The sequence below is a fragment of the Brachyhypopomus gauderio genome, chromosome 15 (genome assembly GCF_052324685.1).
Source record: "Brachyhypopomus gauderio isolate BG-103 chromosome 15, BGAUD_0.2, whole genome shotgun sequence".
Classification (NCBI taxonomy): Eukaryota; Metazoa; Chordata; class Actinopteri; order Gymnotiformes; family Hypopomidae; genus Brachyhypopomus; species Brachyhypopomus gauderio.
The window spans coordinates 11,212,241-11,327,585 of record NC_135225.1 but is presented as its reverse complement, the minus strand read 5'-3'; the positions used below and the strand labels follow the sequence as shown (position 1 = coordinate 11,327,585).

The window sequence follows — 115,345 nt, the reverse complement described above, 5'->3', positions numbered from 1 at the left end:
ACATATTTGTGTTCCAGAACGCGTTTAGTGTGGTTCAGACCTATGCACACGTCATAGGTAGTCAGTAGGAGCTTTCGCCCATGTCTGTGTGCTCTCAAACTAAAGATCCAGAAATACTGAAATGCAGCTGGGCATGGATACTCCACTGAAGCATGTTGCCTCCTTGTCAATGTGAGAATAAACCAATCAAAAAAGTAAAACTAATGATACGAGAGGGTCTAAGTGGCGTCTGGCAGAACGGCGTAGATGTTTAATACAGGATGAGGCTGGCTGTCAGGGTCTAGACACTTAAAAGTCAGTTTCATTAAAGTTTCCCTATGGATGCACAGCACAGGACAACCACTGCAAAAAAACAAAGAGTTCATTGCCAAGATTCATCCTTTTATAAAACAAAGTGAAAGTTAAGGGTTATAATCACAGGTGTAGTTTGGGGTGGACGGTGTGGGGCACATGTCCCCATAATCATTTCTGCTCACACTACTCATGTAATGTGTTATTGAAATGAAACCTACACCACTGACCATAATTACAAGTATTCTTTATTACTGGAATAGACCAGGCCTGAACATCGTGTTGCTGTTTCGTATTTGTCTCGGCCGTGTTTGAATGATTCCTGAGGCTCTCAAATTACAAAACGTATTGTGCATACATTCGGACATGTTACTGGTCGTATAAAACAACAAAAAATATCAGCATTCGCCAACTTAGCCATAATAGCTCATTTTAAGATGGATGAACTGAGCTTATTACAAAATTACTGAATGGATTACAATTGTTGGATTATTATTGTTTATAATCCAATTGTATCGATTATAATTTTTTTTATGTCAGAGGTGGCACATTATTAAATTATCAAAATTCTTACCAATCACAGTAATTTCCCTGCTGTAAAAATATTATTTTTACTTCCTCCTTTTTTTGACTATTCACGACACTGCAGACTTAACAGTACCTCAGAAACAAAAGACCTCAAATTAATGTGGTGAAATGAAATATTGGATGTGTCCAGGAGAAAGTCTAATGTTGTGCAGTTTAGTCAAATTAGTAGTTAATTTGACAGCCAAACCAGACTCAGAGGATACTTGGTCACAGTAAATGACCAGCACAGAATGAAAATGACATTTGTTATTTGCAGTATTTATTCCTGTAAATGATAGCCAGAGAATGGCTTTCCAGATAATGATTGTTTATGATAGATATGATAGATATGTGATGTGTTTTTACAGTTATGGTTTAATGGTATAACAACTTAAATCCTACATCCTAGCAAGAACTTTGGGAATCATTCTCTTAAACGTAGGTATCCATTTCAGTACATTTTTATTAAAAGATTAACAAAAATGGTGTGTTCTTTGAAACCTCACTTTGAACATTGCAAACACATTGCAGCTTACACGTTATCTAGGGCAGCTGTCATGTCATAATACGTTTATATGTTTTCAACAACACTGCCTAGATACATATACTGACGATGTAGCAAGTGTGACTCTTTTTTAAAAATGTATTTAATATCCACGAACAACTACAAAAATGTACAACCCCGTGTGTGACTCATAAGCTGAAAGGACTATTGATAGAAGAAAGGCCACTTGATTTAACCAGGAGGCATTTTCAAATGATCTAGTGTATTTTTAGCAGAGAAAGGTTGCCTCCTTAAGCCCTTTCTTCCTTGGACATACGGCTTTCTGAAATGTCACCAGATGACATCAGAGTTAGACACTCTGACATTCACCAGGAAATGTGTCATATGGGTTAATTTTAATTTAAACCATATATCGTTGCCTGGGAGACCTAGTAAAGAAGCTGTTAATTATGTATTGGTTTGTAAAGGTCACAGAAGGCCAACAGCAGGTCTAGAGAGACAGGTCAAGCCTGCCTCTGAGTGAAGACACGTCCACGGCCTCGTTCCTAAACGCCGAAATCCAGCAGACCACGGAGTAGCACTGCATTAAATCTCCAGTGTTCCTCTTTGGGAGACTGATATGAATATGTCTTAGGGAGACAGGCAAGATCAATCAATGAATGATACCAGGCAGCAATCCTTTAAACGATTCACTCAGCATAAGTGAAAAGATGTTTATTATTTTAAGTCTTTATATGCAGCTGTAAGTCATGGTTTCCCCAGCAGCAGCACTATTTGAGACAATGATAATGGTGGGCAGCAGAGGAATAGAGGAACAGATCCAATCAAATAAAGGACAGTATGATATGAAAATGTATTTTTTCTGCATGAGTCACTTGAAACATCAAGAGATTAAATTATGTTTTGTAGTGGTACAAATACAATGATGAGGCATTAAAGAATGCAAAGATACAACAGACAAAAGTAACTGAATTTGATTAATGATCATTTAAGAACTGAGCCCGGAATATGAGTTTAAATAAATGTTTTTTTCATTGAATGCTGATGATTAATATTTAAGCTGAAAATTTGGGATCTAATGTTGCACACACAATATGAATAAATAATTGGCCTGCGTCATGGGCCATTTACCAATATGAATAAATTACTGGCCTGTCAGGGGCTATTTACCAATATTTGCACCATTATGGCATAAACACTTAAATTGCTGCCCATGAGAATCCTCCATGGAGTATTTGCAATTACTAGGCCACATTTGTCATGCCTTATGAGGTCAAAGAAACAAACAAAAACACCATTATGATCCACACATTTTCTGCACCTTCCACTGACACCACTGTTATATACAGCACATGCTACAATTCAAGGAGACAATCCCCCCGTAATCAATATATAAACAGTCATTGAAAAAAGGGTTTACAATGATTTCTTGAGTTTATGATTTATATAGTTAACAAAAAAGGTAATTTTCCATTTAACTTTACTACAGTATGTTGAGGACCACAAATATAATACACAGAAAAAGCACCATTATTTATTTCACTTGACTACAATTTTTGTATAACAGAAAAGAACCTTTCAAGGGTCTCATTCAACATCTGTGCAACGTTCATGCTTAGCATATCAATTCTTCCATTCTTTTAATGGATCTTCAGCTAAAGCGCTAGTGCCCGTTAAGCACAGTAAGGTAAAGCAGTTATAAAATCATTCATTTTTCTCTACCTCCTACAACTCCTCCTAAAATGTGGTCAGACTAATCAAAAGAAAAATCTGAAAAATCCTGCATACTGCAGTACTGTAATACCCATACAGTGTAATGAGTAACTCAGCTATTTGTAATTAGCAAATGCATGCTAAGTATAATTAATGACAGTACACACAAAGGTATCATAATTTTTAAAAAATTGCAACATAATCAAATCTTGCAAGTATATTAAAAGTGAGAGATCAGTATATTAAACATTTTGATTAGAGCACAAAAATGTGTTCTCTGTAATACGTCTTGGATCACTCAAAAAAGTGGTTTTCTGTACTACAAAATGTTGCATACTCGGGATTAAAGCCACAATCAGAGACTAGTGTGACATTGTTTAGAGCTCACTATACCTTCTTAGAATATTCTGCTCTTGTAAAATTTTAACTGCATTTTGAGAGGCAATACAGTTGTGATCAAATTTATTCAACCCCCACTGAAATAAAGTGTTTTGGCCAGTTTGACATTGATTTTGATCATTTCAGTCATCTTATTTACAATTATATCAAAGAGGCACTTATAAATTAGACAAACATAACATAATATTTATGATGGAATAACCACAAATGTCTTTACTGTGCTCACATCATTATCAGTTTTATTCAACCCCCTAGTGACATTATTTTTTAGTACTTAGTACAACATCCTTTTCCAGTTATGACAGCTTTCAAGCGTGAAGCATAGCTTGACACAAGTGTCTTGCAGCGACCTATGGGTATCTTAGCCCATTCTTCATGGGCAAAAGCCTCCAGTTCAGTCACATTCTTAGGCTTGCGTACTGCAACTGCCTTCTTTAGGTCCCACCAGAGGTTCTCAATTGGATTTAAGTCTGGTGATTGCGATGGCCACTCTAGAATGTTCCAGCCTTTCATGTTCAACCATGCTCTAGTGGACTTGGATGTGTGCTTCGGATCATTGTCCTGTTGGAAGGTCCAACGTCTCCCAAGCCGCAGGTTTGTGACTGACTCCATCACATTTTCCTCCAAGATCTCCCGGTACTGAAGGGAATTCATGGTACCCTGCACACGTTGAAGCTTTCCTGTACCATTAGAAGCAAAACAGCCCCAAAGCATAATTGACCCCCCGCCATGCTTCACAGTAGGCAAGGTGTTCTTTTGTTCATAAGCCTGGTTCTTCCTTCTCCAAACATAGCGCTGGTCCATTGTCCCAAACAGTTCTAATTTAGTTTCATCTGACCACAGTACACTGTCCCAAAACCTTTGTGGCTTGTCCACATGACTTTTGGCATACTGCAGTCGACTTTTCTTGTTCTTTGGAGTCAGCAAGGGGGTGCGTCTGGGCGTTCTGGCATGGAGGTCTTCGTTATGCAGTGCGCGCCTTATTGTCTGAGCTGAAACTTCAGTGCCCACATCTGACAGGTCTTTTTTCAGTTCCTTAGCAGTCACGTGGGGATTTTTCTCCACATTACGCTTCAGGTAGCGCACAGCAGTTGCGGTCAGGATCTTCTTTCTGCCACGACCAGGTAACGTTTCCACTGTGCCCTTTAACTTGAACTTGCGAATGATACTTCCGATAGTGTCTCTTGGAATATTTAACAACTTCGCAATCTTTTTATATCCATTGCCATTCTTGTGAAGAGCAATAACCTCTTCTCTTGTCTTCTGGGACCATTCTCTTGCCTTCACCATGCTTGGAAACACACCAGTAGATGTCTAGAAGGAGCTGAGTATCACAGTCCTTTTAAATCTGCCTAATTGGTGCTTATCATGCTTGATTGCTGCTCGTTGACATCCACAGATGTTTTCAATACCTGATGGAAAACACTGGAATGAACCTGTTTTTAGGAGTGGTAGTCGTAAAGGGGTTGAATAATTGTGTCAATGAAGAAATCACAAAAAGGCCATTTAATACTTTATGACAAAAAAAATTGATGCTATCTTAGTTGCATTTAGTTCTTTAACAAGTCCTTGTAAGATTTCATTATGAACACAATTACAAATGTGCACTGAATTCCATAAAACCCTTCGCAGCATTGGGGGTTGAATAAATTTGATCACAACTGTATATATATGTTTATATATACACTATATTGCCAAATGTATTAGCTCACCTTCTTTGACTCGCGTATGAGCTTAAGTGACATCCCATTCCTAATTCATAGGGTTCAATATGATGTTGGTCCACCCTTTGCAGCTAGAACAGCTTCACATCTTCTGGGAAGACTGTCCACAAGGTTTAGGAGTGTGTTTATGGCAGGGCCGGCGCCAGAACATATACAGTGAGGGGGCGTCAGTAAATTTTGGGGTGGCGAACGTAAGTTGTTGAAGAGGGGGGGGGGGGGGGGGGGGGGGGGTGGTGAACGTAAATTGTTTGTCGAGCGGGGGTGGCGTGTAACGATTGATGAGCGGCCGAGGGGGTGCCATGTAGCGATTGGTGTAAAATAAATGGGTCTTATTATTTACATTGAGGGGGCGGGACACCTCGCCTGAGGGGGCGACGCCCCCATTCGCCCCCCCCGTGGCGCCGGCCCTGGTTTATGGGTTTCTTTTTTTTTTTTACCATTCTTCCAAAAGTACATTTGGGAGGTCACATATTGATATTGGACGAGAAGGCCTGGCTCTCAGTCTTCACTCTAATTCATCCCAAAGGTGTTCTAACGGGTTGAGGTCAGGATTCTGTGCAGGCCAGTCAAGTTCATCCACACCAGACTCTGCCATCCATGTCTTTATGGACCTTGCTTTGAGCACTGGTGCACTGTCATGTTGGAAGAGGAAGGGGCCAGCTCCAAACTGTTCCCACAAAGTTGGGAGCATGGAATTGTCCAAAATATCTTGGTATGCTGAAGCATTCCATGTTCCTTTCACTGGAATTAAGGGGCCAAGCTCAGCTCCTGAAAATCAACCCCACACCATAATCCCCCCTCCACCAAACTTTACACCTGGCACAATGCAGTCAGACAAGTACCGTTTTCCTGGCAACCACCAAACCCAGACTCATCCATCAGATTGCTAGATGGAGAAGTATGATTCGTCACTCCAGAGAACGTGTCTCCACTGGTGTAGAGTCCAGTGACAGTGTGCTTTACACCACTACATCTGATGCTTTGCAATGCACTTGGTGATGTATGGCTTGGCCAACTGCTCGACCATGGAACCCCATTCCATGAAGCTCTCTGCGCACTGTTCTTGAGCTAATCTGAAGGCCACATGAAGTTTGGATGTCTGTAGTGATTGACTCAACAGAAAGTTGGCGACCTCTTCACACTGTGCTCTTCAGCATCCACTGATCCCGCTCCGTCAGTTTATGTAGCCTTCCACTTCGTGGCCAAGTTTCTGTAGTTTCCAGACACTTTCATTTTCTTATAATACAGCTGACAACTGACTATGGAATATTTAGGAGACAGGAAATTTCATGACTGGATTTGTTGCACATGTTGTTGACATCCTATCACACTTCCACGCTGGAATTCACTGAGCTCCTGAGTGCGACCCATTCTTTCACAAATGTTTGTAAAAACAATCTGCATGCCTAGGCACTCAGTTTTATACATCTGTAGCCATGGAAGTGATTGGAACACCTGATTCCGATAATTTGGATGGGTGAGCGAATACTTTTGGCAATATAGAATTCTAAATTCAGAATTCACAGCTATTTACAGCATTTACATGCAGTTCTCTCCATTTAGGGTTCCATCTGTAGGCTTTTAGAATGCAATGTGTCACAATCAATGTTTTGAAAAAAGCATTTGTTACATTCTTCTGCGACTCCTGACTGTGGCTTTATAAGTGATACTGTAGCCTACTTTATTTCAGCCCAAACTTGTACCTAGTAGCTGAAATGGCCATATGTTCTTTTGTGTACTTTAGTTATTTTTATAGTTTGAACAAAAACAATTATGCCAAATTTGAAAAACATATCTATAGAGGCAAAAACACATGTTTTATTAAACTGTTTTCAAATAAATGGTTTGTTTATGCATTCATTTTGAAATATATCCTTGTCTCATTTTCAAATATATCAACGTGTTGACAACTGGCTCAAAGAGTATGTTAAATTAATAATCTTTCATAAATACATAAGAAATATACTAAAAGTTGCAACGGTTATGGTGCTTTGTACTAAATTGATCACAATAAATAGAATGGAAAAAAATAGTACAGAGCACTGAAACTCCATTTCAGGTGTGTGCTCATACTTTGGAATTTTGGGCTGAAATGCATAACGGTACTACTTATCATGGTGAATGAACATATCTTTTAGAGGCCTGACTGCTAGTCTGCTGTGATGCTCTTATTTAATCACAAAGTGTACTAACTTGAAAAACCCTTTTGACCATGGCACCTAATTTTAGTGCATGAAAAATCAAACATTAACGTCTACATGTAAAGGCACTTGAGGATGGCTATAATGAAAACCATTATTTAACATGAATAGGTCCTGGCACTCTGATATTTCCAGATGCCACAGTCATTTCCCACAGTCATCTCTCTAGAGCATGCTGCTGATAAGCTCTTTGGATGACCACTTCAAGCCTGTGTATTTTGGGTCTGTGTATCTGTGGGAAAAACATCAGTAACAACAAAGACCCCCTTCAAGAAACAGTTTCTGTGGAAATGGTATATCTAACATATATCTCCAAAAATATCCTCCCAAAACAGAACAAAAAATGTTTGCTAAATAAGACATTTCAGTCTAGCATCAGTATAATCTTCCTGACTATCCAAGCAAAATAATTTCAAATATGTACATGCAAACATTTTGATTCTCAAGAAACTTTAAATAGACAAAGTTTTCTAGTTTTCTAGTTTAACCTAGCAGTATTGACTGCTAAAGTGACAGATCACACCTGCTGTGTGCTTATATGCTATTAAATCCATCCCTTGAAGTAACAGAATGATCACGGTCGTTAAGAAACAGCCGTTCAAGTCAAGCAGCCCAAGTGTGTGCTTCTGTTTTTGGGTGTGCACTCTCTTATGATCCTGCACACAACACAAATTTGAAGGACGCGGCTACAGCTCGAGTCTTCCTGGCTTCTTTATGGACACTATAAAGTGTTTCTCACTTTATCACCTTGCTGCGGGCAAAGACTTCACCAATGACTCATCAATTTTTGTCAATAAAAAAAAGAAAAAAGAAAGTGCTGAACCCATGGCACTGGCCGAGTTATTATAACATGAGGACAAAGTCAGCAAAACAGATGATAGGTCAATATTTCTGTATACCACTGAAAACAACTGTACAATTCTTCAAAAGGAACAAATTGTTTGGCATACATGAATCTTAAAAGTTGAATATAACTAAGTAAGAAACAAAACTTTCTGGGAATGTGTTTAGGTAAAAAACTTAAGGTTCTACATTAACAGCTTTAATAATAAATATTTCTATATACCCACTCATAAAAATACCAAAAACTGAATGCTGTACTGTGACAATCTTGGATCTCAGCATCAGTGCTTATGAATGCTGACCACAAGGTAGCACAAAAGTTCTCAAGGAAGTGGCAAACAGTGGTATGTACATATATCTAATAAGTGCTCCGTTAATGCACAAGTATTTCTGAAGAACAGTCCCAAATGTTCGATGCCCTATCCTACCTGCAGCAAAATTTGAGGCACGAAGCACATCAGAATGTTCATATAAAAGGTGCCAGGTTGGGTCAATATTGTCTCTACCGTTGTGCTTTGATGGTGGAATGGGCTCTTGCCATAGGAACTACACCATAAAGTATATTTCTCTTGAACAAATAAGGTTGACCCTCTGGTTCAGCACATGAAGAGTGTATCGATGAAACTATAAAAATGGCTGGGAGCACCTCAGAACTTCTACAGCAAGAATAGCACTAAAACAGGCATCAGAAACAAACAATAACTGCAATTTCAAATCTAAAATTTTGCTCCAGTGAATCTCAGGGCATACTTTTAGGTACGGTAAACTCATTTAAATGCTTTAGACATGATGTGTAAAGGGCAACAAATATTTTATTATTATTATATTTTAATTGCCATTGTTTCTCAAAGTAGATGTCACCTGCCAACCTTAAAAATGTCAGTGTTCAGTGGCACTGATGAAATGTTAGGAGAAAAGCATCAGGATGTGCACCTACCATGAATATTCCCTCTTTAAACAAGATGGAATGAATGATAAAAGAAACAGAGGTAGATATTCTTGTTCTTGAAAAGCATGTTCAAAGTGCCCAAATAGCCCTTCAACCAATCTCAAAAAGACTGAAGCACCTTCAAAAACAAAAACGACACTTACTACACTCTGATAATTTTTTCTACCTTTGAATCATGTGATTTTGATGTATGGCATTCATGACACCCTCCACTACCAAATTCCAGCCTTTCCTTTGTGATACAGAACCCAGCATACTTCAATCCAATAACGATTCACTTATACTTTCACTGTGTGCATTTTATACAGACAAAATCCCAACCTAACAAGATGGCAAACACCACATTTCATTTGACACAATACAAATGTATTTTAGTGTTAATTATCTTTTTTTAATCAAGAAAGCATACTATTTTTGTGATATATATATATATATATATATAAGCAAAACAATCTCTGACCTAGACTGAAGAATATTAGAGTAATGTAAACCATGTTCCAACATCATGAAAAACATCTTTCAACCATTGACTCTCCCAATCTGACAATTAACATGTTTGCATAGGCAAAATGAGATTAGCCCTTAAACAGTGTGTTTCCTGAATCTTTATCTAATTATGCTGAGTAAAATTCAACAAATAAGAGCTACTCTTCGTCAAAACCTCAGTATACCTGCGCACGTCTCATTTACAGTGTTAGGCTTCAAGTAGATCAAAATAAACAAATTTAACATTGAAAACTAGATGCAAAAAACGACTAACATGAGAGGTAGAGGAAAATCAATGAAATCCTTCAGAGATTTCAGTGAGGAAAATGATCCTCTGATCACAGATCAGCATTTTGCATTTTTTTTAAACCAAGGAGCCTTCAGTAGGAAACAAACAAACAAACAAAAACAAAATCCTCAAGACAAACAAAGAATTTCAAACAATACCAAGTTGTGCGACTTTCAGGTGATAGCTGGCTCTACCCTTAGACAACTTTCAAGCAAATATTCTTCATCTCTCATGGCAGGATACAATTATGCCAACATATGAATTACTCCATGACATCACAAAACAATTCCATAGGTGACAGGTCGTAACTGTTGCCAGTTCTTTGTGTTTTGAGGTGATACTCTCAGTATATCCTTAGAATCTGATTTAGATTTAATAATGTAAGGTTAGCGAAGGTAAAATATAAAGCAGGCAAAAACTTATATGACCAACAAAAATTGCCAACTAAGTTCCGACATCATAAATCTCAGAAAAAAATGCAATGAATGAATTAAATTTTCACTTATTTTGCTTGAAATCAGCAACCTAAACAGAGCCAACATCTGCTGCACTCCTCGATCAACATTAAAAGCATTTGCTGTGAAACGTCCGAAACATCAAACCCATCACCTCCAGCTCTGCGATCTACCCCAGTCATCACACCGCGCACATACCCAACATGACCTCAGTTCACCTGCACCATGACTGCTCTACAAATCACAGCATTCAGAAAACATGACAGGAAAGACATGAGAGGAAAGACACGATGAACGATATTAAAAGTGAAGTAAGAAGAACCTTTGGGTGAACATGCTCTAACCTCAGCCACGTGTTCAGGTGAGACAGACGGCATCGCTGATATGTCATGGAACCGGGCTGGTGGCTCAGGCCGTTCTTGTGGGCAGGAGGGTGACGTAAATGCATGTTGAGTTTGGGCTGGCACTGTTGTGGATTGAAATACTTATTAAAACTCCACATTCACTGGTATGTAGAAAGCCAAAGCCGTGGCCACATCACTTGTGCCAACCTAAGACAGGTAAGCAAAGCCGATGCACATCCCCTTCAAGCAAAGTGGCATTTTTTTATATAAATGAATACTAGAAAAAAAAATTCTGCGAGATTCTTAAGTGTATATTTCCCTTGTTATGGTGAGCCCTGTCTGTTCAGCCAACTTTCCATTGTTCATCTTTTTAAAAAAAAGAAGGCCAAAAAACCTATTTTATTCAAATACAGGAAATACATGCAAGTTGTGTTTCAGTAAGACGTGTAAAGGAATGCTGGGTAATATAGCTCTGTCTTTGTATTGACTGATGCTGATGTGTAAACCTACAAAACCAGTGTTTTTAAAAAGGCATCTGTGCAATGCCAGTGGATTGAGAAAGGGCATAACTGTAGGAAATACAACATCATACATTTAGTGAATGGCACTTGAATAGCCTTTCAATAGCAGAGAAAGAATCTGACCACTGAAAATAGGTTCATTCATTAGCAAACACATCTAAGCTCTTACTGAGGAATAGTGACCAGACAGAGAAAAAATCAATGTCAATCACATACGAGTTATTGAACTAAGAGACGAGAATGTGGATATAACAATCAGTCATTTACATAATGGTTTATCATGCACTGGCCAGCGTAACAGGAAAACAAGTCCACAGCAAGAGATTCAAGTTTGCATCTAAGAAAAGTGAGCTGAAAATGTCTATTTCAGACACCACTCTAAACATAACTAAACCACTTTAAGAAATGTTCACCCATAGTGGTTCATATCTTATTCAGATTGTGTATTGTATTGTGTTTCAGTACACAAACACATAAATGCATGCTAGCAAGAATTGAACTGTATTTTACCTGGCACCCTCTTTAAAGCACTGCTAACACAAAGTGGACTTGAGAGTCATTGTCTTTCAACCCTTTCATCAGGAACCTGTGAGCTCAAACAGCTTCAAGAGCTTCATTCTAAACGTTCCTGTGGAACATCAGTAAACTATCAGCAAGCCACCAACACAAGCTCACAATAAAGTTTTACACCAAACAGCGGCACGTCTTGTGATGTCACGTCTGGGGAAAATGTGTCATTGTACAGTGCCTGAACAAAACAACGTCGTAGGCCGTAATTTGAAATAAAGGGGTGCCTCCAAAAACTAAGCAGTGTCCACAAACTTCTTTTTTCTCTCTTAAAAAAAGGCATTCCAATGTAAATGACAGTTCTAATTCTCTCAAGTACCTCTGAGATGTAGTTGATTTATTTTCAAGGAAAACTCTTAATCCAGAAATACAACCAATGCCACAGAGCAGCTGGCCTCTCTCACTGAGGGCTGGATGGGCGGGGCATGGGATGACACCTGCACAGGTGCCTCTGGCTGTTGGTCAATATCAGCAGCTACCGTGTCCTTACTCAGCATGAAGGCGGAGGGATTTTTGCAGAGGAAAGCACTGTTCACGATTCATTTAGCTGCCCAACCCCAACACTAGCCCTTACCTTCGCCAGTGAGAGAGCTGTGAAGACCAAAGATTGGATGCACGACAGCTTAATACTTAGAAGAAGAAGAAACAAAAATTACAATTGGAAAAAGTCAATTTCCCTTATAAAAGATTTGAAGGCCCTCTGCCTACAACAGCATAAAATACATTTCTTACGTAACAACCGTTCTAATTCTGCCCAGGATTCAAATGTTAAGGGAGAATAAATTCCATAACGCTGTATGTTGCGAAGTCTGATGTTATCTCATGTAACGGCAAACTCTTATTCAGTCATTAAAATCCAAAACATCCTTCATCTCCATTTATCTGACCTCAGACATGAGGCGAAAACAAGGAGGAGCAGCACAGGCACACAGAGAGAGAGAGAGAGAGAGAGAAAGAGAGAGGCAGAGTGAGAGACAGTGTGTGTGTGTGAGAGAAAGAGACAGAATGAGAGAGAGAGAGAGAGAGAGAGAGAGAGAAAGAGAGAGAGGCAGAGTGAGAGACAGTGTGTGTGTGTGAGAGAGAAAGAGACAGAATGAGAGAGAGAGAGAGAGAGAGAGAAAGAGGCAGAGTGAGAGACAGTGTGTGTGTGTGAGAGAAAGAGACAGAATGAGAGAGAGAGAGAGAGAGAGAGAAAGAGAGAGAGAGGCAGAGTGAGAGACAGTGTGTGTGTGAGAGAAAGAGACAGAATGAGAGAGAGAGAGAGAGAGAGAGAGAGAGACAGACAAAGACAGTAGAGAGACAGAATGGAGCAAACAGGAGGGAAGGCCCAGGAGCAGGACTCCTACAGTTTTCCTTACACAATTCTCTTTGTCACAGTTGCCTGAGCAGCTCATGTTGGCACTTAAACAGGAAGTGAACTTCAGGGTCACTATTGAATGATCAGAATTGCTTAACTACTCACTCTATGAAGAAGGAAAACAACAAAAAAAAATAAACCCCACACCTCTCAATAGTGGCACCTCAAAGGAGCTTTGGTCTCCAGGTTCGTGGCTGGAACCCTAGGTCTCTAAGCAGGATCTCTTTTTTTCCAGGAGGTCCCTGTAAACGGATGAGTTGAGGAAGCGAGGGAAGGAGTCTCTGTGCATGAGGGTGTAGATCTGAAGCTGGGCCTCCTCGTACATCAGACAGCTGGGCTCCGTCAGACTGCGGTTGATGCTCTCCCTCACCCGCGAATCCAAACTCACCTGCAGGAAGCAGTGGGAGCACAACGAAACACAGCATGAACAGCGGCCAGTCATACGCCGACTCACACCGCTGGTTTATATGCTGAAACGCAAAACGGGAATTCAGCACGATTACACTCATATACGACAGTGAGAATTTAATTTTTTTGTTGTTATTTAAGCCTCTGTAGTCTATACCATACTGGACTGTGAACTAAATCAGAAACAGCAGAGGGTCCATATAGGATGAACAATGCAGGTATTAAAAGTCTTCTCGTACCTAATCCTCCTATTTTAGTGAGCCAGTATCACTGGACCAGTGATAGATGATTGTTGTCAAGCTGTAAGTTTTAACACTTCATGTGAAGCCTGACTTTGAAAAAGCTGGAGCTTCCAGCTGCGGTATTTGCATCTTTACATATATCAAAATCAACTATTCTGTACATGCAAGCAAAAATGCATAGGTCCAAAGCATGCTTATTAATTATTAATGTAGGCAGATACATCAAAAACTAATTAAAATCACAGGTTTTACCACAGGGTGCAAAACACTGGAAAGACTCAAGAACACAAACAGAAGAATTTTCACTGTTCTCTTTCAACAGCGCTTCAACATTTGTGCAAGGCAGTGACCTGAACCGTGCCACTCGGATTGAAGACCACTATTTACGTTAGGACTGAATGCTCAGATACAGTTTATCACCATGTTCACATTGTGACAGCCAGACCACCACTCCTGAGACCAGTGACCATTTGAGAGGTTTAATTACACAAAGGGTTTGAGTCATGTTGCAGTACACTGCCACAGAGCTGTGTTAAGGCTATGAAAGCTGTGGTAGTTTGGAAATAACAGCTTCTAGACATTAAAGAACCATTACGGGTGCAATTTGTTTTACATGGGGAGGTGAGCTACAGTAATTATTACCAGAGCTTTAGTGTCTGTAACCAGTAACAAAGTCTGTCATATAAACTTTACTCCAGTTTTCAAAAGACATTCATAAAATACTTTTTCTGGCACACTGAAAGAGCCAGAATAGGTACCTCCTCCAAACCCGCAACTGACACCACAACTCATTCTGAAGCCCAGCTTACACAGACCCAATCACTTTATTAAGCTGATCCACTCTATCTTACTTCACAATATCCAAAACAAAAATGGGATTTCACTTTACGTGTGGAACCTTCTAACCATTATGACAACGTGTAAATTCAGTACGAACTCCCATCTTTGTAATTTATACAGACATTTCTTTATTTCATGCAAATCAGTCAGACATTACAGACTTCCTGTGGAAACTGGTAGTAGATGACCAATCACAACACAAATCTACAGTGTTCTTGTGTCCCCCGTTTTCTAGAGTTATATTTTTAGGACATGTGTCTTCGAAGTAATATGATGTGACTCAGTTTTGAATATCACTAAAGTGATTATAGATATTCAGGGCAAGCAGGCTAAATTGTTCTTTAGTGGCCAAGTAAATAAACTGCCCTTGGTATGAGTATGAGTATGCATATATGTTACCGAAGTCCAGACAAAGGAAAACAAGCTCTTGAAAGCACCAGGAACTGAAGATGGATGTGGTTCAAATCTAATGTATTGCAGTACAGAGCTAAACCAACATCTGGCCATGTGGTACCCTCATCTGTCACATACTTGTCCTGTATCACAAACCAAGAGACAGAAGAACAAAATATGAAGACGGAAGTCATGTTTTTGATTCTCACCTCTTTTGGTGACAGGATAGAGACATAATCCTCATAAATTATCCTAGCTTTCTCTTCTACAGCAGACGGGTTGGTCTCCTTCTTCAGCTCTTCACAGGCAATCCAGAACAACAGGTTCTCCTCGCTGTACTCCGACCGCAAAAACTCCCTGAAAATGTCCCTGCCTTCTGTGGAGCGCATCATCAACTCGAAGCTTCGTGTCCAGGCTACAACTTCATCCAGTGATGGAAGCCTTCCGCCCGTGATGGGAGCACAAAGAACGGGGACGAAAACTTTAAATGTTCTCATTGACTTCCATAATAAATGAGGCCTTAACACGCAAGCCTAGATAAAAAAAATGACTATACACTTATCTTATATGTCATTAGAAACACCCTCCTTGCATCTGCACCTCGCTTGACACTTTATTGGCTATGCTAATCTTAGAATTACATTTTTTAAATGTAAAAAGTATAGTCCATCTGCTGACATTCTGTTATCCACCACTTACTCAGCACATTACTGGTGGTTTTCTGGCCACAGGACCACTGCTGAGCAGTGGACCATTCTCAGCACAGCAGTAACACTGACATAACAGAGTGTTGTGGTTGTTGGAGTGGTCCAAGTTTAAGATGCTGACAATTTTTTTGCTGTGGTTTTTACACTTCACTAGGCTGAGAGTAGGACAGGACCAATATATCATTATGTCAATAAACTCAGATGACATTAAGGATCATCAGAAGTCTCACAGATGAACATCTGAAAATGTAAATGTCTTTTGCACAACATGCACAACTCATTATTCTGGTGGGTTCTAATGTGCAATAATAACTAGATTCTTCAATACAAGGCCAAAATACCAATCATACGAAAAGATGGAAGCCATTCATCACTCCAAACAGCAGCTGACAGATCCATTTTAAGGTTATGATTTGTTAACTTGGTATTGGCTTTAAGTACTCTACCACCAAGCGGTCTGGTGCTCAGAAATGGACCAATGATAATAGGTTAGTGAGTGACTAACAAACGTTTATGGTGGCAGGTCTCAAACAGCTCTAATTTGGTGGGAGATAAAGGGTTAAACACAGGAAATGCAGAGCAAACGCCCATTACTCACTGTTCCTCTGCTGCTTCTATGCTGTCCATTTTTGTACACGTTTGCTGGTCTGGGCGCTCCCTCCTCTCTTCATTCCTACAAGAGGCCGAGGGGGGGGGGGGGGGGGGGGGTGTATTGGTATAGTTTGGTCAAAGGTCAGAGAATCAAGTAAAAGCAGAACACCAGGCTAACATAACCCAGACAGGACAAGAGGGACCTTAGGGATAAAGATTTATTCCATGAAAAAAAACATGGATGTTTTAAACCAAATAAAGGCATGTCAACAACCAGGATGCTGTCACCCAAAGTTATTTGGGAACAAAAAAATCTGTGCGTGTACCGTAGATATTCTATTATTTCGGTCATTAATGCCATATTATCAGGTAAAACACCGGGCATGTCCCATGTAATTAAAGGTTATGATTGAGTTGCTTGCATGCACCACCAAACTGAAAAGAATGTGACTCTCATGACCGTTCGTTGAATACTTCTCCCAGAAGCCCTGGAGTGATTTCGTAGAGCAGCCTTTTAAAAATAATTCATTACCATTTCACTTTTGACTCTCAGACAGTATGGGCCATTTGTATCCAGATGTTCACGCAGTTGACTTGCTATGAATGAAGCATGTACAAAGAGGATAACCTTTATCTCATTATAAAACAAAGCCACTGGCTTGACAAAGATCCATGCCACTCCATTTCCATAAAAAGGTGGTTGTTTGAGGAGTAAATCATTACGGTGGCAGAATGAGGAAACGGACAAGTTTACTAATGGCCAGAGAGCTGAGATGAATTTCTGGTTCTGTCAGAGACTTTGAAACAAGGTCAGCAGGGTTCATGGCTTCCTTTTATCCTTATCAAGATTTTTTTCCTTATAACTAAACAAAACACCAAAACTCCCCAAACTAGACAGAAATATGCTAAGAACTCTCTGCACCTATCAATCCTGCATTCTCTTATGGTGAAAAAAAAAACTCATGTACTGTATGAGGTAACCTTACACACTGGTTCGCTAATTCCTAAAGACCTTCATAACATTTCCAATGCTACATTTCTATTCTGGATACATATACAACCATAGAGCCCTTCTGAATCTCAAAGTCTCTATTGTGCGAGTATAATTGTGCTTGCTAGCCACAAGGTTCACACATGCTGAGACAACTCTAAATATATAAAGGGGTCCATGCAGCTGTTTTGCATGTGACATGGGGACAGAAATACCGGGTTGCGGAGCAGATAAACAGCGACTAATGACTGTGGAAATTCGTCTTTACAAACACGGGTTCATCCTCTCATCTCAATGTTGCCTTTATTTCGTGTAATTTGGGAGTTATTAATAGTTGTCCCTGCAAGCTCAACTGTGGCTACTCCAATGTTGATATGACGGCTGACTCTGCTTTAAAGTGCACATGGGCCTTTTACAGGCCTTTTCCACATATATCAGAAATTCCCTTAAACATTTACTTAATAAGAGTAACAGCGAGACACATTTAAACAATGGGTGTGGTTGTGGATTAGACCATTTAAGAAGGACAGCTGAGTTAAGATGATTAAACCTGTTGTGATAGTGGAGTGTGACAAGCATCTTCTTTTATAGATGTGACAAAACTGTAAAGCTATATGCAGAGCTTTGGCAGTGGTTTGTGAGCTCTGCAGGTGATGGAGTGTGGCTTGCTTATACAGAGAAAGTGACCAAGACATTAGGGTGATTACACTGTTGCTTGGACAAAACCCAAAGTGTTCATCCAAGGGGTGACGTTTGGGGATCTCAGAGGTGTGAACAGGATTGTGTCAGGATGTTGGAGTTGTGCTCTTTACTGTAACATTCAAAGTGTGTAAGGATACATGCCTTTTCCTTTGATGGATATCAGATATTTGTTTTAAACCGTAAAGTATTTTGCAGCATAAGTCTCTCTTTGTTTTATTCTTTCATTTGAATGAATGGAAGACATTTGATTCTGAACAACATTTCCTTATGTAATAACAAACTGCATATTTAGGATGAGAGGAGATATCAAATAACAATGATCATTTTCCATTCTTAACAATCTCCAAAAGCTAGTGCATTGCTAGTTAAACATAAGGCCACAAATGTTATATTCAGTTTACAAGTAAAAAGAAATCTGTGGGCAAATGCTTATTTAAGAAATAAATGTTTTAAAAATCACTGGAATGAACTAGGAACATTTTTCAATTTGCTAATACAAGAAAGCTTTTCTTGTCTAAACATTCACATTTTGTCTCAACAGTGTAAGCGTAGCCTAAACCCTAATGTTTAACCTTTAAGTTGGGATATAGCCAACCTTACGTTCTGGCTCATAAAACATTGTTTCTGTCCTTTGTAAAGCATACTGGCCTGTGATGGTACAAGCTGTCAAACTGGGCCAGGAAATCATCTTTAGAGCAGACGAGCAGATATCGCCTGTTTGTGTTTGCTGTTTCTAACATATGCAAAATCTTCTTTTGTTTTAAAAAAAATAAGTAATGGCAAAACAATGAATGAAATGTCCATGTCAGTGAACATCACAAAGCTTTTATCTTATTAGCATTTTTCTTCATCACATCTAGGATTTGTGAAGATCACATCTGAAAGAACACTGAAACCTATCAGCCTACAAGTCGCAGATGTTGTCACATGTACCCTAGATCCATGTGTGATCTACACTTTCTCCCACTTCTCCCACAGGTCTGGGGAAGGAGCTGACGTACCAGAGGCATTTGCAGCATCCGCACCAGCACAGGCAGCAGGTGTTGAGTCTCGGGGGGCCCGGGGCCTGTGGGGGGCCTTCTATGTGCGCCTGCTGCCTCTTCCTCATTTCAGCTCCGCTCAAACTCTGAGGCTGGACAAAAATCGGGATGGTGGTAGGGTGGGGGGTGGGTGTGGGGGGGGGGGGTGAAAGGGAAGGTACCAACAGCTGAGCTCCGTTTTAAAGCTCTACCTATAATTAGACATAAAGGAGCACGTTGTGAAACAACACTCAAGTTTACAAAGTAAACTTTTTTACAACATTTTGAACAAAGCAAATGTTTTAAGAACTGTTGCATTAGCTTTAGGGCAGACTAGAAAGAACATGAAACTGCTGGACTCTCTAAGAGTGTTTTCACACAGTTTTTTTTTTCCAGACCCAGGACCAGTTGCTCTGTGAGTTTGGTAAATTTGGTAAAGTGTGAAAGCTGTTTTTGAGATCAGGAGAGGCCCAGACAGCGAGCCAATCTCTTTCAACGGGCATGGTGAAGTGCTAAATATCTAAAAAGCACTTGACTGTCAACAGTCAACAGATGAACTTAGTGCATAACATTCTGCAGAACTGCACAGAAGAGTTACATGTGGAATTGTGGAATCAAACCACAATGCAGATAAGATTCTACTCCAATAAGGAGGCCCCTCCCCAAAGGAGCCCAGAATCGGTCCTGAGTGCAGACTCACGTATTCAGGACAAGTGTAAAAAACACCTACAATACAAGGACAATCACAAAGAAAACAAGAGAAAGAGTTGCAAACAGGTCAGTGGGGTCCCTCTTCTCAGCATACAGTTATTTCTTTGGCACAATGGCAAATGAGTGTGGGCTACAACTACTTTTCTTTGACCAAAAGACATTATGAGAATAAAAACGAAAAGAAAAAAAAGAAAGAAAACTCCCCACGAATGCCAATCAAGAAGTAGTTCTGTAGGCTGAAAAAAACTATCCTGATTTGACCTGAGAGCTAACAACCTTATTCCAAAACCAGACAGAGGTTTCATTTAGAGACTTCTTTTAGTCACAACAGAAAGCAGGGCATAAGTATCATGAAAGGGATTCATCTTGAACTATAGAACTGATTTGGTCATAACAGTATAAATCAAGGTCTATGACCTATCAAAGGCAGATACTAGATACCATAAACTCACAATCGTATATGTGAATTCTGTTTCTGGTGCTCCTTTTTGCTCGACTTAACAGCCTTCACAGGTTGCTCGAAGTGGATTATTTTCCTGTGTTGTAAGTGAATGTCTAGAGCCGGCCCACTTAGCCTGCTCCCACGGTGAAATGTACTCAAATCTCCACAAAAGCACAATCCATGCACAACCTGTATATGACATCTTTATCCCCCCCAATCACGACTTCTGTCACTTCACTTTGGCCAAGTCTACCCTGAGCTTATTTGAAAGCAACTGTATAAGTCACATGAACATTTTAATGTCAGTTAGTGTCTGATTTTAAAAATCCTATTTTTATTTGGCTTTTCAATTTGTCTGCATTTGCAGTGCCTCTAGTCTGTAGTTTGTGTCTCTTACATGCAGAAATGTGACTTTATTGTGCATCACACTAGTCTTGGTGTATTTCTAACAGCTACAATGGCAGTTAGAAATAGTAGCTCAGTGTTGAAGATAACAGCTTACAATACTGTTATCTGTATTTTTCAAAAGATGTAATTACACTAATACTGGCATGTGCATATGCACTTAACCAGTTACACCAGTCCCAACACCTTGTAGGTGTACAGATAAAGTTGTAGCACTGTAGTTTCTAACTATACTCAACAGCAGTTAGCTTCTGGCCATGGGATAGCAATAAGATATTTTTCGTATAGTGGATCAATCTCAACCCAGCATTGACAAAGACATGTAAAGTTTTTCCAGCAACACTACTGGCTTAACCATCAAAACCATGCCACTATGTCGGAATGCTGTACTGAGAATGTATGGCCAGTGAAATATCCAGTCAGCAGTGTTCCTGTATTCACAAACTTGCAAGTGATGTATGGGTCAGAATAGCTGACTGATTGATATAAAGTATCTCTCTATCCATTATGCATGCCTACATACGGCCTTACACTTATGTAACGCACCCCTGAGGTAGTACCTAATAGAGTGGCCAGTGAGTGATCTTTGAATCAAAGGGGTTATTCAGAGTTAAATAGATAATGCATTTATGCTAATAGTTATGTAACATAAGTTGCAGATGATCCAGAATCTCCAGAATCAGTAAACCAAATAACCTCCCTTTGTGTAGGAAAGTGTAGATCTGCTATTCAGTTTGAAAGACTTAAATAGGTACCAATTTCATAACTGTTAAGGGATTCATTTAGCAGGTATATGAACATTTGGCAAGTTATGATATGAAAGTTACAGTTGTGAAATTTGATTTTAAAGGGGGGAAATACATTGTACATGAGATTGTAAGACTCTTTTTTAACCTGGACTTAAATCATATATCATTAACGTATTCTAAATAATAAAGGATGTTATTGAATTTGTAAGTCTGGCCTTGGTGCTGATGAGTCACAGAGTTTCTCATGTGTAAAGGTCCATTTAGAACAGGATCCTCCAGGAGCCACAGAGATTTTCAGAAGCCTTTAATGTCAGCAAAGCTGAAATGTATACACTGGACCAAAAAGTATACAATGTACTGTAATTGTGCCTTTTAAAATAATTTGCAAAAATTTAAGAGTTCTCTGCAAAGGTAAAGCTAGCTAGCCCATAAAGCACTAAACACAAAAGTCCCCATCTAGAAAAAACACCCTGTAGCATAGTAAAATCTTGTCTTACCTGAAAACTCATCATTTAACCTGGCTTTTAATCATCACAAGAAAAAAAAAATACTTTCCCACACTGATCCAAGAGAAGCAACCTGAGGTCTCAAAGTGAGCACCTTTAGGAGTACACCGACTTCACAAGCAAGGCATGCAAAGGCCAGCCATATCCAGTTAGGCAGTGGAACACATGCATATTGATGCAAAACACAGTCAGGAACTCCTTTGTTCATGTCTGATGTGCTCAACGACTTCTACAGGTAACATGCAAAAGAGGACACGCCTTCAGTGTGTTTTAGGAAAACATTAAAAAAAACTAGGGGAGCTTTCAGGTAAAGATATCTAAGGTCTTTTCTCTAGTGCCAAAGGATGTAAACATAAGCACCTTTACCTTGTAACAGTGTCCATCCATGGAGTGTAAGGCCTCATCTAGAACGTCTTTGTGAAGTAAGGACAGCCTGTCTCCTATGGACAGAATGCTTGTGTGTGTTGTTTTTAACCACGGTTCAACAGATTTGTGTGTGGTTAATCAATTAGTCCACGGCACCATCTGCGTTGGGTTAGCAGAGATCCTCACAATTTAGGAAAAGAAGAGGGGGAACTGGTTTCAAATACAAAGTACAAAATGCTAAACTTTTTTTTTTCCAGCAAATGAAATAGTGGTAGCGTTTACTGCTGTGTACAGGTTTGGCTTGAGCAGGTAATAATGCAGGTTTAACTATACTCAGTTCCATAGTAAAACTGTCCCAAACCATAACATTAAAATGAAACAGTGGTCACTAGGAAACACCCAGAGTTTCTTGTGTTGGCACGTATGTGTTTATATTTAACTGCACATTTGTGATGCGAGTAGCCTAATTTGTTTGGCTGTTATCTAAGATGAAAGTCTAGGTGAGATATATGGCACCAAACAGAGCTCCGTGGTACAAGGTTGTTGTTTGCTATTTCAGTGCACGTTTTTAAAACCTGGTCATCTGTGGCAAAAATCTGACCTTTCACCATTATGTGCACTTTAGTGGACACAACAGTTTAGACAACACCACTCGATTAAGACATAGATTTTTCACTAACTGAAATACCGATTACACCAATAACTAACTCACACAAAAGACTATTATTTAGGTCCAGATTAGCGAAATGTTAAAATGACTTATGAGATAATGTAATTATTCACAATATATTCAGAGTTCATGCAATTCACTGACGTTTAATTCTTCCTTATACACTATATATTCTAAAAATAATGAAAAATGTGAATATACAAGAAAACAAGAGCTCCTTGTGCAAGTGTTGTAGTGTATGTACGTGGTGTGTGTGTGTGTGTGTGTGTGTGTGTGTGTGTGTGTGTGTGTGTGTGTGCGCGTGCGTTCGTGTGCCCCCTGGCAACACTTGTCCTCCATCTAACCGTTTCTCCCTAGATCTCCCAATGGATGCCTTCTGTGCTCTTTCTGTGCACTTTACTGTACACATTCCAGGACACCCAGTGATGAAAAGCCCAGCTTTGGTTCACTGCACGCGCACACGTCTCACTGCACGCGCACTCGTCTCACTGCACGCGCACTCGTCTCACTGCACGCGCACTCGTCTCACTGCACGCGCACTCGTCTCACTGCACGCGCACTCGTCTCACTGCAAGCGCACTCGTCTCACTGCAAGCGCACTCGTCTCACTGCACTGAGTTAGCATGGAAGAGTGGATATAGATACGCAGGGACAGATGCTCACGTGATACATGTCAACACCATTCAGCAGTGCTGAACTGCTCACTCTAGTCTAATGGGCAACATGAACCCTTCATATAAATGTCCTATTTACAACTCCAGTTCTACTTGAAGAATGAAATTACACTCCATAGATTAAAGCCCAATCAGGGTGAGCATGATTTTACATTTTATTTCTTTATGCCAGAGTTACCATGCACTTTTAACATTTCTTATAGAGTGATTTCAGGACTGCGTTGGGTCTGTATTTAAGTTTTGAAGGAGATTTTAAAGAATAGTATAAAGTTGTATATCTTGATAAATCCAACTGGAAGCCATTTTTACATATCATGTGTTGAGTAAAGAGATATTCATTAGGACCACTATCAAAGAGCAGCCAAAATTCAATGCACTGCAGTTTAGGATTTTAACTCATTTAAGTTAACACTGGTCAGCTTTAAATATGAAAGAAAAACATATGTTCAGTTAGATGAACATATGAGCTACCATGAAGCCTAAATACTATGCAAGTGCAACTGTTTTTAAATATGGGTTGTGCGACAAATATTGCAGAAGGGTGAATAATAGAGACTTTTATGCTTGTTTTTAAACACATCCATATTCTACTCATGGAACAGGGCTATAATATTTCACGTATACAGATATCTACATGTAATAAATCATTAAAGCAGCTTCTATCAGAAAGATAAAAGAAAATATCTACTTTTATTACAAAACAATTACGAGCCCACATTAACCAATTTCACAGTGGTGGTGAAATTTCCAGTGTTATTCCATTTAATATCACATCTGTGAGTGTTCTACTAGTAATAGCACTGCCTGCTACACGGAGGTGAAATACTACACCATTTCTACAGTACATTCTGAATTAAGAAAGATCATTTTCATTGGGCTGCAAAAAAGCGTTGCACATCACACAAAAGAAAAAGAGAGTACAAAAACGTTCTAGGTATGGTTTGTGCTGCCCACGTGTTTAAAACATGTCTGACGGGACACGGGTGACAGGAACTGGCCTGACTCTCCTGTGTTTCTGTATGCTAGACTTACCATGCAAATCAATGGCTCTCCATCCATAAATCAGGCAGAAACCTCATGGTGATAATGTCAAAGGCTGAGTGAGGAGGATGCTGGAATATAAATGGTGGTCTCAGTTTTCTTTTCTTACCATCCCTGACCGAGGATGCTTGAGGAGAAGATCTGGTAGGTAGAGGTAGGTTTGCTACACCTGGTATTCACAGGCAAATCCTTTTCTTCATTCAAAGGCAAGGTGAATCAGGATAAAACATCTAAAAGGTAGTTCAATTAAGAAAAAAAAAACAAAAACAAACTCTTAATATAATCTAACAAAGTCGATTTAAAGTCAGTTAGCATGCTTTATCAAATGCAAATTAAATCGGTGACTTCTCAAAGTTGGACAAGTTAAGACATTATAACACACATGCAGGGCAGGTGGGGCTGCCAGAAAGTGGAAGAACCTAATGAGAGACGCTTGGGCCTCACTTGAGGGCTTATAAAAGTCTACTGAAATTCGCAATGACCTGCTAGTTAAACCTTTGGCGAACAACCGGTCAGCCCTTTGTAATTAGTCAGGCCCATTTACAGGCTTATTACATGTCAGTTCTTAAATAAAGGGATTTTTTTGAAGCGGATGGTGAAACAGAAGCAGCGGCGAGAGCGAAGTGGGCGTACAGCCCCATACGGCCCCCACAGATGAAGAGTTTCACACATGCCACTAAAGACCCTTCAGTCGTTACACGAGACGACGAAAGTAATTTTTAGTCATTCAGAAAGTCAAAAAACGACAAGGATAATCCAAACGTTGGTTTGTGTTTAATTAATACCGCTACTCTTCGCCTCAGGCGCCTGGCGTCTCTCCTCCCGCAGCTGTGACAGATTTGAGCGTCTGAACTCAAGTCGCTGCAGGTAAACGCGAACCCATCCCGACGACAGTCACCACGACGAACCGACAACCGTGTCGTTACTTTCAGTGTTTTAATGTTATGAACGAGCGACACACGGAACATTTGATCGGCTACTTTTTTTGTTCCGTTAGCCAGCCGATTCATTTTCTATGCGGCGAGAAGGCAACAGCTAGCGAGCTAGCTGGCGAGCTAGCGGGACGTTTGAAAGCGTTAAAGAACATTCTTTGCCTTACCCTGTTATTCTAGATGTCAGTCTTCTAAAAGGGTGACTTTACACTTGTTTTTTGCTCATACTTGTAGTACCACACAGTGAACGTGCTCGCTGCCGTTTTTTTCTCCATCAGCGCTGTATTTTCTGCCATCCGCCCAACTTCAGCACCGAGCCAGTGGAAACGCACTGCGCATGTGCAGTGTAGCTACAGCTGTCAGCTCACGGAGCGAGAACTGCGGGAAGGGCGAGCAGGCGGAGGTTTAGAGGCAATTATGTTCACGGGCTCTAATTACAATATCATAGAAAGTTCCCATGTAAGCGCATGCTGCTGCATGCCTAATTGCAATTAAACATATGCAACATGGATTTATTGATGCTATACGATGAAGTATAGTTGCCACCTCTATGCGTGTTACATATGGACATATGGATGTTACACACACACACACACACACACACACACAGTATACTTGTGGGGAAAATACTATTGGGTATGCTCTTACGTACCCCCAAAAGAATGATCTCTGAAATATTATAGACAAAGCATTTAGGCTACATTTCTTTTTACTTTAACTACTGGCTAGTGGCGAAGAACATAGCCCTACTGGGTAATCTTATTTAAGAATTTAAGAAGCGAGCACGTCAAAATGGACAAAGGCATGGATATAACTTAGAAATAAATGCTAATGCCAACATAAAAAACATGCCAAAAAACAAACAAAAACTATGTTTAATCAAACTCAACATGTGTACTGTGCAAGGTCATCTTTCTTGTACAAATTATTACACGTTATTGGATTCTTAGATGTGAATATTAAAAATTAGGTTTCGCTTTATGTCCACTAGGCGGCACTGTGACCACAGCTGCTTAATTTTACTGCTCACGTTTAAAGGAAAAAATATAGATATACACGTTAAATACATAACGTGACAGAACGCAGAATAGATTTAAATGTTATCAATGTACACAAAAATGTTATTGATTTCTTTGTATTTTCATTTCTGATCATAAAATAATGGAAACAATGAAAAGAAACATTTCCTGCTTGTTTCTTTCTTTTTATAACCTTGGAAGTTGAATAAAAATGATGTCCATGAGAGTTATCTCGATCCTTCGAATAGGACATGCCTTTCAGTTGTATTAACACTGCTTAGATTTATACTGAGAAACTTAAAAACTAAATTTCAAGATCATATTCAAATTTGATTCAGATGGTGTCCGTATTACAGTACTTTATGATAGCTTATGTGGTCAATTCTATAACTACACTATTTCATAGAATGGCCTACTCTGTTGTGATTAAGACTATAATCAGTATCATGAAGTCAGGGTTTATGCTTCAAGGGGAGTTTACATTAGGGATATTCCTTCAAATTTCCTTATTCCGGTGAATTTGCAATGACCTATTTTTGTACTTATGTCTAATTCCATTATATGTGTAAAGCTCTCATCATACTCGGGTCTTATATTAATATTATGAAAATGTTTTATAAATAATACTTGATGTGTACATTATCTGAATTTACTAAGCTCTAAAGTTTTGAAATGGACTTTGGCAGTTTCAGAGGTTTTCTGCATGCCCAAGGCTAAACTCATTGTGACCCAATAAATTGAAAAAAGGACTTACAATAGCTGTCAGCAGCTTTCACCTTTAAATCACTTGTAGAAGTTGTAGAGTCTGGGGTGGAACAGTACACCCTGGACAGGACGAATTACTCAACACCTCCTGTAGGCTGCAAACTCAGCAAAGGGTTTTTCAGGATTAATTTAAGCTATACATTTTTGTTACTGAAGAATTGTTTTAATATAACACTTTTAAAATTTTTGCATCAATAATTGAGTGTAAACCTGTATTTATTGCTAATATTGAACCCCCAAATTAGTTTTCTTCTCTTACACTTAATATAAAATACGTTTTTAGCCCACATTTTGATCATATGTTAGATATACCCTTTTAAGTAATATTATGATGAAGCCTGAATCATTCACAAACAATAATGGCAGTGAAATCACAAAGGGAAATACTTTGCACAGGTAATGACTCAAGTCAGGAATATTTATATTTATATAGTAAGGATATCTGTGTAGACTGAGATGAACCATATACTATATTAAAAGCACTTTGAACATACACTCAATGAGCAAGTGTCACGGTGAGGCGGCCCCCTACCGGCCGCCTCCGTCTACAGCGGCTGTTGTTGTTGTTTTGTGACGTCATGTGCGTCCCTCAGGTGGGCGGAGCCCGTGATCCGTCTCACCTGAGGGTCGTTTGTTTGCCTATATATGTCTTGTCTTTGTACCAGTTGACCGCTGGTCATTATATCCTTAATTTGGATCTTTTGCATGGGTTTTGGTTTGCACACTTTCTATTAAACCATCCTTTTTCCCTGAGACTTGGCGTGATCGCTTCCTTTTCAGTTGCTCACACCGCCCGTCACAGCAAGTTATTCTACCCTGGTTCTTTCTTATTAATTTCATCCTATTTGCAGTTAGGACACATCTTTGCAGTCAGCCTCTATGTAGCATCAGTCAAATCACTTCAATGTGTGTTCATTCAAATTTTCATTGTGTTATTTTTGACTGATAAATAGGACTAGATGTTACAATCCCTATTGGTGCTTCATTGGCTGTTTTGAGGATGTTTTGATATAGAATGGAAAGTTGACCACCAAAGGATGCTGGGACACATTTTTGTGCATCTCCTTCACAATTCCATTGATGGTCAACTACAAGGGATTACATAATCCAGCACTGGATTTGAGTTTGAGGTCCAGATTTGAAAACCACTGCTACAGAGAGTATGCCTATTACAACAAAGTCAGTGGGAGTCACTGCAGTTATGCCCACTGAGTGTCAGAATGAGTGTAGTGTCAGTGTCAGTGTGAATGTCACAAAACATCTAACTTAGCTTAAATGGGAACAAGTGATTATATTGTGATTGGACAGGTTCAGCAAGAATTCAGGTTCTTTTTTACAGAAAAGAGCTAATGAAAATAGATCAGTGTTAGCTAGCCAAGGCAAATGTACTTTAGATAGTTTGTCTGCAAACTGTAGATTTGGAAATTATACAGGCATTATTATTACTTTAATGCTGCCCAGTTGAAATCCCTACTGAGCTTGAAGGTTTGTAAACTCTTCAGAAGGTTCTATATTGACAGATCATCACACAAGTCCTAAATGTTCTACATTGACCTTTTGCCCTTGGCATGACCTTTGTTGGTCGACCACTCCTGGGCAGTGAAATAACGGCCTTGAATTTCCTCCATTTGTACACAATCTGTCTGTGGTCTCTTTAGTGATGGTTTTGTAAACTTTTCCAGTCTGATAAGCATCAACAACTCTTCTTCCGATGTCCTCAGAAATGTCCTTTATTCGTAACCTGATGCACTTCCTGTAATGACTGACTTGGAGCAGGTAGATGCAGGTGCTGTGAACAGTGAGATTTATTTAGTGCCAATCGAGAAGAGGAGTCATAACAGTCAGGGGCCATCACAGACAATCAGACACAGATCAGTAACCAATACGTAAAGACATGACAAAGGAGGGGCTAAAGAGAACATGAACACAAGATGGACAGGTGGGGCGGAGCCAGACGTGACACTTCCACGAACGTTGTGAAGATCAGACTTTGCTAGATCCCTGTTCTGTAAATAAAACGGCGGCCACTCACACCTGATTGTCATCTCGTTGAGTGAGAATACCTGTGAAGTATTTGCTAAAAGCTTCACATACGTTCACAGATATGTAATATTGGATCATTTTCATCAATAAATAAATGACGGTGTCTAATATTTTTCTCATTTGTTTGCTTTGGTTCTCTTTATCTACTTTTATGGCTTTGTTACAATGTGATGATGGCATAGGTCTAAAGGGATTGCAAACTTCGCAAGCACCATATATATATATATATATATATATATATATATATATATATATATATATATATATATATATATATATATATATATATATATATATATATCTGAAAAAAATGGTATGTGGGTTTATATGTACATGAAAGTCTGCAATAGTGTATAGTGAAGTAATGCAGAGCCCATGTGGAAACAGTAGTGCTAGGAAAGTACAAGGTCATTTTCAGTGTAATGGTTTGAAATTGACCGAGGCTCTTCTGGTGAGAGCAGCATATTGGCACATCTAGTGTACCCTTTTTATGCCTCTATTTTTGTGTGGCACTGGCACAAGAAACTAATGATTCTTATTATGCTAACTTACTTTTCCAAACAGATCTGCTTTGTGTTTGCGTCTGGTTTTGATGTTGTTTTTTTTGGAACGACGTGGACCAATTGTGGTGTGTCAAGGTGTCCACACACCTGCCCATGTGATATTTTAGCATTGGCTTTGATATTGTTAGGATTGCCCAACACTGTTCAACACTTCTACTAATGTTTGAAATATTTTATTATGGGATGTTGCCTGATAACATTAGGCTCATTAGACTAATGGGTAATAAACCATCTGTTCCCAGGTCATAATTTTCATTATGACCTTCTGTCAGCCAGAGAATCAACCTTATACCATGTAATATCATGTCATTTAATGGAAGTCTAATGCTAGTAAAACAGATGTATGTATTTGTGGGTTTCATTCTGTACACAGGACTCTACTCGTGCATGCACTGTGCTGTTGTTATTGCAGAGCTAATCGTGTGCTGATTACAACAGAGCTGATCGTGTCCCCAGACAGCTCAGTCTCCTGTGCCACTATCTGAGATGTCAGTGGCTTCACAGCTGCCCTGTTCACGTTTCCTCCTCATCGCTTTCTGCTGAATCCTCACGCTTCTCTGAGATACATAGCAGATGTGAATTTACAACTGAGATTTGAGATATGAAACGTGAATAGCAAAACATACTCTTAGATACTTTAAACATATGCATGATATACTATGTACAAACTGTACATCAATACATCTATGTACATCAGGAAGACCATTCCATGTTTAAATTTGACTATGAAGAGTGAAAAGATTAATAAGCAATTCTTAAGATTAAACAGGACTAACTGACAAATATGTAATTAATTAATGCTTGAGTGTCTAAAATTATCTACATATCCACATGTGTCTCTTATATGATACAAAATCTTACAAAACAAAAGAACTCAAGAATGATCTCTCAGCTTACGCCTTAATGACACCCAGCTTACCCTTGTGCAAAGATGGGAGTATTCTTTATTCTATATAATATAATAAAGAATACTCCCATCTTTCCATGCATTTAGAGACGTAAAGCAACCATGACACAATTGATGTAGTGGCTTGTTGAGTTATATGAGGTACAGGCTGTATGAGTAATTTCAGCTGAATAAAATTTGGTTTTGTCAAGATTTTAATGTCTGAATCTTTTGTGTGTAGTATATACTTCAGCAATTATGTAAACTGGCAAATTAATATTCACAGGACTGTGGAATAAATTGTATTTTGTTACAATGGGTTGTAAATATTGGTTTAAACTGCATTTCTTACATTATCTTACAATCCATGAATCTTCTAGGGTGTTTAACATCTACATTAAATGATTCCTGATGGTCTGAGAATTAAGAAAAACTGACAGTTTGGTTTACTGACACCCTGTACTGTTACTGTACATGACTGCCCAGGCCATGGGCAGTCATGGCCTGGTGGTAGGGAACTGGTCTTGTGACCGGAGGGTCGTGGGTTCGATTCCCAGACCTGAGGCCATGCCTGAGGTGCCCTTGAGCAAGGCACCTAACCCCAACTGCTCCCTGGGCGCCGGGCTAGGGCTGCCCACCGCTCTGGGCACATGTGATCCACAGCCCCCTAGTAATCACTAGTGTGTGTGTGTGTTCTAACTGCACAGATGGGTTAAAAGTGGAGGACAAATTTCGATTGCGGTGTAAAAATCACAATTGACAAAATATGGCACATTCACATTTGCATATTTACTGCAATCTCAGAGATAATGTTAGAAATATGAGAGGACGTGTTTAATTTTCACAATTAAACATAATACCACATGTGCAGCTGATGATGTTTACCATTGAAGGCAGAAAGAAAGATTCCTGTTGTCCTTTAGACACCTCGAACATTTGACTGCAGGAATAACAGTGTGAAGAAGTGAAATATGATATCATAGCCTGAAAGTCCATGCTTGGATTTGTGATCTTTTTTGTCAAACTCATGGAAGAGACAGGATAAAAAGGAATGCTCTTTAGTATGCAGGGAGAGTGCTCCACTCAGGGGGAAACACATTTATCCTGCAGAGTTCATTGGGGCTACAGGGAACAGTTTTGTTTGTGGTTAGTCAAAAGTCTCTTATCATCTTCATTCACCTGTTACTACGAGTGGCATCTTATGAAGAAGAGGGCTTCGTAATTACAATACATCTAATTAAAACAGAGAAAACGGCGATCCGCTGGGAAGGAAGTGCAGCCATGCTCGCACATGCTCAGAGATGATCGGTCAAGGGCAGCTGAAGGAAGACAGCTGTCAAAATACCGACAGAGGACATTTACCAGAGACGCATGCTGCCTTGTGTGAACCGGAACAGTTTTACATGAAGGGACAGAACACAGTGCCTCCAAACTGCTGTGCAGCACTGCCTGTAAATGAGCTAATACTAGTTACTAAACGGGTAAAGGTTTATTGGTGACATTTGTAAATAAGCCTCTTTTTATTATGTGTCTTCGTTTAGAATTATCAACCAAACATGCTCATTATAGAGGCTATTTGCTGGACATTAGAAGCTTGTTGTAGCCTGCTGGTTTTGACATTTTGGATTTAAAAACCTTAGCTGAACACTTCAGTTTTGAGCTCTTCACAGCAGTGGAGCTACTGATAAAATATAATGTGCAGAAAGGACACAAAGGTTCAGGTGGTGGAAGTAGTTACATTCAAGGCAAAATTTTCACCTTTTAATGCATTATTCACCTCTTTCTATTGGGTTAAAATTGCTTTCGGATTGGGTTCAATCAGTTATCTTTTCTGATTGAAATGTTTAAATTAAGGGTTTATTTTTAGCACCAATCATGTTATTAATATGATTATTTCAAGAATGATTAGACTGTGTATAAATGCACACCAACTGAGACTGAACAGGTGAAGCTTGGATTCATTAATTTTCCCAGGAAATGAGTGTAAAATTGACATGTCAGCCCAATACAGTAAAGGAAGTAACAGTAATAGAGCTGCACAGACTCTAAATTCAACACCCTACCCTGGAACACAGCAGTAGATCACACCCAGAAGAGGTGACAGAAACCAACCCAACACCTAACATACACAGCTCAACACAGACGATGACCAGTGTAGGTTACAGAATAGATTGATATATAACTAATATGATAGCAAATGCAGGATAAGGTATTGTAAAAATGGAGAATGTACCATTAGTATTTATAGAAATTAGCATGTATAGAAAGTGACACAAAGTCTTAAGTGGCGCCCCCTAGTGGGAGAGCAAGAGAGATCTCCATTGCTTGATGCTGGACTTTCACTGATTAGCCGTTATTCAGATCAATTTTAAAGTCTTCACTTTATACCCCTCTTTATACCCCTGGAAGAGTTTAAGGTGAAGGTGGAGTAAAGCCCCCCCAGTCCCCCTACCTTCCAGAATTATTGGCTGATCTTGGTTCAATCTTACACATATTTTACATATATATTTGTATATATCTTTAATGTATAATGTAATGCGGTCTGGGTTCGATTCTCGGTCTGGGCTGCTCTGTGTGGAGTTTGCATGTTCTCCCTGTGCCTGCGTGGGTTTCGTTTCCTCCCACTGTCCAAAGACATGCGTGTTGGGTTGATTGATCATGCTACATTGCCCGTAGGTGTGAGTGCGTGCGTGTGTGTTGGCCATGCGGTGGACTGGCGACCTGCCCATGGTGTACCCTGCCTTCGCCCGGAGATGTTGGGATTGGCTCCAGCCCCCCCGTGACCCCGACTAGCGGGATTAAGCGGTTCAGATAATGGATGGATGGATATATAGTTGTATATAGTGAATACTAAGTCATCAATGTGTTGAACATATGGACACAGCTCTGTTATCTCTTTATTGGACAAGCTTGATAGCACTCTGTTTTGTTTGTGGTTCGTCTGAGTTGACTTCCGATTCTCTGAAGTGACAAGAGTGTCCGACTTGTGGCTTTGCTGTTAGATTAAATGGTTGGTTTGTTTTATAACCAATAATTAACCTGATCAAATACTTTGGTCAAATACTTGGTCTGTAAATGGAAACTATAATTGTTCCAACTGGCACATCCCTCTCCTCTCTCTCTCTCTCTCTCTCTCGCTCTCTCTCAGTCTCTCTCTCAAAAAAGTGATATAGTAAAAATGTCAGTATAGTATACAAGGTTTCCAGAGAAACATAATGTTTCTAAAATTACATTTGCAATGTCCTATATTATACATGCAATGTGCGTCTATGCGTGCGTGTGTGTGTGTGTGTGTGTGTGTGTGTGTGTGTGTGTGTGTGTGTGTGTGTGTGTGTGTGTGTGTGTTTGTGTGTGTGTGTGTGTGTGTGTGTGTGCGTGTGTGTGTGTGTGAGTCATTGTCCTTGGCTATAATACAGCTAGGTAAAGCAATCTTCAGATTCAATGACTCATAAAAGATGGCAAGTCATACCATTATAGATCTATGAACACATTTACCAGCTGGAAACAGACATTCTGGGTGGAAGGCACCATATGGTTTGCTATAAATGTAAACAAGTATTAATTTGGGAAAATGATGAAAGATGATTCAACAGTTCATTTGTCTTTTTTATTTCTTGTATCAGGATGTTGTACTATAGCCTGAGATACAAACAGTTTTCCAACCTCATTATTATGCAAACATCATCAGCTGTTTAGGCATTTTCATCTTCCTCTTCCTTCAGGTGACAGTTCATCATGGTGGGAAACAGAATTACAGGAAATAATTGGAGATAAGTTAATAATTCAAGAGCAACGAGATGACAAATGTGTTTCTAAACATACTGATAGCAAGCATATATTCAAAAGAACAGAAATATTTTCTAAATGCATTTAAATTAGTTATTGAAATGATATTATTAATGACAATATTTTAATTAATAACTCAGGAAAAACAACATAACACACCAATATCCTCTCTAACCTCCAGGTTAATCAATGTGTTGAATCATGAGATTGATTCAACAGGGAGTCATCAATCTCTTATAACTGCAGGAGTGTCTGTATCTGTGTCTGTATCTGTGTGTGTGTGTGTGTGTGTGTGTGTGTGTGTGTGTGTGTGTGTGTGTGTGTGTGTGTGTGTGTGTGTGTGTGTGAGTGCATTTGAGAATTCACTAACGTTCTCAGCCACAGGGTTTGCTTTCAAATGTTTTGCTCATTCAAGCATTTGTGGTTACTAAACCCACATCAAAGCAGCTCGTGCTCTGCTACATGTGCTGCATTTTTTGTTTTTGTTTTGGTAATTTGCACTGTAAACATGCAATATTATTTTTCATAAATTCCCGCAGCTGTATGTATACTTTATCCCCCAGCACAGCTGTAAACTACTCAGAAAAAAAAAACAAAAAGAAAAATACACAAAAGAAATATTTTCAACACTGAATATTTTGTACCCACATGCTACCAAATGTTTTGTGTCTGTTTACAGAATTATAAGTATCTTCCCAGGACACATAAAATATTGAACAAGGCTCTTGCCGCTGGCTGTGTATTGCAGCTACAGTCCTACCTACAAATCAAGAGACCCAACTTAGGACCCAGATGTGAATAATGAAGACATACGTGTTCCAACGTGTTTCTGTGTTTCTTCAGAAAGTGCTTTGCTTGAGCTTTTCAATTTGTGTACATCTTTGGATCATGGATTTCTGTAATTTCTAGAAAACTACATCAATATTGTCCAAATATAAGATATAATATCAAAGGCAACTTTAATCACAAGCTTTTAGTTATGCTTTATTCGTTCCCAATGTGTTTCTGTGTATTCAGGGTGCTGTCTCCATGATTGAATTACAGTGCTTTCCAGAGCACTAGGTCTTTTAGGAAAGCCCTCTATCTGTTGGCTGTTGGTGACTGCTTTGAAATGATATACATACAGGGAGTAACAGAGTGTGCATATCTGATGCAGCCTGGTGCCAGACATGCTGAGATGGAAAATGTGTAGCTCATTTGCATATCACAGTTGAAGAAGACAGCTGAGCTGAAACTACTGGGGTTTAATCACCACAGTTACAGAATTAATCTACTGATATTTTATACATGGTTAGTATCAGAGGAATACTGCAGCGGTTCCTTTAATGTGTACGTGAAGAGGATCTTTGTGTCAAAGTCATTGGTTGATTTTTTTTCCTGAGAAACGAGTCCTTAGAGTTTTACAGCTCCTGTTGTGTTTGAGTTTTCCTCTCTGTGAGGAGCTGATGCTGTGGTCCCGCCTGCTGGCCAGAGTGAAGGTGAAAGGACTTGGTCCTCACAGGCTCGTCCACGAATGCAGCACAAGCTGCTCTTAATGTCGGGGGTGACATGAGGTGCCTGTTGTTTCAAACCCAAAAAAAACCCCAGAAGAACCCAGACGTGGTTCTGTGTATGTGTCTGGTCAGGATACAGTTCAGTTCAGTTCAGGATACAGTTCCAACAGCCATGCTCCCTCTCAGGATCTCATGATGGGAAGTATGTCACAGCCCAGACCAGAAGGAACCAGTGGCAGTTAATCTTGTAACAAATCACACAGCCTCACGCCATTTTTTACATATCTTGCCAATAGTTTAGGAAGGCACTGGATAAATTCAGAGCACCTATACCCTTCCAAGGTGTGCTGGAGTTTAAACAGAAGCCTACCATAATAAACCGGTCATGTCCGAGGTTACATCTTTTTATGTATGTCATAACAAATCCAACAAAAATTATGAAGGTACCTGCTGCCAAATCTTTCTTTGCTTTCAGAATGTGTTGTTTTGTTTGATGCTTTGCAGCAAGATGAAAAGATGGTAGAAACCTTTTTGCTTCTTTGAGGCACCCTTAGCTGTAAGTGACAGACTAGGCAAGAAATGATGGAGCCCAAGTATTTTATTCTATGTCCAGATGGCTGAAATTGTTGAGGTTATCAGCTGTACTGGAGCCATAATGGGGTCATCACGGCTTTCCCCTCTTCTCTCTGGCTACTACAGTATCTGCCCACTGATACATCCTATGTGCTGCGCTACTGCAGTTCCTGCAGGCCTATAATAGGATGTGGTAGTGGTGGTGATTGCGGGGGTGGGGTGAAGGGTCCTTTTCACACTTTCTCACTTACTGCGTCAGAATCCCGCACTGAATATTCACAAGTATGAGGCTATATCTTATTGATGTTTGACAAGTAAATGCAACTGTATTTTGCTTCGCAGAATATGAATGTATAGCAGACAGTTGCAGGTAAATCCTGTAACCAGACCCTTTATAGAAGAGGTAAGATGTGGTTCTAGCTCTGCTCCAGTGATGTAATCAAAAATGCACTTAACTGCAAAATCATTCTGGATTTATTCCTGTTGAGTGGCATGTGCTGACTGCAAGTGTTGTGCTGCCATCTGAAAGGCCCTGTCTGGTGCTAAACCCCTCCCCAGCTGTCTATTGAGCCTGAGGAATGAGAGACTCAGGTATTCAAAGTGCATATAGCATCTGCCACATGGTCCCTGCTGTTCTTGGTATAATAACTCTTGGGGTGTAAACAAATCATTTCAACAGCAAATATATGGTGATAATGGCACATTTAACACTTTCAACACCAAAGAACAACAAACCTATTTATTCTATATGTTGTCCTATGATACAGTGTCCTGGTAAAGGCAGTTTGCAAAGGCAAATGTAGTTTGAATTTTGTAATTCAAAAAATACCAATTACAACATCTGTGTTGATTATAAAGATTTGTATTGACATTTTCCATGTCTGGTTTGCATTCACTATATTTACCAAAATATTATAAGCAAATTCAAAACTGGTGGGTACATCTGTCTGTCTGTGTGTCTGTCTGTCATGACGTACTTGGACCCCAGAGAGCCACTCATTCAAACATACATGCGCACTAAAACGCAGGCACACACGCACACACGCACACACGCCACCACACCTGCCTCGCCCCAATCACCTGATTATCCTGTGTACCTATCCCTGGCTTCATGGACGTAATTTTGTAATAAAAAGTGGGGGGGATATGGATTCGTCGCTATTTAAATATTTGGTTTTAACCGTAAAAACGGGGGGGGGGGGGGGGGGGGGGGGGGGGGGGGGGGGGGACAACACCGACTTTTGAAAAAGTATTGGCACGACCAATATATAGAGGGGAAAGCCAGGCACGGATGTAATTTGGGGGGGGGGGACATGTCCCCCCACATGAACCCCCCCCCCCCCAAATTACGTCCGTGCCTGGCTTTCCCCTCTATATATGCCCACTGGTTCTCTGTACCAGTGCTGCCCATTGCTCCTTGCTATGCGCATGAGAATCGCTATGATGCTATGAGACTTACCACGGCTTCAGACCTAACACTGGTTCAGACTTTTCACAGAGTCAGATTAGCCACTGCTTCAGACTTACTACTGCTTCAGACTTACCATTGTGTCAGAATTACCACTGCGTAACACTGTGTGAGACTTACCAGATTTACCACTGCTTCAGACTTATCTTGTGCCAGATTTATCATGCTTCAGACTTCAATGCTGCTTCAATGCTACAAGAATTACTTCTATTTCACCTTTTTTTCCCTTTGCACTCACTGTTGTGTTGTGTTGCTATGGTGAATAAAGCTGTACGTGCCCCTCACTGCCTCCTTGCCGCCATTACAGAAACCTACATTTCTGACACACAATTCTAAACAAAAGGCACTGGGTTGAGTGTACTGTAGGCTTAAAGAAAACAGAATCATTTGCGTTTGCGTTTAATCGTGAACATCAGCTAGTGAAAAAAACTATTGTGATGACAAAAATGGCACGACCAATATTCCAAACACCTGTTCACAATTTGTAAGTGTTGTTGATATTCTATGATGTCTCAAAATAAAGATGAAGCAAGAGACAGCCACTCAAATGTGGACTGTAATTTTGACCTGAACCTGCATTTTTATACCAGACAGACTCCTTGAAGACTGTGTAGAACCTCACAAGGTTATCTTTTGATATTCTCCTTCATAACCCTCAAGTCCCTCACAATGTACTGATCAAATGTTTAAAAGTACATGATTTTGATATGATTTATGTTACATTTAAAGCTATATATATACTCTATGCTGTATGTATATATGTTTTGCTGTTGCGCTGGGGGATGACAAAAACCAACTGACCACTAATGCAAAATGATTCAAAAATTAAGCTTTGCATTTTCAACAACAATAACCCTGTATTGATTAAGATGATTTGTGATAACAAGCAGTTTATGTGAAAATTAATCCAGTCTTCAACTGAAGTCCAAAGCAATGTTGATGTAAAAAAAAAGTTCATTTTAGTCCAACCAATTTGTTTTGTGTCAAGGAAAGAAGATGAAAATGTTCACTTTAAATAACACGTCTTGTAGATAAACGTTTGTCTAAAAAAGGAATGGTAATGTCTCAGCAAGAGCATGAGCACTGCTTAAAATCTAAGCAAACAATCCGCCCATAAATTCTCCTGGCGTACAAGTCTTTTCTAATGGATAGTTGGTGGGAAGAAAATATTCCTGCCTTTTATCTTGAAAACTGTAACAAGTTCTTTTTATTTAATGGATGAACATGGTAGGAAACGTGTCTCTAGAAAAATGACTATGGAGTAAAATGTAGAAAGCACAATGTTCTATGATTTTCAGTATTTTAATTGCCAACATTTAAATGTCCATCAGTGACACCTTCATTAAAACACTTTATTACTGTGCTATGTCTAGACATAGAAGTAGATGACTAGATGTAGAATACCTGGTCTTGTATGTCTACTTAGAGTTGAACCATTTATTTTATGCTTACTGCTGTTTTTCTCTTTTTAAAGTAAAAATGCCAACAAGCACCCCAAAACATCTTGCTTTATACATCACAATAGAATTTTTTATTAACAGGCGGTGCACATGAAATTTAAATTCCTCAATAAATGACACAGCATTTCTACAAAACTGTCCCCTTCTGAAACCTGCTATATTGGTTCTCATAAAATCTTGGTTCTGCTTGTGTTCCAGCTGCCACACACATCACATCACACTTGTCCTGGTCAATAAAATACAGCAAGGACAAGCTTTTCACAGGCAGTTATTCTACACACCCAAACGGCCAAAGCCACATCACGCAGAGATTCAGAACCGGTCTGCTTCTGGTGTGCCGAGTCAGTGAAATCAACAGAGCATAAGCCCACAATTTGACTTTCCGAAGCTGATTACACATTTCTGCAGCACATGGACCCCAGCAGCTGGTACGTGGAGAGGGTGGATAAAACATGACCTCCGTGACACACAACCCTCCAGATAATGAACCAAACGCTGCAGAACAGCTCTCTGGAACTCGGTCCTATTCCTCCGAGAGACACTGCTGAAGTGTGCGCTAATGCCGAGTGGCTCAACAAAAATTGGAGCAGGGATCGCAGATTAAGCTTGTATTTATTTGTGGCCATTTCACTGTCCATTAGCAGAGAACATTCTGTCCGGTCGCGTCGGCTCGCTGCCAATCACAAATTTGCTGCAGGTAAGACATAATGGCTTCGGTCCATCCTGAGTGAAACAGGTCCTATTCGGATTCATTTTCCTGTATTTTATCAGTTTATCTCATAAACAGATTGGGAATTAGCATCATGTTTCATTTTTATATCAACTATTTATAACCTGGCTTTTTGAAAATCATCTATTTTACATATTTTGCTACCAATACCATTGATGCAACTGGACCGTTTTCACCATGGTACTTCTTGGGATCTTAGGTCTGCTAAGGCGTGGAGTTCAAATATACCGTAACTCTTCTATCCATTTGAATAGACTGGCATATTACATATCCATGAAACCAATCTTCCTTGTCACACGAGAATGGACATAACACTGGTTTTTTTCAAGTTTTACATGAAAACATACGAACTGTCTATTAATTGCAGTTTCATGTTTCTACCATATCGTAATACTAATGCTGTTTCGAAATGCACTGCAAAATTTGTTTTTTTATGGACATTTTAACAAATCGTGCCTAATTGAGATGATTAAAATGTATGTGATTTACCAGAGTAGATCTTGCAGGATGGTCTTGTCACCATGGAAACAGCCGACTCTTCTGCTACTAAAGACATCAGAGCAATGCTGTTCCTGTCCACGGCCCTATTGGCATTTGTTACGCAATACCTCTCCACCTCCCAGAACAGTGAGAGTGGCTTTGATTGCACCATGCCAACATAATCTCATTCTTCATAAAGACTTTACAGTGTAAGTAATATTTCACATAGCATTGACACCACTGCAGTGTAACAGCAATGCAGCATGCAGTTTCAGGATTGTACACTATTATTTACAATTACTGCAAATAATTCTATATTATTCACTAACTATTTGAGTGAAATACACTCATGTGAAGCCCTGAGTGAAAAGATCATACAAACATCAAAATGTCTGGACAGCTAAGCTGCACTTCAGGATCACTGCGGTGTGATATGAGGAGAGTCAGAAGGCAGTTAGGACATTTTGTAGTATCACACGCTGAGCCCACTGTGTCGTGCCTGGTGAGCAGCGGCATGTTCACTTCCTCAGAAGTCTACATAATATAGAGCAGAGATCTTACAGCCATTCTGAAGACCTAACTAGGGGATTGTTTACATGGGCCACATGCCAAATTAGTGTTCCTTTAGTGTTCCTTTAGATGGGCCATATGCCAATTTAGTGTTCCTTGGAGATTCTGTTAATTCTGTGTGTTGTGCCAGACTCTATGTTGCATAATTGCACTATGTGTGAAAAGACAAGACTGAATTGTTGTCCTTATTTCAATTTTCTGCTGTTTTAACTGAAAAGTCTTTGTCTCAAAATGATCTTCTCAAATGCAATGAAACAAGAAAAACACTTCAGATATACTTAATCTTGTGTTATTTGATTTTGTTTCACATAAATGTGTTCCCCCCCTTGTTTACAATGGAGCAGATATCTACTGACAAACCATTGTTGATCTTAATGGGTGCAAAGCAAGTGACACATTAAAGAAGCAAGAAGAATAATCCTATTTTGTCTGAACACAGGTTGCCTGTTATTTGAAAAAGAATTGTTATGGCTTTCACTGAAAGCAGGTGCTATCAGTTGTGACCATGTAGTTGTGTGTTTTTGTTCTATTTTCACTCAGAGATTTCAAACGCATTCGGCATATGAAGAGGATGACATTTTGTAAGAAGGGCATGTAAAATGTAAAATATGGCAAACAACTTTTGATGATTTGGGGCCATTGTGACAATTGGTTTAATTATTTCACAGAAGTAATGGTCTGTACCGGCCAAAACTCTGGTTGTCTCTGGCAGGAAGACATCATCTTGGCTAAGGAAGGATAACAGTTATTCAAAAGTACTTGAAAATTAATAAAATGGTTGGCTGCAAATCAATTAATCATTTTGCTATAGCCTTAGGTGTTCTGACCTCACCCTGTTAAGAATATTGGGTAAAACAAAGATGAATCAGTTAAAGATAGAGAACTTTCTTACCTGTAATGAATGCATTATTCTTTTTAGACATTTTTTCAAGAGACATCAACAATTCCAATATTTATTGCACTTTTAAAAAGATCTTAGGTCAACTTAGGCTTAGGCTTAATATTTATTCTCTATTTTAAGTTGTATAGATTGTTTTACTGTAACTTGAAATTCCCTTGGGGGGCATAAGACATTTGTTTGTACCATTGTTGTGTTGTGCTCTGAGAGAGAGAGAGAGAGAGAGAGAGAGAGAGAGAGAGAGAGAGAGAGAGAGAGACAGACAGACAGACAGAGGGAGACATACAGAGACAGACAGACAGACAGACAGACAGACAGACACACACACAGACACAGAGAGAGAGACAGAGACAGAGACAGAGGGAAAGCAGTACACCAATTCCAGTGCAGTACACAAGGTCACAAGGTTTCCAGTGAAGCAGGGGTTCTACATCAACTGTGCAAGCAATGTACTGTGTGTGTGTGTGTGTGTGTGTGTATGTGTGTGTGTGTGTGTGTGTGTGTTACTATACATGTTTTATGTTAGTTTATGCAATCCTGACACAATTTGACAATACACCACATCATATAAAGTATTTGCAATGTGTTTAATTACAGTGCAATATAAATATAACACGATTAAGGGTCAGCTTTATTTGTCATTTCTAAATATGAAACCACAAACATAAAACCAACCTAAACTTTCTGGGAGTTTTTTGTTTTAAGAATAGTAAGTTACAGAACATGAACACTGTTTACAGAATCGTTTGTGTTGCAACCTATAAATGACTTTACCCAAGGACCATAATTCAGAAAATAATTCAATACATTTAACATTTCCAAATACAATAACATCACCGAGACTTGCATCATCGTGATTGTAATCAATCACTATTGGATTAATTGTAGGGGCTGCGTTGCTTATACCTGATACCAGACACTGATAATAGAATAAGCAGTTTCATTTTAACTTAAATATCTTTAGATTCAGAATCAGATTCAGAATCATTGCTGTATGTGCATACATATTAATGATAACTCTGGTGTTTCGTTATATTTCATTTTGGAAAGCTAAAGTAAGGCGATTCTACTCTCTTTGCAGTGAAACGAGGCATGCGAGGATCCATAAATGCCTTGACACGTAAACGTGAAGCAGCCTCTCTCATATATTTCGATATTATCCTCACGGAAAAGCCTGTTTCAATTATTAAAAGAGCATGTAATATCTGGAACATCTTGAAACAAAATAATGGCCTGTACGAGATGTTTTTATCAACCGAGTAGTCAACTGCATTTTAAAGCTTGAGTCGCGGGTCACGTGCTCTCGTATGTGACGTCATTATTCTGGATATAACGAGAGCACGCGTTTTGGGAGAAGCCCTATCCATTTGCATGTTGTACGCTGCTGAGGGGATTGGCAATATAAGTGATTGACACAATAGCGAAGTGTACAACCTGATATGCACTCGCGGCTCTGGGTTATATAAATAAACTACGAGGACGCGTGCATTGAAAGCGTTGAAGTCGGACAGGTACCGATAAGAGAAAGTGACTGATAAACTAGTGGTCGCTCACAGGGCTTTTGGAGTCCACGTTCTACCCAGTAACCATGGAAAGCGGTGGTAACACATCGGATTATCTTTATCAGTTTTCAAATCTGGCGATGTCAAATAGCAGCGTGTTTTGCCAAAACTTCAGCAACGTGACTCTTTTGGACACTAACAACACGAGATGTGTCAGAACAGATGATCTGAACAAAGGCTCAACTCCCATGATCATTGCCATCATCATCACTGCTCTTTACTCAATTGTTTGTGTGGTGGGACTGGTCGGCAACGTCCTCGTCATGTATGTCATCATAAGGTAAGACATGTTAGACGTTAAATTCCTTTGCCTTTTGCGGGTCATCTCCCGCACGATTATTCCCAGAGGATTCTTTTGGGATGGTCGTCTTGCTGAAAAGAAAGGGGAAAAAGCAGAAACAACGACAATGACCAGTTGCTTAAGAATAAAATACTTTTTCCATATAATAAACGGAATACCTGTTGAATAGATAGGATAGCTGCTTACAGAATGATCGAGATTTAGGTACAGGCAATCGGAAGCTTTACGTGACGTTCTGCAATTAATTAGCTGCTACCAGAAACGTGCGTAAAAATGTCGCGTGATGATGTTTGGCAATAATTTAATTTTGCTTGTCTTGGAGAAAGAACCCGTTTTATCAGAGTAGACACGAGGCAAATCGGTGGCATAAATTTATCTATTTCGTGAGATCTCCAATTTATTGCTTTGCAAGAGTTCATGTGTGGTATGTTTGTGTGTGTGTGTGTGTGTGTGTGTGTGTGTGTGTGTGTGTGTGTGTGTGTGTGTGTGTGTATGAGAGAGAGAAGAGAGAGAGATAAAGACCACGAGTCAGTGCCAAGAAAGCTTTAAATTACATTATTACAGATCACAACATTAAATATTAAGGTAAATATAGGCTTTATGGAAGTATGATTAGATTTTGTGAATGTGTGTTGATGCAACATTTGATGTGTTGGAATAGTTACAAATGCAACTAACTGAATACTTTGTGAAATTAAAACAAAATGTAAATGTGCATGAAATAATACAAGTCAATTTCTGAAATTTATTTAGACTTAATCATACTAATTGTTACAGCTGACACAGAATTATGTAAATATGTCAATGTCCTATTCATTACGAGCCGGCCCATGAAACCACAAGCTAGGTACGCATTCACAAAAGAGACACTGTGAAACTTACAGCCTGGAGCTTAGTTGTTTAAAGCATGCAGTTATAGCACTGCTAGTTTCACTTCAGAGCTTCTGAGGTGCTGTTTAAGTCCTTAGGATGAAGTGCCTGTCCATGTGAACACATGCGAGTCCAGTGTAAATATAGTAAAGTGTCCTCAGTGTGCTTTTTGTCTAAAATAAAATGTTGACATATCTTAAGACATAGACTGATGCTAAAATTCTTTACCAGAGAAAAGCCTAAGTCATACAAGCCTATATAAAGTGGAGCTGTACAATCTAGTACACACTGACAGAGCCATTGCCTGCTTTGTTCGCTGAATCATCTCCCCAAATGGCTCTGCTCAGATCTTATCAATGCCTTTGAAATAGAAAAGCCAGGAAAACAATATCTTTCCTAGAAAATCAGAGACACTAACATGAGGATTTAATTACTCACATTGGTGCACACAGAAAGCTTAACTGAAAACTGCACAAACAGTTTAAAACATTCAAAGTCACTCATGGAAAACTTTTATGTTTAATCTTATCTCCTTCCTAATAAAATGAGGAATTCTTTGTATAGTTGCTGATTAATATACAACATTTAGGTGATAATTTGGCACATGCCATTGCACAAATCACTCCATTTATAAGATGCCTCTTTGAACAGCCAGCTTTAGGAGATTTCATAGTTACAGTGGTATAGAATTGAGGTAAGGATGCAGACTTCTTTTTTTTTATTCGATCACTGACACATATCATGGACAGACATCTTGACCTTCTACTATCTTATTTTTCCATATAGCTTGGAATTTATTGGTGTTTATACGATTACAGTCCATCCAAGTCCTTGAGGCAGCACCATTATATCTCCTTCATGATGCTTCACAGCTTGGATAAGCGTTTGACATTTGGTGACCTCAGGTGTTTTATATGCATTATCTCCAAATACAGTGCTGTGTAGATTTACCAAACAGTCCAACTTTTGCTACTCTCCAGAGAGCATATCATCATGGAGCTTTCAAGTTGATGTATTTCCAGCCAGATTACCAGGCCCACCCTGGAGCAAATCTGGATTCCAACAGATCTCGGAGTCCAACACCTGAACCAGGCCAATAAGAACCTGTTACACCTCGCAGCAAGATAAGAGCAAATGGTGGAACTGTCTGGTAAGCCTTGAAGTCAAGGTTGAACTGATCCAGATAGTCACCTTGAGATTTGGCAAATTTGTGCTGGAGAGCAATGGTGTCCTCCAATGTAACCTGTCCCTAAAAGCCACTCTCATTCTCTCTTTTAGTTCCTGGTCATGAACAGAAATGTTAATCAGGAATGCCTATGGACCCTAGGCTGTCACCCAGGGGATCTCTGTTTCTTGTTTGTGGTTGCGACGGCATGCTTGTGCATTGATCTTAGTAGGACACTGTCTTCAATGCAGAGCAGCAATAGTGCTGAATTTGGTCTAGCTGCCTGACATCAGTTTTTAGAAATCCTTTTCTAACACTTTAATGAGGCAGTCATGGCCTGGTGGTAGAAGAATCAGAATCGCCTTTATTGTCATTATAATTTACATTACAATGAAATTTGATAAGGGAGGGTAGGGAACTGGTCTTGTGACCGGAGGGTCATGGGTTCGATTCCCAGACCTGAGGCCATGGGGCCAGACCTGGGGTTTGAGCAAGGCACCTAACCCCAACTGCTCCCCGGGCGCTGGGCTAGGGCTGCCCACCGCTATGGGCACGTGTGATCCACAGCCCCCTAGTAATCACTAGTGTGTGTGTGTGTGTGTGTGTTCTAACAGCACAGATGGGTAAAAAGCGGAGGACAAATTTTGATTGCGGTGAAAAAAAAAATCACAATTGACAAAATATGGCATATTTACTTTATTTACTTTACTTAATGGATTCAAAAACTTTTGTGCTCTAAACTTTCTAAGGTTCACTCAATTCCCTTTTGATCAAGCCATAATGCATCACGCTGAAATAGTACAATCAGAATTCTGTTATCAAGAGCCGATAGAATTGTGTTCTTTAATATACTAGGGCAGCTCAAGCTGAATTGCTATTTAAACTGAACAGCTGAACACTGTGACCTGAATCCATATCTATAATAAAAGTGCAAGAATATGTCAGTTGTTTGTTTAAAAAAACTGCCTTTCTTTATTATTATGACTTAGAGAAGAGGTGGTCATATAGAAATTTGTTTCAAAGTGGAAACTGCAACTAGATTCTGTGCTTGTAGCAACATGAGATCTGAAGAACCAATTCATCAGGAATGTGCCTCATTATGTACAGTGGGTAAGTGACCTGTAACTACAACTTCCCTATGATTAATTATTTGATTGCAGGTTTGTGCTGGTTTATTGGGCTGCATTGCTTACCATTAACATAGCCACACCTCATAGCTCACACCTCACACCAAGTTAACCAGGACAGATACTATGTGGCCATATAAAGACATCCTCCTGTCTTAGTGTCATGTTGCCTCAATTCCTAAGCACCTTCCACAATTTATGGAAGATAAAAATACAAAAAACAAAACAACAACAATGCACTGGTATACTCAAGTTTCCTGTCCTGTCCTGGTTGTACTGGGTAAAATCCAAAAATTGGTTCTATATAACTGAACAAATATATGCACGCTTGCAGCAGTAATATGGTTCTTTGCTTTTTACTCATAATAAAATATTTAAACAGTAATTAAATTCAGTTCAATGCTTTGTAAATCAAACATTTCAGCACAAAGCTTCAGAAAATCCCAATAATATTGTAATGGTGCTCTTAGCGGTAGATAATTGCATTTAGATCCTCACGGTTTTTAACCCCCATAAAATAACATCTAGTGTTCAGGAGACCTTACAAACCTCAGGGCATGGAAAACAGTGTCCCTGCGCAATCATGTGGAAAATCATTTTTTTTAACGTGCAGAGACGGAAAGCGGAGAGAATTCTAATAGTGTCTGAGGGTTTTGTTGTCATGGAGAAGCCCAGGAAGAGTTTGCGTCCAACATCCCCACCAGTGGCAGAAACCATAGCCAGACACACCCACCCGAAGCATAACGCATGGGAAACATGGAGAAATTAAGAGAGTGCTGAGCTATGAAACATAACCAAATCTCTGAGAGAAATACCCAAGTACCCGCAAACAAAGTATTTATCTCGTTTGCGACTATTTTCGTTTGAGATGTATTTTCAGTGGATAAAGCCAGAGTATAAAATGCAGAAAACTACTGCGTAACATGAACGTCTGATTTCATGTTTACGTCCGCAAAACCTAGAACGTTTGTAGCGGAGCTCCAACGGGTGGCGGGGCTGCCGTGCACGTATGGTCAGTTGTGCAGAGCAGCCTTCAGAGAGCACACTAGAAACTAGAATGTAAGGTTTTGACTTTTCATGAATACGTTACATACTAATTCTGGTAATGCTGGACATTTTACTATGTAAAAGAGGTGCAACCATCTGCGAGCGTGACGTTTGCTCCACTCTGGGCTAAACGATAGAATCATACAGGCTATATGAAGACGTCTGGCACGTCAACCAACGCACTTGAAGCAATTGTGGCGGGATATTTACTGTATTTTCTGTAGTCGGATTACATATATATACATATATATTATATATATATATATATACGTGTGTGTGTGTGCGTAGCCTATAGCGCTTTTGACGTTAGTATCCAGGATTTTGTCGATTACATACGCTTTCTCGCGTATACTCAAAATTCAAGCTCCACTTCTGTTTTTTTTATTATTAGCTTTCATACTTCAAAGATCAAAATGAGATGCGTAAACTCAATATCATAATTTCCCCCATGATTAAGCAGAATTAGGGCTGGTTTGTTTGTATTAGCTAATATCTTATCATGGTTAATATACCAACGTCAACAACCTAAATTAGGCTATTTCAATTATGCTTTCATTTCTGCAACTAAGTGCAGGTATTGCTTACGCTAATTATACTATTATAGTTACAATTTGGTACATTATAATTTAGAACAGGCCCATTTCAACGCTTGCGTGTGATACTTCTTTGTCTCAGCAGTGTGCTAAAATCAGATAGTACGTCATACGTGAATGAATCATGACGTAAAGATCTTCCCAGGTGGAGATCTTCAAAAAAACATTAGACAAAATGTTTTCTGTGCAATGTACGCAAATTATACGTCTATGTTTTACCTTATTTGGTTATTGATTCCTTTTTCTCTCAGGTTTGAATAATGAAAGGCTTACACGTATATTACACATCCTGCTTACCTTAATCGGATATTAGTGCAAATAGTTACGAGTCCTTACAGCCTTGTGTCTATTTCGTTCTTGAGCAGTATCGCAATCAACATTTTCAATACGTGTCAATATTAGATCTTCTTTGCTACCGCTTAATGTAATAACTGCTTTCCAAATACATTATTTCATCACCTGCTGTACTATACTATATTCAGCAGAACTTCTATTTGATCCTAACAGCAAACTGTTAAAACACATGTAGTTCTTAGGTGTTCTATTTGTTAAATTATAAAAATAATCACATCTTGTTTTGCGGAACATGAAGTAGGCTATGTGGCTCTTGTGTACTTCGTGAGGCATGGTCTTGCCAGAACACACTTGGCACCAGCAAGTAATGAGAAGCAGGTACTGGCCGGTCATGGAGCTATGCTTAAGATTATGCTTCAGACTTTGAACATCCACGGTGCAGGCTATGCCTGTGGTGCAAATTTAACACGGTTTGCTAATACAGCCATTAATATTATCCACCTCACGCAGTAACTAGTATGAGTCATGATCAAATATAGGTAATCAATGTTTTTGTCCTATTCTAATTTGGATAGTGCACTAAATTATGTTCAGTCACTGTTTGCTGTTGAAAGGAGGCCCATCTGTACAAAAGCAAACGTGATCCGAAAAGGAATGGTGACCCATGGGTTGAAAATTGATTTCTGTGGTCATCAGTTCGTCGACTATATTTCAGGGCACGTCAGTCACATTAGAGATGGATGTTTTCCATAAAATGGAGATAATCGCGTATCTTCCAGTGGTGCTCTACAGCTGCCTGAGGTGAACTGGGACTGTTGGTAATGAGAACCCAGTGTGTTTCATGCTATCCTCACACGCTGCAGTCCACACAAGCAATGTGGTGTAGTGCCCATGGAACAGAGGGGGGATTAGGCAGTGTTCAGAATGCAAACAGTGGCACACCGTGTCCTTCCTGCTGATGCGGGTGGGTGAGCGAGAATGTGCCCCATAACACCACTCATCCTCGTCCTGGCCAAGTTCAATGGATGATGCTTTTTTTAATAGTGCGTGGTAAATCAACCTCATCTTAATGTGTAAATCAAGTCTGATATTGGCAAAGGAAAGCGTTTGCATTTTACAGTATGCCCTCAAGGAAATTCAATTTCAATTCATTTTTTGGAAATCACAACGTGAAAGCACATGTCTAAACAAAAAGAGGGTGTGGCTTAGACACAGGCTTAACTCCACACCAGTGAACTGTATGGAAATGTGAATAACTGCACAATTGATCTAAAGGAATCTATGGAGAGCATTGAATCTAATTGCCAACATTAGAGGGAGATTTTTTTAAGAAGAGCAGAGCTGCTCTGGGTGCACACAACAACAGAAGCAGGTTTGCAGGCTCGTACTGTAGTGCCACACAGGAACAAGAAAACTACGATCCATCAGCCTTCACAATCTTTCATGGGCATTTACAAATAATAAGGCAGTGGCCGACAGCTCTTTGAATCAGTGCCAGGTTCTAACATTGACAGATAGAGGCCGACAGAGTGCTGGAACGAGCTTTAATGGATTGGCTCCAGGTGCTGGAGTAGACGTCTGCTGTGAGATTTATCTGCAGGTACAGCAGGGCTTCATGGCTGATGTTCTTCCCATAATTGTCTCTTACATAAGCTTTAATTTGGCTTTTTATGCTTGCCGTATTCAGATCGGGTTCGTCTCGAGCCCTTGTAGCTGCATCCTCATCTTTCCATCTGCCTCGTGTGATGACTTTCTATTGGATGGTGCAAGCGCTGTCACGTATGGGAATAAAGGACTCCTGACTGCATCGTGATGCCTCTGCTTGCTTCATTGTCCTTCTTCAGGGTCAAACAATGGATTATTATGATGACTTCAAAAACATGTCACTATGATTGAGGGATTTGCCTTTGTGGAACATGCCGTTGCGTTTTAAACAATGTAGCGTTTCTGGCAGTTTATGGCATGTCGGGGTTTTTTTTTTGTAATTAGTCATGAACATAGGCCCTTCATATGCTTCTCACATAGCACTAATTCCGTAGAAATAATGTGTCACGCAAGGCTAGTCATCAATATTCAACATCTCTGGCTAAATGCTCAAACTTTGCAGAGTAACCTTGGGTAGTGCATTCACTAAGCCATATTTGGAATGTGAGGAACTCGCATGGAAAAAATACAAAAACAAGGCTGCATCAAAGAGCAGCTTTCACCAAAGTAGATGACACAAAAGAACGTTCTGGTGTTCCCTAGCAACAAGACAGTCCTAGGGTTTTGTAAAGCAATGAAAGATGGTTCGCTAGTGTTAGCAATACAACCTGCTCTGTCTGATTACTAGATCCATTTCATACCTTATACTTGCAAAAAGTGATTTTCAGTTTGACTTTCATTCATCTAATTTTCCACTAAAGAAATGCTGTAAGTTAAAAATGAAAAACAGCCCAATGCTTTCGTTTCATCTTCTTTTCATTCATAAACCTGAAATGTGTTATTAATGCTCTGCTCACATTGAGGTACTTTGATATCAATTACATATCACCAGTGTTGTCAGAGTGCTCATACCTGGTGTCTGTCAGTGTTTCCTTTATTTTCTATAAAATATTGAAGCCAAATGTAACATCAAAACAACTAGGAAAAAATAGGATAGGAACAATGACCTTTTCCACATCTAGGAAAAGACAATTTGTTTGTGGGAGCTGTAATTCTACTGGTGCAATTCCTAAATGAAATCTCCAGACTAATATGTAGAATTCATTTTTAATGTCTTCCCAGCAAGCATCTCAAATATGAAATCTGCCTGAATATCTGCCCATTAGTGATGAGAAGCTGGCTTCAGTGTCTCTGAAGGCTGATGTGCTGTATAGTGTGTGAAGTAATGGCTCCCCAGGACATCCACACAATTAGATACAAACCCTAGTGAGAAAGAATATGCCTTATGATCATTTGTTTGGTGTAAAGAGGCTTTTGATGTCTCCATAATCATAAGTGATGGCTTCCAGGCATGTTGTGTAGCTAGACTGCAGTATTGCAGCTGAATGTATACTTCAGCTTATGAGCTCTTGTATTTCTGCATATTTGGAACTCCCCTTGCGCTACAGGCCTCTCATATTTGTGATTAAACTGCAATTAGCAAATGCTTAACATTCAATTCAATGAAGAATGAATATGAACAGTCAAACCGAAAGTTTCAGTTATATTCTGAATGTGTTAAAAGTTGGAGATTGTCATGGATTGGTTTCACATCCTTTTACCTGTTATGGTTTTTGAGCAATGTTGCATAGTTGAGGTCAAATAAGCAATAAGTGTTAAATAAATAGTGCATGTCTTTTGACAACTGACATGTACCAAAATTCAGGAAGAAATCATAGAAAAAGGAAGGGATTTATGGTAGAAGGAGACCCTGACTCTTGAAATACCTGCTAGTGGACAGGCATGTGTTTGTTCTTTGAGAAAAACACTGAGAGCCCATGTTATGTATCATGGCCAAAGCTTGTAATGTATCACACTGCATAGCTTTAAAGTGCTATATTTTCCTAGCAAGTTTCTATAGGTGAAAATGAAAAGTAGAATATCACTGGACATATTTCAGCAGTTGTGAAATGACAGAATTGAAAGGTGTGGGTTTCCACACAGGATTCTTCGTTCAAAGATCTTAATTGAGCGAAGAGTGACTCCTGAACTAATCCTGAACTGGAAGAGTAAGTGCCCTTGGTGCTATAGTGATAGGCGCCCTTGGTGTTATAGTGATAAGTGTCCTTGGTGTTGCAGTGAACTGTGGGGTTTCAAGTGCAGGCCGGTGCAGCAGATTACATCTCAGATGGTCCACAGCTTCCTCTTGTACTCCACCAGCTGTAGGTCAATGACCCTAAAGCATTTGGTAAATCCTATGTGCACAGCACACAGCTCCGTGTCTTTCTGCATTATTTCTTCAGTGACAGCCCGCTAAACAAAGCAGCATCATTCATCAGGCATGAGGCACGCACTTGCAGACATTGTTATAGTGGAAACACACACCAGGCAGATCTCTGTTTATATCCAGTTGGTGCAACTGGATGGACTAAAGGTTATATTTTATCTGTGCTTACGAGAGTGTCAAATAGTGCTGCTTTAATCAACGGCTGTGTGTTTTTTTCAGGGTATTAGTTGCTCCAGTATAAATGCCTCTTGATCCATGATAATTACCCATTTCAATTTCATTAGACATGTTGTATGCTCGTGGCGCAAGCTCATTTATGAAATTCTATTTCTATTTATAATTTAGGAATATTTTTAATGCTTCCTAAGGTCAAAAAAGAAATAAGAACTAATCCACCAAATCTAGTTTCAGACCAGGTTTTAAAAAGGTTTTTCACAAAGTTAATAATACCTTTCTAAGAAATTGTCATGAAAGCATTAATGCTATCCTCCCATCCATTCACTAACTGGGGTCCTTACATAAATAACATACTGCTCTGCCTAACTCAGCAAGCCTCTAGCTAGAATAAAATACCTCATATGCAGCTCACAATCTTTTCAGAATCTCATTAGCATGCAAAGCTTTCAAGATGACAATATAGAAAACTGGCAAATTAATGTACTGCATAGAAATGAGGTATTCTTATGAATTAACCATCATTCTAATTAAGTATCTATTTTGATAGACACTTGAGTACACATTAAATTTCATTTCATCTGTCCACACAAAATTGCTCTTTGAAAGCAATAAATAACTTTTTTGATTATTGGAAAATCTTTAAGATGAGGAATTTATGCATGCAGTTTTCATTTAAAATCCCAGCGCTTTCACGTTTGAAATAAACCACCCATGACACTCCTGATAAACTGAAGGCAATAATATGAAAGGGCTTTGTTATATGCCTCAGTATGAAAATGAGTCTGTCATTAGCTGCAATGGGGGAGACAAATTTTAGTGACACGCTGAAAATGACTGAAAAAGATCTGAAGAGACAGTCATTATATGCTTGTCTATGCACAACGTAATATGTCCCATTAAAATAATTGTTCTTCATGCCTCAGGTTTTTTGCTGTACTATCAGATTCCTCGAAAGACTTCGCTGACTGTTTAAATGAAGGATGACTAAGACGCCCACACTCATCTGCATCTGTCTAAGTGGCATGTGGATGAACGTATCTCTCTCCTCGGTGCTAACTTATTGGAGGCATAAAAGTCTAAGGCAGAAAAATTCATTTTTGTCAACCTTAAGAAAATTTCAGGCTATAATCTCTGCTGTGCTGTCAGGATAACCACTATTAGCTGTCTGTCATGCCCCGAATGGTACCCAGCCAGCTGTCTCATTCCACACACACCTATCACAACGCTTATTCACTTCTCCAGTCTCAATCACCCGCCCTCTCAGTCCACACCCACCTATCACGACACTCATTCACTCCTCCAGTCTCAATCACCCGCCCTCTCAGTCTACACCCACCTATCACGACACTCATTCACTCCTCCAGTCTCAATCACCCGCCCTCTCAGTCCACACCCACCTATCACGACACTCATTCACTTCTCCAGTCTCAATCACCCGCCCTCTCAGTCCACACCCACCTATCACGACACTCATTCACTCCTCCAGTCTCAATCACCCGCCCTCTCAGTCCACACCCACCTATCACGACACTCATTCACTCCTCCAGTCTCAATCACCCGCCCTCTCAGTCCACACCCACCTATCACGACACTCATTCACTTCTCCAGTCTCAATCACTGGTTTTATAGTTGTCCTCCTAATCTGGCCCTGTTTAGTCCCCACAGGGGTCTATGTCTAGGTCTTTGACTTAGCTCTTGGCTTTCTGGACCATGAATGCAATGTTGCAAAGCTTCCTGAGAGTCGCACACTCCTGAACATCCTTAGTTTGTTGCATTTGCTTAACAAACCCTTGGTTTCTTGCCACTCACATCTCACTGCTGTCTTAAGAATGTCAAACTGCCTTGTATGAAATGTAACATTATTGCGATTGATCTTCTGCTATATGTTCTGACTATCAAAAACCATTCATATATTTAACTAGGTAATATATTTAGTGGGTAAACCATGTTGTATGTGGATTTCCCTAGAAAAATAATCAGTGGTGTTGTAGGTACCATGCCTCCACAGACAAAGGAAGGGGGGTGCTCCCCCTAGGCGCATGGCCCACGTCAGGACGGATGTGGAACTACGTCATCAGACGAATCCCCTTTAAAAGGGGGGATCCCCCTTTGTTCGTCCTCTCTACCTGGCTGCATCAAAGTAGCTACCTAGAGACGAAGAGCGCGCACACCTTCGGGAACAAAGCGGTATTGGTTCTGCACTCGAATCCTGTGCAGCACGCGACGCAAGAAGTAACTAGTTCGCTACTTTTATTTCTTTTGCGGAGTTCGCTAAAACCAATCGCTTCAGCTAGCCGACGATTAAGAACTGTTTGAACATTCGCGCGACGGCCGGACCTCCGCGAGCTCATCTTAACGTCGACAGCGACCACTTCCCCGGGACACCACGCAACGAACCATCGAGGGACCGCCGATTGAACGGCCACCACAGCTTCCCCTGGACGGAGCAACGCGATCCAGCGGAACCTTCTTCACGAAAGCGCACGAAGGAGTCCTCCTCAAGAGGCTACCTGGCCTACTGCGCGGGCCGCGGACTGAACAACTCAAAGTAAGACTGTGCATCTGGGCAGACTTAGAACAATATCTTGTTTTACTGCTTTCTGTGTGCTTAGATCGATGCTTTGTGAACGCTTGTTTGCAGTGGTGTTTATAATCACGTTCATGTTAAACCGTACTCTGTTTAAGGCTTAAAGAGATATTCTGTTCAAAGCTTAAATAGGTATTCTGTTTAAACTTGTTCGATTATTTACACTGATTCTTTTATTTCGTATAACTGTTAAACGTGTGTCCCACTATACGCTCGTTGGGGCTGTATAGTGACCGACGATACCGTGTCTTAGTTGGAGGAAATTTGCGTTGTCTGTGGCTGTAGTGAGAACTCGGTTTAAGTTTCGCGCCATCGAGTTTCCCTTTTGTCTCAAAGATCTCCTCCCCCATACGCACGTACACACGCACGCGCATCCGCGCGCACTCGAAGACACGCACGCGCATCCGCGCGCACTCGAAGACACGCACGCGCATCCGCGCGCATACCTACACACACACACACACACACACACACACACACACACTAGCCAACCCTCCTGTCCCCTTTGTTTGCTATGCTTTTATTACTATGCTTTGTGATCAATAAATGTTTTTATGTTTAAATACTGTCGTTTGAGTCGTTGCTTCTCTGTTACAACCTGAAGCCAGAACTATTATTTGAACTGTAACCTTCAGATTTATAGTTTGTTAATCAAACAATTTGGGCTACGGGAGTTGACCACAATTAGTGGCGACCTTAGTTAAATGAGTTTATATAAAATTTGGGTAAAATTTAACACTGTCTGAACTCCCACCATTTCGTAGGTAATTTTATGAGACTGATTACTAAATAAATTTGGCCAGCACCTACATAATTGGTGCCCCGTGTGAGGGATAGTTGCTTGGCTTCAGTTGTAACCGCGACAACGACTGCGCAGTAACAACCGCATAGTTAAAGGTATATACACCCATCCCGCCACTAGGTGGCGCCAAAATCTAAAAACAAAGGTTTTGTTTCATATGCACTCATCCATACCGGATAACACTAGATGTAATTTCAACACATAAATACATCACATTTTCCCTAAGAATAACAACTAACCATACTTCTCTAATTTGATCAGTGCTAATTAATGAGCAACCACCTTTTACTGTCGAATCTTATTAATTAGGACTTTTGTTGATCACATCTGGGGTGTTGTTATTCAGTAACCATTGACTGGTAATGAATTAACTAAGTTATATTGATAAGCATTGATGTTTTGATATACTGATGTTGATTGAATTCAGAGTAGCCTTTTCACCTAACTGAAAGTTCGGTTGCTTGCTCCTGTTGAATAGAATTTAATGCTGGTACACATCACTGGAGGTAGCTAGCGCGTGTGCTAACTGTAGTCCACCCTTGCCGCAACTAGAATAGATCCCTTAGCCGCTCCAGTACATTGGGTTTGCAGAAGTTGCTGCTCCTCGCTTGTTGCCCTATTTGATATAGTCAAGGCTTGGTGCTAGCTTCATATTCCCTTTTAATACACTGCTTGTGGTTTCTATTTGAGACATTCAAGGCTTGGTGCTAACGTCCTACACCGTTTGAGTACATTGCTGGTCCCCATCTGATAGATTCAAGGTTTGCTGCTAGCTTCAGATTCCTTTTGAGTACATGCTTGTTGTCGTTTGACCTAGTCAAGGCTTAGTGCTGGTCCTATACACATTGAGTACAGTGCATAGCCTGCTTGCCCCTAGGAGAACTGAGCCCTAGTCATAGGCCTGAGAATGAGCACAGCATCAGCATCCCGACGCAACTCTGGGGAGCAACCCCAGCAACCCCCTCACATCTCCCTTCCCAACCTGATCAGCCAACTCATCCGGCTGCCTGAAGAAGAGGAGAACAGCATCCAGCAATATTCCAGGGAGGACTGTGAGAGAAGGATAGGTGAAATGGTGGCTTTTATCCAGCAAGCTTCTGAGGTCAACATTCAGGAGGCCATTGGTCGAATATTCCTGCTCTTCCACAAGAAAACCAGGATGGAGCTAGATGCCCTGCAGGAGGAGGTGGATGACCTGACCAGTGCGCGACAGAGGCAGGAGGATGCCGGCTCGGGAGGTGAGAGCGACCTGGAGGTGAGGTCCATAGTGAAGGCAGTCAGCAGGATGTCCCTTCGCTCCCAGAACCCCAGAGATGGCCATGTCGTGCCTCCCCTGGAGCCAATACCATCTCACTGGGACTCAAGAGGTACCAGACAACCCAGCCTGCGCCTCAGTCCGCCACGGCCAACAGTACCAAGAACTGCTCCACGCCACCACACTTCAAGTTATGACTCGGAGGAGGAACACCCTGAAGAGCTCCGCCCAATACGGGCTCCCCGAACCCCCTCCAGGGTTCTCACGTCCCGCCACGCGCCTGAGAGACCCCGAACTACGCATCAGCACTACTCCTCCATGTCCCCCTTTTTCTTCTCACCCCCACGACGAGAGTCAACTCGCTGCTCTTACCGTTCTGACGCTCAGCACCAGGAACAAGTTCGCTTTGCTGACCAGCAGCGGAAGGGCCTCCTAGAGGTGCGGAGAGCTGCGCACTCCAGACCTCCCTACCAGGACTACAGAGACTACAGACCTAATGACTACTCCCCGGAAAGAGAAGAGCCCCCGCACCATGACAGATATGACAGACGCATCCTCCAGTCTCCTCAGCGTGGCAGGTGCGAGCCACATCACTATAGCTTTGCCCGAGAACTAAGACCTAGTGATGCCCCACGCCTAAAGCAGCTGGACGCCCTCGCCAAAGACATTGAGCGCTTTGATCCAGAGAAGCGCGACCACAACGTTGAAGACTACCTCAGAGAGATAAGGCATTGTCTTCTCGACCTGCCTCACTCCACCCACAGAGAGAAAGTCAAATTAATCTGGAAGACGACTTCCAGATCGGTCCACGCATTCATAGAGGCCCAGCCAGCCGACACCCGTGATGACTTTGATCTGCTCTGTGAAGCTCTAGCAGAGGAATACTCCCCGTTTGCGGATGAGACCTCTGCGACCATTTCAGCCATCCAAATCAAGCATGGCCGCCACGAACATCCCCGTGACTTCTACACCCGCCTGAGACACGCATACTTCCAAGGAAGAAATGGCCCAGGACTGGAAGAAGACAGAGCCTTCAAGTCACTCTTTCTGCACAACCTGCATCCATGCGTGCGCACCCACGTGACTCTCCTCACCCGGCAAGGTGACCCATCCATGCGTGACATCCGGAAGATGGCACAGATGGCCTGGGAGACTGTTGTCCGATCGGTGGATAAGAGAGAAGAGAATCCCCAAGTACTCGCCATGCAGAACTCCGCGAGCGAACCCATAGAATTGGAGGGCGCGGAAGTACCAAATGGTAACCGTGTCCACCATGGGGCTAGCCTCTCACACCGCTCCCACTTGGAGAAAAAGCCAAGGGATTGGAGAGACGGACACAAACAGTCCAAGGGGGGTGATCTACACCAGTCAAGGGCACCCCAGAAGAGCCGTGGCAACCACTACTCCTCCCATGAGCCTAAGCGATCACCTAGAGAGAACAGATGGGACAACCAGGGTCGGACCTCTCGACGCCAAGAACACAGAGACCGAGGCAGAAGTCCAGAGACAGAGTCACAAGACACTGCTGAATTAAGGACAGAGCTTCAGCTTCTCAAAGATGCAATCACAAAGATGTCCCAGGAGAAGGACATGAACACCAACCGGCCAACCAAGGACCGTGAGAAACGCTCTTGTGAGGATGGAGGCCCCTCAGTCGCATGACTAGGCCGAGAACCCTCCTCACCGCTATCCCGGATCCATCTCATTGGCTGGGGAAGGGAACTATCAAGTGAGAACGCACCGCCACCAGCTGCAGAGCAAACTTCATCCATCCTTTCTACTTCTTCCTCTCCACTCCTGCAGTTCCTGGGAGACCTGGTCTGGAAAGGCAGCGCCCAACGCATCTATACCAGTGTCTTCCGAGAAGATCACCCAAGTGTCAACACGCTACTGGATACCGGATCAGAGATCAGCCTCATCCGCACTGACACATTCTCCACCATGAGACAGGCCTCATCCGCCATGGGGAGATGCCTCAACATTGAGTCCCGTCAGCTTAGCATCACCTGCTATAATCAAGACCATGCCCCAACCAACCAGAGAGCTTGGTTGGAGTTCACAGTCCCAGAGATGAGGCACGTGGACCCAGTCAACATCTCTAAATTTGACGCGGAACAGCTGCCCAGCGGTCAAGACCTGCTCGATAGGCTGGCTCCTCTGATCAGGTGGTCATGGACCCAATTCACAGTCTGTAAGCCTGTCAGTGACAGGACCAAGACATACAACTGTGACTGGAGAACTATTCCCCAAGCATGTCGGGTGGTAAACGGGTTGAACTTGACTGTCCCAACTAGGTCTGCTGGCATTCCGTTTCGACTCATGGTCTTGAGAAGACAGAAGTTTGACTACCCAGGGGCTTTCTTTCATCCTGCACCATGGTTCCTTGAACTGAACCTCACCACGTGGGGCACTCCCCTTCCTGAACTGACCAGTCATTCAGTTAACTACACTACCCAGGTGCCTGCTCGAACAACGTTGGACCACTTAAGTGACCACGCATTCCAGGGCTTGGAACTGTCCACCCCCATGATTGGCAAGTTGCCAAGGCTGCTTGAGGGACACCAGATTCACAACGATGTGCTCTTCAACCTGCATGCAAGAATGATGGCCGTCGTTCCAGACAGGATGCCAGTAGGCTTGGTTTGTCGCATTGATCTCAGCAAGGAGAATGAGATGCCTGTTTATGCAGTCATGAATTGCAGTCCGATCCAACCTGTTGCGAATGAGATGGCCGCTGATGTCCCCAAAGAACCTTACCCAGGGTTTGAGGAGGAGATCCTGCAGCAACCCTCTGAAGAAGCCGATGTCCTGACGACAGACCTTCAGCAACAAAAGCTGCGAGGACAGGGAAAATCACTGCAGAGTACAATCACTTTACCCAACACTACTGTCCAGACCCTTAGTCAGCTATCCCATGTAATCGAGTCAGAACTTGTAGAGCAAAGTAGGGTTAAACAATCCCTACAGGATGCACTGAGTGAGGTTAGTTCCTCGGTAACTGGCCTGAGCGAGGGAAGGATACCTCCTTACTCTGTCCCCATTGAAATAGTCGAAGGCATCAAAAAGTCAGCGACTGGAGCCACAGATGAAAGGTGCAAGGCCCGTGTGGCAAGTCAGGATGATGTTACCGAAACTAGAGTAGAAAAAGCAGGTGACAGGTGGCTTGTCAACACCCCCCAGCATGAGGTTGTAATGACGTATGAAAGCCAGGACATGGCCATGAGGATGAGACTCCCAAACCAGACTGTGCTCATTAGAGTCCCGCCAGGGGTCTTTGGCCTTGTCCTCACTGGTTGGGTCATAACTGCAGGTGTCTATCTGATGCTCCTGAGGTACACCCAAGCTCTAAATGCTCTAATTGACTCACTCACTAACACTCCTCAACACCTTCGCCTTCAACCACTTGAGGCACCTCTTCCTGCCCCTCTAAGGGTAACTACCTTGACAAGGCAGTAGACCCTGACCGTTCCTCTCCACATTTGTATAAACCCATACCACCCATACCTTCATTTCCATGTAGAAAGATGCCACACCGACACTACCTAGTGCAGGTGTAGTTAGTTGCTTATAGTTTGTTGTAGATTTTGATTGCCTTTTACTTTCTTTTTCCCTCTTTATGTGTTTTTCCCCAATATTGCATGTGATCTGCACAGATGTTAGAGTAGATATTCTGCCCAGATGATACAGTCTAAATGTTCTGCCCAGATGTCAGTCATCACTTCCTGCCCAGTGTCATGTTTCATGATCTGCCCAGATGCTGTCAGTCTTGAATGTTTAGGTCAGTCGACCCAGGAGTGAAAAGGACACTGCATGGACATTGATAAGGCGCTGGGGACCAAGGTGGACGCTCACTAATCGGCGCCTGCTGTGGATGACAGGTGAACAGCGTGCTCTGAGGGCTCTACAACTTCACCATCAGACCAAGGGGGGAATGTAGGTACCATGCCTCCACAGACAAAGGAAGGGGGGTGCTCCCCCTAGGCGCATGGCCCACGTCAGGACGGATGTGGAACTACGTCATCAGACGAATCCCCTTTAAAAGGGGGGATCCCCCTTTGTTCGTCCTCTCTACCTGGCTGCATCAAAGTAGCTACCTAGAGACGAAGAGCGCGCACACCTTCGGGAATAAAGCGGTATTGGTTCTGCACTCGAACCCTGTGCAGCACGCGACGCAAGAAGTAACTAGTTCGCTACTTTTATTTCTTTTGCGGAGTTCGCTAAAACCAATCGCTTCAGCTAGCCGACGATTAAGAACTGTTTGAACATTCGCGCGACGGCCGGACCTCCGCGAGTTCATCTTAACGTCGACAGCGACCACTTCCCCGGGACACCACGCAACGGACCATCGAGGGACCGCCGATTGAACGGCCACCACAGCTTCCCCTGGACGGAGCAACGCGATCCAGCGGAACCTTCTTCACGAAAGCGCACGAAGGAGTCCTCCTCAAGAGGCTACCTGGCCTACTGCGCGGGCCGCGGACTGAACAACTCAAAGTAAGACTGTGCATCTGGGCAGACTTAGAACAATATCTTGTTTTACTGCTTTCTGTGTGCTTAGATCGATGCTTTGTGAACGCTTGTTTGCAGTGGTGTTTATAATCACGTTCATGTTAAACCGTACTCTGTTTAAGGCTTAAAGAGATATTCTGTTCAAAGCTTAAATAGGTATTCTGTTTAAACTTGTTCGATTATTCACACTGATTCTTTTATTTCGTATAACTGTTAAGCGTGTGTCCCACTATACGCTCGTTGGGGCTGTATAGTGACCGACGATACCGTGTCTTAGTTAGAGGAAATTTGCGTTGTCTGTGGCTGTAGTGAGAACTCGGTTTAAGTTTCGCGCCATCGAGTTTCCCTTTTGTCTCAAAGATCTCCTCCCCCATACGCACGTACACACGCACGCGCATCCGCGCGCACTCGAAGACACGCACGCGCATCCGCGCGCACTCGAATACACGCACGCGCATCCGCGCGCACTCGAATACACATCCACACACACACACACCCGCATACCTACACACACACACACACACACACACACACACTAGCCAACCCTCCTGTCCCCTTTGTTTGCTATGCTTTTATTACTATGCTTTGTGATCAATAAATGTTTTTATGTTTAAATACTGTCGTTTGAGTCGTTGCTTCTCTGTTACAACCTGAAGCCAGAACTATTATTTGAACTGTAACCTTCAGATTTATAGTTTGTTAATCAAACAATTTGGGCTATGGGAGTTGACCACAATTAGTGGCGACCTTAGTTAAATGAGTTTATATAAAATTTGGGTAAATTTAACACGGTCTGAACTCCCACCATTTCGTAGGTAATTTTATGAGACTGATTACTAAATAAATTTGGCCAGCACCTACAGTGTTTTGTGTGATCCCGTGCAACCTCTGACCTCTGTTCAGCGCTTCATTACTTGTACCATTCTCATATGGTTATATCAGCAGCAGTGAAGTAAAAGCATTGTGACGTGAAACAGATTTGTACTTTGTTGTTGCTCCATTGCTGTGGAGCACGGTGGAGCACCAACAAATTAAGAGTCTGTTAAAATTAGGGTAATATTAATAAATGTCTACATTATAAACATAGATTTAATGTATTATTTATGAAGAATGAAATTATCAAAGAGTATACAGAGGAAGTACTAATACGTAATAGTAGGAAGAAGAACCAAAATACCTTTCCAAGATGCCACAGGATGTTAGCTTAGAAACATCAGTCTGAATGTACATTATATGCAACATTTATTTCCCCTAAGACGTTTGAATTGTTAGTGTACAAGATGAACCAATGAAAGCTCAGAATATACATAAAAATATGGAAGAACATAATCAAAGTACTCAAAAACAATCACAGGAAAACAGAGGCAGAATTTACAGAAAACCCCAATGGAAGAACAACGTTAATCTGCTCAGAGAGACGTAGGTCACTGCTGTGCAATAACAAGCTTTATTAAGCGTAGCTGATGCCTCTTTTAAATCGGCTAATTATTCAGGGTAAAATGTGCTGGAAACCAAGACCTGGGGCTGCAGAACACACTCTGACCTGTGCAAGGGTACCTTCTCCTGTGTGACCTCTCCTGTGAGACCTGGGTCTCTCTCCAGTGTGACCTCTAGGGCACTATAACACACAGATGCCCTGCGACAGTGGGATAGAAGTGTGTGACTGTTTTGTTGTAGATGCCCTAGAAGTCATCAGGCAGGATGGATCCACACATGAATGCATTTAGGAACCAGAGTGAGCAGATTTAGGCAAACACAAGAACACATTGGACCCACACAAGAAACAGAAATGCATCTACATAATGGTAATGAATATGAACACTTTACATGGTACACAGACATAAGCAGAGAGTATTTTTGCACAAAGTGAGAATGTTAGTAACATGGCAAAGGGACATTTAAAGGTGTGAGGAAGGGGTGTGGATGAAGCCAAAGCAGAACAAGGTTAAGATTTTTAAACAGTTCAGTTAAGATCAATTAAATTAATGGTTGCAGCTGATATTGCAGTATTACATTGAAACATGTGCAAATGTCCAGTGAAGACATCAGCAAAACAATTGTACTTTCTTAAGATACTTACAAACAAAAGTATTGTGTTCCAACACAGACTTGAAGCTAAGAACACCATTTTGGGTTTGCGCAGCCCAAATGCACTACAGCCATTTAGAACCCCATAGTCTTGTATATTTAGTCCCGGTGATGTTCACTTCACTGATCAGTGCCTTAAAAAATGTTTTGCGTTCTACTTGAAAGCATTCATGCGGCTCTTGTGTTCTGCCTGGTCTCGTCCGCCACAGGTACACCAAAATGAAAACGGCAACAAACATCTACATTTTCAACCTCGCCTTGGCCGATGCCCTGGCCACGAGCACCCTGCCTTTCCAAAGCGTGAACTACTTAATGGGCACCTGGCCTTTCGGGGACGTACTCTGCAAGATAGCGATGTCCATTGACTATTACAACATGTTCACAAGCATCTTCACACTGACCACTATGAGTGTGGACCGCTACATCGCTGTGTGCCACCCTGTGAAAGCTCTGGACTTCAGGACCCCGCGCAACGCCAAGATTGTCAATGTCTGCAACTGGATCCTCTCCTCGGCTATTGCGCTACCAGTTATGATCATGGCCTCCACCAGCGTAATGCCACTTGACTACCACAGCAGCTGTACGTTAACCTCACATCATTGTCTAAATGTGTAAAATACAGAATGTAGTGAAATACGGTCATTTTTATATTTTCTGTAGTCGGAAAATGAATCAATATATAAATGAAGGGATTGGCAGCTACAGATGAAGCAGACAAAATGTGTTTTATTATTGAAGTGCTTAATTCTTGGAATCATTTAATGAAAATGTAAGAATAAGAAATAAGAATGAGTGTCAAATAAGAATGAGCGTGATGGTAGTGTTGAGACCTTATGTCAATTTTAAATGAATTTGGGACACTAAAGAATCAATGACCTGTAAATGTTCTGTTCTGTGTGCAAATCTCTGTGTAATCACAGAAAGTAATTTGATTTAATGTATCATTTCCTGTTGTTCTGCTTTGTGGTTATACATGCATTCCTGATTGTTTCTATATTAATGTCTTGTTGAGGTCAGAGAATAAAAAAGAAATAATGGGGATCTAGAGGGATCTCCATGCTGGCATGATTGACATAGTGAGAAAGCCCTTTTAACAACTGTATTGGATGTATCCCTACATAATTTTGGCAAGAAGATTTACTATGACCTTAATCTGTTTTGTTGTTGCATATTGTATTTTTTATTTCTACAGCAGTACGCATGATTGACTGCCTTCTGGACTTCCCCCATCCCTCGTGGTACTGGGAGAATCTGCTGAAGATCTGTGTCTTCATCTTCGCCTTTATCATGCCTGTGCTCATCATCACGGTGTGCTACGGCCTGATGATCCTACGTCTGAGGAGCGTTCGCATGCTCTCCGGCTCCAAGGAGAAGGATCGCAACCTGCGGCGCATCACACGCATGGTGCTGGTGGTCGTGGCTGTTTTCATCATCTGCTGGACCCCCATCCACATCTTCGTTATCATCAAGGCTCTGGTCACGATTCCCCACTCGCTGCTGCAGACCATCACGTATCACTTCTGCATCGCCCTGGGCTACACCAACAGCTGCCTCAACCCCGTGCTCTACGCCTTCCTGGACGAGAACTTCAAGCGCTGCTTCCGGGAGTTCTGCATGCCCAGCCCCTCAGTGTTGGACCTGCAGAACTCCATACGCTCCACGCGGACCCGTAACCCCCAGCGCGAGGCCCAGTCCAGCCCCACGGCAGACCGAATCGACCGACAGGTATGACTAGCACTGGAGATGTCATCACAGCCCAGTGTTGACATGAACTCAGAACTCACACAAGTCACAACTAGTCTCTGACCCACGCAGTGGAGGGTTCAGCCAGTGATTGTGATTGGCTTTGCTTACACACTAGGAGCAACATGCCAAAAGGTGCGTGTTGCAAATTAATGACATTGAAGAGTCTGAAGAGACGTTCTGACTGAGGTCAACTGTGAACAGCGCTTTACCACAACATGATAATACCTTGCATGACAACTCCTGAAGTGAGCTGAGGCTCTATAATTGGTTTTTAACACCAAGTATCTCTTCATCTAAGAACACTGATATTGTAAGCTAGGTGGCCATTTATCTTTAAAAAGCTTTAAAGTTCCACATATGGTATTTAAACAAATGTTGTATTTCTACTTTGCTTTGTCTGTTTTATTGGACTCTGTAGAATAAAAAATGTACTACTGTAAGCAGCTTGTCCCTCAGGCTGTGCCCTGGGTTTGTATACAGCCAACAACCCACACAACAACCCATACAACAACCTGTAGAACAATCCTTACAACAACCTGTAGAACAACCCTTACAACAACTCAAAAAACAACCCGTACGCCAACCCGTACGCCAACCCGTACGCCAACCCGTACACCAACCCGTACAGCAACCCATACACCAACCCATTTCTGTTCTGTATTATAGACTCATCACCAAGCCTACTCCCTGTTTACCAGGCTGAAATTGTATAGCTGAAATTCTCAACCTGCGTATATATATGTATTTTTTTACAACAGTGCTGAATACTGGTTTAGCCCAAAAATATCATGCACACACACCCTGCTATGTCCCACTATTATACTCAAGCTCCTTTTAATACTATAAATATGCATTCTGAATAACTCTTATATAAACAACCCATGTATTAAATGTGCCAAATGCGTTATCATAAAATAACAATCGTATGGCATACGATTACAGTCATATGGCATAAGAAGTCTGAGGTCTGAATGGGCATTACGTATGTTATTCCTTCACCTCGTCCAGGTAGCTTTGTAATGTTCACTTTAGAACTAAATTGGACACGTTGTCTTTTGTACAGGTAATCTTGTTGTTAGATGTTACATTTTGTGCTTGTGTTGCTTTGGAGCAGTTGCACAATTAGAGCCCAAATATGTGAATACTTCATTATTTGAAATGACACACATTGTGACAGATACAATAAAGGCAAAAATTAGATGTTGCTACAATGCATAGTCATGTTTCAGTGGAGACAAAAATGTATTGTGTGTTATGATGCAAATTCTTCTGTACATTCTGATGTGATTATGTGTCATTAGTCACATTTACAGCACTGGGTCATGATGAGAACATTCTGTACTCTGAACTGTCAGCCAGAATTCAAAATCTGCATGATGACATTGTAATCTGCCTAAATAAGATGAGATAAGATCGGGATGTTCCTCGTTTCTGAGAAGGAAAAATGTATTTCCAGTCTTATTGGACTTTTTCTATATTCATTCTCAAAATAAATTATTTGCTGTGAAACGGTTTGTATTTTGTATTTTGGGGGGGAGTGGGGCTGGGGGGGGGGGGGGTGTTGGGGGGTGGGACCATCACAGAAATATGTAACACACTTGGTAGCAGTACCAAGTGCCAATGTTTAAATAGGCTTGAGGATCATACATTGCTTGGTATTGTAAATGTTTAGGTATGTTCCTACACATACACACCAGTACATGCGCCCTCTCGTTTGCTGGCTTCGACTTCCAAACAGTGACAAATAGTGTGAGCAGTGGAATTTGTTTTAAATGCAAATCTACATTTATATTCCTTGAGCAGTGAGCTGTGGTGATGAGAAGAGGGCCGGCTGTGGTCCCTTCACTGGGCTCTTCACGGTTCTGTTGAGGGTGGTATACACTACCCTCAGTTTCACCATCCTCAAAAGGTCTGGATGTGAAACATATCACTGGTTTGCTAAAACTCGCTTGCAAATCTCTTGCAAAGTTTTTGTCAGGTACTAATATAAGGGAAACCTTGTATCGGAGACTTAAATGACTAATGTATCTTAAAATGATTTGCATCATTTTCACATCCTTATTTAAAACATTTAAAGCAACTCAGAAGAACTCTAGAGCAACTCTAAAGAACTATAAAGCAATTTAAATGATCCCAGCAGCAACACTGTTTTCAAAATACTACATTTTGTTCCTTTATAAGCTTTTTCATGGTTAAACTGTTACATCTTAGGCCCTGACACCTCCCTTCGAACATGATTGTGTGCAGTTTTGTTTATGTATGTAGTTCCATGGGTGTTTGTGTGTGTTCAGTCGTCACACCTGTTGTCTCATTATGTGTTGCACTTGTTCCTTGTTTGTGTGTAGGTATTTAATGTGTGTCAATGTTGTACTGTCGCTAATCAGAGTTTAATCCCTGTCGTGTGTGTGTGTGTGTGTGTGTGTGTGTGTGTGTGTGTGTGTGTGTGTGTGTGTGTGTGTGTGTTCCACGTTCATTATTTAAGTACTCAATGCGCTAATTAAATGAAACGTATTCGTGTTATTCAAACTACAACTTGCAATTGGCATCTTTTTCAAGCCCCTTGTTACATAAACACACTTTGCATTTTTTATTAAGATATTTCATATTTCTATGAAGTCTGTAGCCATTTCACATTAGACCACTCCAGAAGAAACTGTGGACAAAATAGCACATAATACCTAATACTCATACTACCAACCTTTTGTTGAATACAATAGTATCAATATTCCTTTCACATAGCAACCATTCAAGTGCCAAATCTGCTAAAAATGTTTTACTGTAATATATCGATTCTGAAACATAGCTAATGACACCCCTCATGCAGTAGTCTACACAAAGAACTAACCCATATGGAGGACACTTCTTCTTAAAACACATATAATCTATTACATTTCCAAAAGGCTGTAGCCAGTGAATCAGTGTAACATTTTGTGGGTATGTTTTGCTGTCAAATGACCACAATGAATATAATAGATAAAAGAAACCAGGCCAATGCCTGTTTTGAATGTTAAGACACAAATGAGTAAAACATTTGGAAAATGTGTCTGACAGCCTCATACTGAATAATTCCAGAAAAATGAAAAACTGAAAATTTGAAAATTGGCCGTAGTACTGTGTAGGAGTGTAGTATAATCTAAGAGTGTTTCATCCACGTGTTACTTTAACGCAAGGCTGAGTGATCAGACCTTTAGTATGAAACACTTCTGTTTAATGTGAGATAATAGGATTGCCCTGCTTATCTGTTTCACACTAAATATTATTTTTTGCTTATCTTTTTCACACTAAATAGCATTTCCTATATTATCAGGTAATATCACATCACTATTATTGCATACTTGCAAAGCAGTCCATTTTTTCCAGCATGTATTTTTGGTTTTTGTAACCCTAATTAGTACATAATTTACATGGATACAATCTCAACAATCACATCTTAAGCAAACAAATTAGAAAACTCTGAACAGATTTATCAAATAATTTCTACTGAAATGATTTGGGGAATTAGATTAATATGATCAACTTGATAGTGTGTTCATTATTTCTGCTGGAAGACTCACTTTCAATCTAATGTGGCGGGAACACCATTGCATCTTTTAAAATGTCCAAAATAATCAGATGAAAAGGAAACTGTGGAATCCATTTAGAATATTAAACTGTATAAACTGAACACATCTCATTTTTGTCCCATCTCTTTAAAAAATGCAGAAATAATATGCTTTGAGTGAGTAGTGGCTTTTACAAAAGCAGTGTGGTATATTCACAGACACTTCTCTCCTGGTTGTGTTCTACAGAGACCCAAGACAGCTGTTTGCAGTTATTACCAGCCTGTTCACTTCACCCATCCCCAGCCTGCTTCAGGGCAATAATTTAATTCTTAATACTCTGAAATCAAATAATCATGGCCTTTCTCATAGCTCTCTCTTTTATTGCAGTTTCCCACACACGGACCTACTTTAGGTCTTGGGGCAAATAAACCGAAATAAAAAATTTGGTGCTCACAAAGAAAACAACCCCAGGCCATGACATGAAGGCACTTGGTGTTCATATATGCTGGAAAGCATATCTTTGCTCTGTGGAAGTGGTCCAATGCAGCAGAAAGCTTTTACATAGCTGGTGTAATAAACCTATTATATAGCAGGTGTATTAGCAAGGTGTATATCCACACTGTAATAAACATATTGCATAGTTTCCATATTAACAATGGGCATTGCCATGATCTAATAAACATATTACACAGTTTGCATATTAGCAAGGTGTGTATCCATGCTTGAATAAACATATGCAACTATAAAAAGCAGTAAAAATTGTTATTACAATATTAGTGAAAATATCACAGATATCCCACCATGCTTTAGTAAATATGATGGATATAATTAATGGAAATTTTATCATTTAAAGAGGTTTTCAATGTCAGACTAAATAATTGAGTTTTGTGGCAGTGGCTTTACCATTGAAGTGCTGAGGTTTTACTGTTGGGTGTTTAATGTCACCAGTGGTTGTTGTTTTGGCTTTTCCTCTTCCTGTAGGCACAGGTGCACATTCAGAAAAGAGCAGGAGTGGTCCCTCCCAAGGGTGGACCACATCTCCAGCACTAAGACAAACAGTTTGGGGGTCTGAAATTGTACCTTAATATTGAATTGTACCTCATTATTTTAATTGTACCTCTTTATTGAATGAGGTATTAATTATACCATATTGTTGAAAATGATATCTCACCTTGTTGAAATTGTTCCTCAGTGTCAAAAATAATTCCCCACAAATGATCAGAAATGATGTGAAAAATGATTCAGCAATGATACCTCAAGTTATCAGCAATAATACTTCAAGGTGTTGAAAATTATACATGAGTGTTAATAATTATACCACTGTTTGTTAAAAATTATATACCTTAAGGTATCGATAATTAAACCTCATGGTGTTGTCTCAGCCATAGGACACAGCAATGCAGAAGGAATGCATTTGAGAAGCTGTGACCTAGTTATTAAAGGAAAATTCCTCCTTTCCTCTTTCTAAAACTACCCTTCAGAGGTCTCATTTGAGAAAGGTTGGTGTTGTGTTGGAACAAAGGTTGCTGACTGCTCGAGGGCAACAGGGTCATGTTAATCAACCAGCTTCTGTCTGCTGCTGCAGTATTGCGCCCGGTGTCATTCTGGCATAAATACTAACTGTGCTCCCAGGGACTTGCTGCATCTATGAAAACAAACCTTTTCAGTGAACATACATCACCTGAAGCTTTCCTGTAAATGCGTCATGACCTTTGAGTGGTAAAAGGTGTCAATTTCCTTTGTGGTTAATAAATGCCAGGGAGGAAGTTTACACATCAGTAAAACATTGTTCAGGATAAACACATTATTTTTGCATTTTTGAGAATTGTGGCTTTGACAGTGTGTTAGGTCTTAGCTACAACGGGCCACTGAAGAAAGGTATTAATTATTGTTCATTTAAAAAGCTTATGTATAAAGCATAAGAAAATGTAATTAGAATAATGGCAAGAGAATGGCTTGCAAAGTCTTTTCATTAGCCCATCTTTTCAAATCAAATATTTTTTACTGGTTTCCCTATAATGTCTACTTGAAATGAACAAGCAGATGAGCTGTGTCCTGCCCCGCAGAACAGAACACTTAAGCCCAACTGTCAACATTTTTAATTACTAACGGTGAAGTACTATTTCATCTGCAGAAAAGGAAACGGTATCTGTTCTCTGGTATGTTGGACAGGAGCACATCACTGCTGCTCATGACGTTTAATTAAATACTGACCATTATTGACTCGACAGACATTTTCTGCCACAGTCTTGGGCCACATAAGTACTTTATAACAAATTTAGCTGTTACACTCTGTGTGTTCATGGGATTCGGCTGCAACATTACAAATGAATGACAGAGAATGACTTTTGTATGTGATCTTGGTTTTGAAAAGAAAACACCTTCATGAAGCCCCTCATGTGTCCATTCATAATTAAAATAACAATCTTTGGGACAGTGGCACAACAATAAAATTGTTTCAGTGAATTAAATTAAACATATTTTCCCTGATCTAAATTATATCCATGCTCTTCCTCGATCCCACAGAGAAACACAACTCACAAAATGAACCGATTAATCAGACCTGGTTCAATCACTGCCTCTAATGCTTACTGCATGTCAGCTTTGTCCTTGGGCTCACACATTTGGTGCTTTGGCAACCGGATCGTTAACAGCAGTGGAACAAATCCAGGAGGGTCCAGGCTCCTTAATCTCTCTGACAGGCGGGTGACTGTGTGCAGACCATACACCCCGCTGCCCACAGCTGCTGCAGAAGCAGGGGAAATCACACCCGCCTCTCCATGATGGCTGGCCCTGTGCACGAAATCTTTCTACATGGTGTTTACGCTCCATGGAACACCCTCACATTAAATGGTTCCATTCATTAGTTATTATCAGCCTATATAATTTATATGAAATCACCCAATATCTTAAAAGCGCATGTTTGGAAAGAAAACTAAGCACATACACACAATATGACAGATCTTCAGGACATAAATCCTGCTGTTGTATTCCATTAATGGTACATCTGTACTGATCGTCTAAAATCTCTATTCTGTTTACTTATGATTTGTTTGTAATAAAGGTAAAATGTGTTAATCTCAGCCATTATATTCAGGTTTTCATTTTACCAGCAATTCTCTGGGGGGACTTACCATATACTGGGATGATGATGTCATACAGAGACATTATGGCTTTCTGTTGTGGCAGTGGGTTCTTTCATTTCCTCTAAATTACATTAATTAGACAGGAAAGTCATTCAGATGAATGACATGTACTGAAAATGGCACCTTTTGTTGTATGTTTTTTTTGTATATTCTCTCCCCTATTGGGGTTTGTGGATTCATTTTTTTTCCAATGCCACACTTTAAAATATATCACTTTTTGAATGAACAGCATTTTAATTATGTATTGTGCAAATAAACATTCCTTGTCATTACTGTGGGAAGGGAATAAGACAAGCGTGTCAATAGGATGGGAATTAAATTTGCTTTTAAACAGGATGCCCTGGGAGACCAAACAAACTCGATGAGCTGTAACCACTATACCTAATCAATGACTGCAGTGGATTCCCCATGCTGTCTGAGAACCTCCTAGTAACAGTAGACACATTTGATTTGCATACAATTTTTTTTTATATATCAGCCAAACCATATATTTACAATCACAATAAGAAATGTACTGTAGTTTAACTGTGTTCAGATGTCTCTGTAACTGAATAGGATCCTCAGCATTGAGCTTAGCAGAGTGAAAATTTGCAAAAGTAGTTTTTTTTATGTACTGTGTACAGAACAGCATTGTATTGAGTATGATAAGCTTCACATTTGCATTTACTTTTTTCCCCAACACTTTTAGCCAGTGTGACTTACACATCAGGCAAGGCAGAGTACATGCATATCCCCTGATAATAGAGTTGACTCTGCTACAAACGTCATTACACTATGTTTACAGTCATAGATCTGATACACACACAAGACAGCTGAGGGATGTAAAAGTGCTGTGAATTAACAGCCAGTTTTATGTGCTAGTAGGTATCATAGCAACAGTCTAATCAAAATGCAACACAACCTATGACAGTAAAGATACTACACAATTCATACAAATAAGATGCAATGGGTGTCAGGCAAGTACCTAATGAGTTCAGGATGATATATCGAAGGTTGGTATTCAATGAAGCAGCCAGCAACTGTGAATACAAAGTGGGCATCTCGCTACAGTAAAGGGACTGGTAAATGTCGTTTCACTCTACACTTGCAGGCTTGATGAATGCAGTCAAAACGAGAAAACAGAGAGGTAGGGAAAAAGACGCATTGCAGGTACTGTATTGTGCTAAATTGTATCCTCCCTCTGAGAACACAGAATGATATCTTAGGAGCGTTCCCTGCACCTTTGAATATAAAAAACAAAGAAAGGAATAAATTCCACATTTTGCAATTGTACATGAATAACATAACTGAAATTAAGGGACATATTTCTCCTGGTTTCTTCTGCTTATGCCTACAAGCTATTTGTGAAGTTACTGAGACTACAGATGTACTCAACACTGTAGAATAATAATTTAGAATATTATTTTTAAATTCTCCAAAAGGAGTGAACAGTACATATGCATTTTCTTAAACAAAGCAGTACTACAGTAGTTTATGTCTTCCTCTAGGAACAACGAAAATCAATGGGCTCTTTGTGTTGTTTCTTAATAGTGGCTAATTGAGCTTAAATTTTTACCAAAAAAATATATTAAATGAAGAATAACAGCATGCCGTTAAAGCTTTTCTAATACTGCAAAGGGATGATTACTTGATTACTTGAGCTTTCGAGTAGGTTGTGACTAAAAGTAGTCTACGTACGTAGTCCACACACGGCACACTACAAAACGGAACTATCGTTGTTTTTATGTTTCACCCGGTCACAGTCCTGAAGGACACGCTCTGCTTCGTGTTCGCTTCCATTCCTAACTCGCTACTACATCTCTCACTGTCCGGTCGGCATCTGTCCAAAACTCTGATACGCTCACCGAAGAGAACAACAGTTCATTTGGCTCGACAGAGAAGCCTGGAAGAAGGTAGTATGATTTAAAACTTACGATTTTAAAGATTTTATTTTCAAAATACCACAAAATTAACAGTCTGTTAGCTAGGTTAGCTTAGCTAGTTAGACTGCGGCCCTTATGTGTAGCTCACGCAGCTAACTGGCAGTTAAATATAAGCGGGAACAAACCCCACCAACGCGGTTTAACTGGGTGGCGTGTTGTGGTAAATCGTGCTGGTATAACGTAGAGGTTGTTATTAAGTGTTGTAGGTTATTAGGCCAGCTAATGTTAGCTATCCGCTTTCAAATGTGCATTGTAGCCATAGTGTGTTAGCTCACTGTCTTATACGTTCATACTCGTGGTTAATTCATCTGATCCAAGCGTTTAGATATGTTGGTAGATGGTTAATCTATTACAATAAATTAGATTAATTCTCATGATGCGGATAAAAGCTAATTAGCTAGACAACTAGGTAGCTCACTGATGTTTTTTGCAGTGCTGCTTACACGTGAACTCTGAATTCCTGTTGGGTTGTTCGATTATTTTTTTATTAAGTAATCTCATTTCTTTGATCACTATTACTACAATGTAAATTATGGTCACTCGAGTGTGTTACCATTACTGTGGTGTTTGTGCTTTGTGAACCGCTTACTCTGCTGCTAACAATTTGAAGTTGTGTATTGTTCTTATAACATTGGCTTGGTGCAGGAGACTTGCATATTTTCACCCTGAAAAAGAAGTCGTTTTACCTTTTTTCCAAAGACGAATAAACTTAAAATATATAATGTCAAAGTTGTATGACCCGTAGCTCGCTGGGTGAGTTATGTTCAGGTACTAGTGATGTTTGTTGCAGATTAGGCTCTGAGGTTTGAGGTATGCGCCACTTTTAGTTAGCTGGAGTGTGAACTAGGATTTATTGTTTCCAAAAATCAGTTCAATTTTGAAAGCAGGGGATCATTTTGCACATAACTAGTTTACTACAACACTGAAAACGAAGTAGGCTATATTCTTTAAGTACTTTCTGTTATTTTAATCATTTTATTTAGGTCATTTTATTAGTTTATTTCTTGGTTCTTGGCTTCATCCTGTTTTTTCCATTTCGCCCTTTCATTCATGTGCTATTCATGTTTCAGCTTGGAAAATTCATTTAAAGAAAGTGCTTTAATGTGCCCTTGAAGAAATGTTAAATGGCCTCCCTTCTATTTCTTTTTAAATGTTATCAGTATTTTTTCCTGAAAACATTTGCCATAATGCCTTCAACATACCCAGTAAATATGTAAATGCAATTCTTTTCTCCTCAGTGGCTGTACACTTAATCATTAGCTAAAGATGACTGATCGATACAACATCCACAGTCAGCTGGAACACCTGCAGTCCAAGTACATTGGGACGGGCCATGCAGACACCACGAAATGGGAGTGGCTGGTGAACCAGCACAGAGACTCGTACTGCTCCTACATGGGCCATTTTGACCTTCTCAATTACTTTTCCATCGCGGAGAATGAGAGCAAGGCTCGTGTGCGCTTCAACCTCATGGAGAAGATGCTGCAGCCCTGTGGGCCACCTGCTGACAAGCCGGAGGATGCCTAAGATGGAACTCATTAGCATGCAATGAGAAAATTTGCATGGTTCATGTTAGGAGCAATATACTGGAGATGTCATTGTTGTCTAAACCTTTTTATATATGTGTGTACTCATTTTATGTGTATGCCTGACTTTTGGAAGAAAATACATTAAGAAAAATAGCCTAGTTATGTTTTTTTTCCCCTCCTTACACATCAGACTTGTTTCCGAAATTGTTTACTTTGTAAGGAAAGAGGAGTATATGGTAAATTCGTAGCATTTTCTTCTTTTGTCAACAAAGCCAATTAAATTTTATGCCTTAACAAAGAAGGGATGCTGTAGAATTGGCTTTGATTAACCATAGTTGGCATTAACACAATTGAACAAAAAGCCAGTTCCTTGGTCTAATGTCCAACAGAATGTGTTTGTGCGTGACCACAGATATGGGATTGTGTGTGTGCGTGTGTGAAGGCCCACAATATCGCAATGAGCCTGACGGGGTAAATCCTCACCAGCTGTCCCCACAGTTTGAGTCACGATGGCAGTAGCACAATTTATGCTGTGTCAGACACAGCATACTAGTGCAAGCAGATCTGGTTGTCTCCATTCTCACACTCACGCTGTGCAAGATGTTTTGTTTTGTGGGCTGTGTTCATTGCAGTATTCACAGTTTCTAAGCCTCAGAGGCAGAGGGTCTTTTTTTTTAAAAAAGAGAACTCTCTTGCAAACTGAAATGAGCAGACTAATGTTATCTAAGCCATTACAACTCCAGTAGGTGTCTGTTAAACATTCTGTCAAGTTGATGACTGACTCCTGAGTATAATAAACAGTGCTATCAGCTGTACAAGTTAAATGGATTCTCTCATTCGCAAAGACTTTTTCATTATATTACTCCTGAATATGTCCCTGGCTGACTGCACCAAAGCCTGCTGGAGATATTGTTATTACTGCAGCTCTAATGTGCCTTCGTGGCAGTAACCTCGGTGCTGTCCCTTTTAGGAGGCTGAGTGGAATTCATTTAGTCATAAAAGCCATTACCCTTCTTCACCTCATAAAGAATCATTTGGCAGTTGTTTGGTATTTATAAAAATCTGTACTCTTTTCACTCATTGAATAGATTGTAGGTTTTATGTGATGACCTAGCACTTTCCTGCATCCTGCTGTATAGTCTAATGAGCTTTTAAATATAATTTACTGCTCAATTTTACATTTAGTGCAATTACATTATTATTTGAACCTTAAATTAATCACTTCTACTATGTCATGCTGTAGTACATGTTGTCTACTTCTAAAGCTATTTAAAAACACAATTAGATGAACATTTCATAAACAATTGCTTAGGTGGTTTAAAACCCTGAATGCATTATATAAAGTGTTTTAAATAAGATTAGTTTTGCTCCTTCTCATGGAAAATGCACACGTCAGGACCCTTGCAAATAGAAGCTCTTCAGAAGTACATTACATGCTCTGCTACCTTTGTGCATGAAAGCACCTCTGTGCAGCGCTTTGATTCATGGCCTGCTATTACACCTCGGTTGATCTGTGCACAGCATGCAAGACTAAATTGTTGCTGGAATATGAGTTGGAAACATAATGGAAGAAAGAGTTGACTGGGTAAAATGATGTGAAGGAAGGGAAGAGAGGTACACTGCCTCTCAGAAAAACAATTCTATTGAGAGTGGACACAAAGATGTAATGAGATTTAATGATGCAGTGCATGTGTTAGGGGACATCGAGTTCATAAGCACGGTGTACTGTTTTGTTAAAAATAACTGGAACCAACGTACAGAATGACCCTTAAATTTGAAATTAATATCCATAAGGAAACAATTGTTTTCTCTATACATAGTGAACCCTATTTTAAGGAACCATTGGTAACATTATGTTCAAACCGATATATTCATATACTATCTCTGAGGACTGCAACCTAAAGATGAAAACTTTGTTCTGTGTTCCAGTTGTGTTAAGTCTTATGTGAGTGCATGTACGCTCTGTGAGGCAAGACCCTTCGGACGTCATGCTGATAGCCAGGCACGGCATCAATACTGAGAACTCGGGGCATTTACACAGGCAGCTGTGCGTGGTACCAGGTTCCACAGATTAGTGCTGTAGTCTGACTGTCTCTGCTTTTGCCTTGACATTGTCCTCATTCCTTCACTTCAGTCTGTCCACCAGACTTCCTAGAACTCTGCTCTTTACCCAGAAGTCTCCACTGGACTGTTGATAGAAACAGTGGAAGCAAATCAGAACATAACAGCATATTTCATTGAGTTTCCGATAAATTAGCCCATGCAGGATGAGTTTTAACTGAAAAAGATTGTATAGCTGCCTGCATTCAGAATCACTTTTACAGCAAAATATAAAATGAGCATCACTGGCTCGGCGCCTTTTCAAATCTGTTCGTGAAAACAAGCACTGTTACCCAGTGTGTATTTGCATTTATGTCAAACCTACTCTTATCTGCTAATGGACCATTTAAAGCAGGACCTTGTATGCTGTACAAATATGTACTGCACAAACACGTCTTTGCCCAGTTGCACTCGCTCGTAGCTCACTGGTCTGTCTCCATCAGCGAGCGCTTTATACCACTCAGTCAAGATAACACTTAGTGTAGTTGTAGTGTACAGCAAGCATTATCATAATAACAAAAGATCTAGAGAAATCACTGGGTCCATTGGAATAAATTTGAATTTTTACAAATACATAATGAATTGTTTGGTTCTCCTGTATTTTAGCATGAAACTGCTATCACACATATTTGTTCATATATTCATATTGTAAATACTCAATTAAGGACATCAGGCCTGGTAGACATTTATGACCAGTCGCCTGATATGGTCACAGTCTGGGCCTGTAACACCATCAAGATTACCGAGAAAGACGAAACATTTCCCTGAAGTGCAAGTCTATTTTCAAGACAAACGCGCAGTTCGACCCACACCATCTGATTCAGGAGCTAGAGAGTCCAAATCGAAGCGAGGCTGCTTCTCCTGGCCTGCGCATTTTGCCTTTACCGCAGACTTCCCCCGAGGAGCCAGCCAATCGCGCGTGCCGGCACGCCGCATTCTCCTCCAGTGCTCGAGCGCTTTCACGACCACAGTCCATTAAACCATTCAGATTGCCGCCACTTTATCACCATTAAGCACAGTGGCCGTGGGGGAGGGGCAAGGTGGTGGCAGACAGAAGCCATTTAGCACACTGACAATTACAACGCTTTGATGTCCATAAACATGCGAGCGTAAAAATGTGTTATATGAGAAAATAATTTACAAGGTAAATACTTTAGATGTCTAATAATTGAGAACAAATGTTGAGTTAATTATTATTGTAAGTATTTATTTTTGTCCAATTGATTTTAGATATTCTGTGAGATGTGATTTTTTTCCCCCTCAGGCTGGAATACCTGTGGGAAATTCTCATTCCTGCCTCAATAAAAACAATAAATACTTTAGCTATCGGAAGCCTATATGAATATATTGTAAACCAGAACTGTTCTAGGGTAAACAAAAAACATGGGGAGTTACTGCTTGCATTTGTAGTGTCGTGTGTCTATTAAACTCACTGCTCTGCTGCACCTTTTGTAGGCCTACCTGTTCATCACAAGACAACTATAAATATTGATCTGTGTATTTGTTCAGAGTCCATTTACTGTAATCCACTAAAAGTATCTGTTGGTTAGTCTTCACTCATCTTTTCATTGGTACTCCAATGACACCTCTCTGACAATCAGGGTGAGACTGTCATACCACAACAAAATCACTGTTCATTTAAATTGATCTCTGTGATCAATACCGCTCAAAATAAAAGCACAGTGATCCCATTGTCAAATAATGGAACTGTGCAACATGTGCAAGTAAAAAGAAAGACAAATTATTTTCATCTATGTCAGTATTCACAATTAAGACAAAATATCTTAAGAAACATGTTTAGATCAAGACCATGCCATAACAAATTCATCACGGTGTCTTGGATTTGGCTTCTCTGTACCTACACTGAATATATATAAACTATTATGAAAATATATATCTTAAACATTATTTTATAAAGTGACCTATTTTTACAACTCAAATCTAAATTTGAATCAAAGTGATTTCCCTAGTCAAATATGATTTGACTCATCCGAAATACCAGTTTCAACAGTTCCAAGAGAACAGAGGAGTCACTTCAGTGTTTTGGACTCTGAGCCTCCAGAACCGGAACCATGCATCCTTATTAAAATACATCAAACTAGAAATCAGTCTGGTTTGCAGCATACTAGTTATATTCACATGTATAATATGCACATTTGTACAACAACTGATTAAAAATAATTTATACATTTTCTAGAATAACTGTTTGCAATGACAAAATAATACTTTCAGCATTTGACTTAAGTACATGTGTGGAAACAGCACATTAAATCAGCTATAACTTTGATCCCACAGCATTTTACAATGCAACATAAAACTATTTTTACATTGGCAGTTTACATTAAAAATAGATTATTTTACCTGACTGGTTTCACTGGAAAAACACACCAAGGTGGCCCAGAGCACAGCTAAAAAGATGAGGTGTCGTTTGGTCAGACAACATGCACCAATCAAAAACATGGGGGGAAAAACCAGATTTCACTGCACACGTTTAAACAAAGCATGTAGTATTATTTGACAGTTTCTGTTAATAAAAAAACCCCACAATATAGTGATACTCATTGTCAGTGTTCAGTTTGGTCTTTACAGTTACTGCCTGGGAGTCCCATCTGGTTGCTCTCATTACAGACGAAAGGTCAAAGACATGAAGGCTGCAACTATACGATTAAAAATGTGAAAGAGAAAACGAAAGGTTTAAAACATTGATGGCAATTGATCCTTTTCAGACCAAAGAGAGGAAATTTTACAGCGTACCCAGACACTCAAAAACTGCTTCTTGGAATTAACAAAAATAAATAAATAAAAAACATTTCAGAACCAAAAAAAAAAGAAACAATTTTAGTTTAAGGATGTCCTCAAAGTCTGGGTAGAGCAATAATGCTGCTACACTGTGGTCATGAGTTGATCTTCTGGAGGTCAGGTCTTGTCCACTTCAATTTCTTTTGTAAAGTATTGTTAAGAATCATGTGAATATGCTTTTTAAAATATCTTTTGACATGCATGAATATTGTGAGATACTAAGGGACTGTAATACTGCTTTAAAAACTCAGTCATACAAAACACACAGCCTCAGCAGATTTAGATATAATACTATGGAGTGTCATAGAGAAGTCACCATCATCCCTTACTGTGTGTGCCGCTGAGGCAGGCCGTGTAACATCCTGGACTGCTATGGTAAATTACAACAAAAACAAAACCTTCAAGTTTTGTCCTTAGTGTGTGCAAAAACATTACAAAAACAAAAAAACAGGGCAAAACAACACCACAGGACAGACCAAGGCACCTGTCTGCATTCACATTCGCTCAGGTCTGGAGGCCTCTGTGTGTGTGTGTGTGTGTGTGTGTCCAGAGTTCTCTGGTCCCGCCGCAGCGTTCCAGCCCTGTGAGGCATCCAGGGTGACGGCCGAGCACACGGGAGCGGCCGGTACCGGGGGAGAGATGACGGACCACATGAGGCCCCACTGCCGTCTCTGCGGCGGCCGGCGGGGCGGAAGGACAGGAAGAGAGAGGCCAGAGTGGGCAGCAATCCAGCAACGAGGACCGCCTCAGGGTCGGTGGAACCTGCCAAGGCACAGTGGGAGCAGGTATCTATTTTAGCAGCATTCTCAGTGGGCCAGGGAGAAAACAGACCCAAGCAGAATTCATGGTAGAACAAGGAAATCCTCTCCAAGGAGGAGGCTAACAAGCTTCTCTTACTGGCATCTACATCTTACATACAGCCAAGAAGAAACTAAGATATTTCACTTAATACAGATTTCTAGGGTAAAATGTAACACAGAAAATACAGGTTGTATAACTCTATAAATAATTAGACAGACACCCATCATCTCATAGCACCCTGTACCTCCTTGGGCCTTCAGAACTGCAACAATCTGTCATATTTGTCATAGCATATACTCTACTAGGTGTTAAAATTGTTCTGCAGGAATCTTGGCCCATGCATGCAGGATAGCTCATAAATCACTGTGAAGCTCTGAAGAGCCTGCTGTACCTCTCCCCAGAGATGCTGTAGAGGATTAAGATCTGGGACTGTGAATGCCAAGGAAGCAAGGAAAAGTCTCTGTCATTTTCCTGGAACCAGTCCAGGACTACACAGCCCTTGTGGCCCGGTGCGTCGTCCTGCTGAAAATATCGTTCTGCTGTCTTACAGCTGCCGTCCCCTCGTGGCCATAGGGTACAACACTGGCCACAACCTTTCCATCCACAGGTGTCAGAACACCCAGGGTGTGCCAAGAAAACATTCCCCCACACTGTTACTTCACCTCCACCAGCCTGAACTGTTCACACCTGACAGGAAGGGCTCATCGATTCATGCCTCCTGCCCCAAGCTCTGACCCTCCCGTCAGCATGGTGCAACAGTAATCTGGATTCATCCGACCAAACAATGCTTTGCACTCTCAGTGATCCAATGTTTCTGCCCTTTTGCTCACTGGAGTCTTGCCTTTGTTTCCCTCAAACAGCGACGTTTCTTGACACGCTCATCTGCTCTTACAGTGGGGAAAATAAGTATTTAGTCAGTCACCAATTGTGCAAGTTCTCCCACTTAAAAATATGAGAGAGGCCGGTAATTGACATCATAGGTAGACCTCAACTATGAGAGACAAAATGTGAAAAAAAAATTTGAGAAAATCATTTTGTCTGACTATTAAAGAATTTATTTGCAAATAATGGTGGAAAATAAGTATTTGGTCAATAACAAAAGTTCATCTCAATACTTTGTTGTATGTCCTCTGTTGGCAATGACAGAGGTCAAACGTTTTCTGTAATAAGTCTTCACAAGGTTGGCACACACTGTTGCTGGTATGTTGGCCCATTCCTCCATGCAGATCTTCTCTAGAGCAGTGATGTTTTGGGGCTGTCGGCGGGCAACACGGACTTTTAACTCCCTCCAAAGGTTTTCGATGGGGTTAAGATCGGGAGACTGGCTAGGCCACTCCAGGACTTTGAAATGTTTCTTACGAAGCCACTCCTTTGTTGCTCTGGCAGTGTGCTTGGGATCATTGTCATGCTGAAAGACCCAGCCATGTTTCATCTTCATTGCCCTTGCTGATGGAAGGAGGTTTGCACCCAAAATCTCACAATACATGGCCCCATTCATTCTTTCATGTACACGGACCAGTCGTCCTGGTCCCTTTGCAGAGAAACAGCCCCAAAGCATGATGTTGCCACCTCCATGCTTCAGTTGGTATGGTGTTCTTTGGATGCAACTCAGCATTCACTGTCCTCCAAACACGACGAGTTGTGTTTTTACCAAATAGTTCTCCCAATACTCTTCTGGAACATCCAAATGCTCTCTAGCAAACTTCAGACGTGCCTGGATATGGACTGGCTTAAGCAGGGGGACACGTCTGGCACTGCAAGATCTGAGTCCCTGGCGTCGTAGTGTGTTGCTGATGGTAGCCTTTGTAACGTTGATCCCAGCTTTCTGCAGGTCATTCACTAGATCCCCCTTTGTGGTTCTGGGATTTTTCCTCACCGTTCTTGTGATCATTTTGACCCCACGGGCTGAGATCTTGCGTGGAGCCCCAGATCGAGGGAGATTAGTAGTGGTCTTGTAGGTCTTCCATTTTCTGATTATTGCTCCCACAGTAGATTTCTTCACACCAAGCTGCTTGCCTATTGCAGATTCAGTCTTCCCAGCCTGGTGCAGGTCTACAATTCGGTTTCTGGTGTCCTCCGACAGCTCTTTCGTCTTCACCATAGTGGAGTTTGGAGTGTGACTGTTTGAGGTTGTGGGCAGGTGTCTTTTATACTGTTAACAACTTCGTTAACAAAAACGTGCCATTAATACAGGTAATGAGTGGGGGAAAGAGGAGCCTCTTAAAAAAGAAGTTACAGGTCTGTGACCGCCAGAAATCTTGCTTGTTTGCAGGTGACCAAATACTTATTTTCCACCATTATTTGCAAATAAATTCTTTAAAAGTCAGACAAAATGATTTTCTCAATTCTTTTTCACATTTTAGCCCTATCCGGACGGGATTAGTTTCTCAGGGGGTCCTGGGGTAATTTTCACTTTTACGGGGGGTCCTCTGTGATTTTAATCCCGTCCGGAACGAGCATGTCCGTGTTTTTCTCAGACGTCCTCAGAGAAAATTACAGGCGGAATTACCTACTGTTTTTCGCTGTACTCCGTGGTCGTCTGGTAATTTTAGTCCCGTCCGGATCCACATGTCTGAGTTTATACATGCAGACATCACCTCGCGTTTAATAAAACAGCTATATGTCCACTGCCACGCACCGTAGTTACACGTTGGGCGCGCGTTTTCACGGAGATCCACGTAAAGACAGCGGCGAGCGAAAATGGATTTACTGGATTTTTTAATGGATTTATTTTATTTTATTTAACGGATTTATTTAGCTATTTACATTCATTAGCGATTTTTTATAATGTGTTTTCTGTATTGGTTTAACAAAATAGCTTAACTTAAACGGAGATCTTAAATGCTGAACTGAACAGTAGTAAAGTTAAAAGTTAAAAATGAATCATCAGAGTTGGCAGTGTGACATTATTAAACATGCTATCACGTGACAAGGCGATGTCATGTGACCGAGAAAGCCAAAAACTCACGGGTCCTCCTGTTTTTTCAATTGCTGTCCGGATGCAAGAGTTTTATCACTGAGTACAAGGGTGAAATATTTTTCACAGACGTCCCCCTGAAAAACTAATCCCGTCCGGATAGGGCTTTTGTGTCTACCTATGATGTCAATTACAGGCCTCTCTCATCTTTTTAAGTGGGAGAACTTGCACAATTGGTGACTGACTAAATACTTATTTTCCCCACTGTAAGAGCAGATGAGCGGGTCAAGAAACGTTGCTGTTTGAGGGAAACAGAAAGGCAAGACTCCAGTGAGCAAAAGGGCAGAAACATTGGATCACTGAGAGTGCAAAGCATTGTTTGGTCCCCACTGTATAGCCCGTCCATGCTAAGAAACGATGAGTTTTGTGTTCTGACACGGTCGTTGGTGCATCGCTGTTGTATTCGGTTCCAGTTTGCTTGACTGTGCAGAACGATTCTCGACATCTTCTTCTGACCCCTTTCATCACAGAGTTGTTTACATCCACAGGATTCCCTTTCACTGGATGTTTTTTTCTCAGCCACGCCATTATCTGTATACTCTTGACACCATGGCAGGAGACATCCCAACAAGACTTTTGAAATACTGCCCCTGAATAGTGTAGCACCTGTGACTGGCCTTGTCTGCTGACTTCGCTCAATTTCCACATTCTATCAATCTATCAATTCTATCAATCAATTCTATCAATCAATGGAAAAATGCCTCACTTGAGTGTCTGCTGCACATAGCAACATGTCTAATTTCCATACAAGAAAGCCCCAGTTGGACAGGACAGGTGCTCCAATAAAGAGACTGTGTGTGTGTGTGTGTGTGTGTGTGTGTGTGTGTGTGTGTGTGTGTGTGTGTGTGTGTATGTGTGTCACACACAGGTGAGGAAGGTGACTCACCTTGTGAATTGTTTACTTTCCTCATGAACTTCCATCTCTTTGCTTTTGAACTCATTGAGCTCCTTGCGTATAGCAGCCTGTCAAACAGAGAGATGACCATGAGTAGTTAGATAGGTGGTCAGATATGATCATTTTTAGTTGAAAACAACAATCAAAATTTGTTCAGTTTTAAAACATCAGTGTAACCTTTTGATCAAATCCAGAACTAGGACATGTCTAGCAAATCAGACCAAATGATGAGTTCATTCACAGATGTCTGATAAGACAAAATGCAAGCTTCTTTCCACACTGTCTAACAGATCTTGGATCCATTACTCTGGTATTTTCAATGTTCTGGTTATGACAGACCAACAATTAACAACTATATTACAGTTTTTCTCAGTCGATTTGGTTCATTTCTCAGATCAGAATTGAAATTCTCAAAATTGTTCATTCAATCTCCACATCTCCGTGTCACTTGTGCACATCATAATTGCATTTCTCATTGTGTTTAACATTTTGCAAAATGCTTTTGTACATTTTGCAAATGGACATCGACAATTGTCTGTTGTTTTTTACATTATCAGTTGCTTATGTCATGTTTATCAAAATGTGTTGTACGGATTGTTTGTTGAATTGTCTTACCCTCCAAAACATTTAGTATTTAGGTCATCGCCTGGGTCATTATGTGCAAAAGTGCTGAACATGTCATAATCTCTAAGGTATCATTTTACATTTATTTATTTAGTTTATTTTTTGTTACATATTGGTAATTTATCCTAATTTGAGTATTCAGTTACAGTAAGAAAGGAAATTTGTGAAAGTTTAGATCAATCAATGGTCTCAACCATAGGTCAGAGGTGCGTCTCATGAACCTTTACTGTAATTGGCAAACATTTATAGACGCTAAACACTGCAGTATCACAAAGACTCATAATGGAAAGACAAGGCCATGTACAGGATGAACAGCCAAGAAGAGGGGTTAGACTGTGTGGTGTAGAGGGGTAAGTCTGTGTGGTGTAAGGCTGAGGGGACAAAACAGTGAAATAAGGGCAACATTTGTGGACCATGTTTTACATGCAAGTCATGGTCTTACAATGGCTGAAGCTGGTCACTGGGTGCAGCCGAATATTGGAAGATCAACTGTGTTTTCAATCGTTCAAACATTTCATAGAGAAAACATGTATGTAATTCAGAAATGTGCTCTCTGCTGTAATGCTGCACATTGACATAAATTCTGACATGTTATTCAATTCTTTTTTGCATTTTTGCATTCTTATACCATATAGGATATCAAGACTAGCTCATAGGGGTAGCAGAGGTTCCATTTTCACACAACAAGAGGAGCCTGTATGTGCTCAGGTTGTTTTGAATGTGTAGAATAAGTTTCAAATTTTGCAGTTTTTCCAGTCAGTTGTCTGTCTTTTCTGAATTTCAATCAGATTTGTTTTTGTCAATAAATTGCAGTGCGAACAATACAGTCAAACAGTGATGTGTAACTTTGTGTTCCATGTACGTTTGTATGTGTGTAACATGTATTTGATATACCACAGAATGTGCAGCATTCTTGAAATCAAAAGCTTAAGAATATACAATCTACACTGACTGTGATTTGTAGTTGCACTGACAACATGACTAAGTATTTTGACTGGCTTGTTCATAGGCAATGGCACACAGACTAGATACTCTGATGGCACTGACAAAGTGCCTGACCTAAAAATGCTTTTGAGGCAAAAATAAAGAATTTTGAGTGAAGTATCTGCTTTTGCAGGTATTTCATTGAGTTTAGCTGTTTGCACTAACTGTTTAACTGTTTTGATAAATACACTTTTTGTGATGCCAATGTAAACCATGATGTGAGAAATGTACCAAATAGACTGAGAAAAACTGTAAACACAATCTTACCATTTTTTTTGCATTCAAAAACAAACTTTAACTTTAATGGCCAGCAGGTGGCACCAGAACCTCAAATAATACCAGTAAACCAGCTATTACCGTTTTTTGCAATTGCTAAGACACAAAAAGTGGTCCTTATAGCTCAATTTCTGAAACAACTAACCCATGTAGCCTATCTATTTACCGGTGTGCCAAACCTTAAGCACATTCTCTGCCTTACACTCATTTAGAAATGCTAAAACACACTTTTTGCAAAACTTTAAACACAGTTCTTCACATAAGACACAACATTCAAAACTGAAAACCATGTGTTTGTTTTAGAAAACACTGCCACACAACTGCTACACTCACCTAACCAAAATACCGTACACAGTTCTCACACGTTACAACACTTCTAGCTCATTTTTACAAATTGTTATCAGAACTTGATCCCTATAAAGAGGCCACAAGTTGCAAATCTTGGTTTGCACAACAATGGAGGCTAATACTTCACAAAGAGGTAGAGGACGAGGAAGAGGACAAGGAAGAGGAAGAACACAAACAACCATCACGGATGAGATCCAGGCCACTTTGGTTGTCCATGGAGGCCATCGTGAACATTGTCATATCAAACAACAGTATACCTTTACGACAACTACAACAGCACATCATTACTGACAACATCACTTTCAGCAACATTCAATCAGTGAGCCTATCTGCACTGGGCCGACTCCTGAGAAGACATCAAGTGCATATGAAGCAGCTATACAGGGAACCATTTCAGCGCAACTCTGACAGTGTGAAGGAACTGCACTATGAATATGTGCAAGTATGCTCTGCTATCCTCTTACTTATACTTTACTCCAGTGTCCTGTGCCACACAATGTTGAGTATGATATATGCCCATTTCATTCGGTCAAATACAGTACTGTAATACTGTAATGTTTGGTTTCAGAGAGTAATGGAGCTAGATGTTGCAGCAGTGGAACACAAGTTCCTTTATACTGATGAAGCTTCAACCTTGCCAAAACAAGATGCAGAGGAAGAAACGTCATAGGACACAGTGCCATAGTCAGTGTCCCTGCAGCGTGGTGGGAACATCACAATGTGTGCAGCCATTTGCCACAATGGTGTTGTCCATCATCATGCTACTTTTGGTCCTTACAACACTGCTCACATCATCACCTTTCTCAACACTCTACACAACATACTCAACATGCTTTTTCCAAAAGTGTGAGATGTTTTGCCTGTTGTGTGTGTAGCATTGGCTTCTGTGTGTTAAGTTTCGACAAAAGAGACACAGTTTCAGAAATTCTGTCTTAGCAACTGCAAAAAACTGTAAATAGATCAGAGACAATATATCTCCTGCTAATACCAGGTGGGACCTCAGCAAAACTTGGTAGTTGAAAGACTCTAAACTCAATCTAAACTACAGATTCCAAATTCATGTGTAATTTACAACTTGTCCCCATCGTCTCATAAAACAGGCTGCAGGTTGGCTGTAGTTTTTCCTCTCCTGCAGGTCGCAGCTGAGACGACTCTTTCTCAGAAGAACAGTCTCTGCTTCTCCTCTAACAAGTGGGTTTTTGCAGCTTCTCTGGGTTACATTTGCACCACGACTCCCTTGGTTGTTCATTAAAGGAACACTGGTGAAACAGGTGATGTTAGAGGGTGGCCTACTTTGTCAGCAGGGGTGAGTCTGGTCCAGGGCTTGTCAGCACGGCGGTCGTAGTCTTTCGCATCGGTCACCTCCACATACTCGTTGAATCGCAGGATCCGCCGTGCCACCAACTCAGCGACCGTTGGCCGTACACTCAGCTGAAGACAAAAGGAAAAATGTTTTAGACACCATATGAGGTCGTGGAACATTCCACTGTGTGTAAGTAGTGGATCTTTAAGGGCACCTGGTTTGCCAGTTAACATAAAGGCCAAATCCTGGCTCTTGTTAATAAAAATGAGCCACATAGCTTTAAACTCGCACTTTACATCCAGTAGATGGCGCAACACACTACAGATTCTTTTTTGGCTCTGCATGATCTGAGCCAACTTTTCCAACAACATGGTAACACACAGGTAACTGTTAGACGCTGTAATGATTATTAGACTGCACACACTCTCATTTAAGATGACCCTAACACTGATGCTTCTGGATAATGGGCCTCTCATCAGGAAGGATTCATTACAGTGCCTTATGCTAGCCTGCATAGGATGACAACACTGACAAATACTTAAATTGCTGAAGTTAAAGATTTTTTTAGCATATGCTTTAAGTTTTTAAAGCTCAGTCTAAGAATAGAAGTTGGATCAGATAAAGGCAGACCGTGGAGAGTTCTGAATGTTTGAGTCATACCTTTCTCGAAAGCCGCCTTTTAATTTCTTGCTTGGCCTCTTGCTCCTCCTCCTCATTCTTTTCTGCAGTGACAGAACAGAAGAGCAGCAACTGTTATATGTTTCAAAGGACATAGACACAACCCTACACAGCTCAGACCAAAACCCGCTGTACAGGGAGAGCGTATACCCGCGCACAACCGACTCTTTTTCGAAGAGCCTGCAGCGAGAAACCTCTTTATTCCCGACTGGCTTACAGAGCTAGAACAGGTTTGTGGAACATTACTCCTGAAAATGCAGAACTGCACAAATTCTTCTTGCCAAAATATATACGGACTAAGGGAAGATGTGGACTGGGTGGTCACCAGTTCCCTGGATGCTGGTCTGCTGGTCAAACAGCATTTGCCCACAACCGCTTTGCCATTTATAGCAAATTTTCTGCTTAGAAAAAAGAATCCTTTAGTGGACTTCTTTAGAAGCTAGTGAGTGGTTCCTATGCAGCCTGTATGACGGTCCTCATTGTGGTGTTTAATTCCTACCTAAACCACCTGCTGCCCTCACTAATCACCACTCTCTTCTACTATTGAATCCACGTCACACAGCAACTCACCCCCAAGCGCACTGAGGCTCTTGACAATGGTGTATGCCTATAAAACAGACACACAGACGGGCACCATATGCGTCACTGTGTGAAAGTCTTTGTCTTTTCATGTTAGTGGTGGAAAAGGCCCAGAGTTATGCTATGGATCCAATCATACAGGAGGAGGACGGGTCCGAATGGGTTAAGGAAGAAAAAAATTGCACAGTAACACCATGCAGATTTGAGAACAACTGTCCACAGTCCATAGAACAATATTCAGTACTAATGGTGTAGTGATTTAAATTCAGTGTCTAAAAAACTGAATACATAAATGATCAGAACTCCCTTCAGACTCTTATTAATAAAAGACTTGATGTGAGACAGTTCATGATTTTGTTTTATTCAGTTAAGATTTGCACCACAATATGCTACTCTGTAATCTCCACTCTGTGTAGTAATATATCTTGAGCTCTACAGAATCAGTAAGACTTCACACATACAATATTAAAAGCTGAAGTGAATGTGAATGGGTGTTTAACATGGCGGTGGGTCATAGACAAGAGACAGCGTGAGCAGAGAAGACACAGTGACACCTCCCATGATTCCATTCCTCTCCCTAAACATTCCTTAGTTTAGATTTACAGTATTCAATGCTTAATGTGTTGTTTCAAACTGCTGAGTGTGTGTGTGTGTGTGTATGTGTGTGTGTGTGTGTGTGTGAGTGTGAAGAAGGTGACTCACCCTGTGAATTGTTTACTTTCCTCATGAACTTCCATCTCTTTGCTTTTGAACTCATTGAGGTCCTTGCATATAGCAGCCTGTGTGTGTGTGTGTGTGTGTGTGTGTGTGTGTGTATTTATTTAGTAGTTTTCAGTCATCATCACACATTTCTCTCATTAGGTAGTCCTGTTCTGCTTGTTTGCCATGTGTGAGTCTTGGCAAACAGATGAGCTGTTTGTGAACAGAAACGTGTTTCTTCTCCTAGTCAATGTCGAACGGTACAATATCGGTACACCCCGACTGAATCTAATCAAAACTAACTCCACATCATTACATTGCACCAAAGAAATATATATTACTACAGTGGAAACTAGCCAAAAGATTCTGGAGTTTGTAGGCAGCTGAGGTGAAGCGGAAGTCAATCTTGAGGGTTCACTGATCACAAAGAAACACCCAAGTCACGGGGACTGAGTTAACGTGAACACACCCCCGCCATGCCGAGATGAGAGAGACACGCTACTCACGTTTCAGAATGTTTCTCTGTTCCAGCTCTTCTGTGGTGGGCCTCTGACTCAGGCGTCTGGGAGGGAGGGGGTGCAAACAGTGAGGTGATCACAGTAGTAATGATAATCACCCAACATGTACAGCCTATAGATTTTTAAAGGAACTGCCCATAAACACAGAGGACTCAAAGAAAAGTTACCAGAAAATGTTTTATGACTTAATTAGACAGCCACAATCAGGAAAGGTCAAAATGATCTGTTCAGAGTTCACCAGCAGCCTGCATGGTCATTAAACATTATGGTATCTTTTCCTTTCAATGCCACTGCAGTCCAACGTGTGTTATTAAAATTCAACACAAAAAAGAAAACCACAGCGATCCCCATCAGCGAGTTTGTAAATATGAATGGTTTGACCAATTGCACTTTAATGGCATTACAAACAAGAGAGGGATGAAACAGGAAGGAAGGTGGACGTGCAGACGCTAGCGCGACCTTACCTCACCAGCTTGCATCCGATCTGCTGTCGCAGTTCCTGCCGCTCCGTCTCCGACGTCCGAGGAAGAATGTTCTTCTCCTCCAGCTCCTTCTTGCTGGGCCTGTTGCCAAGTTTGATGGCAAGCGTGTCCCTGCGACGGATTTTATTGGCAAGGGAACCTGTGGAAGCAAAAATCTCTCTAATCACTTTATGGCACTTCCCTTGTGCCACCATTAAAATCACAGAAAATGAAGGTGAGAGAAAATGAAGAAAGGGAGAGATGGAGACAGACAGAAGAGAGAGAGAGAGAGAGAGAGAGAGAGAGAGAGAGAGAGAGAGAGAGAGAGAGAGAGATTGATCTGTACAACAAAGCTCAGAGGCAAAGTCAAGCCAACAGAAATATCAAGACGCCAAAGAACACCGACGCTCCTGACAAACATATCAAACACATACATGCTTAAAGTTTAGATTTTGGCATTGCATTTCTTTGCTTGAATATGTAATAGGGGATGGCAGGAGGATTATGGCAAGATAATAACCTTGCAACAATAGCACCATGCTAGATTTTTTACACGAGTAACATTACAGGCCTCCAATGTCTGGCACTTCTACATTAAATTAGCCACTTCTCTGCAAGCAAGCCATTGTTTAAGCATTCATGATCAAGGAGGAACTGTAACCATTATTTCTGTGCTCTGTGTTATACTGTGCGTTGTTCATTAGAACTAGTATGTTTGATCTTATTATCACACAGTATCACATACTTTCATGTAGTATGGTAGCAAAACAAGGCTAGTTCCAAGTTGATCAGTTGATCAAGAGGACTACACCGTGATGACTGCTAACTTTCTTAAGGCCATGTAACTCAAGAAAACACATACTGGAAGTATACTCATCCTCTTCATCATCCTCATCCTCATCTCTGTAGAGTACAGGCCCATCCGAGTCAGAGTCGTTGGCCTGTGCGTCTTGCGCTGCGTCGGGAATGATGGTCACGTCTGTGCCTCTTTCAGCCCTGGAACAGATTGGCCACACGAGAGATTCCTTAGTCAAGATGGCCTCTTAACGGCAAGGCCATCTGCAAATAGGTTCACTCACAGGCTGCTCACAACCCCTCCATTTTCAGTTCAGTTTTTAATCGACATGTTTAAAGTTCAGCAACTCCCTTAAGCATCATCATGGTACGTTTGCCATTAGGAAGTGTCAAACACCGGTTGGCAAACTTTAGCACAAAGTAGCCCTGTGCCAGTGTACCAGTTATCATGTGTACTGGGCATGTAAGGATTTTCATTATGAACAGAGTTCAAAGTTACTCGACAGGAAGTGAGATCATATACAACAATGCCACACTCGTAAACCTCAGTGAGCCATGCCACAGTGCCCTTCGTGCCACTTTAAGCTGAGATACATGGATAATGTATCACAGCTAAATGTGTGGATGTTTAAACACTCACTATCCACAGCACACTGAATCAAAAGTATTGGTTAGAAAATCTAAACATTTTGTTTTCAGGAAAAACATTTCCAGAATGTTTTCCTGTCATCAGCAACATTCAGCACATAAACAGGAAGTGTCGGTTAGCACTCAACCACAGAGCAGCTCAAACCACGCCTGTACTTACTGTTGGTCACCGTTTGCTGCACCCTTCTCCTTCTTGGTCTCCTCCTCTGTTCTCAAACGCTCTCCTGGGCTGTCCGAGGAGCTTCTGCTGGAGGTTGTCGTGAAGGACGTCTCCTCCACAGCCCTGTTTACAGGTGGCTGGCTCCGGTCAGGCTCTTCACGGTGTTCGGACTCCTTTCCGGCGTCTTTGTGAACCCGAGTCGTCTCCTTAAGCGTCTTCGAGTCTGCCCCACAGGCTGGAGCCCCGTTCCCTTGGTCCTTTGTGGACGTGCTTCCCCCCGCTGGGCTCTGGGTCTCACATGGAGCTTTGGCTGGAGGCTGGGGGGACCTGGAACAGCTGGCTTTCTTTCCAGGCCTGTTTTCATCTGGAGCCAACTCTGACACACTGTCTTTGGGGTCCTTCACACACGTTGCTGAGGCCTGTCCAGGGGCGTGAGATGAACTCTTTGACGTGCCAGCAGTTTTCTTCGGATTGGAGGATTTAGCTGTGAGGAAATGGCACTGAATGAGAGCAGAGCTTTGTTTTAGTCCTGAAAACCTCATTGAGCGACAGGCTTCTCTGTCTTGGCCCTGATAGTGATTGGGTAGGTTAAAGTCAGCTACATGACAGCCATAAATAAATATAGAAAGGTCATAAAACAAACATACTGTCTATAAAACAATAATAAACTATTTATTTGACATCTGAGATCATGAAATTTATGATTGGAGTTAGCTAAAGAGCCTCCACAGCTTTATGTTAGTGTAGTCTCCAGAAAGGATCCATTTGTGCTGTCATTCACAATTTGTGCCATGGCTTAGTTGGCATAGTTAACAGACATTACCCATTTACATCCACAGTGATTTCTCCAAAACAATACAGCTTGCAATAAATAATACATAAATATAACTTAAGGATCACAACTCAGAGATTCTCTTTCACATTTCAGAGATCTCAGAAAAACAGAATTCTTTTTAGAGAGACTACAAGGAGAAAGTACCATGTACCAAGTAAGCTAAAATGTAAGTCACTCAGTGTTTACAGTGTAAAAGAAAAAAATTCTCCAAATCAGGTTTATACAGTTCAGAGATTTTTCTAACATAGTATAAACGTCAACAAATGTAGAATATCGTCAGACCACCAGCGTTACACAGCACCAGAGAGAACGGAGAAGGAAAGGCCAGGAAGGACTGCAGAGTGCCGCCACGTACCACATACCACATACATGCAGTCTACACGGCTCAAGCAAAACAACATGCAAAACATGGGCAGCACAAGGTCGGCATTCATTAGCATCACACTTCATGTCAGAAAGAACAACACAGAACAGTGGGCACGTAACCCAGAATCAGAGGCACCCACACGAGACACCAGATGAAAGTATTCTTGAAAATTAGGGCTGTACAGGGCTGGACCCAAAAACAATCCAAGCATGTAACAGGACTCACAAGCGTTAATAGGGAAGTTGTGATAGAGTTCATCTGCCAAGAATGCTTCAATATACATTTCATCATTTCCGCTTTTAGCAAAATAGCCGTCAAACTCCAGTGAGCTGTTGAGGTAACCCACCCTAAGGTGGGTATCATATGGATCTAATTTGAGCTTTTATAAAGGTAGTGGCTTTGAAGAACTTCCGCTGATTAACATGTAGCTATGCATCAGCCACCTAAGACGACACCTTTAAAACCTCGTGAGTGTTACTGGATGACACCTGTAGGGAGCAACAGGACAGTACAGTGCTGAGGATCACGTCCAGAGAGAAGCAGGAGTCCACCATGCACGGCACATCCATCAGGCATGCAAACATCACGCCCCTTCACAACGTCCAACCCTCATACTCACCAGGCCCACGGGCTGTGTTTCGGGGGTTTTGTTTGGGCGGAGGAGCAGAGGCCTGCTTAGCGGTGCCCTTTGGCATTTTTTTACCACCTGCCTTGCCTTCCTTCCTGCCCCCAGGGCCCGCTCCTGCTCCCCCACTCAGGGGCTTGGTAGATGCAGTCAGCTGCTTTTGAGCATGGGTCCTCTGAGCTCCAGGCTCCCTGCCCTGGAGGCTGGGAACGTTTTCCTTCTTCTCTATGGGAGCACAGCATTCTAGCTCAATAGCAACCGAAAATAGTCAGATCCTCAGACAGACAGACAGACAAACAGAGAACTCGAGGAGGATGGCTAATGATGTTGACTGCAATCATGCCTCGCAAATTTGGGTGAGTCAGCATAGCTGGAATGTGGGGTATGATTTAATCCCCTGCTGACTGTAAGTGGATAGAAACAAAAAGCCTTTGCATTTCCAGGGGTGGGGGCTTTGACTAGCATGAACAGAACAAAAGAGTGAACCTTCCTCTATCTAGAGTTCAAGGTAACAGCAAAAAAAAAGCCACAGTGGACCGATAGCACTAACTCTCTTTCCCCTACCCAAAGGAAAAACCCAGGCTTTGATGCCAGAAGAGAGGCGACTCTGAGCCCACGATGACCAGGATAAGAGAGGAAAAAAAGAATTACTGGAAGGTTCCATTTCTGTCAAATTGTTTTAGCAAATGGTCTTGATGCATCACTCAGTTGATACTGTAGTGATGTCAAGTTCTTGTGGGCACATCTGTTCTTTCTGAATAGATGTTTCTCCTTGGCTGGACACATAAGCTTTGAGCGAATGCGTTATGCAGCAGTGGCGTGCGAGAACGACCCTGCAGATCCAGCAGCGGCAGCAGTGTGAGAACACTGGAGATGAGAGCCATGACAAAAAGCATGAGCAGCATATTCCCAGGAAGCTGGATGTTCTCGATCCTTGGAGGATCATCTGGTCCTGGATGATTTTAATCAGTAACTCGCATCTCCAGCTTGGACATCAAGCAAAGTCAGCTCAACTGCAAGGCTCCCATAAACTGCTCTAACTGCAAGTCCTTGAAAATGCCTGGCTGGGAGGAACCACCAAATCACACATATCCAAAGTCAGACATAGACAGCCACGCACACAGGCGCTCTAAAAATACGTTACCTTCCACGTCACCAGCATCTGTCGGCAGGTTGGGCCTCTCATCTGCAGGGGTGTCTGCTGACTCGATGTCCACTTTGACCTCTTCAGTAACTCCACTGGGAACTGCATGTCCATTCAAGGTCTCTGTGCTCACTTGGTCCTCTAGAAAATGGCAGACAACATGATCGTTTCACTGTGGAGGACACCAGAGAGATCAGATACAGACTTTACTAAGAGCCGCAGGGGTGACATCTCAACATGGTGAAAGATAATAGTATAATTTTGCTTTCATTATTACAATAAAGCTGCAAATTACAGAAATGCCAAACTACATTTTTTGCTCTGTCAATTGCAGTTTCAGCCAGCCAAGAACAGCTTCCTTCTTTTCTGGTCTACATAAAAAAACATAATAATGTGCAGAAGTCGCTCTCGTTAAAACACGAGCAAAGTGCACATTAACAGCTGCACATGCGTGAATGCTGCGTCCTCTGGAGGCATCACCTTGATCTGGAATGAGAACCCCCTTCCTGATGAGTTCTTCACGAGTTTGTCTCGTTGAAATTTTCCTCTCCAAGACTAGAAGAGCAAAGGGGAGAGAACGCTTAATCATTAAACAGAAGCTGCAGTTGCTCACCTATAACCATTGGGAGGGTCACATTCGTTGTAATTAAAGGCAGCAGACGACCACAGCATGGTGTGATATATTTTATGATCAATGTGCGTTGTAAATCGCACATGAGATTGTAAAACGCACCTCACTGTCAGATTGGGCGATAAAATATAGGTAGCGGAGGTGTGAGATTGCATGATGCTACATAATAAAAAGCTACTGGTTTCGCAGAGCTGAGATTTACAGCACTGCAGGTGAAAATGGTAATAATCTCATATAAATAAGGTAATGATAAAAGTACTTCAATTTGGCAGTTACATAAACCATACCTTAATTTCCACACAGCTGACGAAACATTAATTTAAGTAATTGGGGGAGCAATATGTTTGCATAACACATCATCAAAATAGCATCTTTATGCTGAGTCACTGAAGACGAGGAGGTATAAGTTTACCTTTAGAGAGGTCCTGGAACTTATCACTGGTTCTTTTCTTACGCCATTTCCAGGGTTTGAAGATTTTGCCCAGAGAGGACAGCTTGCCCTTCCCCTTCAGCTGGGGCGCCTGCGAGCCGCCCACGACCACATCACAGTTGGCTAGGGCAGATTTCTCCAGGCCCTCCACTGCAAACACGCCATGCCCACAAGACACATTAGCAAACACCATGGAGGACATGAGATACCTACTAGAGTACTGTGCTTTTGTTGGGAGCTGGGACTTCAGGTTGCAACATACTAACACAGCAATATAAATGACAAAAATAGAAATAAAAACTGCAGCATCTGAGCTATACCATTATAGTAAAATATTGGCCAGTTTCACCATTTCAAACATTTCTCACCAAACTGATGTCAAATTACTGACACAATGGATCTTAACTTGGATCCATTTTTATTCATCATCTTGGATCCATTTGGCCAAACGTGATAAAAGGCAGAAAGAGGCTTTTCCTCAGATTACACTCAAGGTGATAGGACCTCCATTTACTGTTGCACTTCAGCACTTAAAATACAACAACAACAAAAATCAAAACATAAGCAAAAACACATACACACAATGAGAAGAGGGTGATATTTACTCAAGGCCTGAACTGTTTGATTCTTCCAATATCTTTGCTTACCATCATTTTCAACAAGCACAGTCTGCTAAGCATTAAGTGACATATAAAGCAAATAAAGCAGGAAGGTGATTCACTTGCTGTTCTGCAAGTTGAGAAGCACTGCAGCCTCATGTGCTCGCCATCCTGACTGTCACAGCACTCAATTTATTGTGCTTTTATTGAGGCTTTCGTTTCCAGTTCTCCAGTTATAAAACTGCCCAAGAAGTCTTTAAAGCCCAGTGCATTTTTAAAGGGCTTTTTTTTTACTCTTAGCAAGAGATGAGTCAGTAACTGCTGTCACCCTCATGGGAAGAAAGCAACCACACCTTAATAAGACATATTCCCACTGACCGTCAGGCACTACAGATGAAAAACATATCTGCACATTCATGTAAAAAAAAAAAAGACACCACTTCTTAGATAAAGGCCCATATTTCACCCTTATTTCAGCAGAGCAACAATGCTGAACTGTTCCCATCACCTCCTCCAAATCACCCTGCTGTTCCTCATGATCAGCACTATGTGGAAGATATAACTATAGACATGAATTACACATCCATGGGAAAAGTTCGATGTGATGTGTACCTCTCTCATTGAAGTGAGAGTTCATTAGGAACCACATGCCACAGGAACTTGACAGGCACTGGCATCGTGGTCAATTCAGCGCAGGTTTCAGACATTTGCAGGGTTCCTTCCCTGACCGTCTCTCTCCACAGTCACTGACCCATGTCTCCAGGCATAGCTTGATGGCATTATTAATAGAATCTGTTAAACTCTCAGAGTGCTGGTCTCTGGAGGCACCCCTCCCTAGAGCCAACTGACACACAGTTTGAATGCTGGGTCAACACTGAGCAAACGTTACACATTTCCATGTGTACAGCTGCCACTTAATGACAAATATCACTTAAAAAATAGTATCCATGTAAAAAGGAGTAGGCTATTGCCATACCTAAATGTCTAAATGTAAACAGCAATAGTGTTGCGTTTTGTGTGCAAGTTATTTCAGACCCATAGTCACCCACAGTTATAGCCCATAAGATATAAAGTAAACTATTTAGTCAAGCTACATAACCATGAGTTGAGATCCTGCTGAAATGGTAGCGTCAGGTCCAACATAAACTCTGCAGTGAATGTCCAATATTAAAAGGTGAGAATTCATAAAAATAGTTAAATCTCTCAGTAAGAAACTGAGCTGTGAGAGAGATAACTAAGAGCTCAGCAGTAATGTTTTCCAGTCCATCTTTTGTATCGGCACTCATGGCAACATGTTTCTTATTAGATTAGTCATTCTATTGGCTTGCATCATCAGCTAAAAATAGAGAAAAGGGGGGACAGAGGGGCGATGCAAGGGGTGGGGTGCCATGACAACCCCTTGAGCTATGTGTCATCTGAACATTAGCCTAACGACATTAGTTGTATATACTGTATGTGTTGACACAGAACATTCACAACTCATCCGAAGAATAAGGATCTATAAATTAGCATACTGTGCTCTCTTTTAGCTTCTGCTAGTTTAGTGATGTAATCCATATTGAATGTAAAAGGCATTGACAAACATGTGTGCATGTATGTTTGTGCCTGTTAACTGCACTTCCATCTTTTAATCTCATGGTTTCAATTTCCAAGAAAGACCTTGTGGTAACAATACAGCCATTTCAGTGAACAATTCGTTGAGTTAATGGCCGGAAAGAAGCTGTAATGTTTTTAATTGTCTGTGATGAGGCCTACTATAAAATGATAAAGTACCCCAACAATAACTTCTAGTGCAGCTACAAAGATATTTATCTGTACTTAATGTTCTAAAAACGTCAGCACCCTATAGCCTGACTAAATTAGTTTATTTGAGCTGAACAAATCTGAGAAATATCCTGAATATCCTCCTGCAGCGTTCTGTGGAAGATTCAGATTCAAGGTGCAATCCTACAAATAGCTAAAGTCTTGGACATCACCAAGACCACCATAGGTCTTGAACCAAGAACCAAGAACCAGGGGCCGCCCTCACGTGTAGGAACATCCCTCAACACACGTACAGCCTCATCAATGGCAGGAATCGAGATGCAGAACGAATGAGCTCTCCATGAAGGAGAAACACGACGGGGAACGTGACATTTAGTTTTACCAATAAAACTCTTTTAAGAACTTGCGCAGATGTTATAGTTAACACGGAACAGTCTAGCTGATCGATTCATAAAACTGTTGGCCAACAGCTGGCGTCTTCAATAATCTTATGACGGAACAAATAAGTACGCAGTCCTCAATTATTACGTCATCCAGAAAGGGATGCGTCCTCTCTTCTCCAACTATAACAAAGTTGTAATGTAGTACGGAGTGTAGATACTAAGCTACACTACGAGATAGCGAAAGCGCGTCAACACACTCACCACTCGCTCTTTGAGACAAGCTGGAGACGGATGTCTGGCCCATTTCTGTCTTCAACGGGCCGCTAGGCAAAAGCCCGTGCAGTTCCTGAAGAACTTTTGCGAAACAGTCCGCTCGATCGATTTAATGCAAGTCTCATTTCACCTCTCTGCGGGGAAATCTGCGATTCAGAAAGGATTTTCCATACTTCGTGGTCTCGTAAGAAAAGCATTAGCCTGACTTCTACTGACTGAAATGCTTGTCATTCCTTTATGCAGATTGTATGCAACCCGTCAGAGGAGGTCACGGGGAGGAAGTTTCCTAGCTCCTCCTTTCTACGCTCACATAAACCATCCAAACGTTCGTTAATGTCAGTCACCAAATGTAGTTTTTCAACACTACAATAATCTCCACAGTATCAAAAGCCTTTGATATTAAAACATTTATTGAATGATAAGAGGTCATCATACTGGAAACTAGCAATCCAAACAAGTGAAAGATCTAGTTTAAAAAGTGGAAATGTAAAGCAGTCTTTTAGAATCAAATGTTATCATTCATTATTTCAAAGTCTTTTATTGTTGTACATTGCAGAGTTCCTAAAATTTATTTCATAAGCTTCTCCTGTCTCCTTTAAGATCAGTGAGAGTGAATGCTGCTCTGTTTAATCCAGTCTAAAATAGGGGTTTAGGGTTCTTTCGTACTGCAGTCCAATGTAGAGCTTGGTTTCCTGCAGAAGAGGCCAAAAGCCCCATTGCCTTCAGTTCCCTTTTCCCCTGGTGGTGAAGGGGTGGGTGGGATCTGGGCAGGAAGGCTTACGGAAATGAGTCCGCTCTGGAGATTGAAAGCATTGTTCTACATAACGCTCAGCTCAAAGTTCTCAGCGTTCCTCAGCTCTACACCCTATTCCCTTTTCCTGAGCTTGCGTCTCACCATCACAACACCAACCTAAACAGTCATCTCAGTTAGTCCCAACCCAAGTCCAACATCAAGATTTGCTAGCAGGGCCACTGAAACCACAGATTCCTTCAGACGCTCTGATGACAAGCCCAAACGTTACATTAGCACCCCTGACAAAGACTTTAGCGACAAACTAAACAAATGAAGGTTTATAGTGACAGGTTTCCTTTTTTTTTGTAATGGCCCTGGTGACAAACACACTAGATTCCCTTCCATTACTCTCTTCAAAAAACATTTAAAACTCAAAGAATCTGGCTCCAGCACTGTACAATGTTTGTGGTATTAGTAAACTCAATCCCAGTCACGATGTGGAGGCAGCACTGGCTGGTGCTTTTAAAGCCCTCACCACGTCCACATCCACCTTCACCCCCATGGTTAGCAGCTGGTCTGAGTATGACCGTAACTGTACATCAAGCTGATAGCACACCCTGCCTGCTTGTGATCAGTGAGCACTATGTCACGGCCTGACGGTGGAACATGTGTTTCCTGCACATCCAGCACCATCACACATTCACAAACATTACACAATAGCACACAACAGGAAGTGATGCACTGTCACAGCTGCCCGATCAGGTCCTCAATAAACTATGCAAATATTTACATTGGACAAAATGTAATTTTTCTTGTCCATAGAAGACAACAGACACCATATATAGTGTTATATCTCAAAAACCTGTATTTACATTTCATTTTGCAAAATAGTTTACTTTATGTACATATAAAGACATTTGTGTTAGGCCTAATTATTTTACTGGATGATGGATGCTTAAAATAATGTATTTCCAATGAGGAAACAGTGTGGATGGGAACATATGCCTTGTAAAAGAGCACACACTACATTTCCATATTCACCAGAGTAATAGTGTGGTGCGTCCTTTAATCTATTACAGATACAAGTCATTTTGTAGGAGGTGGGTTGGTGAGTCACTCTGACTCATTTTCTGTTTCTGGAAAACACTGCCATCTGTTGGTCAACCGTGTACTTGTTTTATTCAAATACACAAAAAAATCTTAGCCTAGGGTAGGACTGCATGACACCAGCAGCGATCCTTAACAATGCTTTCATCAATGTCATATTTCTATACTCTCACTCTTTCAATATTTCTTTCAACATCAATTTCCATTATTCTATTAACAATCTGTTTCCAGTTTAACTTAGTAGCATGTCCACCCACGGTTTCTCCATCTGAGTTAGGAAAATGACTGAAGATCTTATTTTGAATTCCAGAGTAGTCAAATTTCCCAAGAGACAGAAGCCTCGACTGAATGACGAGGAAAACAATCTCTCCATTTGCTGTAGAGTACAGCATAAGTGCACCTGAGAAGTGATGGCAGACAGGACAGAGCTTCTCTCCCCTCCCATGGAGCCTCCCACCAACGCTAATGCAACCCCTAAATGCTAATATGATGCTAATGTTTTACCGAAGATAATCTACTTCGCCTAATGAGAGCCCTAGCTACCTCCAGCGTGCTCTCGGACAGTAGAAAGGACTTTGACAGTTGCATTAGCATGCTACAGGCCCAGCAGTCACTGACTGAGCCAGGAGACGGTGCCAGTCAACATGACCCTGATGTCTGCGAAGAGCAGCAGCAATTGACTAAAAGCGCACGGTTTGAGGTGGTCCACTGAATATAAATACACCAACAAAGACCGGGGAGGGGTTCATAAAATATTAACTAGCAATCTCAGCACAAAATATCGGGTAATTATTGTTTAAGTGGTGCTCTTTAGTTCTTTCCTCTCCTCAGATGATTTATTCATTAACCACATGTCCTGAGATAAAATTCTGAAGTGTTGGAAAATATAGATTTTTTTTTCCTAATGGCATATGCAAATGCATAACCATGGAACGCAAGCATGCCAGCCTGGGAAGGACTCAGAAGGATCCCGGGACACTGTTCACTGCAGGGGTGATGGGCACATGCGTCCAGGGCCGCCTCATGTAGTGCGGTGTGTCGTCAAACGGACAACATCGGTTGTTCCGTGTTTTTACTGCGACACCATGGATTTGACAGGTCACACTATAAACAAAGTGAGTAGGGCATTGGGAGGGAGGCACAAACTCTTGGGTTTACTTCCCTGGATGGTTTCCGAAACGTTTGACAGATTTGTTAGGGCTCTGGCCACTGTTGGGCCTCTTACCCACTGCTGGGGCACAACAAAGCATCACAAACCTTGTCAATCAATACAGGCATCCTGCCTGTAAGTGTTTCCTCCCCCCAGCCAGGACGGCTCTTATTTGTAAATCTAGGACATTTAATAATAGCACATCACAGGGGAAAGGAGAATATTAAGTTTCCGAGTGCACGGAAAGAGAAGCTAATGATGCCATCAGCTAGCTGGACGTAGCCACTGCAGTCCTAGAGTAAGGAGACTTCACCACCTGCATCCATGGAATGAAGCATCACACTGTCTTAGCGCCCAACGGGGACTTTATAAAGGTATCTGGATATGAGCATGAGGAACTGACACGGAGCAACATCGAAATGCTACCTGTGGATATCGTATTGTGAAGTCCCACGCTGGAATGCATGCAGAAGGATGCTATGGTGCAAGACAGTGAGGTGGCTTGAGGCTATATCTGGGCTGTTAGTATTGAAGTATTCTGGAGTGTGCTCTTTTAGAGGGGGTGTAGCGTTTCACTCAAGCAGAGATCGCCAGTGGACAGGCTAGGTATCTGAGCGAAGTCCCCAAGGGCTGCCTTACAAGATGTCAAACTGCTGTTCTGTAGGTCATGCATATGTTCGGCAGAAATACCTCCAGCGCGCTTCTTCCACCTTAAACGCACTACCGGAACAATCAATGCTAAAAATAAATGCAGTGCAATGAAACTGTAATGAAAAAGAATTAACTACTCTCTTTTTGTGCTTGTAGAATGTGTTCATAAAAAACCATGCAAAATGTTCTGGGGTTTTCAGGTACTGTCCCATTCAGAACCCTTGTCTACTTTATAAATCAAGACTGTCCTGTTTAAGGATCTTGCTGCTCATCATAGGCCACAACAGGGCACGGTCATCTCCGCACGAGACAGTCCTGTAGACGAAAGTGTGCCGTGCTACGAGGAGCAGCTGCAGGACACGTTAACGTCCCTCTGAGGTGATAGCATATTACAAACAAGCCACTCATTAAACAAATCCGTATCCAAGTAACCGATCGCCGTGCACAACTGCAATGGTCCATTTACTTCTCATGAAATATACCTCATTCAAATGAACCTTAAACATCTTTACAAAGTTTAAAAATAAAGGGTGTAAAATAAAGCGTTCACACTGGTCATATGTAGGGCAACTTGTAGCACAATGTTTAGGACAATTTACATTTTCCTATTATTTTACAGACACTTAATGCTTCGTATAATGGAATGGTTAAAATGGGAAAGGTCAGAAGTTGATATCACATACAGCAGAGTCTGACTTTACAGCTCTATGGGATCACGGGCAGCTCAAGTGCTTGTTTGAAATCCCAGCACGACAGAACCTGATAACAGCTCGCTGTAGAACACTGCCTACCAGGCCCAGCTCTGCAGTCTGGGGCCGGGGGGTTAATGGAAGCTATGCCTAATGCTAACCCTAACCTTAACCCTGCTAACCCTAATGCTAACCCTAATTCTAACCCTGCTAAACCTAACACTAGCTGGTGGGCTGCGCCCCAGACCAAAAACTGGTCTGGGACTATCTCCCTTAAAGCGTAAAACAGGATAAACAAAATAAAGTGCATATTTGCCCTGTATCTGAACTATCCTGCAGTCTTCTTCAAAACTGTGCCATTTTCTCATGAGAAGCCATCAACAGTAAGAGGTTAATTGGAATTTTGGGGGAGAAAACATCAAACTCACATTTCTTGGTGGTACATTAATCAACTAGATTGCAAAGCATTAATCATTTCTTTAGGATAAGGTGAATAGTCATTGATGCTTAAGAGGGACGAGGACATATGTTCACTGCATGGTGTGGCAAACCTCCAGGCTTGATGAATATTGAAATGCAGAATTTTACAAATCACTAGATTTGAATTGCAAATCTCCAGAGGAGCAATTCCCAAAACTTATTTACTTTGGCCACACCATTTCACCATCAAGGACAAAACACACACACACACACACACACACACACACACACACACACACACACACACACACACACACACACACACACACACACACACACACACACACACACACACACACACACACACACACACACACAATAGATTTCAGTCAGACATAGAGAGACTTCCAATACATTTAGGCAAACACGACACCAGATATTTCAATGCTTATACATTACCCAGTCTTTGGGTAATACTGTACCCAGCGCAAACTACATATATTTAGCTCTTCAACATTACCTGTCAATCACATTCGCTATGACTAAAGTTTTTCTTGTACATTTATGCACTTTAAAACCTAATAGTCAAACTGTAATTTTATGACTGACAACATCCTATTACAAGGACCACATAAAGCTTGCATGTTCCACAGAGCTCCACTGCTTTGCCTGACTCTGCTCATTCAGACACCATGCTAGATTTGTAGCATGTAAACCAGTCATAAAAAGACTCCCATACATCCCTTATCTGTATGACTGCATACGTGATATCACCCAGGACACTGATATGGCTCCTAATCATACTTTAGCCTCAGTTCATATACAGAGGTAAACAAAAAACTTCAGTAACTATGGAACACAGGTTGCACAAACACATATTTACATACATACACAGACACACACACATGTAACCACACACTAACACACAGTCATAAATGAAATAAGCACTCACAGGCATTCTCCATGTCTGGAAGAAGAGAAAACGATTGCTTCAATGAGTTGCTTCTCTTTCTTCCCCCAGCACTGTCTGTCTGTCTCGCTGTCTCTCTCTCTCTCTCTCTCGCTCTTTCCCATTTTCTCTCTCTCTCCTTCTCACTCTCCCCTGCCTCCCTCCCTCCTCTGTCGGCTGGCCCCTCCCGTGCCTCTCTCGCTGCCTTCAGTCCTGCGGTAGAGCAGGAAGAGCAGTGAGAACTGGAGGATGACAAACAGCCATTACCTCCATTAGAGTGAGCTGACTGAGCCAGTCGCAGCACATCAAGTGGAACCTCCTGATACACTGGGGCTTTCTGCTACTGCCCAGAGCCATGGGAGAGAGTGGGGGGGAGAGAGAGAGAGAGAGAGAGAGAGAGAGAGAGAGAGAGAGAGAGAGAGAGAGAGAGAGAGAGAGAGAGAGGGTAACATTGGAGGTGTCAGTACAATACAATGTTGAACAACTCTGTAACCTTTATTAAATCACCACTGAGCAACAACTTCCTGTATTTCTTGTGAATAAGTGTAGCGGGGTAGGAACTAGTCACGCTCCACAGAACTGTAGCAGTTCCAGCTTCAGTATTAGCTGATTAGCACTACACAGGTGATGTGTAGTGTCTCAGGAGTTTTAAGAGCTGCATCAGTTTCTGGGTATGGTGGGTTGGGTTTCTCAGGAGGACAGAGCACATCCATGGTGGTTGGGAAGAGCCTCAAAAAAGCAGCCGTGTTGGGCGTACTCAACGTGGGTGAAGGTCGCTCACAATTTTTAATCTATTTTCAGAGGTGGCACTTGATGCCAGAAATTGGCCACTGCTCAAAATGGATGAATCATTGCTTGTGATGTGTCTCCCCGGCAGTACAGCGCTGAACAGAGCTTGCAAAGCTCACCCCTACAGCTTCAGCAGTCATATGAGCCAAGAGTGAGCTTTAGTATTGTAATACGTGATCTGCCTGAAACCGGGAGGCAACATTTGTGTGGTGTGAAGGGGCATCTTTGTGTGATCAGAGCTATATTTGGAAGTTCATGCTTGACTCTCATAGTGTTGTTTATATCCAGTTTTGGTTTTAAGACATTCTTTTGGAAGGTTAATACGCTGCTGTAATCACGAGTGGTTTCTTATATGAAGTGATCTGTGTCTTGCTTATTAAAAGATGCACAGCAGAACAACACTTTTTTTTATTACTAAGGCAGAGAGCTGCAGAACGTGGAAGTGAAATGCGTGTGTCATTCGAACTGATGCCGTGACATATTTCTACTTGATGAGGTCCTGTGATTACATTAACACAGCAATTAGAAATATCAATACAAACAAAACAACAGAGACCTGCATGCTTGCTGCCTTAAGCCATAACATGAGCATGCTTCACCAGAAAGAGACGGCGTTAAAGGCCACGTCCAATGCTCAAGGCTAATAATCTGCTGGACTGCCTTTGCCTGAAACGACAGTTTCTTAAAATGCTGGTGACAGAGTCCAATGTCCATTTCCGAGAGCAATTCATTAGTGCCGTCATGTTGTGAAACTGCATTAAGGCCACATTACAGGGTCACAGAAATATCCTCATATAATGGTCTGTGTTACCCTGAAAGATGGCGTGGGACTATCCTGAGACATTTTAACCAAGAAAGGTTATTTTTTTATGCTTAGGTTAGCCAGTTTTGAGAAGGAGGACTACATATAGTAAGAGAATGTTGGAACATGTGGGTCTTTAAGTTAATCACTGCATCACTGTCTTATAGTACTCTCTGGAATTATGGGTACTTGGCAAAGAAGAGCAAAGAGTGCCATGTCACTGTCAAAAATATAATCAGTTTTAAAGTATGGAATAAAAATCACAAGATAGTTGTTCAAAAAAGAAAAAATCAAGAGGTAAAATTACAGAACAAAAAAATTGAAAAACAAAATTAATGCGTCAATATTATGGACACCTCTAAACGTTCTTCTGAACAAAATACCAACATGAACAAAATGTTCTTATGAACATAAGTAGTGCTGCGATTAATACACACAATGTAATAAAATATGGCATACAGTCAGATATGGCATACAGTCAGATATGGCATACAGTCAGATATGGCATACAGTGTTCTGTGACCTCACTTTCATGAGTAAGAACACCTTTCCTGCCTCAGCATTGTCCCCCTTTACATTAATGTCAACATCACAGTAGACATGAGGGTGTCAGCTCAAAAGAGAGGGTGAAGCACAGTAATCCCAGCTGAAAGACATGCTGGCCCAGACTACCACGTGTGGCCTTTAAGCCTATGCTGAGAACGCCCACGACTGATGTCTCACACGTCCACAAGCCAGAGAAGCTTTTAAAAGCACTCAAGATGAGGTGATGGAGAGACAGAGAGTGAGAGAGAGAGAGAGTGCGCAAGAGAGAGCACGAGAGAAAGAGAGAGAAAGAGAGAGAGAGAGAGAAAGAGTGCGATTAGAATAATTCTGGGCTGTTTCTTTTTCATGTACTTCCCCCGCAAGGCTATATGGACAGGAGAACCAGCGCTGCTTCCGGCAGCCTGTGGCACAGCCTGAGGAGAAGGGCCTCACCAATAGGGTGATCTCTTTCTGCACCTCAGCAGGACGAAGGAGCTCTTCAGTCTCATTTGATAAGCCTCTTCCCTAACATTTCTGCTGTTTTGAAGCGTGCTGAATCTCTTTTTTTTTTTTTTACAAATGACACGTGTGTATACCGCTTAAGGAATGTGAGTATTTAATAATCTTTATTTTTTAATCAACCATCCACATGCATGATCTTATCTCTGAGCTTCACGTTACAGCAGCGAGAGCGCCATCGTGCAGTCCTGCCTAATACTCAGCAATGTTTCCCACGTCACAATCCAAGGCATAAAAAACAAACATAAAGTGCACCATTTCAATACTAAAATAATGAGCATTTCACAAAGCTGTACACTATAGTGTTCAGAAGGGGAATGTTGCAGAGGGTGAGTGTTCGAAGAGCGAGGAGCTGTGAGGAGCGTTAATGCGTCTCCTCCGCTCTCAGCCCCCTCAGCTAGACTGCTCGGCTGTCAGCCCCTCTGTCATTAAGGGCCTGATAGTGCGCAGTGCGGAGCAGTAGGCATCTTTACTCTAGAAAAGAAGCGAAACCTACAAATTAATCCAAACAAACCAACCACCAGGACGCCTTTTGTTTCTGCCTTGTGCTTTTCTACCATTGACACTGAAATGATCACAGAGGGGAATGTGGCTTTTGTTCTCAAAATGCCAGACACCATAGAAATAGAAACGCAGTACTGTGTAAAGTAATGTATATTTAGATGCTGAAAACCCACATTGCATTTTCTTTTTGCTTTAGTTCCCCTTTTTAAACAAAAGTGGTGTATAGTATGTCAAGCTCATCACCCTCACGGTAGCCTGTGAGCATACCTGATAGACCCACTCAATCCTGCTAGACCCACTCATACCTGATAGACCCACTTCATCCTGCTAGACCAACTCATACCTGCTGGACTCACTCAATCCTGCTAGACTCACTCATAACTGCTGGACTCACTTATAGCTGCTAAACCCACACATACCTGCTAGACCTCCTCATACCTGCTGGAACCACTCATACATGCTGGACCTACTGATGCCTGCTAGGCCAATTCATACCTGCTGGACCCACCCATTGAGTGAGACCCACTCAATCCTGCAAGACTCACTTATATATGCTAGACCTCCTCATACCTACTGGCCCCACTCATACCTGCTAGACCCACTCAGTCCTGCAAGACCCACTTATATATGCTAGACCTTCTCATACCTACTGGCCCCACTCCTACCTGCTAGACCCACTCAGTCCTGCAAGACCCACACATACCTGCTAGACCTTCTCATTCCTGCTGGACCCCCCATACCTGCTGGGACCACTCATACATGCTGGACCTACTCATACCTGCTAGATCCACATATATATGCTAGACATCCTCATACCTGCTGGACCCACTCTTACCTGCTAGACTCACTCGTACATGCTAGACCTCCTCCTCCAATTTGTATCTTCTCGACACACTCATAACTGCTGGATCCACTCACATATGCTGAGCCCACTCATCCATGATACTCAGTCACTCATGATGGACCCACTCATACCTGCTGAACTTACTTATACCGACTGGACCTACTTATAAATGCTAGACCTCCTCGTATCTGCTGGATCCAATCAGACCTGCTAGACCACCTCATAGCTGTTGGACCCATACATACCTGCTAGATCCATATATATCTCCTAGATCTCCTCATACCTACTGGCCCCACTCATATCTGCTAGATCCACTCAATCCTGCAAGACCCACTTATATATGCTAGACCTCCTCATACCTACTGGACCCACTTGTACCTGCTAGACTCACTCGTACATACTGAACCCACTCATACGTGATACTCACTCATACATGCTGGACCCATTCTGGACCCACTCATACATGCTGGACCCATTCTGGACCCACTCATACATTCTGCAGGACAGTATAAATGCTCAACAGGCTCTATGAAGGCCATAGCTGACTGACTTTATAAAAGTCACAATAGCAGGAAATAATTCTTCATGGCTGTTCCTGCTACAGTCACACTCATTACTGTCCTCATTTATTCAAATTATCTTATAAAAATGTCTTTAAAACAAACAGAACAAAAATAAATAAACGAGTTAGAAAAATCTTGCCTTTTGTCATCAATAATGTTTCATTAGAAAACCAGAAATCTTGAAAGCACGTGCTCTCCTCCCCATGGCTGTTTGAGGAAGTACAGTTTCATGATGCAGATACTGCAGCCAGAGGGAGACAGCCCTTGTTGCAGTGATCACAGCAGCACAGAACATAATTCAGGCATGCAAATGAAATTGAATACAAAACTAATTTGTTCTACTATGCCAGAAATAAAATTAGATAATTTAGTATGTATGACACATTTAGTCATTGATATCATAAATTAGATTAGCCATTGAACATTATTCTAACACATTATACTTTTGATTGTCGACTACAGTTAATTGTAGTTCTGGGTCCTATAGTATGCATACAAAAACATGAACTTTTTTAGAAGCATCATTCAGCTAGGAATAAGGAACAGATCGCTAAAGCAAAAGTGCTGAAATGTTGTTGGCTGAAAAGGTTTGTTGCCAGGAAGTGGTTTTAAACCGACAAGTCTGCAAAAAAGATGCACAGACCAAGATGTAATCATCACATTCAGAAGGTCCAGGAACAAACAGGACCTCCTTTATTACGTGGATGAACCTGTACCAGCTTTTGAAGAACACAAATCAAACCCTCACTTGAGCAATAATCAACATTTTGGGTTCCTGTTTGTACTTGCAGCCTGTTCCCAACAGCACAACTGCACGCCACGTATTTAGGCCTGCTGTACTATACTGAAGGCAATAATGTCTGAGGCCACAAACAGTTTTTTTTTTATCACACCGTGTACTGTGAGAAGGTAGCCATCATTTCTGGTGGTTTCAGTGGTTTCAAAATGTCACATCGCGCATCTCACTTACATAGAACTGAAGAGCTGTGTACATTAGTGGAGAAGTCATGAAGAGTCTGCCAATGTTTTTTTTTTAATCAATAATCTATGATGTGCCAAAAAACCAAAACAAGCCCCCTCCCACCCCAAATAAATCTGTTACAGAATCAGCATGCCCCATTACCAGTAAAAATGCTTATGTATCCACGATAATGACAGCTGACAGGAGAGAAGAGAACCTGTTCCAAACCTCACCAGCTAGTCCTAAACTTAATATTTTGAATATTACTGTTGAAGTTGACACACTTTGATAGATGCTTTCTGAAACTACTATTAAAAGCACTGAACCCATAATTCAACTGAAAGAAGCATGTGGTATTAAAGTAATCCGGTTGGGTTATTTGTTTTAACTGCTGACAAGTTTCAAAGGGTTATTTAGGGAAAGGTCTTCTCTGACTGGCTTCTGTATATAAAGGAGCCTGTTATGTGTGAAAAGCAGATGAAAGTCCAGTATCCTAACGAATATTTATTATGTATCAGGACAGCCTAACATTATCTTTTCGTCCTAAAACCACATTCCACAAGAGTTTAATATCGTGTGGACGTTATTACATAGTGGAAACCCTTGTGCTTTGTATGCATGTTATTTTACCGCACTTACAGTCATTATTATTTACAACATTTAATGCGTCAATTATTTCTTCCTTATAATAATAATTCTCTCTCAGAGCACGTGATAACATATTTCTTAATGCATGGACGTAATTTTGATTTCAAAAGTGGGGGGACATGGATTCGTCGCTATTTAAATATTTGGTTTTAACCGTAAAAACTGGGGGGACCAAAACCGTCTTTTGAAAAAGTGGGGGGACATGAAAAACATGGTCTTCTCTGAATGAAAAACATGTCCCCCCCCCCAAATTACGTCTGTGTCTTAATATGATTCAGTATGGGCATTTAATGATGATCTACTCTGGTAGATTCTGGTAGCAATTCAAATTAAGAATATAAAAGGACTTTTTAGATTAGCTATGTACTTAATCGCATCTGTAATTATATTTCTGTCGTTATGAGTAGTAGAACATTATTAAAGCTTCTTGTCAAATGCAGAATACCTGAGCTCGCAGTGCGTAATCTGGTCAGGATCCTTAATCTGAAGCCGGAGGTATCGCTCTGAGACCGAATTCTATACCCGGCGCATTTCGTAGAGAAGGTCTTGAGTTCGGGACAACTGTCTTTAGTGGACATGATTAAAAATATATAAATAAAAATCAATATTCACAGAAAAGTTCGAACCTCCATATTAACACAATTTGCAGACTACCTGTACTGTTCGTTACATTTCATTCTAGTAGTAACTACCTAAGTGATGGTTTCTCTCATAAAGGGACCTAACGTCAAATTTCTGCCTCATTCGTGGTTTAAGAGGTGGGGCTTATGTCGGAGTGTAATTTGTGTAAACTCGACCATACTGGCTAAATTATAATTATTTGGGGAAGACGTCAACGGTTTTCGACGTTACCTAGGTATGTAAATGTCAAGTAAATAAACAAACACCTTTCATTTAAGAGATTTTAGTCATTGTCCAATAATTCGATAGCTAAATAAGGACGAATCTTTAAAAAAATCTGCCGGAAGATGTTCTGTAGAAAAACACAAAAAAGTGGTTAACTTCATAACTTTGAGGGGGACCCTCACCATTGTGAGCACTGTGACACACTGTAAACAGGAATGGATGGGGGGGGGGTCTCCCTCTCGTGCCCGCATGCCCCCATCCCTATTCCTGCTCACAGTGGCGTCACAGTGCTCACACTCCACCCCCCAAACTACACATATGACTTCAGCTAAATCAGTTAATGAAGGTGCTAAAACCCACTCACTGATAAAAGTGAACCGCTTCCTTCCCAATGTGAAAACATTATGAAACATCTTGAAAACACATTTAGCTTTCACAGCCTATTATTCATATGAGGTCACTTTTCCCGAACTCAAGACCTTCTCTACGCAATGTCCAGGTGTTAGAGCAGATTCTGTGACCGTCGAGTTTTGTGACCACAGGGGGCGCTATTTCGCTGTTTCTGCAGAGGCACGAGCGCTTTACGAAGGCTACGTAATCTACGCTGACGCGATTTCTTTTCTCGTTTTGTTGGTGTCCGCGAGCCAAAAGATGACAGATGTTTGTATTTACATTTTATCGTCTCTTAATTACATAAATGTACTTAAACAAGAATGTTTCGTTACCTCATTTTATACGAAAATAGCAAGCTTCATCGTAAGCAAGCTCTGTTAGATGCTGTCATTACGAATGGTAATTCTGCCCCCGTGGATAAAATATTTAAATATAGACTAATAAAAGGTTAGGGTTATTTTTTCATTGTTTTCTCTGTTATTGTGGAGTCACGGTGTACTATTGTTACCTGGAGATTCAGTGGGGTCACATATTCTGATGGCTGCCGTCAGAATTGGTGACCCCAGTTAAAAGGCTTACCTGTCCATCTCATTCATGATTTTTTTTTTGTTGGCTGCAATGGCGAGGTCATAGTAAGTCTTCTTTAAGTACATTTATGTAATTAAGAGACGATAAAATGCCATCAAACATCTGTCATCTTTTGGCTCGCGGACGCCAACAAAACGAGAAAAGAAAGCGTAGTTTACGTAGCATCCGTAAAGCGCGCGTCCCTCTGAACAGAAATTGCGAAATAGCGCCCCCTGTGGTCACAAAACTCGACGGTCACAGAATCTGCTGTAACACCTGTTATAGAATTCGGTCTCAGAGCGATACCTCCGGCTTCAGATTAAGGACCCTGACCAGATTACTCACTGTGATCTCAGGTATTTAATCATTTGACAAGATTTGAATAGCCTACTGATCTACTACTCATAACGACAGAAATGTACTTACAGATGCGATAAAGTAGATAACTAATCTAAAACTTCCTTTTATATTCTTAATTTTAAT

At 41.0% G+C, this 115,345-nt stretch overlaps 4 protein-coding genes and 1 long non-coding RNA gene across 14 annotated transcripts; 2 read left to right on the top strand and 3 right to left on the bottom strand.

Moving 5' to 3' along the window:
• Positions 1-5,420: 5,420 nt before the first annotated feature.
• Positions 5,421-25,991, bottom strand: rgs17 (regulator of G protein signaling 17). Of its 5 annotated transcripts, XR_013121473.1 has the most exons (8): positions 25,768-25,991; positions 24,660-24,898; positions 19,087-19,217; positions 16,400-16,474; positions 15,304-15,535; positions 13,359-13,599; positions 12,429-12,483; positions 5,421-10,888 (listed from the first exon to the last, which is right to left on the bottom strand). XR_013121473.1 is itself a non-coding variant. In XM_076975653.1 (6 exons), the coding sequence occupies exons 2-6, from the start codon at positions 24,684-24,686 to the stop codon at positions 13,414-13,416; spliced, it is 651 nt and encodes a 216-aa protein (XP_076831768.1). In that variant the 5' UTR covers positions 24,687-24,898; positions 25,768-25,990; the 3' UTR covers positions 5,421-13,413. The 5 variants fall into 5 exon arrangements, 2 of the variants coding, with proteins under 2 accessions (XP_076831768.1, XP_076831769.1); XR_013121471.1 differs by having other exon boundaries at positions 5,421-12,483; XR_013121472.1 differs by having other exon boundaries at positions 12,429-13,599; positions 25,768-25,990.
• LOC143477124 (uncharacterized) lies at positions 19,427-24,650 on the bottom strand. The gene is made up of 2 exons (XR_013121474.1): positions 21,909-24,650; positions 19,427-21,744 (listed from the first exon to the last, which is right to left on the bottom strand). It is a non-coding gene; the product is annotated as an uncharacterized LOC143477124 (long non-coding RNA).
• Positions 25,992-43,667: 17,676 nt separating the features above from the next.
• Positions 43,668-67,849, top strand: oprm1 (opioid receptor, mu 1). 3 transcript variants are annotated; one of them, XM_076975651.1, is made up of 3 exons: positions 43,668-44,176; positions 64,831-65,201; positions 65,817-67,849. In XM_076975651.1, exons 1-3 carry the CDS (start codon positions 43,923-43,925, stop codon positions 66,350-66,352), a joined length of 1,161 nt encoding a protein of 386 aa, XP_076831766.1. In that variant the 5' UTR covers positions 43,668-43,922; the 3' UTR covers positions 66,353-67,849. The 3 variants fall into 3 exon arrangements, with proteins under 3 accessions (XP_076831766.1, XP_076831765.1, XP_076831767.1); XM_076975650.1 differs by having other exon boundaries at positions 65,814-67,849; XM_076975652.1 differs by lacking the exon at positions 43,668-44,176 and adding an exon at positions 48,318-48,418 and having other exon boundaries at positions 65,814-67,849.
• Positions 67,850-74,781: 6,932 nt separating this feature from the next.
• sf3b5 (splicing factor 3b, subunit 5) lies at positions 74,782-77,334 on the top strand. The gene is made up of 2 exons (XM_076973906.1): positions 74,782-74,947; positions 76,216-77,334. Exon 2 carries the CDS (start codon positions 76,244-76,246, stop codon positions 76,502-76,504), a length of 261 nt encoding a protein of 86 aa, XP_076830021.1. The 5' UTR covers positions 74,782-74,947; positions 76,216-76,243; the 3' UTR covers positions 76,505-77,334.
• A 3,383-nt stretch (positions 77,335-80,717) lies between these two features.
• On the bottom strand, positions 80,718-113,727 carry phactr2 (phosphatase and actin regulator 2). 4 transcript variants are annotated; one of them, XM_076973902.1, is made up of 13 exons: positions 113,502-113,727; positions 98,166-98,333; positions 97,603-97,677; positions 97,123-97,263; positions 95,973-96,203; positions 94,152-94,635; positions 93,411-93,544; positions 92,552-92,708; positions 92,076-92,131; positions 90,274-90,335; positions 89,604-89,741; positions 86,070-86,146; positions 80,718-82,167 (listed from the first exon to the last, which is right to left on the bottom strand). In XM_076973902.1, exons 1-13 carry the CDS (start codon positions 113,632-113,634, stop codon positions 82,152-82,154), a joined length of 1,872 nt encoding a protein of 623 aa, XP_076830017.1. In that variant the 5' UTR covers positions 113,635-113,727; the 3' UTR covers positions 80,718-82,151. The 4 variants fall into 4 exon arrangements, with proteins under 4 accessions (XP_076830017.1, XP_076830019.1, XP_076830018.1 ...); XM_076973904.1 differs by lacking the exon at positions 113,502-113,727 and adding an exon at positions 106,905-107,058; XM_076973903.1 differs by lacking the exon at positions 113,502-113,727 and adding an exon at positions 101,191-101,482.
• Positions 113,728-115,345: the final 1,618 nt, after the last annotated feature.

Coding starts and splice junctions, on each gene's coding strand:
- rgs17 (XM_076975653.1), bottom strand. CDS start 24,686: ATGGATGGAGAGCCATTGATTTGCATG. Junction 15,536..16,399: donor ATAGAAGCAGCAGAGGAACA/GTGAGTAATGGG, acceptor CACGGGCGGAAG/GCTTCCATCACTGGATGAAG. Junction 13,600..15,303: donor CTATCCTGTCACCAAAAGAG/GTGAGAATCAAA, acceptor TGCTTCCTGCAG/GTGAGTTTGGATTCGCGGGT.
- oprm1 (XM_076975650.1), top strand. CDS start 43,923: ATGGAAAGCGGTGGTAACACATCGGATTATCTTTATCAGTTTTCAAAT. Junction 44,177..64,830: donor GTCATGTATGTCATCATAAG/GTAAGACATGTT, acceptor CGTCCGCCACAG/GTACACCAAAATGAAAACGG. Junction 65,202..65,813: donor ACTTGACTACCACAGCAGCT/GTACGTTAACCT, acceptor TTATTTCTACAG/CAGTACGCATGATTGACTGC.
- sf3b5 (XM_076973906.1), top strand. CDS start 76,244: ATGACTGATCGATACAACATCCACAGTCAGCTGGAACACCTGCAGTCC.
- phactr2 (XM_076973902.1), bottom strand. CDS start 113,634: ATGTCCACTAAAGACAGTTGTCCCGAACTCAAGACCTTCTCTACGAAA. Junction 96,204..97,122: donor AGATGCTGGTGACGTGGAAG/GTAACGTATTTT, acceptor GTGCTCCCATAG/AGAAGAAGGAAAACGTTCCC. Junction 90,336..92,075: donor ACAGAGAAACATTCTGAAAC/GTGAGTAGCGTG, acceptor CTGTCACTGCAG/AAAAGAATGAGGAGGAGGAG.